The 122,002-nt window shown below is 37.9% G+C and overlaps 1 protein-coding gene and 1 long non-coding RNA gene across 2 annotated transcripts; one reads left to right on the plus strand and one right to left on the minus strand.

Annotated features, from left to right (window-relative positions):
* Nucleotides 1-4,934: 4,934 nt before the first annotated feature.
* LOC6558678 lies at nucleotides 4,935-77,729 on the minus strand. The gene is made up of 14 exons (XM_001985585.2): nucleotides 77,644-77,729; nucleotides 54,729-54,945; nucleotides 54,502-54,638; nucleotides 49,486-49,611; nucleotides 41,532-41,636; nucleotides 40,310-40,401; nucleotides 38,127-38,363; nucleotides 36,631-36,789; nucleotides 30,891-31,069; nucleotides 19,494-19,681; nucleotides 14,290-14,952; nucleotides 10,258-11,189; nucleotides 7,217-7,578; nucleotides 4,935-6,092 (listed from the first exon to the last, which is right to left on the minus strand). The coding sequence occupies exons 2-14, from the start codon at nucleotides 54,943-54,945 to the stop codon at nucleotides 5,791-5,793; spliced, it is 3,699 nt and encodes a 1,232-aa protein (XP_001985621.2). The 5' UTR covers nucleotides 77,644-77,729; the 3' UTR covers nucleotides 4,935-5,790.
* Nucleotides 77,730-112,848: 35,119 nt separating this feature from the next.
* LOC116806467 lies at nucleotides 112,849-113,257 on the plus strand. Its single transcript, XR_004365642.1, has 2 exons — nucleotides 112,849-113,078; nucleotides 113,134-113,257. It is a non-coding gene; the product is annotated as an uncharacterized LOC116806467 (long non-coding RNA).
* The last annotated feature ends 8,745 nt before the right edge of the window (nucleotides 113,258-122,002 follow it).

The following is a 122,002-nucleotide window of genomic DNA, read 5'->3' on the forward strand; positions in this document are numbered from 1 at the left end:
AAATTTGTTGGCTCTACATTCAACATTCGTAAAGTATGTTGTGATTTTTTTAAATGATTTATCGTATTACGTATCGATATTCTAAGTATGCCAAAGATTAACGAATATTTTAAAATATTTTTATAATTTAATTCATTTATTATAAATGCATGCTGAAAGCTAAATAAAAATAAAATCCCTTTTAGTTTTTGATCTGTTTCTGTCTTACGTTTAAAATAATTGTTTTATAATTCATTTGGGGAAAACAAATTAAAATAAGCCCATCAGCAGTTTTATTTAAATCAAACTGTAATTTTGCCACTCGCAAGTTAACGAAATGTGAATGTACGAAATGTTTGGCATTTGGCATGGAATCTGTTTGTAAGAATACTTGAGGCTTTTTGGGTATTTTGTAAAAAGGCTAAATATGTAAAGTAAAAAACATTGTCTAAGTCATACCAACATAACATTAGAAAATAGAAAATGCAACGTTTGCCTTAGCCAGACCTCGCTGATTACTTTGATTTTATTTCCATATTCGATTTATTTTCGTAAACTTTTTTGAAGTACTGTTTCGCTTAAGGTGCTCTGCTTTTGGACTGGCGTCTGACGGCTGTTGGCCGAAAGTAATGCGTTTTCACATTTGCCTGAGCTGTGATTTTTTAATTAATTATTGTCATTTTTTTTATTACGTCAAGCTACAAAAAAATGATTGTTTATGTTTTTGCAACAAGCTGAAAATTCATGTAAATTTCTCGATAAAAAATTGAAAAAACGCCAGTCAACAAAAAGTGCTTAAAAATAAATAAGCAGATAAAAGAAGCAATAAATTTGTGGCTTGTGCCTCGGCAAGCGTCAAATTAAGCAGCACACAGAGAGAGAGAGAGAGAGAGAGAGAGAGAAAGTGAGTGGAGGGGGAGGGGAAGAGTATGCGAGAGGGAGATGAGTGCATTACATAAACTAGCGGCCTCAATTGAAGTTGATATGCAATAAAAGTCAATAATGAAATTGTCATACGATTGCACACTTGGCACCCAAGTGGAAAATGAATTTGATTCCTCACATTTTCCCCTTGTTCGCTTGAAAAAACCACAATAACCATGTGGTGTCGATAATTCGTGTTGGTGTCGATGACATTTCTTGAACATCTGGATATTGCGAACACTTGTTCAAAACTGCCACCATTTTGTCACTTTATCAGCAGCAACAAGTTTTAACTCGCTGCTTCGTTGTTTTATAACGCTGCTGTTGTTTTTTATTTATAGTTGTTCCTGTCGTAGCAATTGTGCTGAACTCGCAACTCAATTGTAAACAACTTCAATTGGCCCTAGGCGCAGTACAAATACACATTTGGGCCTGTTTGTCGGTTTGGCCACAGTTGCGTGTCAGGTGCGAGGTGTGCCACTAGACTTTAGCAGGCCAGCACCTGACTGACTTCACATTGCTGCTCCCCCTCCCCAATAAAAAAATCATCAAATAAATGTTTCGCTTGCATATAGTTTATGTAATTTGATATTTTTTTAAAAATCAATTTTAGATAAGTTAAATACATATTTTTGTGTTTGCTTGCTTAATTGTTAGACGAATATAAAGAAAGTAAGTTGAATAAATAAATCAGAAAACTATAAAATTTGTGTGGCTATTGAATTTGGCAATTAAATATTCCTAGGAATTTTATACAATTTATTTTATTTACTTATAATAAGCATACATAAATTAAATTACTTTTTTTTTTTTTTTGTGTCGTTTGGCTTTATTAGACATTAAATACATAATTTAATAAAAAAATCTCTGCATAAGCATGACCGAAGACGATCTTGAATCAAGTTATAAATGAATGAAGATCAACTAATATAGCTAAACTTAATTAATTAAATTAGTTGAAGTTGAGCACCAACGAAATATCGATGCAAATTTTAATAAATCTATAGCATAAAGTTCCTTTTCCGACTATCGCTGTATAATTTGTACCTTTATTTTATTTCACATAAAAAGCCAAAAATAATATAATAAAAATAATCCATAAAAAAGATCAATATAAATAAAATAGATGTTTATGTTATGTCTACTCCTTCAAATAGATTAGGTAAAAGATTTAGAAACTATCCATTAAATTTATTTATTCTGTTTAAATTAGAAAACTAATTCAATTGCAGTCAAAATAATTTAGCTCAACTTGAGCTTAGGCGTTTGTAACCAATCCAAAGAACTGCATCTCTGAAGGTATTTCCATCTTAAAGTTAATCGAATTATTGTTGCTCATTCCTTTTCCGACTCTCGCTGTAATATTTTTATTTTTATTTTATTTGATTACCTGGTCTCGCAGATGGGCTTATCAACAGCATTCGGCCTAGTTTTCAGGTGACCAAACAGAGTGGAATATAGTCAGCTGCTGGCGATAAACAGCACCACAGTTGAGCACACAACCAGGACAATTACAACAAAAACAACTATAACAACAACAGCACCCCTGGCAGTTGTTGGTAGGTGTTTGTATGGTGTGGGATAAGCTGGTCGGTTTACGTGTTTACGTGTTGGGTGCAGTTGCAGTACTTTACAGCTGGGCAGGTGCCTCAATTCTAACACCGGCTGGGCTATTGGCTATTAACGCCTGTCACATTTGGTTGCACCATGAACTTGCATCAATTTGAATAAAACACGAGTGTGGTATTTTTAAAATTCTCGTTTTAATGTTTATTTTTTCTTAATTGTCTTGTTTTAAATACTCGTTTCATCTATTTGATTCAGTGCGTCATTATTTCATTATTTTCATATATAATACTATGTTTATATATATTTTATTTATAAATATTTCCTTTTGTTTATCATACAAGTGAAACTTACGTCATAAGACTCAAAACAACGCACAATTTATGAGCACTCCAAATTTGAAAAATAAAAGAAAATAAAAATAAACAAATACTATTTAAGAGCTTGACAGTTTTTTCTTGTATATTGTATATTTCTTGGGCTTTCCATTCTACAACATGCGTTAACTGTACTCAGTTTGACTATTTACACAGCTGCCGTATTTATTTATTATTCCGGCGCAATTGCTTTCTTCAATTTTGTTTTTTTTTTCTTTCGGGTCTACAAATAAATTACATGCAATGTTTTATGTGGCTTCATAATTCAATTTCATGTACGTTTTTTGTTTACTGAATGGAATCTACTTTAAACACAGTTGGCACATCAATTTTTTTCCATAGTTTGTTTGTCATGTATGAGAAGGAACTGAACCGAACTGATGTGAACGTGACGTGAACGTGACGTGATCGTGACTTTAAGTGTGACTTTGACTTTTAGATTGTGATTGTGACAGTGGCAAAACGTGGTAATCATTTTTAGCTACATATACATATGTATGTATTTATGTATGTATGCAATGCACCGTCATATTTTGCATAAAAGTTTGTATGTATTATTCCAATTGCCGGCTGTCGACAGAAATTAGAGTTTGGCCTATGCACCAATTGTTTTTAATTGATTTCTTTTGTAATATTTGTTCTTTAGATTTCCTTTTCTTTTTATACATATGTAAAATATGTATAATATCCATATATATATTTTTTGTTGTTGTTTTGTTTTGTATTATTTATGTGTGACAAAATAATATTTCGTTCATAAAATTGTACAAAGTGCGCATTCTGGCTATAAATACATGTATTGTTTATATACTATCAAAAATGCAACTAAAACATCGATTTTATATCTATTCGCTTTGCCTTTTTACAGTATTATATTTCATGTGCATTCACTATTGCTCAAAGGTAAAACTTTAATTGATTTCATGGATCTTGCTATGCGAATTAATTTCGAGCTGCGACACAAATTTGACCCTAGAAGAACATACTTATTATATATATATATATATATAGTGCATTTAAAATAAAGTATATTTGTCTTAGGCATACATTTAAATGGGCGTCTCATTTAGCTTAGGGCTTCTATTGGGAACTCTGCCAAAGATTTGATTGTTTATACTTAATTGGTGACATAAATTACTCTATATTCGCATCGTACTATTGTACGACATAATTTATATCTGTATTTTGTTTTTACAATTCTGTATTGTAAATGCTATTCTTTTATAATATCATTAGGAATTTGTTTTCTAATTAAACTGGTTGTTGCTACAAATGGAAAACTAAGTACAGCAATTCACTCAAATGAAATTACTTGAAATCATATATCGAGTATAAAAAACGTAAAAAATTTATTAAAATAATATACTGAAAATATAAATATATTAACAAATTTTAGATTTAAAGACATTTTACGGCAGTTTTCTTTTCTTTCGGTTTTTTTTTTTTTTTTTGACAATCAGTGAACATATTGATTTATTGAACGCTGCTTAATGACACCTTATATATTTTTAATTTAATTAAGTTATAACAAGTAAACCACTAAGTGATGTGTTTTTTTTTTTTTGTTTTTGTTTTTGGTGTTCCTATGTGTGTGTGTGTGTGTGTGTTGTATAAAAAAACCACACGTGCACTATACATACTCATAATATCGTGTGAAGTTCGCCTCAGCTGCTAAATAACTCTTTGAATGCCTTAGTTGCTTAGTTAACACTATAGTTATATATAGTTCAGTATGTGCATGCCATGGATCACAACACTGTCGAGATTTTTTACTTGCCCCATTGAAATGTTGCTAACAGTTATATAATCGTATCTATGCCTAAGCTCTTATCTTATGTCAGAGAGAGTATTTTATCTAGACTCATTTATCATTTCAGTTTTCTTTCATTTATACAATTTAATTGTAAATTATGATCTTTTTGCATTTGGTTTCTAATTTTAACTAATTTTTGTTTCTCTGCGTGCTATGTGTGCTGAATACGCCAAGGGTTTCGCTTTGAAGTACTGTCTATCATTTAAAGGTACCTAACTTACAATAGTTTTCGCCTCCTTCAGTTGCTTAAATGAGGAAGACCAAAGTAGCTAAAATGAAATTAAGAATACATTGAAGAGTTTGGAAATAAACAATCAGCTCAGTGAAGCCAATATTAGCTTGCCAAATAAAATACACATTATAAAAATAATTGACAGGCAAATCGTCGAGTTTAATAAAACATCAAAACACAGTTTTTGATCAAATATTCGAGTATACTGAAATCTTATAAACAAATTCTGATTCAAATCTCAGTGAATTAGTGAAACGAAGAAAATATTTAATTTAATTATTCTGAGTTCTGGCTATAAATCTGGCTATCAACCGCCTTATAATAAATCAAATTTTTCAATTAATATCTTAAGCCTGGAAGTTTGATTGCGATTTATTTGTGTACCTTTACAAAGAACATTCTAGGCAGTGATGATCGGCTGAAGGAAATATGTGTTAGTTAAAAACCCATCGCAGCTATTCCTATTCAATAAATCTTGCTCTTAAGTCTACGCACACACACATTCTCGTTATACTTTTACTCTTGAAGCGCTTAGAAAAGTTACGAACTTACAACTTAGTTTTAGTTCTCGTTTTCCCTGTTTGGCTCAATCCTGAATCCTGAATTCGCACTCACATACTTACTACGCACACTCACTACACTCCTCAGCAGCTTTAAAACCTCCATGCCAGATCTTGAACTGGTCCAACAATCTTCAGTTGCTCTATCTGCAGTTTCTGCTCTCGCTCCAGATCGTCTTCCTGTTCCTGCTCCTGTTCCTGCTCCTGCTCCTGTTCCTGCTCCGGTCAGGCAATGCTCAGGCCCTGCTCCATTTGCTCGTAGAAGCCACAGCCGGCGGCAACATATCACACGGTGGTTTCCCGGTCCACATGTATGTACTCGACCGGCTGTAGTGGATGTCAGGACGCCGGGTCGATGTAGAGCGCCTCCTTCTTGAAGTCCTTCTTCAGTGTGCCAATATTACAGGCAGCTGGCACCGTGCCATTGCCATTTGCACTATTCATGAAGCCACCACTTTTCTGGACCACCGATTTTTTCCGTTTGCGCATCAGGCCAAACATGCAGAATATCAGGCAGGCGGTCAAAGCGGCTGCAATGCAACCCAATGCCGCAAAGACGCCGCCGGGCAGCTCAAGCAGCTTGCGAGCGGTTCCGCACTCCTCCTCGGACTCATCGAAACCGCTGGGACAGTTGTGATGACCTGAAAATGCAGATAGCGCATAGCATTGATTGAAAAGAAATCTGCGGTCAGGTTACAGGTTCGCCTCGACGATGGCCAAGTTGAAAGACCCGCCAGCGAGTGTCATTTGAGTACTCCCTGGTTGCTGTTGAGCTGTTCGGCTTGCTGAGCTGCCTGGTTAGCTTGGTTAGCTTGTTTAATGCGCTCTCTTTTTGGTTAAGCAGCTCAGTTGCAGTCGCGCCTGGCTGCCCATAAATAATTGAAGCTAAAAGGCGAGTCCAGCCAGACATCCAGTCCAGTCCCTTCTCTCAAGTGCAGCACACTAAACCACTTGGCGGCAGCTGTTGCGAACGGACGGACGGACGAACGGACGGACGGACGGACGAACGGACGGACGGACGGAGGGACCAACGGACGGATGGATAAAACTTTTGTGGTAGATATACATATAGTTTTTGGGCGACTTTGGTGGACAAAACCCGCAGTAACTTGCAGCAGCTTTGTGCAGTTGTCAGAAGAAACTTTGCCTGATTACAAAAACGTGGCCAGCAGCTTGCAATGAAATTAACAGTGAAGCAACCACAAGTGAAATTTCTGTTGCCTACAAGCAGGCAACGGACGGACAGTTGGACAGACGAGGCAACAACAACAACACCAACTAGAAGTAAATCACGTATACGTAATGCGAGCGAGGGTTGGCCAAGTAGTTGGCAAAGAGCTCTACTTAAAATAATACGAAAGCTTAACATTTTCGTATTTCGTGCACTCAGAAAATAATCGCCATGAAATTTGTAAAATCGCTCTAAAAATTAAAGAGTTTTTCTTGTTTGTAGAAATAATTTCTAAAAATATGAAAAAAAAAATTGTTCATATTTTTGATTCGGTTTAAATTTAAGAAATAATTGATGAAATTTGCTTTGCATATAAAATGAAAAAAGACCCCATTGAAGATTTTCAAAAATTCAAGATGATTTTGTTCGGATTTAAAATTTATATGCTGTTTATGTACTCCTTTTCGCATTCCTGCAGATGACATTATAATTGTGTCACGTGCTGTTCACCTCTTTGATTCTGGATGAGATGGATAAGTCCGCTACTTGTGAGGCTACCCGTGCTTGGAATGTCTACTTGAGTTCTCAACTTACCATCACACCATAGACTGGCTGCTATGCATGCATCAATTTCAGGGCATTTGTACTCGCAATCCGACTCCTTGGGATAAAATCCAAATTCGTTCAGCGTTTCGTTGGCTGCTGCGCTGGGCGCAATGCCTCCAGTGCCAGCGACGCCAGCACTGCCAGTGCCCACAACTCCACCACCACCACTAGTACCAGCACCAGCACCAGCAGCACCACTGGATGGTGTGCCCATGCCCGTGGTTACGCTTGCATTCACATGCAGGTCCAATTGCTGCAGGAGTGCGTTCTTGGTACGATGTATCTCCAGCCACGTGAAGGCTATGTCACCGGGCTCCTTGAGTATGGGCTCCAGCACCAAGTTGATGGGCCTGCAAGCAAAGCGGAGTGAGACGTGTAAGCAAAACGGAAAGCAAAGTTAAGTTGTAAACATTTTCGGGTGTGCCCGCCTCTGATTCAAGTCAAGCAGCTGGTTGCCATGCTCCACATAACTTTGTGGCAAGTTTCGGGTAAGAAAGGAAGGAGAGTAAGGCAAGGATAACTCGACTCGAATATCTCTTTTGCTTTCAATTGCTCAAGTGCAACTAATTACGCGCAACTTTCAAGTAGCCATAGATAGAATACTCGTTTATTATTCACTTCGCTTCGAATGCATTTCAAATAAGCGGCAGCAAAACGAAGAAGATGGCGTAGATGATGATTTTGCCATTAACATTATAGCATTTAAGTAGTCTTAATGACTTCGAGTGCAAAATAAAGCGTTGCCAAAGCTGAAATAATATTAAAATTGAGTGCTCTAAGTGGCAAATAAGTTGGAGTTGTATCGCATCTGATATATGTACCCATAGCACTTAAGCATAGACCCCAACCAAATACTCACAATGACTTCTTAATATATTTATATTTTTCATACTCCGAGTACCCATTTACAATAGGTTAAATAAATATCATTAAGTTGTGTAAATGTAATCGGCAAAAGGAAGCATTCAGGAATGAAAAGTCTTTCTCAAAATCAACAAAATAAATGTGTGTCAAACGTAAAATAAACACATTAATTAATTTCGCAAGAATAATAATTTCTAATCCAATATTTCTGCTCAATATTAAAAGCCATTTCATGTTTCCCATCTTTTATTATTGGTAGCCAGACAAGAACGTAGCAACGATTAAAATTGAATTATCTGAGAATTCTGCAACATCAACAATTTGTAGCTTTTTGACATTTTCGATAATATACTGTGGCACTTAAATTTAATGGCTTCAACGACATGAACATGTGAGATTGCTCTTTCGGACATAAGTTGCACCCACAATACTTGTACAATTTAAATGGCTTCAATTTAATATATCTCCATGTCGGTTTTGGATGTGTTTTCTTTTTATATCCTTGTAGAGGGTATTATAATCCTGTTATGAGATGTGGCGTGTATTGAAAGAGACTTCTGCAAGCCAATAAAATATATATATTCCTAATCAGTATCACGCTGAACTCTCACATTTTATATGCTAATGGATTTTGGTAAATATTCATCTTCGGAGCACTGTTAAATAGCTGCCTTCGAATCAATCGGCTCAAAGTTGTGGGATCGAAATAGACGTAGACATAAATGTCACTCTTTGTGATACAGTATTACTACACAAAAGTGGAGCCTTCAAAAAAGTTCAAAGGCGCTCGTGAAATAGCAAATATCGAAGTAATATTTGTGCAAAACCTATGAAAATATAATGATATACTGAAGAGTGGACTAAAATTTAAATATCATAAGATTGAGTCCGATTTTCTCGGATATGCAATCTTCGGCTGGCCCAAGATAAACATTCTTACTTGTTCTTAGCTCTCAAATTAATTGCAATTTAACAACTTGACGTACTTTTAACGGTCATGCCAGCTCTCAATTTGTATGACTCTCTCACATTCGAGGTATTAAAGGTTCTTATGAGATCTATTTAAAAAAAAGCAAGCTGCTCAAAAATGCAATAACAGGAAATGGCAACACAACACAGGAAATTGAGCGCACGGATGGCAACAAAAAAAAACAACCATTGAAGAAAGCAAACATGGCCGTCAGACGTACACGCCCCTATGTAACAAACATACACAAAAAGATACTATGTTGAAAGCATGCAAAAATTGCTAGGAGGTGGACAGAGAAAGATTTAGAGAGAGAGGGACTAGCTCCATGTGAGGACTTCTGCTTGTTCCAGCAATTTATGTTCAAGGTGCGTGCCACGAGTATGAACTCCGTTTCGGTCAGTTCTGTGCTGCTGCTCTGACGGAACGTGTTGGCATTAAATTTTATGTGCAAGTGCAGCGCAAATTTGTCGTCAAATAAAAAGCACAAGCAAAAAGGAAAAAGCATATAAAACACACACATGGCTATGAGGAAGCATATTTTTATGGCACCCCAAAGGGTAATTGACAGTGTCCAGGATGTCGGGCCAGACAGTGTCAACTAATGAGCGTGTCGAGCCTTTTAGATAATTAATCGAGTGCCTTTCAGTTCACTCGGCTACAGCCAGAATGATATCCACTGAAAATTGCACCAAGACCTGAGTACTAAAAACATAACTTTTATAATCCAAGCACCAAGTTCCAATTAAATTACAATGAACTGCTTAACATTATTTTGACAAATTGTATTGTGAAATCGTTAAGTGATCTAAACACAAAAGAGCTTGAGCTCCGCAGAAAAATCGTGCATAAAAATTGGATTTAAATCTTAAAGCCCACCAAACTTTGATACTATATGATAATAATGTTAGTTGTTAATTTAAAAATGTATCAACTGAAATCTAATATTAAATGAAGTTCCAAAAAGTTTTTCGCGGGGACTTTGTACTTAATTGCAGTCTTTTTTTTTTACCTATTTATGATTTGTCGTTATTAAAGAATTTTACGCAAAAAAGTGCTTCAAAACTGGAAAAATCAAATTAGCTGGATTTCAATTTGGGTTGCACTTGACTTTGGAGCAGAGATTTTCTCTGAGTGTGGATATGATAAATGAGACTTTCAGCTGATGTCATTGGTATTTTTAGTCCATTTTACATACTTGTTCATAAATAACGGCTGTCCATTCGTCCAGTCCTCGGAGAATATGTGCAGTGATGTTGGCCTGGGACCGCTCTGGGCGGGGCAAACCACACGCATGGGCTTCAATGGCCTGCCCGAGTAGACCATTAGGCGGTTTTTGGTGTGGCACCGCATGGCGTCCTCGGAGGTGGGATCGACCGGCAGATAGGCACCCCAGGTTTGCACAAACAGCGAACGCTCCGGAGATTGCGCTTCAATGTACCAGGCGAGGCCCTCGCAGCTGGCGTCCTGTGGCTTGAGCGGGTATTTCAGTTCATCCTCGCCGCCGGCGCCCTTCAGCTTCAGCTGCTTCCGGCAGTCCGCCTGCCGCTTGAACTCATACGAGGCCGAGAAGAACACGTCGGCAAAGTCTTCCGAAATGTTGAGTCTGGTCACCGTAAAGCTCAGCTCCATGATTCGGGAATGCGATACAAATGTCAGCGGCGCATTGCTGTACAAGGCGCTGGAGTTGTCACAGAAGCAGCCCAGCTGTATTTTGACATCTCGGAAGGGCACATCGTAGAGGCGCAGCTCGGTGATGCGACCTTCGGGATCCAGTTGATTGCAGCGTGGTCGGCCCATGTGCAGATCCGAGTCCGTGGTGCAGGCGGTTCCTTCGCCAAACGACACATTGTGCAACACCAGCTTTACACGCTCCGAGGTGCCCGCTTCGAAGCGATAGAGGCAGGTGATGTTCTTGGCTCCGCCTCGGCCGTAGAGGAACACATTCCTCGGCACCTGAATGTTGCCCTTGCGTTTGCGAAAGACCCGTGAACAGAGCGGAGGCACTGGATCCTCGCCTCGCCTACCTGTCCAAGTTTCGCCGCCCTGTTCCGTGTCAACAAACTCATAGTTCAGTGCAAATTGGGCCGGAAATAGGGCGGTGCCTGTGTGCGTGTGGAATTCCAGTTTCTGCAAATACGAAAAGTAAAAATTACTCAAATTAGTGTGCGAAATGTACACTGAGAGGAAAAGTATGTAACTTTTTGATTTTGGATTTCAATTTCAATTCGAAAACATTGTCAATCCGTTAACGTGTTCTTTTTCTATATTACTTTAATGTATAATATCATTTAATCATAAAAGCAGGATATATATGAAAGTTGACATGTTTGCCACTGTCAGCATCTTCGAGAAATTCTGGTGAAATTGAAATCTACTATTATTAATTTCTATAAATCATTTTAAATGGATTTTGGTATTTTTAAGGTTCTTTATAAGAGTCGAGGCAGAATGTCTGTAATTAAAGTTACAGAGTTAATATCAACAATCAAGTGCACAATCGTTTATTTCTGATGGAATTATCTGTCCCTATAAGCAATATATATTATATATAAATAACGTCTCTATGTGAGGTTTCTAGTGGGGTTAGTTAGGACTTAGAACAGTGGTGGGTGAGGAATGACCCTCTCGTCCAAAAATATTGTCTGTAATTTTTGACAGTAGTGATTTATGAATTTTGTCTATTCTCCCTCAATCTTTATCGCCATCTCTCTTTCTTCCTTCTTAACGATTTACTCTCCTCTACTAACATTCAACAGTTTGTGTTCCGATTGGGTTTTCCCATCCATGCAATAGTTTTAATATCCGCAGATTCATTATTTCCTTTATTTTATTATTTTTATTTTAAAATTGTAATTTAATTATTCACTTTTAGTTTTATGTTATTTAATTTGTATCTTTAATTTTACATTATAATTATTAAAACCTTTTGTTTGAAAATGTGGAATCTACACTTAATAAATAAATTAAAAAAATCCCCAACTTGGCTCTTCGTCTGGCACAGACGCCAACGAGTATTTATTCAAAATTTCAAGGAGCCGATATAAGTTGTGTTCATACAGCAAGTGAGTGGGGATTGGCATATTGCATAAGAGCTCCTCCATAAAAAGTTGAAATTTTTACAGCAGATTCCTTTTGGGACATAAGCGAGTATTATATCCGATCCTATTTGATTGGATTTGGTGGACACTCATTCTTATACATTTAAAATTCGATAAGAATAATATTCATCAGTACTTTTATAGACTTTCTTTCGATGAGGCTTGCCCTTGTCGAGAGTGTTAAAGTTTTGTCGATAAATGTGTCCAGAAACAATTTATACATATTATCGATCAGAAAAGTAGTCTGTGAAAAAATGTGTTATAAAATTCAAAAACTCTGCATGACCCGAAAATATCTGATCTACATAGTTGGAAACATAAAATGTAATTGTTCGAAGGCGACGGTTTCTTCCAAATATTTTTATGTGTTCTATCTGTGACTCAAAATCTTGATTTCTTAATTCTAACCAGCTTTTTCTTGTTAGTGTAGGGGACGCAGCTTCAATTTGGCGTCAAAATATTTGCAGTTCATATTTGCGCCATTTAAAAAGGCTAAGCAAGCTTATATTGCGGTCCCCTCTATTTACTAGGCCCGCTGTCAGTACCCAGTACCCAGTACCCAGTATCCAGTACCCACTATTCAGCGCTCACTCCGCTCTCCCTTTCTGCCTCCTAGAAGAGTCGGCTTTGTGTGTACTTTGGTGAATTTGAAATTGCCGAGAGGCAAAGAAGTTGCCGCGGGTGACTCTGCAGCTTCACTGGATTCGTTGGCTTCGTTTGCCGCATGCCGCTTGCCGCTTGCCGCTTGCCGTTTGGCGTTTGTCGTTATTTGTGCACGTCTGGCGATGCACTCGAGTGTTTAATTTGATTAATTTTGTCAAGCTTAAAGCAAATACAAGTTTGCACAGTGCCAAATTTGTTGGCTCGGTTTGCTGCCAGGTAATTGTTAAGGCAGCCAAATTGAGGACAACTTGCAGCACTGGGAGCTGGTGCAGGAGACTGTTTGCACAAAAATAAACGAATCGGTGATTTTGTTATGTTTTCAACAAATTGTACTTTTTTCCACCTCGTAAACAATTAAATTTTCAAGTTAACGCCTGAAAGCAGGCAGCATTATATCGTCATGTTGTATTCGTGTACCAGAAATTATTGCATAGTTTTGGCAAACAATTCAATTTCTAAAGACTGTCTTGCACTCGCTGGCAATGTTGCCATATGTTTACTTATTTAATGCCAAGCGACGTGTGGTGTATGTAATTTCTAGTGGCAACGATGTAGCCGGTCAACAAACTGGCAAGACGTGTTTGTACACACGGGCATGAGTTTTCATTCAGTCTAAATTCGTTATACTATTATCTTCGCTTGAAATGAGACTTCAACTCACAGCTGCGACTGTATTTTGTTATGAATGTGAAAGTCAAGAAACATAAACAAATGAGAAATACAAGTAATTTGGTGGGAAAATGCATGGATTACAATGGATTTTATGCAACTTTGCATTCGCAATTGGATTAGCTTTAATTAGATCAAATATATATATATATATATATACTCGTATGTATAGCAAATGGTTTAGGTACTTGACGACTTCTTATTGGTGATCTTAACCCAACGCTTCACAAACTCGACTCCATCATTTCGCTTTTCTTCTAGGACTCTTCTTCTACGACTAATGCTAATGCAGCTGTTAGATCTGTTCACCAGCGTTGCCACCCGACAGCACACAGTAACTACTCGTTACATATTTATAAATATAAATATAATAAATAAAAATCTGTATTCTCCGGCAAGGCCTTTGTCACGTCGTGCTTACACGTGTCCGGCAGCCCTAATGTCGAATATTCTACTAATATATTGTCAGCACGTGTGAGCCCACCTTCAGACTGACAATTAACGAGAACAGACGGGTTGTTGCCAGATGTTGCTCTTTAGGTTTCTTATCATTGTGTTTGAGATACATATATATTATTACTCAGGTAATACCTATAGTGGGTGACTCCTAAAATGGCTAAGCAAATAGCTATAATCAAAAAAGTGTGATTTGGACAACTATTCCATTTAGTTTTTTATTATTCAAAAAAGAAATTTGTTCTTTTAAGCGTCTTGTTTCTTTGTTAGTGACTAAGCTAACCTTTAAAATTTATTGGTCCTTGGTCAGCTGAATAAGTAAATAAATTCGGGTAACTTACCAAATCCCTGCCGGTGCTCACATAACTCTCTAGTGGGCTACAGGGTCGCTGCTTGTTGCCACCCATAAGGGCGCTGCTGCCGCTGACTCCACTGCCGATAGCCGTGTGATCGCACAACTTGGGCGTCTCGTAGTCGTAGATCTCCAGCATTAGACGCCGCTTGCCCTTGGTGCTCATCAGGGAAACGGCGCTTTGGCTGTTCTTGTCGGAGCTCAAGACGGCAGCAGCTGAGGCTCCTCCTCCTCCTTCGCGTCCAGACTTGCTGCCGGAAATATAGTTGAGGCTATCCTTAATGCCGCCCAGCTGTTTGCCAGCAGCTCCGCCGGCAGCAGCTGCAGCCGCACTGCCCTGATAGCCGCTGTACTTGTTCTCCTGATTGAAGATGCTCGACTGGGTGGGTCCGTAGATGTAGGTGTCGACCGGATTCCAGGCATTGTCAATGTTGACGCGCAAGTTTCGATTCAGTTTCGGATTGCTGGCACTGTAGTAGTAGCTGCCATAATTGCTTTGGTTCAGCAGCGTGGGTTTACCCCCATCAGCCGACGAGGCAACCGGTGGAGGAGGCGGCGGCTGTCCCGTAGTCACGCTAGTCGACTTGATGGGCAGATAGGTGCCGTAGCTGTCCCACATGCGCAGACGTGTAATCCAAGGCGGCAGATCGCTCTGCAATGCAAACAGAATGTATGTAGTTAAGGCATACACAGGTTATTGTTTAATTCCGTAGTAGTTGACATTATTTTCGTTTGTTGCAGATAAACAACACCCAACATTAACCAACCAAGCCCTGCCCATTAAAAGTAACGCAGTCTCTTCTAACTTTTTTCCTTCTTTGTCTTAATATATGTTTTCATGGTCTGCCTTGTCACTCTCCCCATGTATATATATATATCTCTCTCTCTCTCTCTCTCTACATCTCTCCCTCTCGTTATTTGTTGTTTGCCTGTCTTGTTGTGCCAACATTCCCCACTCCTCTGTCTCCTGCCCCTTGGCAACATCTGTGTCATATGTCACATATTCAAACAGCGGCAATGAGAGTCACTTGCAAGTGTGAGATATTTGTCTTTTCACGTTTTGTCACTGCTGCCGTTATGTTTTCGTGTTGTTTTTGTCTGTTTCCTCTCTCTTTCTATAGTTCTCTCCCTATCTTTCTCACTAGCGGCTTCATCATCCTTAACATGCTGTTTGCAGACATTAAATATTTTTACTAGACCCTGTTTGAAATGTTTTTCATCTCGTGTCTAGTCAGTGATTATTGTTGACTGTGTTAATAATGAAAAGACATTTCTAAACAGCTGTGGCTTCTGTAAGGCAGGAGAAAGCCACGCAGAAGTCGTTTTAGATAAAACTCCTTGGACTGTTTGGCTTCATGATTGTCATCTTCTTTTCTCCGCCTGCAACACCATCATTACAAGCTCATTACTGTTAGTAGATCTTTATACATTGCAAGAATGGTATTGGGATGCCACACTAGCTGATTTGCTATTCGATAACTTCTCGATATACCTCCAAAAGCAAATCCCTTGGAGCATCAGCAATAATATAAAATATATTCATTCAAGAACTTTAGCAAATTGAAGGTTATTCAATCCTTATTCCTTCTTCCCTCCGTCTGCTCCTGTCTACATCACCCAGTTGGCTCCAAGGCATATGGCGTTACATTGCCAACTTTTACAGTGCGAAGCGTCCTGCTTAATGAAGACAGTTTTAATGTCTTTGTTGGTACAACGCACACTAAGCCGGCTGCTAATAGAATCACCTTTGCTGCCTATCATCAACTCCTATGGAAAGTCAGCAATTAGGCGCACTCATCAAATAGGCTTTCCTGTCTTAGATTCACAGATAGAGATCGCCTCGAAGGAACTACAGGCGCTTAGAAGCCAACCAGCAACCAACCAGTTCCAGAATATATATAAGCCAGATTATTGTGTTTTCTTATTCATTTTATTTCAGCGTGTAATTTGGTTGCATAATGTCTTTTCTTGCGCTGCTGTGTTTCTTTATTCCTTTTGTACATAATTCCTGAAATCACAGCACTCGCTGACCCTCTAAGAACAATTTTAAAATTCCTCACATACTAGCAGTCTCAACCACATGTCAGCTTCAAGCAAACTTGTTAAGCTGTTAAGTGACTTTAAATTGGAGTTTTTGTAAGCCTGTCTTATTGTCGACCCCCCGTCTCGTTGGGGTGGATCTGGCATTGCCTTCACGCAGTTCATCAAGTGAGTTTTCCCGCGAATTGTCCTCACTGTTTGCGGTTCTCATAAATGTCATGGTGTTCTTTCCAAAGCTCTATTTTTACCAAATATATGAGAGTATATTGTGTTTATTCAATGTCCGTCTGAATGTCTGCCTGACAGATTGATTTGCCAAGGATGCTGGGTATTCTGGCTTGAGCTGTAAATCGATAAGAGCTATTCTTTTACCGCCGTCAAAAATCGATACAGCATTTCTGCTAAGACTAAAGTACTCAAAATTTGGCAGATAAATAAATAATAAACTTATTTAAAGGTTAACACAAATGTTTTCACTTTCATTACACAGCTAGGGTATTATGCAGTCGACTTAGTCCGAGCTTAAATTTCTTGTTCTGAAATCTCTTATTGATGTGTCTCATGCTGTTTTTATATTGCTGTTTCTTTCTCTTTTCCATGTTTTTTGTTGGGAGTTTTAACTTTGCTGCTTAATTTAAAAAGTTTTCTAGCATTTTTTTGTGCAAATTTTCTACAATTTTGCTCCTGTTGCCGTACATCAAATGAAAGCACCCACGTACAAACCGTGGCCCCTTCTCCCTGTGCTGCTTACCAAGTGTTGATTGTCGTTGTTTTCGCTTTGTTGTTGCTATTGTTGCTGTTGTTGCTGTTGTTATATGTACCTGATGTTTGTTTTTGTCGCTTTGCTGCTGTTACAAAATTCATGAACTGTTTTTGCTTCTGCTGATGCCCCTGTTTTATTTTACACATATTTTTGTTCTGTCACTTTTTATTGTGGCACTGGTCACGTGGTGGGAGAAGTTGGGTGCGGGCGGCTAAGCGAGCGACACCGAAGCGGAAGGGGAAGGGGCAGTATCTGTGCAGTTGTTGCAACACTGCTGCCAGCTTTTCATTTTTTACAATTTAAAGTGAAGGTGAGGTAACTGCAATTGACACGGACACTGCATCCAGCAGCGACTGACAGACAGACAGACAGACAGACAGACAGACAGACAGACAGACAAACAGATGGAAGCGCTTATTGTCGCCAACTCTGGGAGAGGAAGTAGGCGACTTCCTGAGCTTCTCTTGCCGTACAAGTAAGTCCGGCTGATGAGCTCTTATTCCGTTCAGGTGGCAGTGCTCTTCATTGCGATTTTCCAAATTAATTGGCACTAAATACGTGTGCTGATAATATTTCAAGTGGCCGTAAAGTCTGTGTCTTAAATAAATTAGTGCCACATCCATTTGTGTCTAGACAGAAAAAGACCTTGGAAAAGTTGGGCGACTTGCGGCAATTTATAAGTCAAGACATCCAGCAAAAGTAAGCTTAACAGATGTGAGCACATATGACAAGGGGAAAGGAGGTGCTAACGATAAAAGCAGCAACTCAATTTCAAACACGAACTTTGCTTGATCACTTAAATGTCTTGTGGCTTGTCACGCTTGAAAGTCGACAGGTTTAGCACTGCTCAGAAAATTTGTCAAGTAATGGTACGCTGCTGTTGAAAGCAAACACTGGTAAAAATGTAAAAGTTGATATTTTTAGATGAAACAGTTGTCCCAAATGGACTGACTGACTGACTGACTGATTGGTGACTGGTGACTAAAGTGCATCCTAATGAATCTATCCTCTACGTGGAAAACATGTGATATAGATTGTATGGCTAAAATGAAGTATATTATTATGGACAGACTGGACAAAATGTAATTTAATAATTAATTCAAATTAGCAGACTCTAATATTTCTGAAGTTAGTAATCAATTTGTTGCAAAGCTGCGAACTTTAAAAGGACAACTGAAAGTGAAAGTAAGAATATCAGAAGCAATCATCTGAATCGATAACTTCTTCGCAGTGTATAATCCTTTCTAGTTGAGTCATGATTCATATTCATATTCAACAATTCAAGCTGTCGGAAAACAGAGCACCATTAAAAACTGAGTGTTATTTGGTCTAGAAAGTATTTTTACTACTTATTGCGCATAACTACTCCAGCCGTGTGCTTTGTTTCCCCAGTCCCCAGTCGGCTGTCCCTCCCCCGCGCACCGCACTCTGCTCCAGCCAGTCGTATAATGCATGCATGCTAACCGTTTTCACTTGCAGTCAGAGCCACCTTGACACAATTTACAGGCCGTTAGACAGCGAACAGTGCATATTAAAAATGCTCACGACGGCAGAATGACAGATGGTGTTGGCTTTGTTAATGTTGCTGTCCCTACGCGCCTTAGTTGTTTTAGCTTAGTTCATATTGTTGCTGCTTGCGTCGCATTTTGACGCAGTTTCATTTCGCCTTTGGGTAAACTTAAGACTTTCAGCATAAAGCGAATGTCGAAATCCTTTGGCCACATTCCTCATCCTCGCAGCTCAGAGCCTTTACTTAATTATAAACTGCTTGTGTACTCTTGCGGAGAGTATTAAAATTGTGCCGTAAAGTGTCTAATTGAAGGAGACATCTCCGACAACTTTAATAAGAGTCTTGGCCGTCGGCTCTTTTCTTCGGTTTGAACTTACCTAAAAACTTGTAATCTATTTGTATGTACGAGTCAGATTGTTCCATTATTTATAACTAATTAAATTTACATCCGTGCATCTTCTGCAAGGGTATGACGTCTTCGGCGTTGTTTCTTGGTGTGTGTCTGCATTTGCCATTGTCAGTTCAGTCACAAACACGGCAATATTTTAATTGGGTGCGAAGACAAAGTGTCGCTCGACTGGCACTAATAGCATATATAGAAATCAAGACAATAGTCAAGTGAATTTGCCGCTGGGGTAGAGCGCGATGTGTTTAAACGTACAATGCAAACAACTCGGATACTTCAGCTCCTGCAGCTCTTATAAAGCCCCCCTCCCACACACACTACCTAGACTTATATTTTATGCAGTTTTGCAAACTGTGACTGGCCTAGTACCAGAATGAGAGCCACAACCAGAACCAGAACCAGAGCCAGAACCAGAGCCAGAACCAGCAGCAACCCCAATCTCGATTTGGGGCTGCCTCAAACGTTTCCACTCACCCGTCCAAGCGTATTGTTATCGTGTATCGCCTGCTGCAGTATCTGCAGATTGTAGCTGGTGAACGATAACCAAATCAGGTCACCAGGATATCCGTGAAAGTGGTACGTGCACGTTGTGTTCGGCGGAAGCGTGTGACGCGGGCTCACAATGCGTCCCATGCGGCCGCGACGTGAGAATAGCACGTCATCTGCAAAGGAGAGACAGAAAGATAGACAGATGTAGAGAGTGGGAGCGTGATAAACAGAGATTATGATATGCACATGTGTGTATATGTGCTCTGCATAAGTGTGTATACCATATAAGTGTACATGCACATGTGCATATCCATATACCTATATATATATATATATATATATATGTGTGTGTGTGTGTGTGTGTTGTGCGGTTTATACTGTCAACTCACGGCCGTTGCTCGTCGTTTTTTTTAATATGCTCCAAGTACGTTGTATGACAAGCGGCTTACATGTGATTTAGGTTAATTTACACTGTGCTCTCAGATGATTTTTGTATTAAGTTTTCCCCTCATATGCTCGTTATAAAAAATACACTTTGCAAGTATCCATATGTTGTGCACATAATGGTTATAAAAAGGCAATACACGTGATAGGATTGATTTCTTATCAAGATAATATCATCAGCAAAATACTTGAGTGAATTCACATTCGAAGGATGATTAGAATTTCAATTTTAAATTGTATCACGGTCTGCACTGAACATATATATATATATATACATATATATATATTATATTTATATATATGTATATATATTAAAATATATTAAAATGCATATACAATTTATGTTTTTTGACCAAAAAGAAAACATGTATGTATAAAAAAATGTATTCTTGAATATTAAAACATTCTTATGGCTAACAGAAGCTTGCAGTGACATTTTCTGCTCACACTATTGAGTTTTTAAGGTGCCATTACAATAGTGTCAATAGTGCTGCATGCAACATGCAAGACTTTCATGAATGTGTCTACTTTACTACAAAGAAGCAACGTTGGACAAGTTACGGCTGTCATCTGCTCAATATTGCAGTTGCAACACTTGACTGTACTTAAAGGTGACCGAGAGGCAACACGAAAATACGCAAGCAAGTAAACAACAGCCGGAGGACAACTTTGGCAACTTTTGCTTCAAGTGACAAATTAAAAACGGCAAAGAGGGAAAATCGAAACAAGCCAAAAAGCTGAAGCAGACCGCGATTCAATTGCTAAAAGTCGCACGATTTATTGCAAGGCGGTACACAGACAAGAGAGAAACAAAGACAGAGAGAGAGAGAGAGAGAGAGAGAGAGAGAGAGAGAGAGACTTCGAGTGGATGTGTCAAAGTGGGTGGTTGAGTGCTGCTCTCTATAAAGGAAGCAAATGTCAACAGTATCGATGATAACACCTGTGCCGAGACCGTCACTCTAACTCTGACGACAGCTTTTCAACTTCAAGTTGATGTAGCGCCAAAGAGTTTTGATGTGCCGCATCGAGTGGCAGCACTGAGACGGCAAACGTTGCAGCTGCCACACGGGCAAAAGTTGCCAGCTGGACTGAGACTGAGTAAAGTGAACGAAATGTTAGAATTGAGTTCATCGTAGACTCCAGACTTGTGTGCCTCGACGTTGCGAGTGTTTCCGCCTCATGCCACAGAGCTAATACATTTTTATGAGCTTTTTATTGCCCCATTCCGCTGGTTGCGCACCATTCCTGCTCATAAAGCCATTGCGAAAGGCCTCTTAAGACTACTTTAAGCCCTGTGTCCTACAATTTAAAAGCCAAATTGTGGCACATTGTCAGCAACTATAAGAAATGGACTTTTATGCATTAAGAGAATTTTTATATATACAAATCAATTAAAATGAATAAAAAATTAGATAACGTTTATAATTTCAATATTTTCAAATAATAGTAATTATTTCATTGTTCAATATCGACTGATATCAGTTGACAGAGTACAAATATAAAATAAAATACAAATAGATTAAAATTAAAATTTAAAATTAGATTAATAAAAATTAAAATTGAATTTAAAGCTTCTGACGGTATTTGACTGAAAAAATGTCTCTAAATTTTGTTTAATGGTTAAAACCCAAAACAACCCAATCAGACTAAGGCAAAAAAGAGTATGCATTAGTTGAGATGTCGAATTTACTTATTACACTCTCCACAAAAAATTATCTAACATAAAACATAACTTTGAATGATGAATAAATAAAATCAAAATCTCTGCTCCGCGCAATAGTTGGAAATGATAAATTTGAACAGTTTAGGATGCGACTTTAATCTGTCGATATTTCTGTGCCATGCATATTTTTCGGCTTGCATTGCCGAGGATTATGGTAATTTTTATTTTTAAATACGCTTGACAGATAAAATATGCGCTGTGCCTATTAAGAGATGGGCCCGATATGCATTTTAAGTATGGATCCATTCATTCACTCGGGCTGCCGTTTTGCGATGACTAATTGTTTGAATACATTAAAACTAATGTAAACAACAACAAAAGTTTGACTTCATATAGACATCAATATATGTAATATATACATAGCATTAGATAAGTCGACATGTGTGGATTGTTGCCAGAGGACAATTGTGTTTAATTTGCACAGTGGTCAAAAGCAAATCGAAAAATAACAAAAACATAACAAGCAATCAAGGAGCATGGCCCAAACCAAACGGAACGTCAGTCAATCAAGCCATGGGGGAGACTCAACCTCGAATTGGCACACCATCTAAGGGTCCGTATAACCCCACAAATACACGCCCCACCACTCGGGCTACCACACAATCAATAAAACTAACGCCCCATAATTTAATGCCCAAATGCGTTGCGTACACAATTGCGACTACATTTTGTGGTCGAGGCCGCAAAACCCAAATGCACTCTAATAATAAATCGCAAAAATAACAGTTTTATTGCCACGCATGCGGTTCGCCAGCGAGAACTACCTCGATGCTAGAGCCGTAACATGGCGCAACCCAACTATTCTCCGGCTCGCCATCAAGTGCGTGGCTCGATAGTTGAATCGCACATTAAAGCATGCTGATAAACATATTATTATTATTGCTACTGTTACTATTACGGCACAGGTGCTACACCGACTCCGACTCCGACTCCGGCTCCGGCTCTAGACTAATGTTCTAACTGCTCCTGCTTCGGCGCCGCCCCCGATTCTGATTGTGGAATTGTTGAATTATTTCCGAGCCCTCCATTGTTGTGTTGGTCGGCAAAGGCGTAGCCGCAATTTCGTATGACATCTAAATTTATTACAGCCCCTGCAGCTGCGATCGAAACTTTACCAACACCCAAACCCACGCATGTGTGGGTAGGTGTAGATGTAGGTGTAGCTGTCGGTGTAGTTGTCCCTGTGTGTGCGTAATGTAAATTCAGTTGTGCCCTAGCGTTAACTAATTCACAATGATTACATTTCGCATGTGCCACGCAAGATGGAAGTAGGGAACACTGCGAATGCTTTTGGATCACAACACTTTTCAATGGATGTGTTCAGTTGACGTTGACAGTTTCCGAAATCGATATACTTGATGATGTCAACATATCTCACACAATTTGAAAGCTAGTCACCAAATTCAATTTTACTCTTCAAAAGGCGTAAAACAACTTTCGGACCACGCCCACTCCCAAAGTGTATATCTGCCACAATTTAGTAACATAAGATACCAAATGGATCAATAATATGCCTTATAAGAAATGAATAAAAACAAATATATAAGTTTTCGGGCTTATACACAAACGGAGTCAATTGTATATAGATGATGTTTATAAACATATATGTTATATATACACATAGATATATATGTATATATATTTTGTGGGTGCCTGTGAGTAATTATGTATTTTATTATTGTTGGGCAACCAAACTTCAATTAATATCCTGCTGCATTTGGTTACGGCGATAACCAATCCGGTTGATTTATTTCTGAGTCGGGCAATAATTGGGCCAGAAATAGTCTTCAGCTTTAGTTAGCAGCAGCTCCCTAATTGCAAACGTTTTGTTTTCGCAGCAACTAGATTGCCAATGTCTGCCTTTTTATTAGCTGTATCTTGACTATATTCGATTATGTGCAGAAAGTTGTCGTTGTGGTAGCTGCTGTGACTTTCTTGGATCTGGGCACATAATTGAATCGCTGACTGGCTAATAATGCGTGGTTAGATTGGCTTTTAGAAAGCACATTTAACAAACTAGCTTCGAACATTAATGCAGCAAATAATTTGAATATTTACCCAAAAAAATATACTTTTGTATATCTGCAAATAATATTGCACAAAGTTAATAACCATCAATGGACACAAAAACAAAACGTATCCAAGAGACAAATTTATGTTTAAATATTTATGCTACACAAATGCGCACACGTTCATGCACACACAAATAAAATGATGTCGTTGTGTGCAAATATGCTAATTTGCTGTTTGCACATCACATCCCAAACATTGACATTGTCTATGCCATTCACCCACCAGCCAACCAACCCATCACCCATCAGCCAACGTCCACGTCCACGCCCACGCCCACGCCCATCGATTGGTCCTGGTTATTTTCTATTGCCGCTCCGCCGGATACTCGTTCTATGCATTTCGCCGCTGATTGCAAACAAAATTGCAACTCAATAAACAAACTAAACAACAAATACATGCACATATTCACTGTCTGGCCCATTCAGCCCGACCACCGCACACGGCCCCCTTGTGCCCCACCATTGTCTGTCAAATCAGCCAGCCAATGACCTCATTTGAATGCATCCGCTGCCATTGTGGTTCGATTTTATGACAAAATTCTAATGAAGAGACTTCTCCCCAGTTCATCCGGATTCTGATTGTTCGTGGTATATTTAAGGGAACTACATTTTTATATTACGAATGTGAGTGTAATTTAAGATAATTAAGTTAATTACCTTCCATTTTTAAGTTTGAATATATAAATGCATACTTTCCATTTATTAATTTAAATATGAATTTAAATTAATTTTATATGTATATATTTAATTTACAAGATTATTGATTTTTTTTAAAGTTGTTAATTTTAAATGTATAATTCCTTTGTTGAGTTTTTATTTTATGAACTTTTAATAGTTCTTCCTTCTTCACTATCGCTATTTTGAGACAATAGATTTACATAGATATATATATACAAATATATATATTAGTATATACATAAGTATGCTATATTGGGTGCCATAAATTAATATAAATGACAATGTACACATAAATGTTAATTTATGCAGTCTTTGACTACTGCTTAAGGTCCATCAATAAAATGTATGCAAGGATGTACAAATCATTGATATTCTTGATTTTAGCACTAATTTATTTGATTTATGCATTTTTAATTTCTTTAATTCCAGACTTGAATATTCTTGCATTTTAATTCTATTTCAATTAAACCGCATTAAGGTGAAATCCTCATCCTGGCATGCTTCCCAAGAAGTTGCATTTACAGCTTCAGTATTTTATGTCGAATGTGCATAAGAGTAAGCCACATTTGGATGTTAGTTTCGTTCGCACAAATTCAGCAATGAATGTGTTCCCTCATATATATATATATATATATATATATATATATCTTGCCTGTTGATTTTATGAAATTATAAAGTAAAAAGTTGAGCAACCAAGTTCCCACGCAGCCTTTGTGTGTAAGATGAAAAAATCAAAAGATTTGTTTAAAGTTTACCACTGAGTTTTGGCTCTGCTGTAACAACAGCTGATCAAAGTAGAAGTCTGAACTGAACCAAGACGAGCCGAGTAAGGAGACGGTAAGAATCTTAGAAAACTTTCAAGGTTTGCAGCATTGTACTTTGCCAGTTGCCCAGTTGCACAATGTTCAGTTTCTTCGCTCCACTTGCTTGACAATAATCCGTAAATCAATAAAAATGCCAAAGCAACTTCCTCCAATGTGGAAATGTATCTATTGTACTTAGTCCGTTGCCTTCCCTTCTAAACACACACGAACTGGTGCATGCCTGTAGATATGAGTATACAATTTCGCATGCTGGCATCTTTTTTGGGTTTATTTGTAATAAAATCTAGTGTATTTGCCTCACATTTGAGCATATTTTTAGGGCTCTGGAACCGTGTAGTGCATATACATATATATATATTCACACAAATCACAGGGTAAACGCTTCTTGGCTTCAACGGAAATGTTCCTCATCTTGTACTACAATAAATTTATAGCATCTGTGATCCCCCTCCTTTGGCCCCTTTATGTTTGTGCGCGCTTCTGTGTCCGTATCCGTGTCAGTTTCTGTGTCTGTGTCTGTATCTGTGTCTGAGTTTGGCTTGGCATAAATAATTTGCAGCAAATCTCACAGCGATTTCATATAATAATTTATTATACTCGCTTCGCATAAAATAATTCCAAATCGTTGGGGCGGAGTTCGCTTGGGAGGGGTAGCTTTGGTTTGGCGGCTTAGCCATTGTGTTTATGTCTTGTGTGGCAGCGATTCGAGTGTCAGCAAGTTGATTAGCGTTAATTAGATGGACCAGTTTCGCTTGGCTTGGTTGGGGGTGTGGCTATTAAAACGGAATTTGAGAGTGTGTATTGACAGCAAAATTGATTGAGGGCGTTGCCTGTCGGCTTAAGTGTGAAGTAAATCTGCTCACAACTCACAAGCGGCAACTAATTGAATAGGACATATTTTGGAGCACTAGGGAAGAACTGACAATTCATACTAAGCATGTAATGGACATGGAGAACAACATGCTTAGAATTCTCAGCGGTCTCTTCACAGGACATTATAGATTAAGAGGTTACACAACTAAACAGTAACAAGCTCTGCCGATTTTGTGATAGCCAGTAGAACTCTATAAAGCACATGAATGCAGTTGTTTCCTAGGGAAGGACATAGAAACCCTCAACCCGACAACGATTTTTGGAAAGATGATCAAATAAAATTCGAAATAAGATTTAGCGCTGCTTCCAATCAATCGCCTTTATGTATGTATTTCGAAATTACAATTCACTTAATAAGTGGCTAATGACCTAATTAAAACAATTTGAATGCCATGTGGATGGGTGAATTTGTGTGTGCAGCAGGTGCAATATTGCGCATATTTTTGTAGCAAAGTGTAACAAACAACAAAGTGTAACAGGCAACACAAAAAGTGGCAGCACTCTGGCCAACATTTCGCGGCGAGTTCAATTAGGAAAATGTGGTGCTCGCGCATGAAACATTTATAATCACCGAAGGGCGCAACGATGCTGGCGCGACTAACACAAACAAGAAGCAGAGCAGCATAATTGTTTCGTTATCGAGACAGAGCCATACAAAATACGCACACCCTTCGAAAGCACTCACAAACACACACACACACAATCACATATATATATATATATATATATCTGGGTATACACAATCACAAATACCAATTCGTTTGTTACATATAAATTATTGAGGGCTGTAACATGATTTTAATTAAAGTTTTAACGAAAACCAAATATTTATCGTTTCATTTTGCTTTCCATTGTGCGCAACGCGGTTTTGTTTGTTCAAAATTGCCCCCACAACAGCAACAGCAACAGTAATACCAGCAAAAACAGCAACAACAACAAACAACATCATTAAGGAGCCAACAAATTCAATATGCATTGCATATAAATATGTAAAATGCTGAAAGGGACCAAAACAATTTATTATGAACAGCAAAGGTCATTTGAAAGTTATAATAATGTGCTCAATGTGTGTGTATGTGTGTGTGAGTATGTGACATGCAAATAATGTGTGATAAAACCCGAATTTATAAGCATGGAGTGTATGCACATCATGGCGTATGATTAACCAAACTGCAGTTTCATTTCGTTGGGTTAGTTTGCAACTGCATTGGGCTCGGTTTCGTTGATTACGCAGCCAAATCTGTTGCATATTTAATTCGGTTTGATTCGCCATAACTTTTTCAATTAAGTTTAATTAAATGTAGAACTCCAGCAGCACTGAACCGAACCTAAACTCATGAAAGCAGGCAAACTAAAGTCTCCCCTCCGTGTGCGTGTTTGTTTCAGCTCCGAAGCCTTTTAATTAAATTTTGCATGCATGTCCTACGACGTTACAGGCAGACCGGCTTAAAGTACGCCTAGTTTGATTGAATTGTCCGTTGCGAGACGATAATTTTAAATTGCCATTGAAACTCATTCTGCGTATAAATTTAAAAAGTGTTTCGAGTTAATTTGAATACTCATTATTCGTAATAGTGTAACAAATGTTGAAAGCTCATTAAAGAAAAATGTCCCTTCTATTGAATGAATATTATGTATTGTTCGCTTTTGTATTATTCATCAAGTCGAATGTCTATTTAACAAATTAAATTAAATGTGTATACCCAATTTTTTATGTGCATCTCAATTTTTAACCGGATCTCATTAAACGTAGCTATATTGAAGTTAAGCAAAATTATATCAATATAATTTAACTACTGTAATTTATTTTGTTCATAATTTACTAAAATTAAATGTTGATAGCAACTTAGAAATGAAATCCTTTAAAATTGGAATGAGTTTCTTGTTGTTCTTTTCCGAAAAGTGGTTCCATTTTGCAAAAACAAATAACTATAATCCGATCAGCTGTTTTGTTTAAATCAATTTATATGCTTGCCACTCACACATTAACCAGAACGAACAGCCATAATGGTGTAGCGAAATGTTAAAAGTGAGTAATTTACACAATGTTGGGCATAGTGAAATTCATCTATAAGATGACTTCAGCTTCTCCGATCCATTATTTTATTTATGGAGATTTTAGTAGTTGTCCTATCATTTTGCATCAGAACATTTTCCGCAATTTCATCAAAATTTTTATTTATTTTTATTATCTGATACAAAACACATTTACACATTAAATCTGTCGCATTGATTAAAAAAGCTTAATTATCGTATATTTTGTATTGGAATTTTCTTTCTTACATTTACTAACTTTGACAACAGTTGCTGTGATTAATGTTGATATTTGACGGTTTAATGCTTTGAAAGATTTATGCTCCGCCTCTTAATGAGGCCATAGGCGCAGAGTGATTAAAACTATGATAGATATGGCATTTCACGCCCCGCTTAATGATTATCCTCTAGATAGATACATCTGCTCAATTTCCCAGCGCATTAAGCCGAAAGCCAATGCGAAAATGAAGATGTAGCCGAGACCGAAGCTGAGGCATTTCAAAAGTTAAACGGTCAAAAATTAAGCAGAAACAACAACACGGCCAAAGCTGAAGGAAGAACAACAAACAAATAAGCTGGCAAGTTAATGAGCATAGAAACAACTCGAGCTTCTCATAAAGCAAAAGGCAAGCAAACTTGCTGGCAAAAACGGGACATGTCAAGTTGGATGGGTTGAGAAGCGAGGCTTGGGTTTCTCATTTATTTTAGCTACGGCTGCCAAATTTGCCTCCTCGAACTAAAAACTAATTTCAAATAAAGAGGAATTTGCAAATAGAGCAAGATTGGGCAGTGCTCAAAGAACAAAAACGTAAAAAATACTCAACCAAGTGTTGGCCAGAAAAATAAAACCCACTCAAAAATTATTAAGTGCACATTAATGAACATTAGCGGCTGCCACACTCCACCAGCCACTGGGGCAGGTCTCGAAGAACGTTGCACGCTCCTCGGCTGCACAACTTGCCAGGCTGCGGTTGGAGCAGCTTGGTTTGTTTAGCGAGCCGAAAATTCATTTAATCATTTTTCAATTAAATGCAGCTCGCAACCGGCCAACAGCAAAACAAGAAAAAATATTGAGCATTAAGAATACAGCTTATGGACGGAGACTTGTAATTTACTGCAATTAAGTGAGTATATTAAAAGCGTATCTTGAACACATCACACTTTCCAGAAACATATTTTTAAATTCTGGAAATGGTCAGATTTGGTGGGCTTCACAGTAAAAAATAGTTGCAAACTTAAAGCCCAACATTGCATAATTTTTCATTCTTTATTGTTCGTTACTCGAATATGTGTCTCAGTTGTCGTTAACTTGTGAGTGCGAAAATTACCGCTTAATTTAAATAAAAGAGCTGATCGGCTTATCCCACTCTGATTGGTAAAAAGGTATAATGATTTAGTGCAAATGTTTGTAACCAGCTGAAAAAAGCATCTCCGACCTCATAAGGTGTATATATTCTTGATCATGATCAACAGCCGACCTGATATAGCTATATATGCGCTGTCATAGTTTTGTTTTGGCGGTACCTGCACTTGCACACCTGCTTACATTTTGGTGTGCATAACTTTTTAAAGCGAACTTCGCCAATAAAACTTTAATATGTTTAACAACTAGGTTCATGGTATGTCGTAATCGAGCCCCTCTACTGCAACATTCTTTATTTGTTCAGAAAACTCTGAACCTATTTTTAAAAAGGGCTTCAGCTCAATTTTATTGATTGCTTTGGGACTTTGTTCATATCGAAATCAAATTATTATTATTAAAATTTATAAGTTTATTTTAAAAGAAGCGCTAACTTTGCTTGACATATCAACTGATTCTGAAATTTATACTGCCATACTTTTAATAAAATCAATACGAAATTCAATTAATCATAATAAAAACAGTAAAATTAAATAATCGGGGCGAGTTTCTATAATTCGCAACACGCTTTACTAATGCTATGGGAAAATGTACAGCCAACAACTTCAACTGCTGTAAAAATGCGATAATATAATAAATGTTGATAGTCAATTCCGACAAATAATTCTCGTTCCGAAAAAAGATAAACATTGTTCGAAATCTCAGAAAGAAACGGATATTCTGTCATAGCTTATCCTAATAGATAATGATAACCAATTTCGAGACACATGCTTGCTTGCAGTAGCTGAATGTTAGTCGATTGCTTCGATATGAAACTGAAAATTAAACTTTTTCTTCTGACTCCTACGCTACTAGATAATCTAAATTTGATGTCGTCTGGCCTCCAATCAAATCAAAAAGCCATTAAGTCAGCTTAAATTCGCCCCGAGCTAATGAAGATGGAGATCTTCTCGTGTGCATTGTGCTACCCAGATTAAGTAAACTTTTATGTATATGCAAATCTTGAATGTTGCAAGACAGCGTGTGCTAATTAGCTAGTTGTGTGAAGAGTGGAGGCGTGGAGGTGGGGGCGGAGTTGAGTGTTCTGGGAGTTGCGTTCTCTCAAGCAGCATTACTGAGTAAGCAATATAAATAACAATAAATTATAAATAAAGCAATGCAGCAGAATCGTTGCTGCATTTCATAAGAGGCAGCAGTGACCAAAAGCAGCCAGTAAAAGTAAAAGATAAAAATGTTGACAAGGAGAAGAGCAGTGAAGAGTGAAGCTGACCTAATTTCACTTTTGCTTACTTATGCCACGCCCAACAATATTCGAATTTCTTAAAGCACAGTTTGGAAAAGGTCATTCTGACTTGTAGTTTACGTTTTGCTTACCTGGATTCGATGCATTTATATGAAATTCACAAAGATTTTTCATGCCCTGCGCAAAATCATATGAATCCGAGTCGGTGAAGAGTATGTCCACATCCAGCTCGAAGCCCCGATTGGGTATTCCCTGCTGCAATGGCGCTGAGAAGGGGCTGGAGTGAAATGCAACCAACATTTCTGGACCACTGCAGAAGACAAGTTGTTAAATAAAGTTAGTAAATACTAAACACATTTTCACAGCATTCCAATTAAATTCTTAAGATATAAACTGATTCCTATTACAGAATGAATAAATGTGTACTAAAACCGGTTAGTCAGCAAATAAAATAGTGACGTATATCAAAACATTTTTACTTAAACAGAAAACTCTAGTTTAATTATTTGAACGACTTGAATAAACAGATATTCTAATGCAGCATATGTTCAAAATAAATATACTGCTTTCTGCTGTCCCGAAAAGATCCAGTAGCTTAGGTCTTTTGTTGGTATGTAAAAAATCATAATTATGTCTCGGGCAGATGGAGTTTTTTTTTGTTGTTGCTTGTATATAAGAGGCTTAACTATTTTATTTTTGTGAATACAAATATTATTTGAGACTAAAATAGCACAAGTCAGGCACATTGCCCATCGACCCGATCATCATTTACCCAGCTTGGCCACTCAAATTAGAGGCGTGAGAAAACTAGTTTCTCATAAATTGAATTTGCACAACTCGACAATCAAGTCAAGTCGTAAAGTTGTATATTTATATATGAAACCCGACAAGCAAACAAACAGACAAACAGACAAACTGACAAACATACAAACGACGAGCGTGCCAGAAATGGCGGCAGCGCCTAAAAGATGACGCAGTACTTTGTTGTGTTTTGTGCTGTTTTGGTTCACAGTTTTGCCAGCAAATTTTGTTCAACGACCACCCTTGCCGCCCTGCCGGCTATTTAAAGTGTCCGTCAGTCGTTTTGTCGTCTGCTTGTTTGCATTTTTGCTGCCAAATTAACTTTTTTCGCCATTGTGTGCGGCCACTGCTGCAAAGTTTTAGGCAAATTTTTGGCATAACAAGCGAAAAGCAAGTAGCGAAACTGCGAATGCGGGCCAACATTTTGGGGCCGTTTGTCTTTTGATTTTTGTCTAAAAATTATGAAATGACAGCCGTGGGTGTTGCACCATTTACTGTAGACGACGCGACGCCAGCACAAGAGGCACACCAGCCAGGGGTCAGGCAGCCAGGGGCAGGACACAGATGCCAGGAGCCCTGAGTCCGAGCCGAATTGCTGGCCAGGGATGGCAATGACATCAAGTGCCCATAAACTTGCCCATTTTTGGGCGCCTGCTTGAGTAAACGTTTGTCTCACTTGTCCCAAAGTAACATTAAAAGGCTTAAGTGTTAAGTTTGAATTGTGAAACGCAGTGAAAAACCGCAATAATTGCATTTGCCTTAAAAGTTAAGCAAGCAATAAAATACTTGAAAAATGCACAACTAAAAATAATAACATAAAGCAGAGAAAAATTATATTTTCCAAAGCAAATCATAAAGTTTACTAGTTTGCAATATTGCAACATTGTATTCAATCGACTGCACATAATACTCGCAGAAGCTTTCCTGAAAATGTTCATTAAATTCCTAAAGCCGGCCAATTTAAAATTCGAATTGAATTTTTATGTGGGAGCCTACGCGCGTATGAGTAATATAAAGAATATAAAAAAAAAATGAGGCCGACATCAGCTCGAGCGGCTTGAGCAAGTTTAGCCCACACCTGGTCCTTGTCAGGGCTCTCACGCACAAGATGGCCGGATGTTAAAAACCATCAAATATGGGCAACACAAATGGCTTTTTAATACGTGTAAGTGTGGCTAAAAGACAGGCGCTCTTATTATTCAAACACCTACACAAGTCACACACACACACACACACGCACACACATATATATATACAAAGTCAGAGCCCATCTCAAGGACTTGTGTGGCAGCTGCTGCTGCAATGCTTTTTGTCACTGCCAAGTGCAATAAACTGCAAATGAAAAGTAAATTAATTTTTAATAAAGCTCACAAATGTTAGCTCTCCCCCCCTCTCTCCCTTTCTCTCTGTCTCTCTCTCTCTCTCTCTCTGTCCCTGTCCACCCCTGTCCCAATGGAATATCTTGGGGTCCTGTGACGCACAACGTATGCGTATCACTTGGGTACTTAATGGCCTGCGGCACTTGCGGGTGTCGTAAAATCAACACAAAACCAGCACACGTTTCCAGAGTGCTGTCCCTTTGCCGGTGGTTATCAAAGCGTCACATGAAATTCTCCGTTCCCTCCGCTGCTTTCGCTCCCTCTCTCACCTCATCCCGCAGCTTGTTCTGGTCACGAATTTGCACATGCCCTCGATACCAAAATGTCTGACCGCAAATGGCAGTGTCGTCTTGTGGTGTGGTAGGCACAGGAGAGTATCGGGAGATGTGTGGGTTTGTGCGGGTGGTGGGGCAAGTGGGGCAAGTGGGCCAACGGAATTACCAGCAGTTTTGATACTCGCTTTGAGAAGCAAACAGAGCTGAGCGAGGCCGCTAATTGAACTAGTCCCACTGATGGACAGGCCTTATGTCGACAGTTGATTAACTTTGAATTCAGCTAATGACTGGTTCAAGAGAGCATTTAATTTGTGCCACATAAAGCGAATGAGAGGCTTCACCAAAAATCTGAACCACAAAGTTTCAGAAAATTACAAATCCAATAACAATGTAAAGCAGATAATTTATTTCCCATTATAGAGAAAATTGTAAAATAGGTATAAAGATTTGATCAAAGGAATTACTTACTCAAAGTAATCTTCAAACCACAGAAGTTCCTCTTAAAAATTTATTAAAATGCATTACAAACAGAATATGTGAAGGATGAAGTGAACTTTGACATACAGGAAAACTCAGCGCATAGTTAGCATGTGTGAGCATGGCAACTAGTTGAAAGCCAGCGCTCAGACTCAATGCTTATGAGAGGACTTATGGTAACATATTTATCTACATATTCACACACATGTTCAGATGCATACACACACACATACACACACACACACACACACACACATGCAGCCAAACTTTATCACCAGGTACTCAAGCTTTGCTTGCAGCTGGAAACCACGAGATGCAAAATAATTAAATGCAAGAAAGATTAGTGTTATTGGATTGCCGAAGACGTAATGCTCTTGCACGTATTGAAATATATATATATAAATCTTTTTTCCCATTAAAATCTTGCTAGGCAACAGTGAGCTGAGCTAAGCCGATGCGATTTAATTGTACTTAGCCTTATCCCTTGGAGTATTTTTATAAAATATTTAAATAATAGAGGCTACATTGTACAAATGATATAGTCTGTGTTATATTCACCTTTAATCGAGTTTATGGCAGAAATTCGTGATTATCTAGTTTTTTATCTATAAGCATGCAGCATTTTTCTCTTGACACTCCAAGGATACTTACTTGCAAGGAAATTTACTTATATATATAGATATGTATTAGCCAACAACTGAGTAAAAATTAAAGTGCCATTTAAAAAGCCAACGCTTTCCCAGATTTTTGGAAGTGCACACAAAAAATTACAATCACGTACGCTTGGAAAAGCAGCAGCTGCTAGCCGAGAGGTGCGGTGGAGGGTGGCATAAGACTGGGGAGACCCCCAAAGAAAAAGAGTTCAATAAAAAAAGCACGTCAAGGATACGTTGCTTGTAGCTTGTTGCAATTTTAAGTTGCACAGGGAAATTAATAATTTTCATGTGGCAATATCACCCCAACTCCCTCTCATGCCGCTCCACCCGCCTTTGGCACAGAATTTCAGCGACGTTTACTGAGGAAGGGAGCAAAAAAGGTGCCAGGCAAATTGTATGACTGTCATGTCTGAGGTGTCTGTAAGCCAACACTCGCAGCCAGCCAGCTGATGCAGCTGTGCTTTCATATGTGTGTGTGTGTTGGTGTGTGTGTGTGTGTGTGTGTGTTGGTGTGTGTGTGTGTGTGTGTGTGTGAGTATATATGCATTTATAATTCGTCTCCTCATATCGCGTAAGACGTTGGCTCCAGCATCGCACAGTGGGTTGGAAGGAGCTCAACTTTTGAAGCGCACTTAATGCCGTTTTTCTTCAAAAAGTGCGGGGCGTTGTGCACACTGGCTGTTTTGAATGGGCTTGGTGGGGTGGGGTGGGCGTGGCATGAGAGCCCATTTCTTACCATGACGAGGCCAGGCCGTGTCGTCATCTTTCGTGTGCATTTTCCGGTATATGCATTCTTAATGCGCTGCTCTGTGGTGTGCATGTTTGCTTATAAGATTTCAGTGCTCGCAATTTTGCCAGCGTCCTCAAGAAAATGTCAATAAATGCCCGAGTGCAACTCATTAAGAGATTAAGCAACAAGGTAAAACGATCCTCATCATCATCTTCATCATGCGTAATCATCTTACTGCCTGAGCAACTTTTAATTTGTGCCCTGGTTTAAACTTTCAAACATTTTTGCAGCTTCAAGACCTCAAAAAGAAGAGAAAAAAAAAACAGAAAAAGGGAAAAGATACGAAAAAGACCCCAACAACAATCAAAGTTGATGTGCATGTCTCAAGAGTCAGCGAAAAGCGCAAACTTTGCCCAGCCAAACAACAACAACAACAACAACAAAAGCTAAATGTGAAGTGCTAGATAAATGGACCAGAGCAGTGCACGGAGGGGGAGCCAACGTCCACTTAACTACCATGTGGAGGTGTGGCCTGTACTCGCAGTAGTTTGCACTTGAGCCATTTTTGGTCCGATTTTCCTGAGGCGTTGCTTCCTTAAAAATTTATACTGCAAGTCTAAAGTGAGTGTCAGTAAAACTAACCAGCAAAACTAAGCAATAGCATATAAAGAATCTGATTGAATAAAAAAAAACAGTTCACAAAATGCTGAGCTGCAATAAATATATGAATAATATCTGGTGGATTGACAAAAACACTCAAAAATATATTCCAATTATTCAGTCTATATGTAAACTAGTTTGAGCAAAACGAACGAAATTTAACTCATGTTTCTGTTTATTTTATTATTTGATTCAGATGTTTCCTGTTAAGATACCAGCCGCCAAAAATTATCGTTGAAAATGAAACATGACTTTTAGAAAATATTTATAGTGGCATTTTCGCAGAGAGCATGGCACCTAATGAGCAAAGATATTTCCATTGCATAAATCACCAGCATGAAAATGGTTTCAATAGGCGGCCATTTTGTATAGTCAAACAAAAAGTTGCAAACGTTACACACATAAATCTATTTATATGTTGTTGTGTTGGTAAGTGTGTGTGTCTGTGTGAGTCTCTTTTAAGTCTGTCTGTTGGTCGCTTTGTCTGTGTGCAGAGCAACCCAATTTCCGGTTTTTCTTAAGCATTGCACACAATTGCGAAGCCACATAAGCACTATTCGTGTGTGTGAGTGTATCTATGTGTAACTGAATTGGAACACATGCGCCCCAGGCCAACTGCAGTGCAGTGCACTACACACACACTCGCACACACACACACACACACATGGTGCATAGTGCATAGTGCAACAAACACAAACACAACACACGCTCATTAAAACGACGTTCTGTCTGTCAGTTTGTATGTCTGACTGGGAATGAAAATGTATTATGAGTCGTGCTCTGCTTATGTTTAACTTTTTCATAAAGGAGAAATGGCGTTAAATGAATGCCTGACAAGAGCTTGCAGTCGCAACACAAAGTATGCTATGGTTGCATTCATTCATTCCACTCACCGTGACACGACACGCGGCAACCAATCGCCGCCACAGTATTTGGCCAGAACGGGATCGTTGGTCGAGCTGCCATCGTAGAAGATCAAATGATCGCGTTCACCTGTACAGTCCGACCAGGCCCGAATAGAGCGCGAGGTTTTATTGAAGCTGGCAATCGAGCTGCAAAAGTAAAGAAATATTTTAGTTTATAGAAGAAAAAATATGCAAATACGTTATTGGTTGCAAGAGAAAATGGCAATGAACATGTAACATTAGCATTTCAATTTTGAATATCCTAAAAGGCAGCTGTCAGCTGCTGCCAATGAATTGGCCGTTGCAGCAACTCCCAATACTAATAACCCGCGAAAAGAAATTTGAGTGTCATTACCCGACAACGGAATACTCTTTTAAAAAGAAATTATAAAGTTAGCAAAGGTTCCCAGCCTGATGTAAATGAACTTGTAAGTATAGACAGAATTAACGAAATAGAGAGAGGGAGAGAGAGAGAGAGAGAGATAGAGAGAGAGAGAGACAGGGGTACACCGAAATACAAGTATATTCAAATTAATTAAATAACTGGAATAACTGGATGTAAAATTCTCTTTTTGGATACCTAAATGACTTATATGCAGACCCACATGCAATTCTCTCTCTCCTCATGTATACTTATTAGTTAAATATATTTATTTAAATTTGTATAAAAATAAACAACTATGCGCATTTTATCAAATCCCTTAACATGTATATTATGTATTTGTTAATTTGCTATTAATTAAGAGATTAAATAGTTGTGTAACTGCATTAGGGGAGATGCTGGCTAACTGGAGGAGTGTTCAGAGTAAGGAATTTGAGTCATTTTTAGGTGGCTTGGGTACTCTGTGAGGGGAATGTGACAGTTTAATTGTTTTTATAAAGGTATTTGCTTGGAATTTACTCACTTTAGAAAAGAATGAAATGCCTAAGAGAAGATTTAATGTAAGTCAAATTAAGTGAAAGGTGTTTGATAAGGATCCTTGTAAAAAGGACTCGTCTCTCTTAGATACTTTGACATGAAAGTATATTTATGTTGCTAGCATGTACTTCACATGTCGGTTTATTAATCGTAGATTGTTGAGCTGAGAGAGTGTATAATAATCGGGAATTTAAAGCATGTTTGCATATAAATTGGGTTTGAGATATAGGCAGTTAGTCTGGGCCTACCTGTCTGTTTCAATCTAATTTAGAATGCATGAATTGCTTGCAACCATTTAATTGGAATATACAAAATACATGTGAGTCCGAGTCTGTCTGGTCGATTCGGGCACAAAGGTGTGAAATGCAGGTGGACAATGGAATAGCAAGGCGCATTGCAATTTGCCAAATTGAAATTTGTCATACAAATGCGACACGGTCTTCTGCATCCACAAAAAACTAATGCTTATTTAATGTGCTCCATGCACGTTGCATAGAATTTGCCATTTCAATGGAAAGAACTTCCCCAAGTCCTCCTCACTCCCCCCAGGCAGTCTTTTACTTACCGCTTTACTAGCGCCTTGTGCTGGTTCTCCTGGCTAACGGCAATCATGGCGTGCTTGCTGGTTGGCACTTCTTTCTGTCGTATGGTCCAATAGCAGGTAACATTCCTTGGATACATACCAGGATAATTTGGGCTTTGCAGGCGACACTTGTTACGATAGCATTCATCGAATTGCCTTGTACAATAGGTGCCGGGTGTGACACGTCCCAGTTCCAATGGCTTTTCGGGCAGTCCATACCTGAAATGTAATGTAAGGACAAATTCCATCAGTAAAATGTGTGTAGTTGTGGGTGTTTGTAGTTGTTTAGGTGTTGCTGTTTTGTTGAGTGTGTTTGTTTAGCATTTAATTCAGTTTAGCTGGCTCCACTCAGCAGTATATTTGTTTGGTATTTGGGGCTTGCAAAGAGCAGCTGCAATTTGCATATAATGCAGTTGGGCATTTTGGGTTAAAATCCTCATCTGGTGCAATGTTTGGCTATTGTTTGGTTTGCTAATGGTCCGTATGACGGACTCACGCCACACACACTCCTACTCCTAGCTCCCGATGCATTTTTGTCTGCAACTATAAATTTCCGTGTAAATTGCCTGAAATTTGTTGAGGCGTAAAAATAGTTTTCAATTTCTATCACTGTTGCCATATCCGGCACAAACAGACAACTGCAACAAACAAAAGGACGCGACACAGACTCAAAATTTGACACACGTCGGAGCACAAATGGATTGCAGCTGGAACCTTGTGCGGCATGCCACGTGTCGAGCCAAAGAGCTGCTGCTCATGTTTTATGCAGCTTCCCAAACAAAACTCCATGCCACAAAGATTTTGCTCGCCAGCATTGCCTCAACTGCCACAGAGAGTGTCATTCACCACAGCCGTGAGATGCCATTAACGTGCCGAGCTGTCCGCACTTTCAAAGGTCGCCTCCGTTTCCATATGAGGGTTGAATGATAAATTATAGCCTTGGGCCACGTATTACGACACTAACAGCATACATTGGCATAATTCCCATAATAAAAACAAGAGAGATCGTTGCGAAGGGCGTAACCGACCGCGGAATACTCTGATACCAATAAGTCACACAATCTTATAACAGGTGCCACTGAAAAGGGTGAGTGAAGCCAAGAAATACCGATATTTGAAGGAGGTTCCTGTAGCTTTTAAATTACGCGAGGTGTAGGCTTTTATCGGTTTTGTGGGTGGGAGTGGTCGTGTTACTCCAGTAGCAATACACCTTTCAAGTTGTGTGAGATACATGATCTTATCGCCTGTAGAGTACGTGTGACCCTTCAATTTTTTATCAATCTCTAAGGGGAGTTACCAGTTACATACTTCCAGAATTTGGTGACCCTTGCTCACAAATTGAAGAAGATTGCAGATTTCTAGGACGAAGTTCCTGAGGGCGGCGGGTGTGGGCGTGGGCTTAGGCTATATGCTGATCTTTGAAGGAAGTTACCAGCGGGTAACTTCCAAGTTTGGTGACTCCACCTTCAAAATATTAGCTTTGGCTATTATGGGCGCATTTGTGGGAGTCACCACAAAAATTGTTAGTGGTTCTTAAAGACGGCTATCAAAAATATACCTACGGAATTTGACAGCTCCAACTCAAAAACTGCACGAGAAATAGGTGGCGGAGGTGGGCGTGGCAAATGCCGATCTTTGAAGGACATCGCCAACAACTTACCAAACAAATTTGAAGACTGTAGCCATAAAATTGTGGGAGATAAGTGGCGTTATCGATTTGCTATTAATGATTTTATCGTTTTCCTAGCCACTAGGAACGTAGACGTAGGACACAGACCACATATTCCAAGTTTCAAGGCTCTGGGGTGTCGAAAAAGTTGCGTTCATACGAACGGATGTATAACATGACGCACATTGCACAAAAACAATATACTATGATATCTTCGGTATCAGAGTATACAAAATTGAGGAGACTAAATTAAGCTGACATACAATTGCTATCCAATTATAATAATAATGTAACTATTTTAATTGTCGCATTTGTCGCTTGTAATTTTGTTTGTACTCCACGCCTCTTCAGTTCAACTCTGCTAACTTTTACATAAATATTGTAATAGTATTCAATTTGTCCTTTTCAATCTATATAACTTTTCAATATGTTTTGCGCTTGTCTTTTAACACAAGTAACAATTTGATAACGCTTTCCGATTTTGGAGTTAACTTACCTTACAACTGCGTCGGACTGGCTAATAAATTTGTATCGTATGCTGAACTCAAAGGGTTTCTCGTCTCGTAGATTACGTGGCGGATGAAATACCTGCAAAATTGGCAAGAAGAGCATCGTGACAAAAGATTTAACAAAAATGACTTTTACATCGCGAGGCTTCCTTCAGCTGAAAATTGAGTGTTGAAATAAATGTGTATATAAATGTATATATATAAATCCTTGCCAGGAAAATTGTCCCGTCAGTCAAAAGTCTGCTGTTCAATTGTGTGCGGCAGTACAAAGGACATCGATGCACGGTCGGACGTGCTAGGAACCCCATTGAAGTGTTATTTGTCAAAAATTGCGAGTCAGCTGCCAAGAAAGGGTCCAATTACAGTTTGGTTTAAGTTTAAGAAGCTGGCGAACACTTTCAATTGGGGCACATAAGGGCTTAAGCGGCGACTTATTTCGTCTTGAACTGAAAAATTGGCGTTTGCACACGCAATTTTCTTTTAATTATGCAATCTGCAATCTGTGCCTTCCAACCATGTCAACTCATCATCACTCGAGCAATTTGTTGTACTTGCAACAGCAGTAACTGCAGCCGCAGTCGAGTGCGAGAGCTGCGCCGGACCTGGGATGTGAATCAGGCATGCATTTTTATTAATTTTCATAATTTATGCGCTGGTGAATTCTGTAACCTGTCCAGAGTCGTTGTCCAGTTGTTTTTATGGCAGCTCGTTTGTTTAAATATTAATCAAAAAGTGGCAATGGCTGCTCAAGTAAACATTACGCATACGACACGTATCCGCAAAAGTTGTTCAATTTTAAATTAAAAAGTGAACAGATTGTTCACTGCCGTTATCAAATACACTTTCATTAATACCATTTTAAGATATACATTTAATATTGGGAGAAACTCGAGTTCTATTTAATTTTCATTTTATATAGAACTTTTGATTATTATTTTTTAACTTTTACTAATGAAGAGAGCACTTCTTTTAGTCCGGAAGTTTGAAACCAACATTAAGTAAATCTTCACCGTTTGTCGAGAGAAATAATATACTGTAGACTTGTGTTACCCCTATTAAAATAAAAGCTTAATATATGTATGTTATTCTGTATCACATTTCTCACACACGACGTATGAGCTCAAAAAGAAACGGAAGATCATTCCAAATGCATGTTGGCCATGAGCAATCATATACTCGGAGTCTGTCCTGGGACTGTCCTTCACTCACCTTCACGGATGCTGTCACCGTGGATGTTTCGCTGAAGTATAATTGCGGTCCGGTGGCCTTGCCGCACCAAGAGCCGCCCGTGAAAGGTCTACCCAGTTCGCTGAGCTGCCAAGTAAATAAATGATATTTAATTAATTAAAAATCAAGTTTGCTTCGCACACATTGATGTTAAAGCAATTCGCCAACGGCCAATGCCTTTATTATTTTGTCACATTTAAAAGCTCGTGCATGCAATTATAGCTTAAGTTCAACTCCATTTTTTAAATCGTTGATTCTGTTAAGCCAAATATTTAAAAAAGTTTGTCATGCAATTAAAAAATTAATAAACGCACTAAAGCTGGAAACGGCTGGAGGAAGGAGCAATCCATCGCAAACCCAAACCCAAGCCCATACACATCCAATTTCCACCACCACCTGACATGGTCTGGCATCTGGCATGGGTAATGGATTATGACTGTTGTACACATTTTATTGATTGGCGCCGTTCGCCAGCTCGTCTGCTCAATATTTGATTGTATTCCTTTCGCAACGCCAACTGCAGCTGCAGCAAAGAGTGAAGCGTACATTTATGCGCCAAGTGGCAAGAGCCAAGCGCCCATTTCAAATTATGCTAAAAAAAACTCTTGGCAATTGTCGAATGTGCACCACCTGAAAAATATTCAACTCAACTGCACTATGCCTAAAATAAAATGTGCAAAAGCCGACTCATACCGAGAAATATTGAAAGGCATAGGCTTGCAACCTAAGCACAGCCAATGAATTGTATCTTGTACCTTAAAAAATGAATATAATAAAAAATAAAATAAATAAAGCAAACAAACACTCACAACCAGAACAATGGTATGGAAGTATCAACTTATAATCTTTGTGTTTTTTTAAATTCGAATAAGAAAAGTAGCAAATACACATTGGACTTTGTGAATATGCGTAATTTAAGGTCAGAGCTCTATAAATACTTGTTGTCATTATTTTCGACCAACGACGCATAGTTTCAGAATAAAAAGGAAATATATTTCTGATCAAATTTGATGACTATAATAATTATAATCTTCATAGATATGGGGTTATGTATCGACTTACATCGATTTAGTGCAGAAAACGGGGGTCAGATATCGGTTTTTATCGATAGCGGAGTATCGTGAAGAACAATCGACACATTGAAAATTGTTCTGAAAAACGAGAACTTATGTTTGAATTTTTAAGCTTTTATAATCTTTGAGATCGACAGTTTGATATGGCTATATCGACGTGACTGCGGTCGGAGACGTTTGCATCAATACGTTAAAAATGTCACAATAATATTATAATACCCTCTGCAAGGGGATAAATTAAAATACTTCTACATTCGCGACAAGCTGCAATTCTAAATAACTTTTGCTTGGAGAATCAAAATACATTATTAAATTTAATTAAAAAAATTAATTTAACTGTAGTTCTAATTGAGATTAATCTATTTCCTGCTTATGGTCTAAAGAGAACTTTTTTTTAAACCGCAAACAATTTGAGTTTGTAAGGAATTCAGAACAGCATTCAATGTGGTTTCATAATTTTTGAACGGAATCGGAATCGGAATCGTCTGTTTAATTAATATGCTTATGCACTTATACGCCCCTTTGAGAGCGAGCTGAGTGAACAGAGTATACAAAAGAGAAATTACAAGAGCTGACAATTGGCATTCATTGAGCCGAGTATAGGCAGCTAATGTCGATAATAGCAACCGAGAACGGGCAACCACATCGTCAATGGAACAGGCTCGGTGACTTGGGGTATGATGACTTTTTTGCTTTTCCTGCACTGCATAGGTCAGTGTGCCCGTTACTCCGATACTCCGATACTCCGTTACTCCGTTGCGGCAACATCAGCAAGCATGCAGCATGCAGGCGGCAGCAGGCAGCTCATTTACATTGGCAGTGCATATGAATGGGTCTGGGGTTCCAATTGATTAAGTTTTTAGTTAATGGGTTATATGACCAGTCAGGTCCATGTTCATGTGTCCAGTCTATGCCCAGTCCTGCAACTGGCCAGTTGGCCATGTCCTGCGGCTGCTGCTGCTGCTGCTGCGGCTCGGCCCCAATCCAAACAACAATTTTTGCTGTAATTGCAAGTCGCCATCTATGTCGTTCATTTCAGAGCTCTGGCCAATATTTGTTACTGGTTAGAGTAGCAAATTCTCTGCTGTCATATGAAATGGCCTCAACCAACCGCTGAAGCTGAAGCGGGAGGAAGAGCCGGCATCAGGCACAAGGCCTGACAGCCCAGCATAATGGTAATTTTCTGATTTCGATTTTGTGTAAATTCATTGCAAACTGTGCGGACTCTCTATCTCTATCTCTGTCTCTGTTTCTTTTTTTTCTTCTTTCTTTTTTTGTTTCCTGCCCCTAAGCACTGCCTGTACTATACAACCTTCTCGTCGTCGTCATCGTCATCATCATTATTAACAACTTTGTTGTCGTTGAGTCCATTGTGTGCAGTGGAGCGTTATTAGCTTCGACTTCATAACGAATTATTGGAAATTTGTTTTTGTCCCCCAGTTGCAGTTACTTGGTTTGCCCAGCATTTCATTTATTTCTTTTGGTTTTTAGTCGTGTGGTGTTTTGTTTGATTAAGTGTTGGTTTTAAATTGATTGAATTATTATGTGGTCTGTTAAAGTTGGCACTGATGTATAATCTGTCACATAACTATTAGCTCTAAAAACAAGTAAGTACACTCTTTTCCCTTTCCCTTTTCCCTGCTATAATACATATTTATTCAATAAAATGGTTAATTGCTGGGAATAGATATTTAAAATTTACTATGCTAACTTTTAATCCCAGTCAAAAGAAACCCGAATGTACTATTTATGTCTGTTAATCGAGGCATGGGTTAAATTAACATTAAATATATTTCGGGATTATTCTCGATTGATAAAAGTATATTGCGTGTTTGTTAAAATTATATTATTTTACCCAGTTAAAAAACCAATTAAGCTAAATCTGTAGCGCAAAGCTGTTAGTTTTGAAAATGTTGCGTACAATCAACCTTTAGCTGATTAAACTTGGCTCAATTCGGTTGATGCCACGGAGCTATACCTGCCATTGTTCGCCGGCAACAACAACAGCAACAGCGCCAGCAGAGCCGCATCATTGAAACAATAGGCGATAAAAGTTTTATCAGCACAGTTGTTGGGTGTCGACGTCGTCGCTTCATAATCTGCCAACAATAAACAAAAGCCCCAAACAGAGAAGCCTTCAATGACTGCATCCTTCGTCCTGTTACCTCGTCCCTCTTTCCTGTCCCCAGTTATCTGTTCCCTTTTCTCTGTTTATCTCCATGGCCGTTAAATGCAGGCATGTATTCCAGGTTTAATTGTGAAACAATTTAAGCGCATAATGATACATTCGTTCCACAGTCCACAGCTCACACACACACACAGAGACACACACACAGACACACACACACACACTCTGTCAACTTTACAACTGTCTGAACTTCGGTTTGATTTACTGTAATTTAAAACATTTGCCACAGTTTTTTTTTTACGTCAGTGCTATTAAAAAATCATTAAATATAAATTTTGGTCCGAGTCGAAGCTTTAATTTGCAATTCAATGCGTTCTTGAATAAATAAATAATATTATAATATATGAAAGGGGCACTTTTGAATGTGGACTAGAATATACCCTGCAAATTGGATGCATAATTTTGTCTATGAAAAAACTGATGTTATTAAATACACAAAATGTAAAGAGAATTTAAATTTTATCGAGTCATCATTAATTATTTTTTTTTATTATTTTATTTTGATGTAATCAAAAATATAAAATACGTGTTTTAAATATAATTTTAGCTGTTTCCTTGTCGTTTTTATACAGAGGCATTGAATGAACACTTATTGGTGAATATCATGCAAAGTTTACAGGGTATAACAAATTGGAAACTTGTAAATCACTCGAGCATTTTTTTTTTTTTGATGACTCGTAAATTTACGACACAAACAAATGTCGCTGGACAGTGTAGTGAAGAGGCGGAAGTAGAACGCATGTCCAAGAAGTTTGCCAAGTTGAATTATGAGCTTGTCCATGGCACACACGTTCACATACACACACACACACTCACAACTACTTGCATAGACGTTTATGTACAAGTATAGATATTTATAGACGGGAGAGCTTAAACTGCCATTGACAAACTCGAATGTCCTCTCGCTGTTGCTGTTGCTGTTGCTGTTGTTGTCGTATCTGTTGTCGTTGCGGAGCAGAAGTAGGCAGGAGGAGCAGAGCATCGAGACTAAGCGGATGTTATGATTGTCAAATATTGAGTCATTTACTCAAGTTGCCCTGTCCTGGCCGAAGGACAACGTGGCAGGCAAGCAGAATAGCAGGACGGAAGGATAGAAGTCGTCGCCATCTTGTTGGTGTTGTTGTTGTTGATTTAGGTTAATACGCTTATGCATAAATTTTGTTATTTATGATTAACAATATTAGCAAATAAACAATGCAGCAGCAGTAGCGCCAGCAGCAGCAGCTTGGTCCCTAACTTTAGCCCCACCAGTTGGTCAAGTTTAAAGCTGGCACTATTGCAAAAAGTGTTGATGAATTATTCAATATAATCCAGAGCAGAAGGTCGCACAAAGGACACTGCCTCTTGCAATATGCATGAGACAAACTGTCTAACAAAATTGAATAACTGATTAAACTGTTACTTGGCAACTGCTCAAGCACAATCCCGGCAACTTTATATGGCACTTTGCTACTCATATATATATTACAAAAATCACATAGGTAGATTGCTATAAATACGAGGCGGTTAAGAATTTATGTGGCTAGGCCATGACACGAATAATTTATAAAGGAAACCAAACGGAAAAAAAGTTGCAAAATAACCGCGGAAAAAACTGAAACCGCGTCAGCAGTTAAAAATGTTTGCCTTAAATAAATAAAAACAGGCGAGCCGGCGACGATAAAGCCCGGAACGAAACCAGGAGAATGACAACACAAACCTGCGGTTAGTTACGAGTTTATAAAACTGCAACAGGCCCGACGCATATGAGAAAAAATGGCAAATATTTAACTGCATTTAAAAGCCCGGACTCACATGCAAGAATGCCCAGTTTCCATCAGTTGGACAGAGCCAGCGCTAAACCCCGACCAGATCTATTTCGGCCGCCGTTTCCCCTACGAACATATGTCAAGTGCCAAATGAAACCTCAACAGACGGACGGACGGACATCCCCAACAGCGCCTGGGATGCCAGATCTGGATGAGCCGGACGGGACCACAAAATGTCAGCGTACGCCCCACGCCTGTTCAAAATTTATTGTCAGAAAGGCAAACGAAGGGCGTGGCAGGCAGCAGGCAGCAGGGCAAACAAAAAAATTGCTGCAACACTCGCCATCGCTAAACTAATAAAGGACTGTGCGCTTCAGGATTGGGGAAGAGCGGGGAGCATAAGCTGGCAGACTTCACTTTTAGCTGGACATTGAAATGAAACCGATGGGAATCATACAAACAAATTTTTATGTCAGCCTTTTAGGGCTAAAATGAAAAACGTATTCAAGAGGAACAATGGAGAATAATAGAAATATAAAAGGAAAATAAAACATAAGAGGAAATAAATTGAATAAGTCGAGGATGAGGGACGAGTCTAATTATTATGATTGATTGATTGAAATGATGCGGTCGAAAGACTACGATCACGTTTGATCAGTGGATTTTTGTAGAAGTCCTATTCTTTGATTGCAGCATACTCAACCCAAACAACTATTAATTCGAACCTTCCGAGTTTTGGTAAGTACAGCTGTTAGACTGTGGGAGATATATAGCCTGTATGAGTGGACGTGGCCCAACAATTTTGTTTGCTTTTAGAAGGGAGTTTTTAGCAAATTGAGTGAGATATATGATTTTATCGACTTACACCGTTATATCAGGTATATCGGTGTTTGTTTATAGACATTTAAGGAGAGTTACTGATAAAATTTGGTGACTCAAGCCTAAAAATCGTGGAAGATAAAAGCATTTTAATGTTTTAAGCGCTGAATGCCAGGTGGCGGCGGGATTGCCATGCCCTGGAATATGTCAAAAATTATGTTAGCCATTAGCATTTCCATTTTTAATGACGTGGGTCCGGGGGCTGCGATGAGGGGCGGGGGCGATGCTGATCTTTGAAGGTCATCAACAATCTACGATTCGTGTTTGGTGATTTTCAAATTGTGGCAGATTTGAGATTTTATCGATGATGATCGAAGATGATGAGAGTTACCTTCCAATTTGGGTGACTATAGATTAACAAATGTGGAAGATGTAGTCATTTACCAATTTGTAGGGTCGGGTGCTGACAGCCGCTGTCGATATTTCAAGGAGATCGTCAAAAATATACCAACCAAATTTATTGACTGTAGGCCTTATGATTTGAGATTTAATTTGATCGATTTCATAATCTCCCAGTCAATGTAGCACTCCAATTTTACAACAAGGTTCCAAGTTGCCAGTCTCTAGCTGTAAGCCAGAATAACGGACATTGCATAACACTAATTTACTCTTGTTGCTTCGATCTCAGAGTATAAAAATATATCGTAATATTGTAATCGAAGATTGAAAGAAAATTTGAGATTTTGAATGGAAAACGTAAGCTTCAAATCGTTAGCAGCTTTTAAATTGCTCATTCCGCAAGAAAGTAATCACACCTAGGGTAATACTTCAAAGCAGAAATCCTTTGTGTGATTTCTCGCCCCCAAACTGGTAAAATCACTTTGCCCTGCAATTCAACACTTTGCCCTTTTCAAATTGCTCCATTGCTCCATTGCTCCATTACACAAGCAGTTCACAGTCCGAACAACTTAAACTTTGAAATTAATTCGAAGGGTAGCTATGTGGCGGGGTGGCAAGGTGGCAAGGTGGCTAAAAGCGCATGCAAAGTGCACGCTACAAGCTACGTAACGGTAAATATGTATAGTGTATTGAATCAGAGTGCTGCAAACCCCAAACCCAAACTATATCAATTCAATGGCAATGCTCCGTAAATAGCAGCAAAACTCCATTTAATGTAATGCAGCAGCATCAGATTATCAAAGTACACACACACACACGCACACACACACACACTATACATATATATATATATATGTATGTACATAAGCAGTTACGAGTTTATGGCACATATACAAATGTACAAATGTACATTTGAACATATTGCACAAGTCAATTACAGGGATTTGGTACATTTTATTTGGACAGGGCTTTAGTTTTACGGTATGCCTCCCCTCCACTCCTCCCCTGAAGCCCAGTAACATCACCCGTTTGTCAAATGGGACGGCGCAGAGACCAAAATGTCTGGACAAAGTAGCAATGTCAACAGCGTGGAGCCGCAAAAATTGTGATAAAAATATATATATGTTAAATAGTTTGCTATTTCTTTTCCTTGGGTTTTTTTTTCTTTTCATTTGCTCGCCAACCAACAGTGAACAGCACTCAAACTTCAATCTGCGGACACAGGGTACTAGTGGCATGAACACAGAAATGGATAAAGCAAACACACACACAGTGAGGGAGAGGGGGAGAGGGGGAGAGAGGGAGAGGGAGAGAGAGAGGCGCACAATTCAATTCAATTTGCTGGGCTAATGTGGCATTTGTCAACAGAACCAACAGAAAATTACAGAATTACTCGGACATTGATTGAATCGAACGGGTCGATGAAGCGACTGAGGAACGGAGGAATGGTCAAATCCGGAGCACGAACGAGCAACAGACCCAAGAAAATCATATTCTCCCTTTTGCATCTCTTTCTCTCTCTCTGTGTGTGTGGCTGGCATAAAATTATAGTTGAACGCAAGTTCAATAGCAACAACAACAACGACAACAACAGCAAATGGAGTGCAAGTTACAATTTCGCAGTGGGCGGGGGGGGAGGATGGGGGAGAAGATTTGTTGGCCTTACGTAATATTAAATTGGAGTTTTAATAAATTAAATTTGCACTTACCTGCATAAAGCCCTCGGGACAGCCAGGTAGCTCGCCGGTCGGACTCAGATTCGTCTCATAACCATCCACATCCGTATCAACCATGCCCTCGTCAAAGCGGCCCACCGTAAACCCGTCAAATATGATCTGCACAAGAAGAGAGAAATATGTGCACATCTGAGTTTTAGTGTATTTTATGTTTACGGTGGATGAGTCAATACATCGACTCAGAAATTCCCTGTGGACAAAACGCACTTCAAGGCGAAATATAGTAAATAATTATACAAATATTATATAAATATTAAAATATACAAAAATGTATTCAATCGCAACGTGGTTTGGTTTAAGATTTATGATAAGTTTACAATCAGCCCCCCTTAAAAAATTGCTGCATATTCCCTTGTCTCTAAGTATGATGTTTAAGAGAATGAATAACGAGGAGTGCAAACTTACAAAGCAAGTACAAAAATACTAGCAAGTTGTGAGGAAATACGTATGTCGTCAAGAAATTATATTCATATACTTTAAACAGAAAATACATATTTTTAAAAATCCTTTTTTATAAGTTTAAAATGAATTTTAATATATTTCAGGATATTGCGTATTTTCCCTTTACAATTCCACTGCTGGGTATTCCAAATTTGATGTGAGTTTAGTTTCACGCAGTTAAAGTTATGCAAATGAAATTCAATTGCAAAAAAGGAACTTTAACCACGCCCACGCCACACACAATTCACTGGTCTCTGTTTGCATATTAGATTGGCCGTAAAAAAGACAACACACAGCAGGCGCCGGAGAGAGCACGTTGAGAGTCATGCAAGGTCAGGACAGGGACTTGGGAAACATCATCGAAAAAAATATAAATTCAAAGATGAGGGCTAAGGCAAAGTCAAGTGTGTGTGTATGTGTGTGTGTGTGTGTGTAATATGGTGCTACGCAGATACACATATATATTTTAATAAAATATGCAAATAAACTTGAGTGTGTTTGAAATTTTCCAAATTGCAAACAAAACTTCTAAAAAGGGTTGAACTTTCTGAGGCTTTATACATTTTGTAACACCTACCCAATAACCAGCCAGAAACAGGAAATGTAACGAAACTCCATTTTAATTTTGAATGTTAAACAGTCGAGTAAACTTGATGGTCACCTGGATGCTTCACTAGAAACCTAGTGGACAAGTTCTCAAGTTTGTCAGCCAAGTGCAGAGGCAAATTATGTCTCCACACCCTTGCAGAGGCTATTCCAATGTTGTAGTGAAGTACATGAACATATCAAATAATTATTCTTGATCGGCAACAGACATCGCATCTTTCATAAACTTGGAACATATTCGATTTTTGCTGTATGTATTACATATTATGGTATCGGGCGGATCATGAGACAATAGCATATGTCAGAAATATAAACTATGGTATTAAAATGCTTATTACATTTACTCATTATTTTTATCATACATGTTAATACTGTTAGATCAGTCTGCAAGGGCATGTTATCTTCGGCGATTCGGTTCGTTTTTGTTTTCTTGTTTTTCTTTTTTTAATGAAGTTTTGCTTGTTAAATGAAAGTTGGGGCAAAGTTGTTGCCACATGTATCGATTAAGAGTGGGCAATGCTTTCAGTTCAGTACATTGTACAAATCGAGTTTTACAAGATGTCAGAAGTTATAAAACACTCACTAGCAAAGCGAGCTGTTGTCGTTATTAATATTATTTGTAATGTCAATGTCGATATAGCTCCTTATGCTTGGGATTTATCAGTAAAAGGTATAGGCAGTCTAAACGTCGCTTTAATATATTCGATTAATAATTAATAATATAAGATTTGCAAAAACATTTTTCCGTCATTCTGTGTGGAATCAATAATTCCATCCAAATACTCAATTAGTTACCGCATAAAAAAGGAATATACCGTTTCAAAAACATGTAAAAGGATCACAAAAAACATGATATAAAAAATCTCGATTCCAATGCATAAACAAATATAAAGAACACATTTAAAATACGCCCAAAAGAGACAAACAAGCAAAATAAAATTCACATGCAAAATATAAAAAAGAAAAATTATACAGCTATGTGAATTTTATATAAAAATATCCGTTGATTTATGTGGGTGGCAAAATGCGCTTGGCTTTTATTGCTACAATTTAATATTGTTGCATGCTAAAAATGTGAAATACTGAGAAATAAGAGAGTTTTCCTGGCACCATTCACCGCTTCTCTTATTCATACTCTGATACTGCGGATATCATAGTATATTGGTTTTGTGCGATGTCCGTCATGCTGTCTTTCCTTTCGTCCATCTGTATGATCGCAACTTTTTTCCACACCCTTGGAATATCTACTGGTCTGTGCCACGTCAGACAAAGTGTACCACCAGGGGGCTAGGAAATCGATAAGATCGATAATTGCAAATCGATAAGGCCACGTATCTCGCACAATTTTATGGCTATAGTCAGCAAATTTGGTTGGTAAGTTGTTGACGATGTCCTTCAAAGATCGGCATATGTCACTTCCACCTTGATTAAACCAAATATCTCACCCAATTTGAAAGCTGGAGTCTTCAATTATGAAAAATCTAGAAATAACATTTTGGACCAAGCCCACTCCTGACCCCAAAATTCACAAAAGCCCATATCTACCGCAATTTGAAATTCGAACTTTGAGGATAGATTACTAGGAATCTCCTTCGAAGATTGGTATGTCACCCTGTTCTGCGGCACCTGTCATCAGATGGTATTACTTGTGGTATCAGAGTATTTCGCAGCCTGTTGCACACGACTGCAACGTCCTCACTTGTTTTTCGTCTATGTGTGTTTATAGTATATATAAGCTTTAAAACAACCACTCCCTCTTATCAGCCTTACACCGCCGGCGTAAAAAATGCGCGCAGCTCGTGGCGTAAATTTCAGAGTGCAACTTCAGGGGATATTTGATTAAAGCATAAAAAATTGAAAAAGGCATCATTCCAGAAGATTGGGGGGCAAGTTATTTCCATTAAAAATTAGCCCCGGGTAAACTTGCAGTGCCCTGGACTTGGGATTTGAGGTGTGCGGTGTGCGAAGTGTGGTATGGGGTGCGTAGGGTAATTTAAACTTTTTCTCTCGCTGGAAAGCACACGCCGACAATCATCAATCAATATGTACAGCAGGTCTGCTGACAGACAAGACGATTGCGGCGCCCAGGACGATGTCCCCTGAACTGGCGCGTAACATTATTATTTCAAGCCATTTCCCACGTAGACACATGGTGTGGCAAGGCAAAAGGGGAATAGATGGGAAAGGAAGAGGGAGAGGGAGGGGAGAGGTAGGTGGCTGGATAAGGCGAAAGCCAGGGACATGATTTATACGCATTGCGAACAAAATCACCCACTTTTATCAACATGGTCTACAAATGCGGAAACACAAAATAAAAGTTATAACTTATGCATGACAGATTTGGTGCAAGGTGCAAAGCTGCCAGCGAAGCAACCAGCAAATTTAGCATATATCATTTTATATATAGAGAAAGAGAGAGAGACACTGGTAATGCTCAGTAGAGGATTACGCAGGGGATTGACAACTCTAGCTAGGAAAACGACTCGTTGTCATCTCTCTGCCCTGTTTCTGTTTCCAGCATGCCAATCCCCCGTCGATTGGGGGCAGGGAAATCCCATTCCAAACCCAAACTCTGCTCTGTTAACTGCTCATTGCGCTGTTACGCAAATTGCATGGAAATCAATTATTTTGGAAATTGAAATTGACGTTTTTGTGACAGTTCGCCAAAAATGTGCTGAAGCGTGTCTAATTTTATTGTCAACGCTTTTGCCATTGCCGACGCTCGTCTGTGCCCCAAAGGCACTTTAAAGACTTTACTTTAAGTAGATATTGCCCGGATGAGGCAAGCAACTAACTAGAGGCTTTCGGACTAAGCTCAGACTCAATGTACAGTTATACCCCTAATTGAGCACGCACATAAGCTCCGAGCACTGAAAGTGCCAGGCATTCATCACGGGGCAAAAGAAATGAGAACACACTCACCCGGAGTGGGACCTGAAATAATCGAAGCTCGAATGCTCTGAGATCTGACTAGCCGCATAAGAAATTTTCAAAAGTTGATCGAAAAAGAAGTAAAAAGTTGATATCGTGCTTATGAATGAATTATGGGTGCACCGATTCTCCCAACTTACTCCCCAGAAAACAAATTTGGACCTTTTAGTTATGGTTTAGTCGATATACTTTAGGAATTGTTATAATTCACTTTGATACTGTACCTATTCAGAAACTAATTGATTCAAATAAACTCCAGAGAATTTGAATTCTCTGCACATGTTAAATGAACTCTTTTTTTATTTTATAATATGGAATATTAAAGGCTGAAAGATTTTTATTTTTTTTTTACAAAATAGGAAATTTTAAATAGAGTTGTATGCACTGATACCGATTGGATTGCTTGGGGAACTGCACTATATTTCTATACATCAATAAACATTTGTACTTGTACCTACTTAAACATATCTAAGAATATTAATTGTATAATTTCTCCAAATGTATAAGGACTGTTGTCACAGTAAGCAGACCTTCTGGAAGTTAGTGTATTTAACCCCAGGCACAACGTCATCTGGCATATTCTTGTATGCTTTGCGTTCTGCACTGTACCCAAATATTTCATGGTGCGTTAGTGCGTGCCAGTGTGTGTGTGTGTGTGTGTGTGTGTGTGTGTGTGTTCTTGTTGTTGTGTCTGTGTGTGGTTGTTGGAAGGGAAGGGGAGGGGGAGGGGTGCCAGGTTCAGCTTGTGTGTTTGCATCCACACATTAACAGAATACACATCTATATGGCAGGGTGTGTGTGTGTATGTGTGTGTGAGTGTGTGTGTGTATGCATTGCAGTTTTATGTCGCCGGCACTGCTTGCTAATATTTGCTTCCGGCTTGCCGAAGCCACAACGACAACAGCCGGGCAAACACTCCAGAGCTGGTAGCTCTTTATCCCCTCCCCCCACCAACACTCACACACACCCCTTTTGAAAGGAGGTCCTCTGGTTGAAAGGCTGTGGACTCACCTGGACAATGTCGCCTTGGTCATGGCCGGACGCGGTGAATGTCAAGTGGCAGAGGAAGGGCAATTTATTCCACTGTGGCGTTGGCACTTTTATAGCATAGGTGCGTCCAATGTCACCGTAATATGTCCGATTGCATACTGTCAGCAAAGATAAATTTATACATATATAGACGGACACATTATGGGTTAAGGTAGGCATAAAGTTATGGCTGCTTTAGCTGCACTCACCGGAGCAGTGCTTGGGCTCATCACTGCCATCGGCACAGTCGCTGCGTCCATCGCAGTATTTGTCCAGTGGCACGCAGATGTTGCCACTGTTGCCACTGCCCTTGCACGAAAACTCTGATACGCGGCAGGCGAGGCACATGCTCAGTGCGGCCACCAGGAGCAGCGATAACAGCAGCCATGGCTGACTTAGAGTATTTCTCCGATCTGTAGTCAGCATCTGCAAGGAGTGAAAATAATAAATGGTTAGCTAGGATATTGAAACATCTAGTTGAACTTAAGTAACTGCAAAGATTGTTAGATTGTTTAATATCAGATATGGATTTATTATTTAATGATAAATACATTTAAAAAATTGTTGGCCCTGAACAATAATTGTTAAATAAAATTTATTTGCATAAACATAGTTTAGTTTTCAGAACATTGGCTTAGGTTCTGTATACAAATCAATGACAAAGTGGACAAGCTAAGACCATTCGTGGGAATTCAATTCAAAGGAAATGATACATGCCTTATTAAATGAATACAATAATAAACTTATTGTCAAGACATTGAGCCGGCTTTGAACAAAATCCTCAATATTTACAGCTCAGCAGCAACAACAACTGTTAAGATTATAAGGCGTTAAGTACTTTCCGCAATGTCCATTTAACAGAAATAAGAAAAATTTCAGCTCTGCTCAAAAACAACTTTTGGGATTATTTTTTACTGAATCTTGACTAATATCTGTCGATACTGAAAAATACAAAAAGTAGTGAGTAATTTCAATTAACTAAAAAATAATTTTTAATTTTTAAACTCAAATTGAAAATATTAATAAGAACTATATCAAAAATATAATATGAAATTGAAACATTTCTCGAATGTCTATTTTTATAATTACAATTCACCATTGAATCTAATGTGCCTGCTACTCAAAAATGAAAGCGTTCGACATGAAAGAGAGCAGATCTGCGAAAAATCCTCATACTCAAGACACTCAAAAATATCCATCCCAGGCTTTTCACGGCTTTCAGCTTTCAGTTGTTGTTTTTGTTTTTGTTTTTGTTGAATGTTGTGTGGCTGAGACCGTGCAGACATTTGGACGTAACTGCTTCAGGTTTTATGATGCCGTCAACCTTTTTCCATGTGCCAAACATACATATATTTTATGGGGCATACGTGGGCTTGGTCATATTGAAAACTCAGCATTGTTATGACTTTGAAACCCCCCAGTAGCAGGGAGGAGGGGTTGAACAGGAAAGGAATACAACAGCATGAACCGTTGCAGGTCCAGGTAAATGGCAGGTGTAAAAATTGTTATCGGTAGCCGGTTACCGTGGATGAGGCAAAAGTTCTTAAAGCGTACTTGATTGCTCAAATCCTTTGTGTATCCTTTTAAGCCTTTTGTTTTCCATTATGCGCCGGAAGTGTTGTAAACACTTAAAGAAAAAACAAAAAATTCACAAAAAAAAGAGGTAGGAGATTAAATCAACTACGGCCTGGAAACAATAACAACTTTTGCAGACTAGCAGAGAAGTTGAACCCCAACCCCAGTCTATTCTCTGACTGGCCGCTGAGGACAACATGCGGAGACAGTCGGCACTGCGGGAAGCCGTCGCCCTCCGACTTGGCTATATGCAAATTTGAGACGACAGTTTTAATAAAAATAAAGGAGGCACGGAAATAAAGCATAATAATGTGTGATGACAATCACAACTCAGCAAAAGGGGTGAGCAGAGGGTGAGGTACGTGTCGAATGGGAAAGCACTCATAACGCTTAGTTGTTCCTATGTCGGCATTCCCTTGGCCTCTCAATATGCTACTCGCATGAGTTATGTTATATTTGTGTATGTGCGTTTGAGAATGTTTTGCATAAGTGTATGTGCTGAGTTGGGACGTGGAGGAGCACTTTAAGTTACTTAGCCAATGCCCGGAGTGCCACCCAGGGAATGCAACTCTGCGAGGGATTTGACGTTGACAGGAACCTGAAAGTGGCCAACACGGTATGTCAAAGGCAGGGAGTTCAGATGATTAGTTTGTGCCACAAGAGAATTTACAAGAAAAATTTATTTAACAATAAAAACATAAAGACCTTGCCCGAGCACCACGAGCTAAGGGAATTTGACGAGCACAAGTATGAAAGACAAAGAGAATCAACTGGAATAAGCTCAAGTCTTCAACGCTTTTCACTTGAGCAAAAAGGGGAACACGTTGCCTGCTTTTTTACTACACAGAGAATATGTAGAGACTGAAGAAGCACTCATCTCCAACAACATAAGGTACATATATTCATAATTCAAATCTCAATACTACAAATAAAATATCAAGTACAAAATTTATAAAAATATTTACAAGTCTTAACGTCAAAGAAGTGTGGGTAATTAATTGGGGGTAATTAATTATTCTAAAATATAGCTTTTCAAACTTTGTAGAGTACATTGCAGGATACATCTTCGTTCAATTAAGTTATCAGCCGATATATCCATGTCCTTCGACGCGAACAGTAAAATTTGTAACTTATTTCATAAAAAGTATAATAAAATCAAATAAGAATATTGCAGTCGACAGAGCCCGACTACGACTTCCCCTCAACCCAGCTGTTAAATATACCCTAGTTTTATTGACAAATTTCCCTTTCAAAGTTTGGCACACTCAAATGTAAGCAGGTGCGCAAGTGCTTTCCATTCTTATGACTGGCACAGCCAATAAAGAGTAAAAAAAACTAAGGCAGCACACAAATTTCTTCATAAGCCCGAACTAAAATCACTATCCTGCGACAATCGCTTACATATATACATATGTATATATATATTTGTCGAGTTTGTTAGTAATATGCATATGCATATTACATATTACTTAGAATCCTTTGCCCTAAATTAATTGTGGCTATTATTACTATCGGAAGTCGAACTGTATCGAACCTAATTTTGATCAGCGCGGGGTATAAGAGATTTTATATTTTCTAGCTCAATTTCTGAGATCCTCATATTTATACAGACGGACGGATGGACAACGGACGGACAGACAATGGCTCGACTGTTAATCCTGATCAAGAATATGTATACCAAATGGGGTCGGAGATGCGTTCTTCTCTCAGTTACATAAAATATATATATATTCCTGATCAGGGTCAACAGCCGAGACGATACAGCCATGTCCGTCTTTGTGCATATGGAATATACATATGTAGGTTCTCATATACTCGGCGCACATCAAGTTTGCTTAATTTTATCGATAACTGCCTCCGTTTCTCGAATATCGATACAAGCAATAAGTGCTCAAATTTTAAAGGCAGAATTAGTGCATAATATGCACATGCATATTATTGATCAACTGCTTAAGTATCATCCAGATCGGATAGCAAACACCCAAGTTATAATATATATCCTCATACTAATCTCATTTCTATCAGCAGCCTCAAGCATTTTCTGTATGCATAAATATGCGTGCGCATGTGTGAGAAAGAGATAACATGGTATTCAAAGCGAGCTTCAATACGTTTTTGTGTGTATTCTGCAGAGCCCCGTTACACCGTTTCGATTGTATGTACGTGTATATGTATGTAAGTATGGATATTCTGCAGAGTGCAACATTTTTGAAGGAGATTAAAAAAAAAAACTAGAATATGTTTAACAACAGGGTTCAGGGTAAATCGTAGTCGACCTCACTCGACTACGGACCAGCTCACAAATAATTGGTCGAGCTCACCCGACTACATATGTAATTCTTACTTGCTTATTTAAATAAAGCGGTAATGTTGCCACTCACACGTTAACGACAACGGAGACGAATAATGGAATCGGGCTATGACTTGATTAAACTAAAATTAAGCTTAGACGTAATCTGAATTTCTGTCTACAAATGTAGGCTTGTCCAAAATAAAAGTGCAACCTGTCACAATTCTAAGCAGTTAGATTACTTTTTTAAATGCAAAATGTAAAATTGTATATTATTCAGAATAAAAAAGCAATAAGAAATTGTGGCGGAATAAAACTAAAGTAATCTCCGGTAATACCACCTGCACAATGGCTTAAATGATGAATGTAATTGGCAGAATCACGATTAATTTGTGGGCTTTTGATATCAGTATATCTGTCAACCATCCGCAAATTGAATGCGTTGGCTATTTCCAGGCTTCGCTTAACTGCTCCAGCTTATGTCGCACAGCCCCTATTCCAATAATGGGCTAGGGGAAGGGGCTGAGAGAAGTAAGCACTGTTGTTAGTCAGTCGTGCCTCCATGGGTAATCCAATCAATGCACTCTCGTGCTTCGACACAATCAAATTCTAGTTACCCAAAACTGGAGTCTTTGCGACACACGCTTGGCACAATTAGAGAGCACGTCGACAAAAAGGGAATGCTAAAAAATACTTGGCTAAAGGAAACTGTGTGGACACACACAAACACACACACACACACACACTTGCGTGGAGCTGAGACCAGAACCGGGACAATGACAATGACGAGCTGCAGAGTAAACAGGCAAACTGGCAAACTAGTTGACTGGCATGCAGGCAACCAGGCAGGCAGGCTGGCAACATTTGCCACAATTGACAAAGAATTTATGCGATGCTTATAAAAGGCTTATGGGGTAAGTCCTTTCACCCAGACAGGCACACACACACATGCATAGACACATGCACGGGAAATGCGAGTAAAAAGCGACATGGGATGAGAGAGAATTTCACTTTTTTCATTCAGGAGAAAGGACGATGTTGGGGCAGCCAAAGTGACAACAGTAAATAAAGTAAAAAAGAGATGAGAAAATCTGAAAACTTGCGCAATTGCTCGCAGCGAAAATGTTGGAAAATTATGTTGTAAATGCGCACATTTGTATTTTGTATATATTTGGCATTACTGCTGCCAGGACCGAACTGAAAAAATAAACATATATTTGTTTGCTCGACTGTCTAATGTCACGGGATCTATTTACTCATTCTACTCGATAGTCTTAAATACTTAGGTAATTAAAATATTTATGCTATTAAGTTTAATAACAAAATCCTGGTAACCATGCAGGAGGAAAGTCTGAGTAAAAGTTGGCTTTTCTCTATACCCAATGTTAAAACCGTATAGGGTATACATAAGAAATATAATTAAATTAGCGTCGGGGGCCACGAAAATTGTTGCATTAAAAAAAAACCCAAAAAACGGCATCAAAGCAGGCAACAACCATAATAAACACAAGTCAAGGAGAGATAGGAGCAGGCGAGGCAACTTCAATGACCAGGAGGCGTCAAGAAATTAGCATAACAAAGCCATTAGAGGGAGGCGGAGGAGGAGGATCCAACCCCGAGCACCAAAGGCAAACAACTACAAAAAAGAAACAAAAACAAAAAAATGAAAAAAGAGAGAAAAAAACAAAAACAAAAACGAAGCAACAGAAAAACGTTTGTGATTTCAAAGGCCAACGCAGTGGCGACTCTTGCTGTGGCAGTGGACGTGGCACTGACAGTGGACCAAGGACGCAGCAGCAGCAACACAAGCAGACTACAAATGTCACCAACAGCAACGGCAACAGCGGCAATAACAGCGGTAACAGCAGTTTCATTTGTGGCTGAGTAGGTGGCCAACAGCCCCAACTACAACCACAACTACAACTACAACTACACCCCTACTCCAACTCCAGCCACTGGCCATGGCCCTGCCATTATAGCCGACATCGTTGCTCGTTTACATTGCTTCAATTTTGCTCATTTTTTGTGGCCCACTACGTGCTCGGCTACTATTTGAGTAATGGCCAAGATTACGCTGCAATGTGCAGCCAGGAGATACATATACAGATAGAGTAGCAGGAACGTGGGGCGTGGGGCATAAGGGCGTTTCTTTCGACAATTTAAAGTTGGTGTCACGCATCACGCTTTGCTCTAATGAGTGTCGTCGATGTCTCCATCCTCATCCTCAACCTCAACCTCATCCTCGACCTCGTCCTCGTCGTTGTCATCGTGTCGTGGCAATTGCTGATTTGGCGCCAGCGAATGCCGCAGCTCAATCACGCTTGCATTCTCGGCTGCATTGCGGACAAATGGCAGCTGTTGTAACGGCAACTGGAGTCAACTCCGTGATGCATTGCGGCGGCCATGTGGCGTATGAGCAATATTTAATTGTATGTGACGCAACGAGCATTGGATGTTAAATGAATTAGTTAAACTGTCATGTCTTATGTGTGCGTGTGTGCTAACGAGGTAATTAGTCAGCAATAAGAGATAACAATGAAATATATTCAATTTATTCCTGTCAATGCTTTAAGCTTTTTTTTACATTCTAAATAGAAACAAAAAAAATTGTAAAATGATAAAAATTATTCGATACAAAATTGGAAATCAGCCGACTTATGTTAAGTTACTAAGCCCATTAATATGAGTCAGAATTCAAGCATGAACAAAATGTTGAAACTGTTAATAATTGTGCTAAACATGTCATCAAACAAAGAACAAATGCAAAAAGCGTTTCGGTTTTGTGGAAACATTGTGGGAACAGCTACGCATTAAAAATTGTTTTCAATTTGTTGAAGCTGAATTAAAAAGAAATAGTGAGTAAGAAGTTTTAACTAACTTTTGAGATGATGATGGAAAAAACTTTTCATTGGCTTAGAGATGAGTAGATGGTATTTGCAGAATTTAATAAAATTCAGTCTCCTTTTACCGACTCACATTCCCAAATCTGGCGTATTTATTGTTGCTTTTAGAGCTCACTGCCGCTAAGCAGAACAAAATAAGCCGAAAAACTGACACACATATTTCTTTGAAATAACTAGCAGGTCTTTATGGAACATAAACTGAGCATTTTAATGTGATATAGTATTTTGTTGTCGCTGCCATCAACGAGATGACTTATTCACAATGGGATTGTTGCCCGTGCCATTGCCTTGAAACGCAGCAACATTATTGGACTTATTTCCACATACAGTGACTTTAACTGCATTCCAGGACAACCCGAGCTGACTCAACTGGTGACACTATTCTTTCCCCCTCTCCACCCTTCCCCAAGAAAGTCATGGCCATTAAAGTTACAATCATAAAGCTGCTGAGTCAGTGGACAGTGGATTCCAGAATACCACATTAAGAATGTAACTTTTCTTTTAAAGCAGTTCTTCGCTCTTGATTGGATGTGTGTGTGTATGAGGGGGAAGTTTTGAGTTGCATGCAACAATAATGCCCGATCCCAGTAGTCTTGAGTGTGCCTCGGCAAACAATTTGCATAAAATGCCAAATGCTGTTGCGAGATCGTAAAGCAAACGATTGTTGCCAAACGCCACTGGCAACAATGTATGTCCAGCACTTTATGGCAGGGCACGCAAACGCAAATTCGTTCAGCAATTTTAGCCGCGCTGCAAGCCAAACGAATTGCATATGAGCATTTTTCAATTTAAATTTTTTCAGCGCTACGGGCGTTGGTATGCGCAGAGTGTAAATTGGAATTTCTCGCAAAGTGCAGAAAAAAATTCAAATGTAAAATGATTCATAATAGCATAAGGTATTGCAGCGCAACAAACTCGTTGCCAAAGAAACAAATAAAAAATCTCGGCAGGGGACCTGGTCCTCATCTTCCGTATATTTTAAAGACTGCAATGGCCATACCATAAACTGAGCACAAGCAAGTTAATATTTGTAGAATGTTCCTTAAACAATTTAGAAGTGCATATATGTATATAAATAGATTGTGTTTCAGCTACTATGAAGTTTTAATCTGATCCCAACAAAATGAGCATTTTATACTCTGATACGCAAGGTAAAAATGTAGAGACTGGAAACTGTGGGCAAAATTTGATTTGGCCACGCCCAATCCGCCTCCAAAAATAGCAAATGCCCGTACATATATCCCGCAACTTCAGAGCTATGAATAGTTGAGGTACACAAAGTGCACTCTCTTGTTTTATTTCATAAATTTGCTATTTCATTATTTTTCCTTGTGGGGAAACTTCTAGTTATTAATTTTGCGCAATAACAAAACATCACTAACAACAACAAATCAATAGAACAATAAACATGAGTGCTTGTATTTATCAGCAAGCTCAAAACCCTTTATTAAACTAATATGATTGATAAAAATTGACATACATGCATACAAACTCCTTGCTATTGGATATTGGAATACATCGAATATAAAAGCTCAAAATACATTCAAATTAAAGAAAATTCAAGTGAATCGTAGCAGTCGGGAGTAACCGACTGCGAAATACTCTGATACCTTAAGTTATGCCATCTGGTAATAGGTGTCGCAGAACAGGGTGGGCTTAACCAAGGTATATCGATCTTTGAAGGAGATTCCTTGTAATCTATCTACCAAGTTTGTCTTTAAAATTTCCGTAGATATAGGCTTTTGTGATTCTACCGATGTTTAAAGTACATCGCCAACAACTTATCAACCAAATTTGGTGCCTGTAGCATTAAAATTGTGTGAGATATGTGGCTTTATCGATTTGCGATTACTGATTTTTATCGATTTCCTAGCCTCCGAGTGGACGTAGCACTCCAATTTGAACACTTTGTCTGACGCGAGCACAGACCAGTATATTTTCCAAGTTTCACTTCGTGATCTCGTTGGGTGTCGAAAAAAGTGGCGTTCATACAGAAGCACAGACAACATGGTACCCCAGGTATCAGAGGACTAAATATTATTCAACACTCTTGGAAACCCAAGTTAAATAATCGCAGCTTAGCATTGATCAAAAAATAAAATAAAAAAACTACCACAAAATGCTTTAGAGATGCTTTCTCCCCTTCGAAGCGAAAGCAGTTAAAGACACATTTGCTAGAAAACTGTTATTTATTTAATGCTTCTTATGCACAGATGTATATTGCAGAAGTTTCAAATACTCAAACTGTTCATTTAAGAAGAGAGCAGTGAACTAAACTTTTAGCGAAAGTATTTCTAGTTGTGGTTTAATGAGCTGATATGCAACACATCGCACATACGTTCTGGTGACAGGCATTGAAAGCAGTGGAAGCCATGAACAAAACACTTGAGCACAACTGACATGCGGCTGTCAAACTCTTCCCATTGGGGAGGAGTCGTACTTTGTGCCTTTGGACCAGTCAGTACCTTTTGTCGGTGATTTTAGCACAAAAACCACAAAAACAGAAACAGACAGACAAACAGGCCGGACGAAAATCTTATGAATCTTTGAACATACTTTAGCACTTTGACACTTTGCCGACGGCAAATGGCAACGTCAACGGCAACGGCAATGGCAAATGGCAACGACAACGTTTTTTGGGGCGCAATTTTGACTTGGTGCCATTAAATACGGAGGCAAATGGGTGGAATCTACGTGTCTTGTAGCTGGCTGCCTTAACGCGCGTCTTAGATTAATAGCAGGCGGCTGCGTAGACGATGCCATTGCGTCTGGACTACGTGCTTGCTACGTGCCTCTTGATGTATACCATGTTTTTCTGTACATATATCTTGTTTATAACTCAACGCCGAGATTAACTGACAATTGTTTTTAGATAAGCAAATGCAATTCGTATTGTAAAAGCTTTTATCTCGAACAGTGAAGCTGCCACAAATACTGATGTATTGTGTGAGAGAAACCAACACAATCGATTTTATATTAACTATATATATAAAGCAAAAATATAATATTTATACATGTACATTTTTAAATGTATGTGTGTGTATCAAAATTGAAATGAAACGTCTAAAAATACGCATAAGTCTCGGATTTGTTTTGGACTTTTATTTTAGCTGTGGCATTGCAACTAAACAGAAAATATAAAATTTATAGAAATTCAAATGCAATGCAAGCAACCTTCACGTAAAGCTGGCTTAAAGCGTTCAAACAGGAAGACCAAGGGGCGGAGGCAGGGGTAGATGAAGAAGAGCCAAAGTAGGAAGTGGAAGGGTCAGGATACAAAACTATCAATGACAGTCGCTGCCGCTGCCGCAGCTTTGGCGTTGCTACAAAATGCCAAATTTGCATATAAAGTAAAATTGAAAATGCCAGCGGGAATTGAGAAGAGCCCTGAAAAATCCAAAACTCTAAAACAAGCCCAAAAGCAGTCAAAACCAGAGACTGCAGTAGCAACAACAAATGCAATGGCACCTAAAACTACTTCATCTGGGCACACAGGCAATGTTAACTATTCAAACGCGATTTAAGCCGCGCTAAAAGGCGTTCCCAAAATATTTACATTGATTTGCTGCTACTCCTGCTGCTTTCACAGTCGCAATTCAAGTATAAACTGCAGCCACTTTATATTTGATGGGCATTGAGCGAAAATGCGCGTCACGTTCAGGTCCACAGACTCAAAAACCAACAGGCCGCAAATCAAAACGGACCCCGCAGCACACCTCAACAGGAAAAAATAAATAAATAAAACCCCCTAACAGCCAAAAAGTGTACTGACTTGCAGTGAAAAAAAGTAAAGGAAATATTTGATCTGTTTTCTATTAAATGTTGTGGGTAAATACCAAAAGTAATAAAATAGTTGTAGTTAAAAAGTTGTTTATTTATTATTATTATTGTAACTATTGTTGCTTATTTTTTGAAAACTTCTATTTATTATTTAAATATGTCTTTTTTGCCCCACATCTGACTGAACGGATGATGTGTATCTCTCCCAAAAGACATATACCGATTGCATTCGAATGTTCATAAAAAAATAGAAAAAACTTGACCTAGAGCCACAAAAAACATATATATAAAATAAATGAGTTATATATAAAAAAAAGAAGTGAAATAAGCGCAATTTTTTTTCTATATTTCGGAATATTTATTAATTATAGTTATTTCAAATCAATTGATAGTCTTTAAAGATACGCAACAATTAAAATATCAATAATTATGGGATAAGTGAAGTTCTCATCTTAATTATTTATCTATTTAAGTCGGATACCATGGCGCCATGTCATGGTTTATTGGATTTTTCTTTCAGTGCAGTCACTTTCCAAATCGCAAAGCTCCACTAACAATTCTCTTCCTCTCCTTTTTATACCCTGGATCCATTAAAAGTGGGTAAAATTGGTATCCCGAGGTTTTGCATGTGTGTGTGTATGTATAAGCGTGACAGGGTATATCTAAGTTGGGCAATTTCGAGTAGAGCACTCTTATTTACTTTTTTTGGGTGCTGGGTAAACGCTGCAAGGGAGACCCAAACTAACTGATACAAATTTGCTACACGTACAGAACTCAATGGCTTTCTGTATCTGTGTGTACGTGTGTATGTTTGCCTGTGTGTGTGTGTGTGTGTGTGTATTGATGTGTACGTGTGTTCGTTAGCCTAAAATCCGCGCTGGTTATAAGCCAGCCATTGTTGTTGTTGTTGTTGCGAGACAAGCTAAAAACTAATTCGAAATTCATGGGCTCGATTTGCATTTTTGATTACTTGAATACACTACATGCGAAGAGGAAGAGAGCGAGATGGCAAGACTGCAGATAGAGCCAGAGCTAGTTTTAGCTGTAGCATTGTCTTGGCCTGGATAGCACTCACACACACTCACAAACACACACTCTCACACACACACTCACACACACACACACTCCACTGGGCCAAAAGCCTACGTATGTAACTAACGAAACCCGGCTGAGGTGTGATATTTATATTTATGAACGCAAATTGTACGGCTAACGCTTGGGGAATTTTTCGTTAGTTTTAAGTAATTGGGCTCCATTTTTATGCACATGTTGAGACAGAAACTAGAGGAGGGGAAGGGCACGCATGTGGCTGAGTGTGTGTTTGATATCGTCCCAAGGGGCGCATAGCGAAACACATAAATATTAAAATAAAAATAATATTATAATGTATGCGTTATGGTTTAATTGGTTCTCTCACTCAATATCTCTCCGTCTCTCTCGCTCTTTATCTCTCTCTCTCTCTCTCTCTAACACGGCTTCTCCCATGCTGCATATGTGCATAAAATGAGCGAGATGCAGACGCAGAAATTAGGGGATCAATAATAAAATGTAAAAGTTTCAATGTAAATTGCATGCAAAAGCGTGTCAACTTTATGCCTGAAAGACAAAATACAATTTGTAACTATAGCAAAGAAAAGACGTTAAGGGAATTAATTAAAACTTTCAACAATATAATTGTGACTGTCTTTAACACATAAAACCAGATAAAGCTGATTGCTATGAAACTGACAAAATCTGAAATTTAAAGAAATTCGGAAACATTTTCTAAACCGTTTAAGCCTAGGCATAAATAGGGAAAGCCAAGTACTATATGTAACTATAAAAATGAAACGACTTTATGGAATTCCTTTAGTAATCTTAACAGTATTGTTAAAGCAACTGATATTCAGATTTGTATCTAGCATAAAATATAGAACCCGATAACGCTGTTCGCTTTGAAACTCACAAAAACTGAATTATGTACAAACTCAGGTATATTTGTACTTCCGAGTGAGCATAGTATATGAATATTCATGTCATAACCTCTTACTTGTCTATTTACTCACACTTATTATTAGAAATTGCGATAACACCTTAACTCCAAGAAAATGTGTTAATTTGCTTGCGTATGCGGCACTCTCTCCTTGGTGAGTCCACAGTTGACAAATACCTGTATTAATTTCAGGCGCCAAAACTTTCAAATATGCCAAAGTAGCCGCCATCAATTGCCAGTGGGACGATGATAATTGTCGACCTGTTTGCGTGTCACCTGTATATTAGGCGCAGCTATTGCCACCAGCAATTTCTTAGTCAATGGCTTAATTAGTCAAAAATTTCAACAATATATATTTGCCACCTGCCTGTCGTTTTCTGCCTCTGGCAGGCAAGCAACTGTCAAAATGTCATTCAAAGTCTGCAAGACCTAATTCTGTATAAGCTTCTGCCAGAGGGTGAGTGGGTGCTACATAAATTACATTAGACATTAGCTTTTTGTGTGTTGATTTCTGATTATTGTGTGTCGTTTTTCGTCCAGGCAGGACTCACGTGCCTGCCAAATATCCTGGCATGTTGCCTAATCAATGACCCTTATCACCGTCTCTCGCATTCGCCCCTCACCTGTCGTCTGTCACAGCTCGTGGCTTTAATTAAAGTTCAAACTGTCAGTGCGCACGTAAATTGAATTTTAATGTGTGCTGCATATACGTAATAATCAATATAAGTCTACGTCTGCGGATACATATACGTAATGTGATACAATACGTAGCAACCGAGCAACTGGCCAATTACTTGGGCACTGCTATCGACACATAATATAATCAATCGGCAACCAACAAACAGAAAACTTAGCCCATATTTCGAGTACCCTCGAATTGAGAGTCTGCAGCGAGCTAGCTCAAACGCTCCGTCTCTGTGGCCCAATTCTACGCGCATAATCAACGAATGTATATATGTATGTACATTTTGAAAATGGCTCAAGTATCGCCTGAATCTTAAGCCGCAAACCAAAAGGAAACTTTTAAAGCATCGTGCAATAATTGCAAGAACATTGTTTTGCGTAAAAAAAATGTTGTTTGCGCTAGATCTTTATTTAAGTAGCTCAAAAGTGAGAGTCAGAACTTAACAAATAAATATCCAAATTGTCAAGTTTTGAGTCTAAATGATGTCAAACTAAACTGCGTTCTACCCTCAGACAAAAAAATAAAAATTGTCACAAACTGAAGCAGATATTTGTTACAGGCAGAAGAAGTCTCAACGACTTCGGTTTATCTGGCAATTTCTCTCCGAAATGTAGGTCTTTTTTACGATAACTCTCCCAATTTCTCGTTTTATAATTTACATATCTATTTAGCTGGTTCCAGGTCAAGATTTTGCGCCTCATGTTTTAAACGTTTTAAAAGCTAACGGCAAAATATCTAGCATATTCTCATACACCATACACTGACCAAAAATGTTCAACTTTTTGAATACATCCTCCCATTCCTCCTAATTGGAAAGCCCATATCTTTTAATTAATGTCGAGTAATTTAAATATTCGTACTTTTTATAATAAATATAATAAATAAACACTGAAATTCTTTAAGGATCAATTTTTTTAAGTGTTGTTTTCAGGGGATTCAGACAGCCTTCAGACACATTCTTTTTGTATTTCCAAGTCGGGCACTCCCGATTATATTTTGTACAGCAGTTTGAACCGCATTGAAGGCAACAACTCTGATCCCTCAACAAAATTTGCATTCTTGATCAGCATCGCTAGCCGAGTCGAAATTGCCAAGTGCGTCGATCTGTCTGTTTTAATGCAAACTAATCCCTCTTTTTTGAGTTATGATAATTATACTTGGCATATCTCCGTGTCTTTTTTTCCTGCAGGATGCACAGATAAGGGTGTCTGCCCGATCGAATCAGTAGATCTAATGGCAGCTATAGCAGCGATTTGTCGGAAAGTAAATACATATATGAAAAGATGTTTTGATTGTCAAGATATCTAAGCCAAACTCCTTAGCTATGCATGCTAATACACAAGAAAATCATCATTAACAGACTACTATATCGGTGGGTTTTTTTTTTTAATTTATAGTGCAAGTTAGACTTCAAAAATTTGACTCCATTCTGTAAAGCCGTTCTTACTTGTTGTACATTTTATTTTTTTACTACTAATTACAAATGGTCCCCCATCGTGCAGTTTTTAAGTTATTTATAGGGTCATACATTTTTTGATGTTTCATATATTATATTATTACATGTTTGGCATTCTACGCAATGCCAACTTGAATTGGTTTCCATATTTTCTGATGGGCTCTGCTGAAACGTGTTTATTGTACAATTTTTCATATTTATTGGTACTGTATGACTCCACACTTTTTACTGCCGCTCTACTGCCACTATTCCGTCCTTCCGTCCTTCAGGCTGTCCAACTGTGTGACTGCCAGTGGATATCACAGCACTCTCTTTATGGGCACAATTTTTCAATGCGCTGGCATTTTGTTTATTCATAAAACGCGCTATTCTTGCATTTTATGTGTCATATGTTTTCTGAGTTTTATCTTTTTCCTGCACGTTTGTCGCCCTTGGAAAAAAACTAGACAAGCAATTTATTTAGTTTTTATGCAAATCAAATTACAGACAAACAAATGTTTTTATTGCTGTCTTCTCTTATTGTTGCTGTTGGGCTTTTAAGCGTTTTTCATTTAAATTCCATTTGGCACACGAATTTGTTAACTAAAAGTACGTTTCGCTTGATATGGCAGCAGTTTGTTAGAGGTTTTTAATTAATTGATTGCATTTCTGTGACAGACCACAAAAACTCGGATATATATAACAAGATAGGTCTGCTGAATTTAGTGAAATGACACACGAAATTGGAAGAGTGAAAATTTGATTTGATTTAAATTTAAATTGCTTTATTCATATTAAAATAGGTATGCATCCAAAGACTCAGCCAGTCTGATGAAAATTCACGCTTTTTAATTAAGGATATGCATTTATATTGTTTTAAATAACTAAGCTCTTAAGCCTGAGGATATTTAATACCTCAGTATTATTCCTTGTCCATTTATTATTGTTGTCTACATCGCAAGATATCAATAAATTCAATATTTTTTTTTACCAAACTTCCGAGATGTTGCAATTTTATGATTTTTCATTTTCCAAACATGAAACGACAAACTTCAAATTAGCTTCAAACTCAAGACAACAAGCAAAAACTACAGCAATTTGTCAACACACACACACACCCAATCTGAAAAAATATATGTGAATAGCAATTTCTATAAGTGAAAAATTGGAGTTACATTTCAACTTTGGTCACACAACTTGTGTCCGTGTGTGTGTGTGAAAGAAAGTTTCCAGAAATGAAGTAAATTTGTGAGGAAGGGAAGTGTGCATCAGTCGAAGCCGTTGACCAGGATATGTATAATATTTTTGTGGTCATAGCAAAAATTCTATGAATATGCAAAGTGAAACTAAATGGCGTGTAACAAAAGCACACACTCAAAAAGAAAAAAAAATCGACCGAAAAATACACATTGAGATGTGGAAACAGAAAACTGTTTTCTTGAGCGTGATAAAAAGAAACGAATGCATATTAAAGACTGGCGCCAAGTTGATCAAATTGATGCTTGGCTTTTGTGCCAGCAGCCAAGCTGTTGCGGCACGACTCTACGAATATAACTTATAAAGTTTCCCATCAAAGAAAAAACAAAGTGCATAAAATAGAATTGCAAGTGAGTCATAGTCAGAGTCAGACTCAGAGTCAGAGTCAAAAACTGCTTTTGTGCCCAGAAATTGGACTGCAAAGGGGGTAAGCTGAAAGCGGCCAAGAAACATAAGCAGAGCGCAACGGACACGTAACATGGATGGTTGCCACAATTGTTTCGCTTGTTGTATGACAACCATAACAAGAGTTGCTCTCCTGTGGGCCTGTCATGACACAGTTCAATTTCGGTTCGAAATGGGATCGGTCATAAATTGGTAGCAATATCGAACTGCTCTTCGGCGCTGGTGCGAAACGTCCCAGATTAACTTCCATATCTAAGCAGGATTTTTCGCTTTTTGGCATAATCGAAATTTTGATGTTATAGATATATTTGGCAAAGTGAATGATGGCTAAGCAACGTTGAGTTCTGTGCCAGATTAATTGTATTTCAGGCGAAAGGGCTGTTTCCACACGCTGGAATTGCTGTCAAATATTTTATTATTCTAACGCGCAACAAAAATGTTCATATATAATTTCTACTGGCAACGTTGCAGCCACAGACGACTCTGGCAAAAAGATTTTACACACAATTTAATGGGCGTTGACACTATCTGGTAACTTCAAATTCGGTAAAACATTTACGCATAAAATGAGTCGAGAATAAATTATAAGCAAATTATACTTGCGGCTGCATTTTTATTGCTTGAAAAAGCCAAGAAAAAAAAGCAAATTAAAAGGAAAAGTTAATGGGTGCGATAATGAACATTCTGCAACTTTGCTATGTGAATTAAGGGCTGAGGAGCTTTGTAGGCTCTAAACTGCGCAGGATTTATCACTTTGATACCTAAGGTATTCTACCTGTTCTTGCACTTAATCTTCTTGCAGTTCCATAAAAGCGGTTTAAGTTCCACAAAACAAATGAGCGGCTCAATTTTTCTATATTTTCTTCCTGGTATTCTTGGTAGCCAAGTTCATCGCTCCTTACAATTTAATTAGTCAGTAAGGGAAGCATTTATATATGCAAATACTTGTTCTATAGACTAATTATATTATTTAAATTTGAATACATACAAATAATTACAAATATTCACATTTGCCCACTCAGAAAACAACGCCTGGTGTCAATTTTTTTAAAAAATATTTTCTTTAATTGAGAAGTGTATTTCTAAAATGTAGAATTTCAATATCTAGTTCTTAGAAAATAATAAGACCCAAAGGTCCTGTTTTCGAATCCTCAGAAGATCGTAAGCATCTTTAAATTAAGTTTTATGAATTTCATAAACTATGTAAAATGTCTTTGTATATGTGAAATAGTAAGTAAATAAAAAAAATAAATAAAATATATATACAGATAATATTTAGCTATAATTATATATTAATATATTTGTTAAATTTGTATTTTGTGTTTCATAGAAGATGCGATTAAAAAAAGCAAAGCAATAAATAAATAACAAACTTAATTTAAAAGTATTTAATTGACTGCAGGCAGCAAGTTCACTAGTCTCCTCTTCAATGAAAATTTGATGTCTTTGATTTTTACAATACTAAATAATAATTGAGAAATTTAAAGCCAACGCTGGTTACAAATTGTACATTTAAAATAGTTCACTTAATCACATATTTAATCACACAAAGACTGGGCATGGTTGCCAAGTCATTTTATTGTCCTTTTGCAGCTACATTGGACTGTCTGCTGTACGACGAGGGAAATATTTCGAGTCCATCTAAAAGTCGGACTCGAGCTCCGAATTGAAGTAACCTTTGACAGTTGGGAATGCATGCAAATTTCATTCATATACTTCCGACAATGGAAAGAGACTTTTGACAGAGTTTGAGTAGAAAGCTTGAAATGAAATATGCACCTAATTAGTGGGCGACCCTGTTCCATTTCTCACTTGTAACGCTGCAGCAGAAGAAGAATTTAATTATTTATGAACATATGCAATGGCCAAATAGCCAAATGGCCAACGAACGAGTCGAGCCAGCATTTTTCATTAGTGCGCTCGTCGAGTGGCCAAAAGCCCCGATGTTTTACAATATAATTGCAAACGAGCAGCCCCAACAAAATTCTCTGGCCTGACCGCCACTGCGGCCTTGAGCTCGTACGTAATTTGTTTTAGCCGAGTTTGTGCTCTTTCCCAACCCCGCCCCCTGTTAAACAGTTTTCAACATGCAAGGCAAAGAGCAACGTATACGTATATACTCGTATGTATATCGCTCGATCCACTATGTATTAAACTCATGCACGCAAGAGCCAAAAAGAGCAGGAAAGCATACAAAAAACAAAACAACTCAGAAATATATGAAACCATTTAAAACAACGAAAGCCAATAAAACGTTGCTCACAAAACTTGGTCGAAACTGAATAGGCTGACTGACAGAGTCAGTCCTTATGAGCGACAAGGCAGAGTGAAAGTATTCGAATTGAAGGCCAGAATATGTCGGTAATAAATATACTTACACACAATGTATGTGGACGGCAGTAAATGTTGATTGCTGCCCCCACGCCAAAAGGCCGTTTAACATGAGGCAACAACAAAAATGAGCCTCTGTTTAAGAATACGATATCATTCTAAAGAGATAAAGGAACATAAACCACAAGGAATGGTATTTTATGCATTTAATACTGTGAATATATATGAATGTGTTGTATACTCGTGTTAAGGTATTTCTAATATGAATATGACCACTTTTGCAAAACAAAATTACATTTGTGAGAATCTGTGAGGATGCATTTAAAACATTATAAAAGAGTTTCTTAAACTGTATTTAGAGCCACAAGAAGATACATCAAGTAAATAATAAACTAATACAGCAACATTATCTTTTTCTTTCATAAAAGCCCACTTATATCGTTGTCCAAAAGCAATTTCTTAACATACTACTTAAGCCCAAAGAACAACAATTTGGAACAGCATAAAAGAAACACATGTATATATAAGAGTTAGCCCATCTACAACGAGTTGGCTGCAAATAACTGGGCTATATATAAAAATACACGAGAATGCTGTCATAATGACCCAGATACGGAACACTTTTCAAATGACAAATGCAACCCAGTCAGCGCTACAATTTCCATTACAATGTGTAGTATTTGTGTTGTGCACACTTCCGAACAACTAAAAGCCAATCAAAAACCCGAGTTTTACCCAAAACAAAAATTAAAAAACAACATAAAAGCGTTGAGGGCAAAAAAGTTATATGTACATGTACACATATATATATATGTATTTATAAATATATATAAATACATATATACATATATATATACACATAAACTGACTGCACATTTTGGGACTTCGGGTTTGAGCTAAGCTGATTGTTTTACCTATTTCTATTGTTGCTGTTGTTGTTCCTGTTGTTGTTGCTTGCTACACATTCTTAGCCTTCAAGTCTGGCCGTTGCTCTGCTCTCATTGATTTTTTAGTTTATTTATATACCCTGTGCCCATTACTTTTATACAATAGGGCGTAGCACATGTAATATATAATAATAATGATTTTCCAGCAGCTCACTAAATAATTAAACGAATTTTACTGATATCGATTTATTCTTATTTTAAAATATTCACTTTTATGGATTTACGATAAAATCTTATAGCCTGATTCCACTATCAACATTTCTTACAATCTCGAGTGGCTACAGTATGTATATCTTTTGTCTATAAGGGACAACATTCTTTACATTCAACATTCGTTGAAAGTTAAAATATAATAATAATTTAATTAATGTGATTTATTTTTTATAATTTAATGCTGACGGCAAAAGAGAAATTAATTCATTTTATATTTTGAAATGTGTTTCTTATTTATTATTTATTTAGACTAATCACCTTTTTATTGAGATCAAGCGGTAACATTGGCACTAACTAACTAACGCGTAGGTAGCGACAACTGAGACAAAAAATTTAGTTGCAGAAGATTACGAATTGTTGGAAATTTTAGAGTTCGGCTATTCATTTTTTCTGTATGTAATTTTTGTTATACGTACTAGCTACAGGGTATCTCTTAGTAATGTCTGGAGCAATCTTGTCTTTTTTTAGATTTCGCAGTAGACAACTGTTTTGGTAGAAGGATTTTAATATTTAAAGCAACCCCAGTAACACAAACACAATTCGGAATTGACCCAAATGTTTAAATCTCAATAAAAGGGAATTTGCTTTGAACCGTCAATCAGTCCGCATGTTAGTCAGTCAGTCATTCCGTTAGTCGAGCTGGTTGATTCTATTTGGAATTGTCTGCTTTGTTGCTTTTAGTCGCCAACAATTTGCTGTACCAAGTCTGCACGTCAGCCTCACAAGCATTCCGACTGACCCAGCGACTCAATGTCAGACTGGCTGACTGACTGAATGACTGGCTGACTATTCGAACGGCTTGTTTGCCATTGCCTTTCTCATAGCCCTGGCCAGCTCCCTGTTGGCATATTTCAATGTGAAATTGTGTTAAAAATCGCATTCCTTGCCCGGTTTTTGTGCAACGGAAATTGAAAATAGCGCCATGTTCGTGTGCCACTCTCCATTTTAGCAGCGTTCCGTTGTTGTTGCTCACAAAATGCTCATGTGGCATGAAAATTTAATTGGACTAAAATGCTGCCGCACAACTCTCGAAAACTAGTTTATGTTTGAGAAAAAAAAAAAATAAAAGAAACTGGAACATAAATCAACGAGTGTATATTCTACGACTGAAATGTGCATATGGCATTAGCTTCAAATATAGTATTCGTATATATGTAAGTCGAATATGTATAAATACTTTAAGTACACATCTGCTAAGTGAACAGTGAGAAATATGAGTTTAAAAACACAGTCAAGTCGACAACTAGCATTGCAAAGTGCTCATTCAATATAATGAACGTTTTTTATTAATGTAACACGGGCAGTTAGTCAATTTTGACACTTTACTACTACTTGATATTAATGAAAGCAAATTTTGGTGGCTTTTTAATTATGCCTCTTTAAGAAAACAAATGAAATACTTTGTATTGCAATTGTTAGCACAAGTTTTATGAAGCTGCAGAGGCCACTTTTATCTTAATTAATATTTGATTCATACATATATATTTTGGCCTGTGTGCATATTTGATGGCAGATAAGTAATCTTGTCGTATGCCCTAAAAGATATCAAACAAGTTTCGCCCACGTTGCGTATGAGTTATGCATTATGTTCTTTTCTCTCTCGCTCAAACCTGCTCGATTCTGCTGGGCTTTGTGCTTGTTTGTGCAACGCATTACGACAAATATTTGCGCATTGGACATCAACATATTCTTGTCGTTGTTGTTGCTTTGGCTGTGTTTTTGGGTTTTTCGTTGTTAGCCCGAAAACGAGGTCAGTCCAAAATCTAAGCCCTTAGCTATCCAAACAGCTGATGTCAGCACAACATAAAAGAGGTGTGCGTGTCTCTGAGTGTGTGCTTTGGAACGTAACGTGTTTTTTGTTCTCACTTTGATAAATCAGTTGGTTGGCGCTGCAGGGCAAGCAGACCTATAAGTGCTCAAATGGGGGACACTGGCGTGGCAAACACTTTTGTCTATGATTTATCTGCAATGCAACCCGGAGGCGCACTGAAAGTTGCTTACACAGAGTTCACTCGGGGCATAAATGAAGTGTTTATTTAGATAGACCAGGAGTAAGCAGCAGCAAGAATTTAAGACATTCTTACATTTTATGCATACTAAACTGGTAAGCCAAACAAATTTGTTGTTGCCTGCCTCGGCTGCAAGATATGTGTGAAGGATTCCCAGCATCAGAGGAGGCAGTCTCTGCCGCTTACGCTTTGAGTTATGTTTGTTGCCATGTGTGAATGAATCATAAAGTTATTTGCATTCCACAGCACAGACCGAGTTCCCCGAGGGCCAAGGCTAAAAGTAACTCATTGTGAATAATTTATTGTGCCGCTCTTATTTTTCATGTTTGTCATTTGCTATTTGTGACAGAAATCTAAATTATATTGAATGCTTGGATCACTTTCTAATATTTTAGCAATGCACAGCTCAGGTGTTATTTCAAAAACATAAACATAATTGAATTAAGTAATTAGTTTTATTGATACTAATAATCGGAATTTATATATTGATTTAATATTAAGTTTTTAACATCACTAAATTTGACACAAGCTCATTATTTATTTTATTATTTTTCTAGCAAACTGAGTTATTAACAAATTAACATAATCCTATTAAAAAAAATCAATTTATACAAGCCATAAAAAATGGAAAATTTCAATTTCAAGAACTGTAAAATTTTTCCATAAATCATAATGGCATATTATAAATGAATTATTATAGAGTAGTTGAAAATAGTAATCAAAAATTATACTAGCTCACATTTAAATACAACTTGTATGTAGAAATACCGACAATTATCTTTTAACATTATGCACTATATATGGAAAACCATTGAAAAATATATTAACTTGAATTGGAACGCAGAATTTCTTTTAAGCAATCTTCTTACACTCGCTCCGAGAACAGCGGGTATGAAAAGAAAAACAAATCTGTAAGCGATTTTGCAGTTTTTTATGGCAGCTTAGTCAACGTAAAGAACAAACCGAAAAAAAACACAACAAAAAAATAAAACCCTGAGTTTTCAATACAAGAGAGACACAGAAAATATTGCAGAAGATTCTCAGATTCCCAGTTCGTTGTCCTACAAACAGGACCAGTCACATGACCTGTGCAACCACGCTCAATAAGGTCCTGGCTGTTGTTGTTGTTGGGATTGTAGCCGGCTTAGGGCTGTCTGCCATTTACTTAACTTGGAGTAAACTGAAAGATATATGTACTTATAGACAGTCTGCTGCCATTTCGGCGTCCTCTCACGTAAAATACACAAATAATTCGATTTTTCGCCACTAGCCTGAGTTGGCATTTCTTTTGCATTTCGTTTCATTTCGCTTGGTTTGCTTACTTTAATTTGGCTTTGGCAGCTGATGAGTTGAGCCTGCTGATGACGATGACAATTTGGTTTGCTGCTCGTTTTAAATATTTGCCAATCGTTGTTTGTTGTTGTCGCTTTTGATGTTGTTTTTTTTTTTTTAGGTGTCTGTTTGTGACATTTTGTCAGTGTGACCGCACAAAAAATGCGACCTTGAATGGGCGCGCACACTTTTGACAAATATCCACAAAATGTGGCTGGCACAATTTTTGTGGGCAACAGTTTTTATGGCGCCGCTGTTGATGCCCGAATTCGGTTTGGTAACATTTTAAAGCAGCTGCTCACAAATTTCGTATCCTTGAGAGCAGCGTAGATAACGTGCAATCAATAAAAACACGCACACACACAAACTCGCTGACACACACACACGCACACACACACACACACACTGACACGAATGGTCACAAGCTACGTATACGTGACGCACACATCTGTATATCGAACAAATATTTGACTCGCTTCTTGTGCAGCTGATTTTGGCATATAACTTTGGCGTTTACGCACACACACACACAGAGAGAGATACACAGAGACACGAGCTGGACAGTGGAACCCAAATTTATGAATTGGGCTTTACTTTTTATCACCGTTATGCGAGAACGCTTTTTTTGTTGCGCGTTTGCTTTTGCACGTTACGCGTCCTTGTTCCAACTACTGACGTTCAACGCAACGCAACGGCCACAACTCGATTCGCTGACGGGTCCTGGACGCCCCCGAAAGCTGCAGTAGCAGCAGCAGCAGCAGCAGAAGCAGCAAAGCCAGCACTCGCAAAGCTTTTACACTCGCACTTGTACTCTCTCTCGCTCTCGCTCTCGCTGTCGGTCTCTCCGTCTGCTTGAATTCCATTCAGCGCAAGTTGAAAAGCTTTGCGCTCTCACTGTTCTTGCTGTTGTTGGCCCAGGCTCTCACAGCACGTGCTTTTCGGTCTGTTTGACTTCATCTCTCTCTGCTGCTGCTGCTGCTGATGTTGCTCTCTTCTTTGCTTGTGTGCCCTTCTCGTTTTTGTTTTGTTTGCCAGATTCGTTGGCAAGGTTAACAACAAACGCAGCTGCATGGCGCCAATAGTCCAAAACATCTGATTCCTGTCAAAATTACGAGGCATGCGCAATTCGTTTTTGACAGCTCAATGTGTGTTTGCTGGTCAATGGTCAAATTTAATGGGATCTTAGCTATGTTTAACTTATGCTTCCTTCTGTTTATTTACTCCTTCCGCCAATATCTTTAAACATACGTTCGTTTAATTCGGTCAGCTCAGTTAGAAAGGCGTTATCGATTTATCGATCCGTAGTTACATACAGCTCGAAATGCAACAATGTATCTACTGTACTGTTCTATAGCATATCCTCAATGCTATGTTTAATTGACGTATTACACTAGAATTTGTAAATTGGAACACTCGTAAAAGAAATCAATGGTTGCTCACTATATTATGCAGAACGTAATTTTCTAATACTGATGGTTTTGGCTTAGTAAAACTAAGTTTTGCATTTAAAATTTCAGGATCAATTTTTCTAAGATTTGAAAAATAAATTATTTGCTTTACATGGTGTTTCTTAAGTGTGTAAATTGAAGAATTTTTATAATTTTATGATGACACTTTTAAGATTACTTAATATTAGTACTTATAGACTTCACATATATACAAAGATTTTACATTGCTTATAAAATTTATATAAATTAATTTGAAGGCACCCGCGATCTGTTCCCAATAATCTAGCCGGTCTCCAAGGCACTTGACAGCTTAACTTTCATTTAAAACTCGAGCCAGTAAATTTCATTACTTTTTTCTGCATTTTAGAAAATATTTTTTTAATTGGGGTTTTCATTTGTAATTAAATTTTGTTTCCTTAATTATACAAAATTAAAAAAGAGTGTACATGCAATTCATCCTCAAATTTATTTAAATTATTTATGTATGGAGAAAAAATACAGAAAATATATATTTATACCTTGAAGTGTTTGAGTAGACAAATTAAGTATTACCAGCAAGCAGAAAATATACAGAGACTTTTTATGTGCGCGTGGGTCCTATTCTGACAAGAAGGCAACGCGTCGAAGAATCTTCAGCCCTCGCGTGTCATTCACCGAACGCAGGTCATTATTTCACTAGACTTCGCTGTGACAACTTCGCGGGTAAATTATTAACCCAGACTTATATGAGCATGCGTGATTGGGTTCGAACAGGTACGCACCTTTTCTAATAGACCCGAATGGGTTATGAAAGTGTGCAAAAAAGTGTGCGAAGATAGTATCAACACTCTATCCTTGTATTTTTCTATGGAAGATGACACTCGATTTTAAATTTTGTAGTTTTTGGGCCTGATGTGTAACCTTATTGTCTGCTTAGTGGTATTACGCAGAGCGAAGCATCTCCGGTATCGAGTCTATATAGCCATGAGTATCTGCGTATATGAATAAGCCGATCTAAGAGACTTTTTCTGCCGGAGATTTTTAATTTAGAATATGAATTGTCGTATGCCACGCACAGATCAAGTTTAATTAAATTGCTTGCTTCATTTCCCCAACATCGGTAAGAAAAAATGTGGGAGAAAATCCACTATTTAAAGATATAAATATAAATTATATGCATTGGATGCACATTTGATATTCTACACACGCCTAGGCACACTCAGACACGACTTTCAGCATAAGCAATAGCAAATACAAAAGCAATTTTTGTCTTTTCTATTTCTCATCTTTTTTATTTTCCCATTCAGAAGTGCAATGCAACAAATCTTTCGTATGCTTTGTCACTTCACATTGGTGACGCTGATCTTCGATCCACATTTTCTTGATGTTGTCATCTAGCTTGCCATTTTGTGCAAAATAGTTTGCAAGTGTGGATTGAAGAATTTTTTCTCTCAGCATTTTTAGATATAGAACAAAGCTTATTTATATTGGTGGTTTGTTCCTCCATAGGAATCTTTGGGCGATCCTGTTGAATATCTTCTGATAATATTGAGCAACTGTAGAAATTGTATAATTACTAAACAGTTTCTGTGATTTATTTCAGTTAGTTACTGCTTTTTTTGTTTAAATTAAAAGTGAAAGCTTACACTTCTAAAAAATTGTGAAAAAAATACTTTACAATTTTTGTATTCATTGCTTACCTCGAAAACAATTTTAAAAGATGTTCGGGAACTAATCTTTAATTGCAGTTTAAGAAATTTATTTTTCCCATAGCTATTATAATTAAAATATTAAAATGATATAGAACATTTTATAATCATTGCTTACGTCAAGTATTTTTTCGAAATTATAAAATATATTCTGAAGCAACGTTTTTTTGCTTTTGCAGCCTAAGAACTTTATTTTGCATATTGCTATTCAAATGTTAAAATGCATTCATTTAAGCTCTTGGATAAGTCAGCTCAGTGCAATGTTTATTTTAGTGACTGGGTAACCGCAATTGCTACACCTGCAACAGCAAATATAGGCAGAGAGGTGCCAGCTGCTAGCACACCCAGAAATTACACACCGTCCCGTCTAAGCTAATATAAAAAGCGTACAAGCGCCAATGACGCGTGGGCCACCCCAACGAAAACCAGGGAAAAAAACTAATAAAAGCACTATATGGCAAACTAGAAACCAGGAGCTGGCAAAACACAGGTATAGGTAGCCAAAATTGTAGCCAGAGCCGCAGCTGCAGCTGTGGCTGAGTCTCCCTCTGCCCAGTTAGCAAGTGCTAAGCCTCGTTACCAATAAATTTTGTGCATATTTCAGAAAAGTTACGACAAAGTTGTCAGAATCGTCGTTTTGGGCACCGCGTGAAAATCCGAGAGGTGACACTTGCCCAAATTATCTTGCACGATAAGCCAGCGCACTAAACGTGTTATCAAAGCAAACGATGCCGGGAAACAAACACACACACTCTCACACACACGCACACACACACGCACAGACACACCCACATACACACACAGCGAGTCCACCCAGGATGAGGCGCATTGTAGTCAAACGCAGGCAGCTGCAGCCCTTGAGCCACAATCAGAGGAACCAGCAGGCGAGTAGAGGACTGACATGCAGTTGACTCCAGTCGAGTCGCAGTCAGGACACAAGCACCAGGATACCACCACAACAACGAGGCGTGCAACGGACGCTCGAGAGTGTGACCAAAGCTACAACTGAATGCAAGTGTAACTCAGAGTTTGAGTGCGAGTTTTTGTCCGTCGTCGACAGCTGCCGCATAATGCAGAGCATACACTCGGCTCAGGCCAGAGCCAGCTAGAAAGTGTTCAACTCGAAAAGGAGTTATCACCCTGACAGGACGAGGCCAGAATGCAAACGAGAAATTATGACAAACCTCTGACGAAGGAAATCAGGAATATATGCAAAGATACCGAAAAATCTCTGCACTCGATTATTAAAAATTATTCTTACATGTGGTAACAATATTACTCTACTCTTATACAGACCTAACGAGTAAATGAGGCAAAAATTGCATTCATTTTTTATTAATAATAATGCAAAGACTGTCATTACCTATTATTTATCATACTGCCATAACCCATGTGGAGTCCGCCAAGGCACAAGCAAACCAGCTCAGGTGGTAAAGATCTCGATGGGGGATGCAGATTGTTTTGTAGGTTTAATAGCTTAACCAAAAAATAAAATATTAAAGTTGAGTATATTTAGTAATTTTATTTGTTACGTGTATTTGATATCATTGCGCTATCAGCCCTGCAAGAGTACTACTATTCAAAGGATAAAATTCAATATAAATGTTAATTACTTCTTTGTCAGTATCACACTGTACATGTGGATCTGCATCAATAGGCAAATCGATAAATGCGCAAAATTCCATAAATTTTTTCTGGAAAACGAAAAAAAAAATTCAATTTGATCTCCAAACTAGAATTTAGACATCAGCTTAATCTCGGTCTACAGAGGCTGATATTAAGCTTATAAAGTTTGATAGGCTTGAGTATTGACAGAATATAACATGGCCATAGAATGGGACGTAGTCAGAACATTTAAAATAAATCACGTTCCTAACTGTATTTCGATTGCAATAAAAGCACATCATCATTCGATAAGTCGATGGTTCGCTTCCCGCTGAAGTTACAGTCAAAGATATTGTTTTTCTCCACTTTTCTGAAAAGTTACTTAGGGCGAATGAATTTATTTTATTGCACCGAAAGATAGTTGCACAAAAGTTTGACTTAAAGAAAATAGAGTTTGGTTTTACCTGATAGTTAAATATTTTGCATTTCAGCTATTCACTGCTCGAAACTTTTCAACAACCTCTTTGTACCCCTTGAAACTATTCACAAGGAACAGCTGCCCCTCCTTAAAAGCCAGAAGAGCTTTGTAATTTTCATCTAGCTAAAAATTAAAACGCTTTGGCCAATAAAAAAAACAAAACCAAGAACAAGCGCCTCGGTAACCGCAGGCCATGCGACAGCAGACAGTTAGTTGGTGGCAGTCGTGGGTTGGTCAAGGGTGTGAGGGAAGGTGAAATGGGGGACGGAGGACGGGGGCTAAAGCCGTATCCTCCATGGGAGCAGACATTACAAAATGCCCTCATCGGAAGGGAATGACGACCCCCCAAACGGCTGTCAGTTTTGAGGCCGCGTTAGTTGCCTGCAACTGAAATCTAAAATGAATGCGGCAGCAGCAGTTGAAAAAAAAAAGTTGAAGTAGCCACAGTTGTTGGCCGGAAATGATGCTGCCTGCAGAGTTGGAGCCAAAAAACCACTCCTGAGAACAGTTTTTGTTTTCTCTTATGGGGTTTCTCGAAGGGGGGACGAGGTGAGTACTTCATAATGTCCGTCGATTAGCGCAAAAAATTTCAAGTTGAGTCGGCTTTGCGGCAGCTTTCTCCCACCTCGCAATGACTTTAAAATGTGGCCACAAGTCATTTAAAGGCGACACATTCCTCCCCACCCTACTTATTAACACCACCCTCCGCCCGCCAACTTCTCGCTGGCATGTGTGTGGACCAGTTATGACAAAGTCAGCGCCAACTAATTACACATGAGGATGGGCCAACCAAGCCAGGCACCCCGAGCCAATTTCATGTTGTTTTAGTCCTGAAACAGTCGCTAGCGTTGCTTTGATGGCCACATAAAAAACAACCGCAAGCAGCGTCCCCCACAACAACAGCAACAACAGCAACATCATCAAGAACAACAACATGCCACATAGGCAACTTAACCCGTTAACGCGTTAAAGAGCAAACGAGTGGTTAAAAGCTATGGCAGCATGCAGAACAAGCAGTGTGGGTCCAGTATGGCAACCGGTTCACTGGCTGTGCCTCCTTTGGTTCGTGGGTGGAGGAAGGGGAGATTGACAAAGGTGTGGAATGGGAAAAACGAGGGCCAAGTCAAAGACTTTTCGAGAGGACTGCAGCACACTGCAGAGGTTAAACACTAACCTGATGGCGGCAAACACCGGAGCAAAACAAAAACAAAAAATGTACATATTGTTGAAGCGAATTGTTAATACCCTAACTTGAACTTAGGAAATGGAAAATATGGAAAAAGAGCGATTAATATGAAAACACAAGTTAATATTTACCAAGCCTTTTACATTAGAAAGACAGCGCTAGGAAACTAATGAATTTTAGAATATAATTAGTAGAATTTAATCTTTAGTTTGAATATAGTAATAATTTATGTAAGCAATATCAGTCAGCATTAGAAAATCAGGAGCTTTTTTTTTTGGTATAAATATATGTTAAAGAGAAAATATAACTTTCTATTTGACTATACTACAAATCCGCAGCTGACTGAATAGACGCAAAACCCGACTCGATTCGAAATATTTTAGAGTTAAATAAATAATAATAATATACCCTTGAGCTTGAGCGAGCAAAAAACCCACTTAAACTATAAGAAGAGTTCTCTATACTATAAGCTATTATTTTTAATGTAATATTAGAATATTATTTTTTTTACATTCACTTATATTTATAAATTTATGAAATTATTTATCGCGACAATAAATATTGCAATAAATTCAATGTTGGTCATGTGTTATTATCATCTCAAGCTATACAAATAAATATATTAAGCAATCAAGATGAAATAGGAGTGCAACTCTTCTGTGAGTTAGTTCTATAGAAATGCTTCAGTTTATGTAAATATGTTGTGGACCAACTCGTTGTCGCTGCCTTTTGTGTGTTGGTTGTGTTGCTTGTGTTGGTGACTGTGACCTGTGTTGGGCATATTTGGAGCCCACGAAAATCAAGACATTTTTGATGTTGAACTTTGTCCAGGTTGAAGTTTCAGTTTGTTCAGCTGGGTTCAACTCGCTTAAAATGTTGCGGGCAACTATTGAGTGCAATATTTTGCACTTTAAGGAACCACAATGTGACATGCACGTGCAGTAACACGCTGCAGCAAGCATGAAATATGAAAATATTATGACTTCTGGTGCATTAAAAATGTTTTTCGTCAGTGTTCTTTGCATTTTTTATATTTTTGTATTTGGTTTTATTTTCTTTTGCTCACTGCGACACTAAAAATTATGTTGCCTGACTCTTGATGTTGTTGATGACTGCCTGCTATGGCGTCCCCTCCTCTCCCAGCCGGTTATTTTCTTGCCTTGCCCCTTACCGGTTACTAGCTGCAAGTTGATGTTGCCGCGCTGACAGCCATATAACACGTCGCCTACAAAATAAGAACAACTGCAACTGCAATAGCAACAACGTAATCACTTTGACATTGATGAATAACATCAACACTTTTTGCGAAGGCACAGCCTGTCAAAAGGATTGTGGCAAATGGGTTCTTCATTTTTCTTTTTTGGGCTTTTCATTCGCACAGTTCCCAATTTATATTTCGCCAAAAATATTGAATTTTGTTTTTGATTTAAAAGCATGTCGAAATACTTCATAAAGCCACTGAAATCGACTGCTAAATTCAATATTTTTATACTAAATATTATGCATATGCGACCGAAAAACAAAACAAACAACTTTATTTCATAAAATATTTTTTTTTATTCTATGTTTCACAGTTTTAGGGAAAATATAACCTCTCTATTATTTTCTAAAGTAATTTGCGTTCAGTGCGTTGTTCCTGTTACATCAAAGCTTAGGAATACAAATAATGCACTAAAATACTTCTTGCTGATAAAAGAGAAGCTTGGAAGCTTGTCTGCCAGCTGTTAAATACGCTCATCAAGCATACGCCTAGTCTGCCACAACACAGCCATTCTGCCCCAAGAGTGACAACAATTCGACCTCCTTTCTGCTAACCCAAATGACTTTAACCCCAAAGACTCTCGCACAAAGCCTTTCGACAGCGCATAAAACCAAACCAAAACTACACTCAACTCAACCTCAAAACTAGCTAACCAACAAGCCTTATTAAAATGCGGGCTACACACCCTAAACTGAACTGAACCTAACCTGCCTCAAATACTCAACCGCCAGCCCCTTCCCCTCATACCTTCATGCCTCTTATCCCCGGGTACGTAAGGAAGCGTATAATTTAATTAAATTATCTAGGGCAGCTGCAGCGACAACAGAAGCAACAGCAGCAGCTTCTACATCTACATCAGCATCAACGAAAAATGTGCATCAAAGTGCACTTAAATCATCAGCGAGGCACGGCGACACACAGCCAGATAGAGAAGCTCTCCCAATGTAGCGCAACCCCATCCCAATTCCCTCTCCCCCTCCCCTCATCCTTTCGAAATGGCGTTGGCTAAGTGCCGTTGCATTATAAGCGAGAGAAGCGGAGGGACGAGAAGTGAAGTCAGCCAACCAGCCAGGCAACCAACCAACTTTGTACTTTGACTTATATTAGTGACCGGAAATGCAGCTTTCAAACGAGGAGGGGGCACAAAATCAGAGCTGCCTCAATGACTTGCCAAAGTGGCATAGAGCCGAAGGTGGCTTGGCCAAGCAGAGATCTTTGCACCAAGGGGGTTGGATTGTGCAGGTTGTGGAGTTAAATGCGCTTATTTTGAACATTTTTATTTATTGCATTCAGAGCACCATTTCAACTGAAGCAGATTTATGAGAACTAATGACAGCAACTTCGAACTCTGTCATCAGCAAAAAACTTTCAGATATTTAAATTATAAAAGCAAAAAAGCAACAGGACTCCACTCTGCTCATTTCTTTGACAGTCATCTTTATTGGGATCAAGTCTCTTGGTAAAGTGTAGTTGCAATTGCCTAGAAACAATGGAGTCACCCATTGGTCAACAGTTTTGACTTTGCTGATACTATTTCGGCAGACAAACAAAATCAAATAAGGTAATGATAATAATGAAAAAGAAAAAAAACAAACAATAATATTAGTTATGTATACAAGAATAATGTGGGGCAAGTTTCCACACATTTTTTTTCTTTTTTGCATTAGGCATTCGACTAGCAAGTTTATTCCGACTCACTATTATTATTTAGCATATTATTATATAATTGAACTACAACTCTATTAACATTAATTAATTCAAAAAATTTAAGGACTCATTAATGTTTATCACAGAACTAGCTTTTCTAATGAACAGAATGGGTAAAATGGGTATAAGGAAGTTGTGCAGTATGTAACAAGCAGTTTTGCCAATTTCTTTAACAATTTTAAAAGTAGAGTCACCAAATCTCGAAGGTAAGTCACCATTAACAGCATTCAGGTATCGAAAATTTAACGCCACGCCCACGCCCGGCCGTAAGTCGATACATCTGAAGTGCAAATCGATAAAAATGCATATCTCCCACAATTTAAAACTGCTGCTGAGATCGACAATTTCCGGACCAAGCCCACCTCCTCCCTATCCTCCATAATTTTTTCACGTCAACTCACGCCCCAAGAAACGCAAAATTTCCCGCAAATATTGAGCGAAAATAACAATATTTGGTATATAAATTACCAGTAGCCTCTAAAAATTGAAAATAATGTTTCTTGGACACGCACACACCTCCATCAAATCTGCATAGTCTAATTCCCACGTAACTTTTGAACTAGAATAACCAAATTTGGAAGGAATATTTCTAAGAACCTCCGTCTAAGACTAGTACAAAAAAATCATGAACATTTAATTTGAGAAAGTAAGAAAGCTTTAGTCGAGTGAGCTCGACTACAATATACCCTAAGCCCAGCTAATAGCTATATTATAGTTTTATTGGCAAATTTCACTTTAATACGTTTTGCACCCAAATGTGAGCAGGTCTGCAAGTGCGCACACTTCTTATAGCTGAAGAGCAAAAAAAAAAACAAATGCAGCGCATGTTTTTATTCACAAGCACGAACTGATCCTAACTGGCTGGCTACAAACGAATGCATATATATACATAAATACATGCATACATACATTCATACATACATGCATACATTTGTAAATACAATCGTAGGTAACGGGGCTCTGCAGAATACACAAAAAGACTTATTGACGCTCACGTCGATTATCATGTCATCTCTTTCTCACACATGCGTTCGCTTATTGATGCAAACAGAAAATGCTTGCGGCTGCTGATAGAAATGAGACTATTTCGATATTAGAGAAAGTTATCGATAAAGTAAAGCAAACTTGATCTGCGCCGGGTATACAAGAACCTATATTCAAAATTGTAAGTATCTAGCTCTTTTAGTGTTCATACAGACAGCCGGACATGTCTATATTGACTCAGCTTTATATCCATTACCCATTTTTAATGAGTTCAGTGTATACAAATAGACTTGATGTCCCGCAATTTTAGAGGAAGAGATACTAAATTCAAAGAGCACATTAAAGAATATTGAGTGGTGGCAGAGTATTCACTTGTTCTGACTTGATTTCTATTTCTATTTGCCACACCCTATAGCTCTTCTATATAAATTATACGTAAATAAGAGGTAAATTTCAACCACAAACCTCCAATTTGACACACCCGCAATTAACTCGATAACGCCTCATGCCCCAAAAATATAATGTTAGAATTCATGAAAACTTAATTAAAGACTTATTCGGCGCATTTGCAAAGCGTCAACATTTGCATACCGCATTTAATGTGCTCTGTGCATAGATAGGACAAAACAACAAAACAACAACGCATTTCGTTGTGCGCGAAATACTAAAATGAAATGAGCTAAATTTGCATAAACAATAAAGCGATAAGCGATAACTTTGCAAATGTGTCACATTGAACAACTAATTTGGTTGGACAGTTAAAAATTCATAAGTCGCTTAGCGACTAGGCAGCTAAAAATATTTCAAAAATGAAATGTGCAGCGAAAGCAGAACAAACTAAAATAAAATTAAAAAATAACAAATTGCATGCATTATTCAATATTTATTGTCATAAACGATTAAATTTATTGGTCCATAAAAACATGCGGCTAATCGCAAAAATTATTGAAAATTTAGGAATAACACAAAAGAGCCTGAAGCCTCAACATATTTAAGAACAAGTGGGAATGTTGCAGTCTGATTTAACAGAAGACTTGGTTAGAACTGTCAAAAGAGGCCGTCGGCAAAAAATATTGGGAACTAAGGTATTGATAAATGTTTAATCGATCTGACCAGACTAGGCACTTAAAGAAATTTTTTATTTTTACAAATATTGGCCAAAGGCTAACAATAATCTAATCTTTCGAAGTTTAGTGACTTCATCTTTAAGATTGTGGGAATTATGTAGCATCCGAGCTGAAGAGACCCTATATTCTGCGTTTGAGTACATTTGTAATAATTGTATATATACAAACAATTAAACACAAGAATGGCTATGAAAAAAATTATACAACTAAGGCTAATGAGTGTCTAGATAATTAAATCTTGCACTGAAAAAAAAGAGCAAAGAAAATTTTGCTAAAATTCAAACCGCCATTTAAAATAAGTAATTCAAAATAATATTCAAATTTGCTATCTCAACTGCAATAATCGCCGTAATATCGTTTGACTAGTCAAATTAAATGTTATTAATCTTAACTATAAAAAATGTTTGCACATTCGGCATCTTATAATAATTAGCTATAGACAATAATATTGTAGTAGTAATGTAGAGAACAGCCTACTAGTGACGTAGTAATAAGACTGTAACAGTTTGAAGAGGAAGAAATGAATCGCTGTGAATAAAGTAAAGTCGGCAGATGCAGCCCTCTATTTTCGAAATATACTTTCTGAATAATAGGATGAGTTAGCTTTGGCTTCAAAGTATGTCGTTTTTCTAAAATTCAGGTCAACTTTTTATTTTTTATTTATTTTTAAAGATTTATCTGAAATGTGTAGAATCTTCAATTTTGCGCACAATTTTGAAAAACTCAGCTCTGTTAACCTGTCAGAGATGCGCGAATCGCGACAATCAGTCTCTGAGCTCTTGTTGCACGTGCCTGCGAGAGGCTGCGTAGGTTCAGCTCTGTTAGTGGCAGCAATGTGATTAGTACAGCATCTACACGGGGCCACAGAGACTGGAAAGCCCATATAAGTAAGTTGTTAATTAATTTTGAAATGTTTTTGGCACAAATATATGCACAAATTTTGGGAATGCGACAAGGACGAGAGCGAAATTCAAGTTGTATTTGGTGGCAGTTTGTTGTCGTCGGTTGCTTGTTAAATTTAATAAACTCATACGACTTAATTAAAATGAAATTAATTAACTTTTTGACGGCTATGATGCAATTTTAGGAACTCACTTAAAGCTGCCTTCCACTGAGGCAACATATGAGTAAGTCCAAGTGAACGAGCAGCGAGATGTGTACAGAAGCTCATGGTGCATGTGCCGCATATGCCGCATTGTCTCTATGAACGCAAGATTTGCATTAATTTCAAGCTAAAACTTTAATTTTCTACTCTTGTCTGTTCTCTCTTTTTGTGTCTCTGGCGCTTTGTGTAATTTATATGCGCGAAAAATGTTTGTAAAGTTGCTAAAGTTGCTGCTTCTGGTGCCGCATCTTTTGTTTTCCGGCTGCTTCTAATTAAAAACAAAAGTTTTTTAATCTGCTTTATGGCATAAGCAAATAATTATTCACAATTAACTTGAACAAAAAAGCACGCCAAAATGTCATAACTTCTTCTCTTCGTTTTTGAGTTTATTGCTGCGGGGTACAAATGCCTTGATTTAGAATGATTTCAAGAAATTGAATACCATAAATGTTTAATTAAATCGAAAATTGTGTACCGTATAGTATTGTAGAAGCTAATGCTCTGAGAGACAATTTCTAATTTCGTCCAACTAACATGTTATTGGTGAATTTGATTTAAAATTGTTTTGAGGAACACGTGAAAATTTACCAAATAGCTTAGCAGACGCCTACGTGTTGGGAATAGATTTGAAGACCGGCCAATTGGCAAAGTTCTATTTACTATTTATTTACACAGCCGAAAGTTATGCGGCCGCAGGCTGCAGTTGGCCTGCTTAGATATGTAAACAATCCATTAACCAGAAACTTAATCAATTCAAACTAGTTTGGAATTGCAAATGCATTGCCAACACAGCAAAAGCCAAATGTAAACGCCTAGGCTCCAAAGCAGACACTTGGGTAAACCATTCTCATCATTTTCAAAGTGCCTGGAGAAGTTTATCAGGCCACATCCCCAATTGTGTATTTACCAGAGGTGCGTAGATCCACTCCCCTTTTCCCTCCACTCCGCTTCCATTGCTGGCGTATCTTTTGACCAAAATTTCAACAATATCTACACCATGGCAAAGTTACCCGACTGAGACCTGTCCTATCTCTGATGCCGTCTCCAGTTTGCCTTCGCTTGTCAATAGGTAACCGATAAGTTTTCTGATTTAGAGCTGCAGTTTAAATTGGGTTTTAATTGTATCTCAGCTCTGGGCTCTTGGCCTCTGCAAATTTACCAAATGCCAACTAATGATAAAGTATTAAGAAAAACTAACATTTAAGATGAGCTTGCTTGATACTTAAGTTTACTCAGCAACTATCTGACGGTGAGTAACACAGTAACACAAAGTAGCTAAGGCTGTCTGGCTGGGATAAGTGAACAAAAGACAAATGGTTATTAAATGTTAGATATTAAAACACAAAATTGGTATTCCAAATTGGCCAACAAGATCAAAGTATTTAAAATAAACAGTGAAATTCATTGTGCAGCTTATTAATTTTAAAGGCACTCACTAAATAAAGAAACTATTTGCAAGTAACAAATCAGTTTCTGGCAGCATTAAACATTATTTGAAAGACATTTTTCCAGTTTAAAATACACACTCACATTTCTTTTAAAAGAAATATCTATATATAAATAATTTTATTGATGTTTACATCTATCAGGAACATAATGTGATCAAGTTCAAAGCATATTGGAATGATATAAAACCCGTAACGTAAATTAATGTTATCAAAATGAATGATTTATATGGGTTCGTTGTGGAAAGAGAAGTGTGTATGTGGGCGTTGGTGTGGGTGTGGGTGTTGTTCAGTGCGGGTGGTTTGAGTGGTGTGGGAAGTATTGTTGGCAAAACGACAACAGCAGCAGTTGTCGCTTCACACATTAAAATATTACAACATGAACTGGAAACATGAGCGCAAAGCTGAGACTTGGACACATACATAAGCACACATACACCTCCACCCACACACCCACACACACACACCCGCACACACACACACACACTCACAAGAAGAGCCAAATTATGATGTGTCAGCATAACAACAACATCCAGAACAACTTTAACAACATGTATGTGTGTAACTTTGACGCTCATATTTTGGTAGCTATAAATAAACTAAATGGCCAAAGTCGAGTCGAGTCGAGTCGAGTCGAGTCGAGCACACACACAGAAAGCCACCGAGTTACAAAAGCTTCGACATTGGCTTAACAGCAGATTAAACATAAACGCATGGTGGGCGTCAAACCACGCCCACACATTGTTATGTAAGCAGACCCGTTAGCGATTATTAAGTATGCACATTAAGTTTGCTGTTACTCTCTGCCTGCTTGGGCAAGTGCATCACTTGAAAAGCAAGCTGACGTATCCAACTGACGATTTTATGTAAGACGCTCATTAAAAAAATAATAATTAAAAATTGACACATTATTATTTTTGGATAAATAGGTTATTTTTGGATAAATAATCATCAAAGATTGAAGTAAGAATAAGAGTATATTACACATTTATTCAGTGAAAAAAATCAATATGCATATCGGATTAAGTTTACTAATAACCTGCCGAACTTTCAAAGTATATAGAGTAGGCTTACAATCTATTAAATCTGTACTATTTTTGGAAATGTCCTTATATCTGGCAGCACTGACGTTTGAGCTATTTTCAACCGATATAAATTGTGTCTGATTTGCAGCAATTGAAAGACAAGCGTATCCACTGCGTACCTGAAATCGTTGGCAAATCGCTCATTAAAATTATAATAACTGATAAAAGACATATGACTCGGCATAAAGGTTATTTCATCATCAAAGAAATATAATTTAGGGTGTCAGAATATAGCCATGATCAAGTTTACTTATAAATTGAGAAACTTCAAGGATAAATAAATAACTTATTATTATCGAATTAAAGCTAGATTAAGTTAGGCTAGATTAGATGGTTATTGGTCACCACATTGGGTGGAAACAACGAGATCAGAATTTAATAAATTTCGGTTGGTCCTAGATTTGCTAACTAAGATACATAGGCTGGCTTTCCACGCTGCTTAATATCTTACTGGCATGTTGGTCGGCTGCGCCAGAGCAGATGAAGTGTTCTGAAGATTGTTCTTGTTCCTCCTCTTTATAGTTTCTGCAGTAGTCCTTGCCGGGACCTTGTTTCTATTGACGTAAGTTCCGACGAACCAGAAGGCAATTAAGTATAATGCTTCGAAAAAATGGCCTTCCTGAACATTTATAAGATACAAAACTTTGTTTTTTCAACCTTTTATACACTCTTTATGTACATACATATGTTGGCATACAGACAAACATTATTTATTCGTATTCATATAGTCATAATATTTTCGATGACCATAATTCGCAAAATTTTAAAATGATGTGAATTACATTAAAATGGCTTTGGGCTTTAAATTTAAATACAAATTAGTTGATATTTAAGCCCAGAACATCAAAAAGAAAATCATTTCAAGCAGAACATTTTTTAGCCTAAATGTTAATTGGGCTCGAGACACTGCTCGACGGCACATAAATCATAAAAATGTGGAGTCAATGCAACGGACAAGCAAGCCAACTAAAAAACAAAAATGATAAAAATAATATTGTACAAAGAAAGCATTGAGCAGACCAAGCGACAAAGTTCATGGTGAATGAAAAAAAATAATAATTTTTTGTCTTTGTGTCACTAACGAAACGTAACGACGAAAATGCAGAGACTTGATAAGTGAGAACATTATATATATGTACAATAAAGTACGTAATTGGGGTATGCTCAAAGATGGAAATTCGCTAGCTACAAAATTTTACAAGTATCAAAGCTTGTCCGCGAACCAAACATAAATAAAGTATATAAATATAAGTTAAACCTAATCCGAAATAATTTCGAAAATTAAAAAAAAAATAATTCAAAGTTATTGCTTCAGATACAAAATGACACAATTCCAGATGATAATAGATATACGGAAATATTTTAGGTATTTGGTTACTCCAGATTTTCACTCACATTTTCAATAGCAAGGCATCAAAAGCATCATCTTTTTGCAGGAGAGAAGGAATAAGAGCTTACAATCTGTAAATATTATAGTACATATTTTGAAAAATTTACAGTATTTGAAGAAAGAAAACATTCATTGTCAATAAATTAAAACATTTTAGTGGAACCACTTGAAACAATATACCCGATATGAAAAATAAGGGGAAAACTGAAAATACGGTAAAATTCCGCTTTGTAGAGATTATCACCTGCTATATTTTAAGAAATCACCTCAGTTTGAGCTTCCAACTTAATCCGTGGTGCTAGCAACAAGATCCTTTTTATATATATTAAATATTATCATATACACAGTTGAAAAACATTAACTTACATTTATCACAAAAACTGTGTCTTTTTAAAATTGTAAGTTTAGGAACCTATTAATACGTTAGAAGTGGAAATAGACTCATAAGTAGAGTGGAAAAAACTCATTATTTTATTCCTATTTGAAATTAGTTTAAAAAAATTAACTAATATATAATATTAGTTAGATAAATATATATATTTTTATATTTTTTTGTTTATATATTAACCAATAGATTAAAAATAATCATTTGAATAAATTTCCAAACTAATAGTGTGTTCTCTCATTCGTATGGAAATAATGTCATTGTGTTGCACTGAGAGACTATCTATATTTGTGAATGAAAGGTGGAAGAACAAGCACTTGAGTTATTCAAACCCGATAAGCAAATGTGACTGATTTGCATGCCAACTTCGAAGGACACTAATCATACCCATGTCATTTTTGTCTCTTTCTTCGGGACAGCAGTCCTACATTTTGCTGACCAAGAATATGTGCGTGTATATTCCTTTTTGGCCCTGAGAAGTATGTTACTTGCACTTGGACATCTTCATTATGCCACGTTTTCCTTTTTGAATAGCTGTAGGGTATTCAAATTGGACAACTTTCATTGCAAAGAAGTCTGTAAAATGTAAAATGAAATGTAAGTACAGCGTAACTTAAGCAGTTTTACATCTTCAAGCAGCATGAAATTGATTGATGGCATTCTACGTGAAATATGAAAAATGATTCTCGCGTTTCGCCAGCGGTGGATTATGAGTTGTGGCACCACTTGAAACTAGGAAACTATTCTGGCTGGCCGACAGACGCAAGAGTACTTTTAACCTTGTTCTCTCAGGGACTTGGCATTGATTAAAGCCGCGCTGTCACCAAAGTCAAAGTTAAGTAGGCATTAGCAGTAGGCAGCCAAGTGAAACTGCTTGAAGAGGGACAAAACAGTGCTCTGGACGCACATTTCCGACGGCCTAGACAACGAAAAATGACAGCTGATTGGCTTCCAGCTTAATTGCAAGGGGGTTGGGGGGAGGTGTATGGACTTGAATGAATATATCCACATCTCATGGTACTTAGAGCTTAAAGGGCACATTTAAGTTCAAGGCCAGCGCGCTTTTGCCTCGGGGCTGCTCTCCTGTTAGGTAGCATAATTAATTTTCGTTTAATTGCCAGGCGCTAGTTGAACTAACAAGCGTGCAAAACACACGACTTCCCAGACCACACTGTTCGCTCACCATGGCTCACCATGGCCGACAGCATTTCAATTAATTAATGTGCCAACATTTGTGGGCGTGCTCAGGCATCAAGGGAGCGGTGGGTGAGCGGAGTCTGGGAGGGGTGTGTGCCACAACTGTGTGACAGCAGCAAACACACAAGTTAGCCTACATATAAAGCGAGAAATCAAACATGGCAGCTCTCTGTGCCGTCCCAGCACCAAACGGATTTATCTGTGCGTGTGTGAGCAGAGAGAGAGACAACCATAGACAGACCGAATGAGACACACTGAATTAATGTGGGAGTGGCAGATCTGAGACTGGGATGCTGCAGCTTGTGTGTGAAAGCGTTAACGACTTCCGATAGTTGCAAAAGTTCTCGCGCCCCAAGCCACCAACCATCCCAACCATCCACCATCCACCACCCACCATCCAAACCCTAACCATAGATTTCAAAAAGCGCCGCAGGATAAGTCTGATAAACTAAAAAACAAACAAACACACAAATCGCAAGCGAGGGGCGCAGCAAAACTAACCCACAAATTTTACAAGAAATTCTAATGACAATAATAGTAAATAACTTGTGTAAGTTTTTGAAGAAGTTGGCAGTTGAAAATAAATATTATATTTATATGAGTATAATTTACACTTAATATGATTTTGTTAATTCGATTATAAGCGAATATTAGACGGTTCAAATTCAATCTTGAGATGAATCTAAATGCACTCATCATGCATAGATGAGTAATAATGTTTAACCAACCCAATTGATAAATAAAACATACAAACAGATTATAAACACACATGTTGGCTGGCAAACTCTGTGCTCATTATATAATTGTAGCTGTTTGAAGTTTTCTGGTGTTGCAGCTTTTGTGAGTGTTGGAACTGGTGGATGCTTCTCGTATTTCCCTCTCTGGCCGCTGCCATGGCCACGGGTTATGTGTCGTAATTTGTAATCACAAAACGGTGGCAGGGAAAAGTGGTTATCGCTTTTTATGTTTGCTGTTAAATTGCCACAGCAGCGCACCAATGCCAAAGCCCTTTCCAAACGAAGCGGCTACAAAAGATTCCAAAGGGTTTTAAGCGTCTATCATATTAAACATTTTTCTTGTGGCTTTTCTTTATGTATGCGCGTGTTGCTAACAGAGAGAGAAAGAGTGTGTGTGTGTGTGTGTGTGTGTGTGTGTGTGTGGCTCGTGTGTTTCGTCTAGACACAGTTCTTTGCACAGGTAGCCAAACAAAAGTTGACTGAACTGCAGAGCTAAGCATAAAATACTCTTAAGTAGAAAAATACCAGACACTTGCTGCCCTTTGCTGCTGCTGCTGCTGTCGCTGTTGTTGTTGTTGTTGTTGCTGCTGCTTTTGTTGCTGTTGCTACTACTAAAGTATTCAACAAAATATTATATTAGCAAACAAAAGCAGTTTCAGCAAATACACATCATTGGAGTACACTCGCACACACACTAAAAGCAAACACAAATATACCACAAGCGCAATGCGTCGTATACTTACTAAGTGTGGCAACAATATTATATTGAAATTACAAAATGCATGTCAGCAAGTGGCTGCAATGCGGAGAGGCATGCCCCCTCCTAAGGAGTCTGGTCGACGGACCATTACTACCTCTTAAATAAACTAAATTACTCATTGGCAAGGTTGTTTAGCTGATTAGGATCGACTGCAAGAGGGAAGTTTTCGCAATTTAGGGTTAATTCTCTAACAGCAGCCCAGCAAAATAAGTCGTTGAAGTCGAACAAATTAGTTGGAAATCATAATAAAACCAACATCTTTTCAAAATATCACTATAAATCCAGTTGTAAAAATATTAAACCTATGACGCAAAATGTTTATAATACATAATACAATTTTACGTCAGCTCTGTGCTTAAGTATTTAATAATTCTAGTAAATTATACTGAGAATATTTAAATATATATTTGTACCTTGATTTTTATTTGCTAACTTCTTTTTATTATAGCAGTATTATAGTATATAAGTTTTGTGCAATGTCCGCCACGCTGTCTGTCCGTCTGTCAGTCTGTATCAACGCAATTTTTTTCGACACCTTTAGTGATACAGACTTGAAACTTGAAAAATATACTGGTCTGTGCATCGTCCAACAAAGCGTAAAAATTGGAGTGCTACGTCCACTCGGGACTATCGGAAATCGATAAAGCCACATATACCCCACAATTTTAAGGCTAAAGTCACCAAATTTGGTTGGTAGGTTTTAGCCGATGTCCTTCAAGATTGGCATATGACATGCACACCCCCGCCGCCTTCAGACCCTAGCCAATAAAAATGGTAAAAGGCTATCTCTTCCGCAGTTTTTGAGTAAGAGGCGCCAATGTCTGTAGGTATATTACTGGTCGCCGTATATAAGAACCGATAAAACAATTTTATTTCATAACAAATTTTTGTGTACGCCTTGTAAGGTATATCTTGGCCACACACACCCTGTAATTTGCTCAGTTTTATCAGCTGGTATTACTTATGGTATCAAAGTATTTCGCAGTCGGTCACATAGCATATGTTTTTATGCTGGCTCCCGATCAAACTGATTATTTTGTATTCATTTTATTAATTGTTTTTAAATATTCAATAATATATTAATTGCTGTGTAATATGTGTACAAAACTGAAGACGACACCCGACAGGATTGATAATATATTTGATTATAAAAAAATTTAATTTAACAAGTAAGAATGCTGTAGTCGAGTGAGCTCGCTGCGATATACCCTGTTAAATATATTCTAGTTTTATTAGCAAATATCCCATTAACAAGTTTTGGACCCAAATGTGAGCACACACAAATGTATTGACGTTAGCGCCGATGATCATGCCATCTCTTTCTCACACATGTGCTCGCAAGCAGAAAATATGCATACGGAAAATGCTTGCGGCTACTGGTAGAAATGAGATCAATATGAGAATATACTTTTGACTATTTCTTGGTTGTTTCTTATCCGATCTTGATCAAATTTGGACAGGTGATCAATAATATGCATATGCATAGAAGTCTCTGCCTATAAAATGATTACATTTATTGCTATCTAAAATCGAAATGTTTCGATATTAGAGAAACGAAGGCAATTATTGGAAAAATACAGCAAACTTTATCTGCGCCGGATAAATGAGAAACTATATTCAAAATTTGAAGCTCTAGCTCTTATAGTACAGATGGACAGACGGACTGACGGACTGACGGGCATTGAATTGTCGACCCAGCTTTATATCCTGATCAAGAATATATATACTTTATGGAGTCGGAGATGTTGCCTTCTGCCGGTTAAATAGATTTGCACAAAACCATTATCCATTTTTAATGGGTTCAGGGTATCAAAACAACACTTGTCATTGAGCCAGCAAAAACATAATTGTATATATTTTTATTATTAAATATCATTCAGATATTTATAGCATTATAGCATTGTCTTCTGCTGCTTTGGTCCTATATAGATACAACAAATATCGCATTAATTTAAACATAATCAATATAAGAAGCTGTAAATAGCGTTCAATCAGCAACACGAACAACTGCAATAGAAACAGCAAAAGTCTCACATTACGGCAATGGCATCAATGCGAGCTTAAAACGTCATCATCAGCAACATCATCATCATGGTCGCCATCGAATGATGACATATTCCCCACAGCTAACGTCTCTGGAACATCGTTGAAGAGCCGAGCAGCTCATTAATGTTTTTGTCTGGCATTTAGTCTGCGTTTTTCTCGCTCGCTGTCCTATTTCTTGGCGCACCTTTCTGCGCTTTGGTTACGTCAACTACTTTAATTATTTGCTGTGCTTTCAGTTCAGCCATTGAATGGAATTTAACGCTCATTGTTTGGTCAGCCATCCGCGTGGCCGTGCCTTTTGTTCGTCGCTAATTAAAAGAATTTTTCAGCAGGTGTTTGTGGTTGTTTCCAACCATTTTAGATATCCAGCGCAGCTCCATTGTGTGCTCCGCCCCCAAACGTGAAACTGTTTCACGTAATTCTGGTTCAGCGCTCAATTTTTGACCGTCTGCTAATTGAATATGCATTTTAATGGCATAATTCTTGGCTACTTTTTAAAATTGAGTCATATTGAATATCCCAAAATGAACCCAAATGAACTTTGGGGCGATGCAAAGTATAGGCTCATAAATGGTTTTATTCGCTTTCTTTGTTGTTGCTGTTCTGCGCGTTGGCCCAGAAAATGCTTGTTTTTGTTGTGGGCATTTGCATAAAGTGCTTTTCAAAGCAATGTGGAAAGAACATAACAAGTAAGGAGAAGATATGAAATTCGGCGGTTTTTAAATGCTTCTCCGCCTCCCGCATAAGTGCTATCTTTGACAGTTAACGAAGTATAAATATTTTTATAAGAGCTTCTGATATCCCCAGCACTCGGCTGCATCTCATGTCAACTGCCCCATGTTGATAAATTTGTAATTGTGTCTTCCGTGCGAATACACAAGTGCTCACAATGAGGATATGATGAGCGACTAGGAAAGTCGGAGTGATTTGTCAACCAGAATAACAATGGCAAATAAAAGGAAGTAAGAGTGGTGTAGTCGAGTGAGCTCGACTACGATTCACCCTGAACCCAGCTGTTAAATATATTCTAAAATTATTGGCAAATTTCCAATTTAATAAGTTTTGCGCCCAAATGTGAGCAAACCCGAACTGATCCTAGCTGACTGGCAACAAACACATGCACTAGAACCTATATTCAAAATTTGAAGTCTCTAGCTCTTATAGTCGTATAGACGGACAGACGGACATGGCCATATCGACTCGGCTGTTGACTCTGATCAAGAATATATATGTATATACATTATCGGTCGGAGATGCATCCTTCTGCCTATTACATACATTTGCACAAAACCATTATACCCTTTTTACCCATTTTAAATACTGTATGACATAAGTTCTTAAGTACTGAAAAGTTGATATTTTAGAGATATGGACTGAAAATTTGTCAAAAGACGTAATTTGTATACATTTCTCTTCAATTAAAGTTTAGTTATGACTCATTGAAACAATTTGCTTTTATTTTTACACAATAACTACTTCCCATTAATTTCTCTTACGAAAATCGAAAGACTCACTGCTCCCAATTAAAATATTCAGATGCGTATCTTTTGCTCAGTAGCATTGTGTTTGTGTTGTCAATTAAAATGTGTACGATTTGAAAGTTACAGAGTTTGATTCAACTTTCAGATGTTTTCTAGATACTATGTCAAATGAAATGAATTTCGTGCTCCTTTTATTCATCAGTACATCAGTACAGAACACAAAGCTGACTAAAGTTACTAAAAAAGTAACATGCCAAAAAGACTTACAGTTAATCTACTAAAAAAAACCATCACACAGCCCCCTACAAAACGGATTTGCCCATTTCCCATATGAGGCCTTATTCTTTTAATTTTCCGCACTAAATCACATCCCCACATTTCCAACCGGGGTAATCAAATTAAGCACAACTTTCATAACAAAGTCGCCCCCAATGTGAAGCACATACTATTTTTTGAATAGTGACGAAAATAGTCAACCCTCGACCCCCAACAACCCAAAACACACAATCGCATCCAGTCATCTAGACAGGTGTTTGGGGCAGCGGATCAACGCACGCTCAAGTGGAACTTGAAACTATGACTCGAATAAAGAGACATACATTATATGTGTCTGTGTGTGTGTGTGTGTGTGTTGTGTGTGCTGACACAATAAATTATTTTTAAATGCTAGCTTTGGCTTAAGTCCTCTAAGTGCGGCAAGAGTTCCACACGCTGGCAGAGTCATGAGCCAAATGTGGCACAGCTGAAATAATGTGAAACAGAGCAGCACAAAAACAATGAAATACCAAAGCGAAAAAAATGTGGAGAGAATGTGCAGAGTTGTGTACAGTAAAAGTTCAAACTTCCAATCAGCCAGAGAGAATTAACCAGACCGAGAATACTAGAATGAGAGAGAGAGCGGGTTAAACTGCGCAAGAGTGAGAGAAAAGCTCGACTGGCTGAGAGAGAGAGAGAGAGAGAGTCCAAATATGAGCACGTGTTGTGTGTAAAAATGTTGTGTTACGAATAGAAGAAGAAGCTGCATATAAATCGCAACGGCACAAAACACAGCTTAGAGGGAATGGAATGCGGATAAGAACTATGCTGTAAAATGTGATATGGAATAGCAACATATGACAGCTGTCATGTTAGAGTCCGTAGCAGCTAGCACAGCCAGCACAATGAAAGTTGGGTTAGGTTGCGGAATTGTAAGATTACGGAAAGAAAAGAACGGAACTGGCCGGATGATGTGGCGGAAGAAGTGATGTGGGATTAACAGATACAAAGCACCATAAAGTTGTCAATGAATAACCGAATGAAGACAGATAGATAAGCCAACTGAGAAGTGTTTTATGCTATGGCTTTATAAACTCTTACTGTGGACGAGTCGATGCAACAGTGATGAGACACAGATATAAGATAAAATGAAGCTGCAATTATTGAACGGCAACTAATATGACAAGCTGAAAAGAACAAAATTCTGAAAATCTATGAAAAGGAAAGAAGAAATATTATACAATGGAAAACGTTTAATAATAACAAGTAAGAATGTCGACCGACTACGAAATACTCTTTACCATCCTATAACACATTTTCATGGGTACTTTATTTTATTTTTATTTTACAAACTCACAAAATTTGTATATTTCGGTAACATTTGCAATATTTACAAAACGAAGCATCTCCAATCCCATAAATTACATATTTTCCTGATCAAGAGTCGTATCGCTATAGCTAATATCAGAAATTATAAGGACCTGCGGCTTCAAATGTGGAAAAAGAATAACTCTTAATATCGATGGAAGTCGATTATCGATAGCAAAATATAGCATTGTAATTTTATAAAATTTCGACATCGATAATTTGTAAAAATTGCATTAAAATCGGAAAAGAAACATGCATTTTATTTACTAAATGACAGCAGCAATCGAGAACGTATACTCTATAAAAATATTTGGCATATCTTAGATATGCTCGATATGATATCTAAAGACTTGGATACAGGTTATCATCTAGTCGATCTCACTCGCCTAGAGTATTCTTGATTGTCTGACACTCGCTTCATGCTGTTTCCTTCAGGCAATGACGGTGACTCCAAAATACCTAGGCAAGTAACCCAACTGAATAAAGTCTTGAGCTGTGTACGCTATACGAGAACATCCAAGGCAAATAACGAGAAAAGATCGGAGTTAGCAGAAAATAAAATAAAGATAAAGCCTTTATGTTTTGTAGTCTGTGAGATCGTCGAGTCTATACAGACAGAAGTATCGATAGAATGACAAAAATACGGACGAGATTGGCGACACTTAACATGTTCGCAGATCCTTCCTTCTGTCCCTTACATACTTTTGCATATCTTATTAGAATGGTAAATGGAGCTTTGGGAATTTAAAATGGTCTGAATGTATACAAAATTAAATGTATAATTTGTAACTATTTACTGTAAAAGGAGCTTATGAAAATTAACTTGCCACAAGCGTATTGCAAACCGAAGAAAAGCAATTTACACTTTAATTCAATTTAACATTGGATCGGATAGGATCACAAATTATTTGTACACACTGCCACCACCTCGACTCGTCGAGAGCCAAGTTGCCAAGTTCAATATAACCCATAGTTTACTGGGTACGAGGACAACAGCTGCTCCGAGGCAGGTGGCGCAGAGAAAGGCCAGTATTTTTTCTTGTTTTTTTTTGCATTGAAACCCAAATCGAAGGGGTTAAATGATGCGTAAAATGCCAGCAGCTGGATGGGATAGAGCAGATACAGTAGGGGTAGTGTAGCTAGATATATAAATGTATATGTATGTATGTAGGGAGTCCAGATACAGAGGTACAGAGATAGCGATATTCAATGCGTTGGCTCCTGCGGCTTGCTAAGCTGGGAGCACACAATAAACTCTGGAGAACACAATAAACCTGAGTCGCCGCCTCGTCTGCTTCTGACATTGTCACTGGCTGGCGCAGAGCACAGCGGGAAGTGATGATCCAGGGAGGAGGTAAGGGTAGGATGACAGGCAGCAAATTGCCACACAGCTGCAGCATCCACAAAATGCATTTCAACCGCAGCCGCAAACGATAGCGAGAACCATAACAACAGCAGAGCAAATTAATATTTTATTACTTAATTAAAACACCAAATAAAAGGGTCGTATAAATATATAAAAATAGTGTATAAATGAAAAGCAGAGCGTTGAGGTCACCGCCAACTTTAAGTTGCCGCCGAGGTCAGTTTTATAATTCATACGCAGCGTGGCAGGCAACGGAAAAACGCTTCTAACGCGAATTGCACACAGTCAATTTAATTTTAATTTTCACTGCTCATGCATAAAAAATATAAGAATAAAATGCAGCGCTGCGTCAGCGACCAATTGATGGGCAAGGACGACGACGACAAAGCTGATATCTACGTACACGTTCACCATGCCTCCATTATCCGAATGCACAATATTTACAAAAATTGCTACTTCCCACCATCCCTCTCCCTCCACTGACCCTTACCGACCCTACTCTCTCACAATGCCAGTCCATTAAGCAGTGAACACCGCTGCGGTCGCCGCGATTGTTTGTGCAAATGTGCAGCGGAATCGAGATACGAGTATTTTATTGACAAGGGCAAGGTGCAAGAGGCAGTGGGGCAATGGGGCAAAGAGGCAACGACAGACGTGGGTTGTATTGTAGAGCATAGATTAAGCCCCTACATATGATGTATGTGGAGTCGAGGGGGAGACGGAGAGGAATTTATATCACTTTAGGTAATTGAGTTCAAAGCAAGACGTTGTAGAGAAAAAATTAACTAATATCACCTTGCACTCCATACTCATTTAGTCCTCATTCCATAAGCACTGGCACTAAGCATATTATACTTCCCTAGACTTTTAGCGCAATAGTTTTAAGACACACAAGATTGAAAGTACTATTTACAGAAATAAGTATTATATTAAGATTTTTTAAGATTAGCTTTCTGAAATGAAAATGTAAATTTTATCCATCTGTCGGAATAGCGGGGAGACAAAACTATCAAATGCTGAGTAAAGTTAAAGAAGCCTTGCGCATATATCAGTTTTGCATGAAGCTATTATCTCTCTCGGAAGACTAAACACCCTTTCAGACCGAAGTCCATCTACCCATCTGTATTACGTTAAAAAATAAGCGACCTAATTTTGGGATCATAACATCAGTCGCAATAACGAGTTTTGTCCGAGTGTCCTGGTAAACAATTTTCTTTTTATAAATTAATTAACAGTGCCTGTGAAAGCTATATTATATAGTGATTCGATACGTGTAACTGTGATCTATGTATTACAGAACAAATCAGTATATATTACATGTTTCATAAGTATAGCATTACACCTAAGATCTACTTCGCATAGAAACAAACAAGCAGACAAATGCTCAGTAAACAAAAATAATACATTAGTTGGGTGAGCTGGACAGCGTGTGCATTTTCATACATATATATATATATATCTGTATATATGTGTATATATACATATGTGTACACATTATCGTGCTGTGTTTTTCTTACGTGCACATATTTATTAATTACAATTATTTACTTGGGTAAATTATACATAAATTGTATGGCTATAGTATCAGATATAAATGGGAAGTTGTTGTCAATTTTGATTGGGGTTACGTATGAGACTTTATTGACAGAATAGTGGAAGTTTATGACCGACTCTTTTCTTAATGGAACAATTAAAATGTGCAACGAGTGGATTTGAATAGAGTAGATTATGTGTAAGGGACATAACCTGAATCCCTTTGTTGGAATTAAGTGGAAGATTGGTTAGCATACTGAAAAAGTAATAAGCAAATAATTGATGACCCCAATTAAGATTGACAACTACTTCCTGTTGCAGAAGCAGAGCTGTTTTTTCTTCTTTTTATTAATTTATATGGTTCGAATTTCATGTGGTCTTCTCCTGCTGGATTTATTACCATTTCAAATTTATCTCTGCCTAATTTTCAGCGCTTTTGTGCACATGCCATAGAAAATATTAACAGTTAATCAGAGCAATGCAATCACATATGAGATGGTTCAACAATTAACAAACTTTATGACCCTGATTGACTGACTCAGCATTTTAATTGTAGCCTAGACTCTGGATAAAATTGTTGCCCGGCACCGGAATCTAGCTCCACCTCAGTGAGTCCACCGCTCACATCAAATAGTTGGCTTGCCTGTTATGCCTGGCATTTGAAGCTCCAAAATGCAAACAATGAAGACAACGCATCCACATCGACATCCACAGCGCAGATGCAATGAAAACATGGAAATTGCAATGCTATTGTTATTTCGCTGAGTTTTTGCTATTTTGCTGGTGTTTGTTGTGACTTGTTCCGCAGTATAAACTAAGCAAGGCAGCATTTTACTGTAGTCACATGCCAGATTCAAACTAAAATCGAATGCAAAAGATTCCGAGGCCGGCAGACTGTAAAATACAAATCAAATTGACAGTAAATTTAACTAATGCAAATTTATTGCTGTTCAAAAGTATCTTAAAGAAGTTAATGGGATCGATTATCGATTAAAGTCCTACGCATGGATTACATATTACTAAAAATATGCAAAACAGTTTTCGTACAAGATTTTGTAAAAACTCAATATTTTATAATTTAATTTTTTTCTGATTTTGTGATTGCAATCACAATGCTGAAATTATAGCTACATCGTATTACATCCCACGAAACGTAATACTCACAGAAGTCAACTTTTAAAATCATTACATAATTGAGAGAGTTATCCGACGTCAGTGCGTATTGCCCAGGTGAAAGAAATCTGCCTTTTCAGATATTAAATTGTCACAGCCTGTTGACATTTTTCAGTTGACAAAACTTTACTAGGAGGACAAGTTTGAGATGATAGTAAATTTACTAGTTGGGAGTGTGTTCGATTTACTTTGTAACAATTCAAATGCATTAAGAAAAGTAATTCCTTGAATTGCCAGCATATTGGATCGATGAAGTCAATCCTTACGTTATTCCAGTGCTCAAAAGTGTAAACTAGAAATTGTAAATGACAAGAATTTGGCTGGACAATCCAGAGTTTACAAGGGCAGCCACGGAACTCGTGTTGCACAATAAATGCAAGGAAATTAAAGAGCATTCGTGGGAGCATTTCACTTAGATAATTTATTGTCCACACTTTAAATATTAGGTTACCACAAACCTTAACCTTGGACTATCCCTTTTTTGACTTGAGTTTGTGTACAATATATGTTCCCTGCATATAATAGGTGTACAAACAATTTCTGTCACAGGTTCCATCCGATTGGCTGCTGACTTCATGCCAATATGCTTCATGCACCAACACATGGCACGAATCACTTGCTTCATATCGTATCCAACTTGGGAGAATCACTTTACAACATTAAGGCAAGCTGGCTTCAAGCATTCAAGGGAATACCTCTACTGGAATGCCACAACACGCAAACTTTACATTTATAATCTACTAAGCATACTGTGTGAGTCGCCCGAAGGCGGTGTTGGCCTACTCCAATCCTCAGCAGACAATCCCAATGGCAGTGATCCTACCAAATATACCTATATAGTAAGAATCGTTCAGTCCCATTAAAAATTCCAATTAAAAATGGATAAAAAAAGTACCATCAAAATGTGAAAATATAATTTTTTTTTTATAAGATGTGATGTTGAAAAAATATATATTATCAGAAAATATTCCTTATTCATATATTTCGGCAGTCTGAATTAGTGCTCTCTGTTTTCGCTTAGTTTAAATAAATGCCATACACAGGCAACACTCGATTTGCGGAATGGCGAAATATTATTGCTCAATTGAGAAGAAGATCCTCTCAATCCTAACCTTTGCTACCATATATAGCAAAAGAAAAGTGCTTTTAATCGGGTTGCATCAATAAGTGCGGATTAAATATGAAGAATATCGATGACGTTGCCAAATCGATATGGGAAGTTGTGAAAGAGTCAACTGATGCTCGAAATGGGAATGAAAAGTGCCATTAGGATGACTAAATATTGATTTTATATTTCTTTTAAGCGGATTCATTCTTAATGTTATTTTATAATGCATTAACTGCGTTACTGCATAAATTAAAAGTCCACAGCCTAAGAACAATATTTGCAATGTTTTGAATTCAATATGACCAGCTCTAATCATAATGTACAAAATCGACTCTGTACTGTAATTTAATCTATCCATATATATTCAAAACAAACAACCAGTGCCAATAAATCGTTACAAGAAATCGTTTTATGCAACAAACACATCATGTATATAGCCCCATTAGTGTGTGCGGACCCAACCCAAAAATATTTCAATATTTGCCAACCAGCATTTTTTGGTAATGTTTCAATTAACTCGAGCAAAAATATTTATGAGCGACGCACATAAAATTGTTGGCAGGCATAAAAAGCGTTGGGCAAACACCTCACATACACATACCGATATACATACACATGTGTATGGACATACACATACACACACACATACACATACACATGCGTATGGACATACATATTCACATACACACACACAGACACAGAGACATATGAACACTCTTTCCCGTCTGCTCATACTCTTTGGCAGGTTTCCCTCTTGTCCTCCCGACGACAACATAATTTGAGTCTATTTGGCGCGTAGCATACTTTTCAGCGTCTGCCTGACTGACGCACAGCAGCAACAAGAACAACAGTCACAACAACAACAAAAACAAAAACAACACATACACACATAAAAGCAATCAAGTGTCGCTGAAAACAAAACAAAACATTGCCAAAGAGCAAACCGTTAAGTGTGGTGGGTTGTTTGAGGTGGGTCTGGCGGGGAAGGGGGCTGAGTTGTTTTTGGGGGGTAAAGTTAGCTTATGCGTAACAGGCAACAAAAACGACAACAAACTGTAAATTTAGTTACCGCCGCAAATGATTTTAATATCGATTTCACCCAAATTTCGACAGTATTTAATTTAATAAAATCTAGGTGCATCGCTAATAGATTAGAAAATGTGCATAAACAAATACAATTAAAATAAGGAAATAAAATAAAATCAACATGCTTCTTGCTTTAAGTTTGTTTTGATATTGTTTCAAGTTAGTTTCCTCAGAATGGCTTTTAAAAACTGTAATCGTTAGTTGCTTAAATATCTGTCCAAAAGTTGCTCATATTTTCCGAAACTCTTTCAAGGGTTAATTTAAAATTTAAGTGCTACACTTGCAATTTACAATATATATTTTTTAATGTATACTAACGTGAAATATTTAAGAATCTGTATTGTGGAACAGTTACGAGCCAAAAAAACATCCGATGCGGCTTCTGCTACTATTCTGTCCGTCGGACATCATCAACATCGACGGCAGCGACCAAAAATCAATGGACTGGAAAATATTTATGGTGCCCACATGCTATGCGCAAGAGGCAGAGAGGAGTTAGGGGCACAGGCAGCTGGGGATCCTGGGATCTGACTACCAGCTGGGTGTGAAGTTTGGCAAAATGGCAAAAGTTGACAGTTGTGTATGCAAAATGACAGGGGGATAGCTGGTGAGGGCAAATATGGTTGGGGTGGCAATTAACAAGCATAAAAATAAGTTGCAACTGCCGTCGATGAATAAATTTTGTTGCAATATATTTTTTAAGGCTACCGCCCCATTGAAAACCACACCGCAAAAGCATTTGCCGCTTCAGTGGCCACTCAAAGGCATTTCAAATATAAATCGCAGCCAAAGAGCTGCCATTTTGTGTTTGGGTATTTGGTTTCAGTTTTCAGTTTGTTTCCCTCTATTCCTCTCGCTCTCGCTCTCACTCTATCTCTCTTCTCTTTCGCTCTCCGTCTCCGTCTCCGCATTTGCTTCTTTTGTTGCCACACGACGAATGTGTTGCCTTTTGTTCGAATTTATTGTCTATGCTAAGCATCCGAAAGGGGGCGTGGCAGTTTCAACACACAAATTGTGTGCTCCGTGCTAAGTTTATCGATCTGGAAGCCATTTGTGTGTTTGTCTTCTCTGCGTTTGTCTGCTGTCCCATGTCTGCCCCATGTTGACTTGCCAATGATTTTCCTTTGCATTCCCGATCTACATTCATATATTTCCGATAGTTCGCTGGATGTCTTGCTGGATTTGCAACAATCATTATTTTATAAAAATTACACACCTTTTCAATTTGATTCTAAACATATTCTGTACTTGCCTGCCTCCATTAATAACATTTATCTTCAAATTCGCAATTCATCAAAAACACGAAAAACCTGATTAAAATGTACAATTCATTAAAAGCCCCAACAATTAGGGCAATTGGATATTATCACCTGCGGCAAGTCGGTCAAAATTAAATGTTATGCATTCAATTTAGCCTGCGCAATTAATCTGTAAACACTTAAACCACTGAGTCTACTTCGCACAAGAAAAAATAACTGGAAGTCTATTAAGAATATAATTAACGCCATGGCGGAAAAGTGCTTAGATATTTACTGGGTGCATCGCAAACTATGAATCTCAAATTTGGACTGAGCTTCCCTTTGGCTTTGATGGAAAATAGTGGGTCAAGGTTATTCTATGTGAAAGTAGTTTTTCAGCTCATTTCAAAAAATAAAAGGATCGGCAAATTGGCGGAAAACTTTTATATGCTATTTTTTTAGTTCTTCTTCCGTCAGCTTCAAACTAATTTTCAGATCAACGTCAAAGTTCGTTAAATAAAACTTATATTTTTTGTTGGAAAATTTTTCACCATGAGTAAAAAAATGTTTGCTAAAGTTATCTGAACGAAAATTCAATTTAAATGCAATTGGATTCAAAGGCATTTTTTTTAAATTATACATGTATAAGAATGGCCGGAAAACCGTAGTATGAAAATGTTGTTGGTTCTTGTCAGATCAGCTTTAAGCGTATTTTTAAAGCTCTACATAAAAAAGTAAAGAGTGAGTAATTTTCAAATGCTGTAAACTCAGAAAACTGGCGGAAAAGTTTGGCAAAAAGTAACTTTTTAATTTTCAGTTTTAGCAGATTTGAATGTTAAAAATGGAAATTTCAGAAGAACGCTTCACTTTATTGTGAAAAATCTTACTTGCTGCTTGGAAATTTGTATATAGGAAAATAAAAGAAAATGCTTGTACTTTTTTAAATATCAAGCGATTGTCTGCAATCTTACTTTCAAAGCTCTATTCATAAAGAAGTTCAAGATTTTCTATTATAACAAAATTGGTCAACATGTTAGGAAGGTAACCGGAAAATTGAATTGCTCAAAAAGTCTTGTAATTCATGGATTGAAACTAATAAAATATCAATAGATATTGGGCATGTCTGTGTGCTTAGATCAAACATTCATTTAGTAGACTGCAGACCTTAAGAAATTTTAACAGCTTGCGTGCCTCTTGACACCTTCTTTGAGAAGGAAAATCAATAAAAGAAAATCTAAGCCAAGCAACAGACACAGCACAATTATTTTGTATACCAAATTTGTTCAATCGCCTGTCAGACGCCGGCGATGAAATCCAATCTGACGAGACGCTGTTAATGTGCTGTCATTGAATTTTTAATTTAATTTAGCTGTAAGCAACGTCTGGAACAACAACGCACAACAAAACGAAAATCAATTTCTTTTATTAAACATAAGGCGTTGATTTTGGCATGCAAATTGTCTTATCAAAAACAAATTTCGTTTGAATAGTGTTTGATGTCATCGGAGTAGGAACAAAAACGTGCCATCTTAGCCCAGATTGACGCCATGTGATAGCTAGCCAATAATGAGGCCACGACTCGAGTTGTGCTGAGTTCAGTTGAGTAGAGAATACAATCCAAGACAACCATGACAACCGCAGGAAACACATCATGGGAAAACCAACAGTCTTCTGATTTAAGAGCTGTCGCAACCGCAGCGACAAAAATTATGCTATTAAAATGTATTTTTTCAATGAGCCACACACACTTTTCTCTGTCGCGCTCCTTTTCACCGCATTTTGTGATTTCTGTGCTGCTGTCTGTAAAAATGTTTTCGGCATTATTAAAAGGCACACGCTGCGTATACGCGATGTAATTTCGTCTCGGATGTGCGCTCCTAATTATACGGCCAGACATATTTGCGCTTGCCTCCGCAAGACAACAACAATCAACAATGGCAAATGGCAGCGAAACGTTGCTGGCTCTGTGCTAACAAACAAATTTTAATTAAAAGCCACAGAACAGCACTGTAAAAAGTGGCAAAAGTAAAGTTCAGCCACAAAATGTTGCAAAATTATGCGGGCGCACCGAAAAGTTTAATGGAATTTTGATTTGCCACGAAATTGGAACAATCACATGGCGTCAAAATTTGCCAACATTGACAATAATTAATTTCATTGGCAAATTGATAAAGCAGCGCAGCAAAGCAACAAACTAAGTTATAAGTTGCAAAGGTGATGTAAGTAAATACCGCTAGACAATATCTGCAAATAGTTACAGACTTTATGTATCTATAAAATTTAATTGAAACCAAATTAGATATGCAAGCTGTTGCAGAAGTGTTGCACCATTTTTCGACTAAGATACGCTGTCTACTCAACTCTGAATTGTCTGCACACTATCGCACTTACTTAAGCTGCGCTCCCACACAAATTTTATATTTGTTCCTTGGAGTCTGAGAAAATTCAATTAAACAGACTCGACAGTGTTCGGGTGATTCCATGGTTGCTACAAAGTGCCGTGGAACGTGGATGTGCATTTAGAAATGCCAGAGCTGTATAACATTTTTTTTTTTAATGACAACCGCAGACATTGAGATGTATTTTGCTTTAAGCAATTCGCAATATTTCTTATATTCTTTTATCTTGAATTTAACACTACTGCGTAAAACATATGCACATACATTGAAAATAAAGCATACAAAGTTTTCTATGAGTAACACATTTTATAGTCGTGGAGTTTATTTTCTCAGCTCTATTCTTAAGTCCAAAGCTATGTATTTAATTCTTCTCAATTCACTGCTAATAAAACTAAATGTTTGTTTTGTATGTTTGTCAGTTAGTTTTTTTAGTCACATGTTTGCCTTATTTTATAATCATACGTTTAAAAATTGTATCACATTTTTATAATATATGCTTGTACGTTTATGTATTGGTCATTTATGAAAAAGCTGTGCATTTTGGTACAATTCAAATGTCCTTAAATCTCGCGCATTCCGCAAGTAAAGTTATTACCCAAAACAACTAAAGTTAAATGTTGGGCGTGAAAAGCCAAAACCTGTGTCATGGGATGGTAATTGGGGACCACAATGTGTAAATATGCTGAGCTCTCTGTCGCTGTGTGTGTGTGCCTGCGTATGTGAGTGTCCTTTGGAAGGGAACGTGCACTTTAGCATATGTGCCAGAGAGAGATTTTGAAGAAATGTGCATGCAAACGAGTATTTTGGGAGACATGTGTTAACATATGTGCATTTTACAGCTGCAATCCAAAACTTCATTAGGCCAAGCGACTGTCGGGCAGTGACTGGATGAGCAGGCAGTCAAAAAGTTTACCGTCTAATAAATTGATATATAAATAACTCCATGCTTGTGCATGACCACAATTTTCATTTGTGTTAATAACGCCAACGGTCAGCTTTGATTGTACATTTTGGGCGAGCAAGTTTTTGGGGGAGAACATGCCACAAAACTTTGACTGCTGTGCAGAAAAAGCATGGAGAATTGAAATTTGAGAAGAGGAAGCTCTATTACGCAGCGTCTTGGCGACGGTGATGCCACTCGAAAACCACTTGGGCAATTAGAGCTGAAAGTTTGCGCCTGGGCCCAGAAGCTATGACAACTTTTGTCAGGCCCCGGGGGTGTTGAACTTTTTCCAAGCTCCCAATTGCGGTAATTGCATGCGTATTGTTGAACATAAAACGGAACGGAAACGGACTCGGACTCGAACTCGAACTCGAGCTCGAGAAGAAGAATCCGGGCTAGCTTTAAGGTGTGTGCCCCAAAAGCAATTACCGAACCGCCGGCATTGCAGTGCCAGTGACTAACTGCAGATGCAGCTCAAATGCACTGGACCGAGGGCATCAATCAAAGCGATTTGTCTGATGATAAGCAACTAGGCGGGGACGGGGGAACGGTGCAGGGGGCGGAAAGATCGAGTGCCAAAAATGTGAAACCTAATGCATTGCAATCAGTCTGGATTTGATGACGCCTGAGTGCGTATTCATGGCCGGTCGATGCACCGGTTACACTCAGAATAAATTTTACACTTTGCAGTTAGTAGATATATTATTATTATATTATTATATTTAATCTTTACCTTCTTAATAACTTTTATAAATGAGCTTGCCAATCGTGTAAAATCGATTTATTAAAAATTACTCCTTCAGAAATTCAAATTTGATCACTTCGGAAACAATATTTTTTACAGTTCAGTCAAATGGTTCACATAACCGATAGCTTTTACTGCTGAACCAATGTGCCGTATGATTACTTTGATTTCCAATAAGTTTCACAAGCATCACATTAACATATCGCATGAAAGGGAGGCGCAACGAATATCGAGCTAACATTTAATATCCTTATAGAAACCAGCAAGCGAAGCAACAATAACATTGTATGCATGCATGTAAATAAAATACTTCTTTGTGTTGCATGAAATAAAAGCAAAGCGAATGCAAATGCGAATGCGAAAGGAAAGGCCGAAAAGGGCACATAAAAGCCTGAAAGTCGACGAGTGGCTGAGACTTACCCATGGGCTGGAAAACGCTGGAAAATGTACCTGTGCCTAGACATTAAGCAATAAAAATGCAGACGCGTCCCACAACAGGAGTAACTACCAGGTACAAGTATATATATGTATATATATATATATGTGTGTAGGTTTTGCTGGGGAATATGAGGTGAGAAAGCTGGGGTGTAGACAACAACAAACCACCATATTATGACAACACTGAAACGTAGAATAGCAACGTATAAAATATTTGCACAAGTGGTAAAGTGGTAAAGAGTGATAAAGAGGTGTGCTTTAAAAGTTTACAATCAGTAAGAAATTAGACCGATAAGCGCAGTATGCTGAAAATAATAACTAGTAATTTAGGATGACTAATGCAAAATGTAAGACTGTTGAGTTGAAGCCAACTTACTGCGTAACTGACTACACTAATCATAGTACTTCTTATTTATTTTATTTTATTCCTCATATTTTATTGCCTTAACTTTAATTAAAAGCGTGCTCCAATTTACGCAAAACTTTTCCGTTAACTTATTTTAAAAGATGTACACACATTTCTTTATAAGTATACGAGTCTTTTTTAAGAAATAGTTTAAGACTGAGAGTCTTATTATCTTATGATTAGATCAGTTTGCTGCATTACTGGGAAAAACTGTTATCAATTTAGAATATATCAAACTACTCAATCACCCTTAGTTCATAGTTGAACTTAATGTTAGCGGTAATGCAGCTAAGCAAATCATGGTTGTCGAAGGAAAATGAAGCTCTTATTTTTAATAGCTAGTTTAACATTTTACATCGAGTACAAAAACAATAGCTACATGCATACAATGAGAGAAGGGAGATGAAAAGATAAGCAAGGATTTCGAAAGTTATGTTTTTCTATTGAGAGGAGTGAGGGAATCTAAAGCTGGCTTCACAAAACAAAATAACAAAAAAAAGTTGCTCCCATTCGATTGTTCGACTAGGACCAAGCAGAATAGGCCACGCCAAGAGCAATGTATTGTCCCGGCCAACGTCCATTTGGCCAACCCTTTCATGAGAGCTCAATTCAACTCAATTTCCGTTACACGCCAATGCGCGTGTAAGCAGCATGTAAATATGAAAGCGGTAGATAGATGCCAAAGTTATAAGATACATTTGGAGGTGGTGTTGGGGTCAGGGTTGAGATTGGGGCTCCGGCTCGGGCTTGGGCTTGGGCTTTGACTTGGATTCCGATTCGAGATATTTCCCGTACTTGTGGGCAGCATAAATCAAAATAAATTTTGAGTGCTGTTTAGTCAAGTGGCTACAAGGCTAGCGGAAATAGTGCCCGAAGTGACCGATAAGTGGGTCAGCAGTGAGCACAAAGTGGAATGCGAAACTATTATCCTGACTTTTCGAATTCGGTGAGAAGAGCAGCACGAGAGATGGCAGCATAGAAGTGCCTTCTGATTGGGTTTTTTAAGACAATTAAAAGCTATCAAAACTCAACAGCTTACCAACAAATGAAAGTCATAAAAGGGGCGATGATTGCGAAATAGTGATGAAAGCGATAGAACATAATCGTCACGGACATAAAGGGTCGTAATAGGAATCCTAATTGGGTAACATACTTTTGTGTACTTACACACTAAGAATACAGTCAATGATATAAGTTCAGTCAATGCTTTTTTTTAAGCAGCTTATGCAACATGCTTTTAAATAAACTAATTAATTAAAAATAGTTTTTTCAAGTGCATTCCACTTTATCCTTGTACTTAGTGCAAGCAGTATAAAACCAATACATATGAATAAAGCATATATGGATATGTTTGTAATATTAATTCCTAAGCATTTGATTTCACCCAAACGTATTTTTCAGTCACGTAAACATCTCCAGATTTGAGCTTTATTAAAATCGCTTTGTTTACGCGAAAAACAATTTGCATTTTATTGGGCTCACTAAAGACAGAGTAATACGGGGTAGGAAAGTAAGAAGTCAAAGGCAAAAGTAAAAGTAAAATCAATGAAAGACAGAAACATGGACATCAAGACAGAAAGAAAGACAGGCAAACAGATTCAGCCTCAGTTCCAGATCAGATTCAGGAAAAGGGGCCAACAGATTTGCATTACAAAGTTACGAGCCGCCCAATAAAAAATCACTTTGGCAGGCTTTCAGGTGCAGCGTTGCGGTTAAATCAAAATGTTTGAGATTAAAAGCGCTCACTCACTTGAAAGGAAACTCGCTGATATTTGTTGTTATGTCTGCTATAAATATCTATGGTTAATAGTGTATTAAAGTTAGATTGCAGTTACTCGCAAAAAAATCGAAAGTTTGCCAGCCACTCTGATTGCCTGTGCAGCTCGTACGACTATGGACTAAGGACTAAGGACAGAGACTAGAGAACAGAGAACAGAGAACCGAGAGTGAGGTAAAGAGAAATAGAGTTTGCGAGAGTGGAATGTACGGAACCGAAACCCATTTGAATTTCATTTTCGTATGCAAATTTTCAATAGGTTTTTATGCTGTTCGTTTGGTTTGAAAACGGAAACTAAGCCACAGAAATATGCAAGTGAATGGCTTCTGCCGCTCAGCCTTAGCCTCGGCTTTGGCCATTTGTGCACACGCTTTGCCTTGACTTTCATGGCATGGTTTTTAGACAACCCAAGCTAGCCCAGCACAGCCCTTTGTTGCGCTCCTCAGTCGGTTACGAAACAATTGAAACAAGTTTGCAATCAGTGCATAAAGTTTTTGTCCAACACAAAACACTGCAGCAACTGCAACACAGCAAACATTCAAATACTGCAAACCAGACACTGCTAAAGATACAAAGCGCCGAGCAAATTGTGCGGCCGCTCCTCCCCCCTGGGTGGCCTCTGCGGCTATTGCTGTTGCTGATGCTGTTGGTCAGCGCGTTTGACTGCAAACAAGGTAAAGCGCGCGCCTAAAAGTATGCAGCAAATGCGCCTTTGAAAGAAATGCTCTGCGAATCTGATACCCTTTCAAGGTGGCTTCTTTTTTGTACGAACTCTGCTTTGTATATATGTTAATTTCTAATGCTAATTTCAATTATTTAATTTACTGGCGACTTGATAGAGACTGCTGACCCGTCAGAGTCTTGAACAATAATATTTATGTTACTTATAATGTAAGAGATTCAACTGATTTGTATTTCATCTTGAAACTATTGCTAGATATCTCTGTAGTTTCTTAATATGATAAATTTATATATATTTAATGTTATGCTGGTAGATAGCTCATTTTAATTAAAGAATTATTTTACTGACAACTCACATGTACTTGTACATTAGCATATATCTAAAGGGATACCGATTTTTCTTATATTCGCTGGAAACAATTGCTAATTTTTAAAGATGATATACATTTTAATCCGCAGCTTGCTGCTCTACACAATTTATCTACCACAATGGGATGGATTTTCCAAAGGGTGGGCGGACTTGATCCACTATCTATAAATCAAAAAGCGCACAAAAGCTTTTTTGCAATGTGGTCTGATCCAATAAACAAGTGAGCTGGGAAAAAGTTTAAGCAACAATCAGTGACTACAAACTGGGAACAAACTGAGGCGTCCCATAAGCCTTCAAATTGAAACTTAAGTTTGTTATTTAAGTTCATTGAATGCCATACAATAGAGTCCATAAATGTACGCTTGATTGATTGAAATCAATAAATGCTTTGCACACAAACTCCAACATATATTTGCGAACAAATTTAATGTTTTTTAATTACGCCTCATTAGAGATGCAAGCAGCAGAACGACTGAGAGAGGAGGAAGGACTTGGGCTTCTGTTTACGCTCTCATAAATATTTAGGACAACGAGAGTAGCATTAAATGAAACTGAAAATGACGACATTGAGAATTGAATTGAGGCATGTGATTGATTGTCTGGCAGCTGCCACTGCAGCAGATTCTGATGATGGAATCCTTCACGTTCCCGATGCTGTCGTCGTCGACACCATAAATGTCGACTTGTGTCACAGTCACACCTACATACATACATACATACACACACACCCACACACATACACACAGACAGCGGAACAGACAACAGAAGGTGTGGGTGGATTTTGGCAAAAACATGACGTATGAAAGTCGTAACAAAACACTTTGATTGATGATTGACTGAAATAGGCAACAGTATTGGAAACTGTAGTAGTTGAATGTGTGTAGTTGAATGTGTGTCTTTGAATGTGTATAGTTAAATGTGTGTGTGTGCGCGTGTCTTTGTGTGGTGTACTCGACCACAAATCGTTGTCAGAACAGCAGCTGGAGCCAAAATGAAGTTCAGCCCATACAGGTATACAAACCAGACCAGACTCACACTCACACTCACTCCCACACTCACGCGCACACTCACACTCACACGACAAGAACAAAAACAACGCCAGTAAGTTCATGATTCTATAATGTCTCTGACATGTGGTCGCCTCAGTTTTGCCGCTGCCTCACCTCTCCCCGCATCGACGTTTCTGTGTGTGCGGTCATTCAGTTACAGGTTTGAGAGTTAATCCGTCGTCATTGTTGTTATTGTTGCTGCTGGTTTGTCTTTGAATTGTTTCAGCGGTCGTTGTTCTGTGGCTGGACTTGATTTTTGGAATCAGATGACGGGCGCTGCGGCCTGCAGATTGAGTGCTGAGCAAGTTAAAATCGCATGAGCGATGAATATTCATCGTATACTGGGCAGCATAAGTTGATTTATGGGAGCTTATGAGATTATGAATACTCCTTAAAAGCATGTCCCTCTAAAGGCCCATCATGTTCGCTGGCAGATGTAATATTTCGCCTGACTTGCGATAAACAATCAAAATAATTCGTAAGCACTATGGAATGGTAATAAATAGTGGATCTAAACAGCGGAGCTATACAGAATTTTGAATATTATCCCGTATACAACGATAATATCAATTTTATTTTATTTGATCGATAACTCCCTTCGCTTTGTGAATATCTATGCAAATCGAATTCCGATAGCAAATAACAGCCACAGTTTGACACTGTATAAAAGTATATGATAAATGATAGAGCACTTTCCAACTTTAAATGTGCAATGTTTTTTAGTATATTATCAATAAAATATAACTTAAATTTAACATACGACTTTTCAAATTATAAATAAATTAAATAGTTTTGTTTTCTATTTTATAGGGAAATTTAAATTAAGTTGTACAAGAAGGATTATTAATAATACTTCAAACTTGTTTTTTAATTCATACTATTTTTTTTTTTTTTATGGAGTAAGAATTAATATTTAAGCTGACCAACGACAGTAATTTGAACAGCAACCGTTATCTACGAAGAAGCATCGGGCCAATGACAAAAGTAGCCAAGCAAGCTGGTTATGAGTGATGCTGTACAAAGATAACCAAGCACTCTACTAGACAAGGGGCGGCATATCACTTTATCAAATTATTTCCATCTTAAGTGGACCTCAATTCTTGTTGCTGAGAGTTTCAGGTTTAATTTTGTACACATGCACCTTCGTCAACGAAATCATTCTCAATAATACCTACATTTTTTGATTTAGTCTACATCAACTTAAGCAATTTAATTAAGAACTTTATATGTAGCATTTTGGTCTTAGCCATTTAAGATTTGAATTTTGTTTTCACAGCGAAGGCGTCAGTAGAAGTTTTATCCAGCGAGCTAAGCATAAGCAGAGGTTGTCCGAAATCTACCTTGGGTGATGTGTATTATACCTAGAGCGAGACAAAGAAATTTTTCGATCCTTAAAGGATGTGGATTTCTATCGATTTGCAGTAAGCATAGCATACCAGATCCAAAACTTTGTCCAATGCATAAATGGGCGAGTATTTATTCTAAGTATCAAGTCTCAAGCTTCAGGTTGTGTTCATACGGACCAATACAATACAGATCCTATATTAAAGAGTATATTGGTAATACGGTATGAAATGAACGTCAATTAGTTAAAATTGACCCATTTCTTAAAATAGTATTGCGCATAATTGGTATTGATATTTTGAAGTGCTAAAATACAGATAATATCTTTAAAGTACACAATTAATTTAATTAAATGCCAATTAAGAACAACAATATATCAAACAATTGCTTGAATATATAAGTAAATAAATACTTATAAGTAAATACATCTGCCCACACATACATATTTCCATTGGAGTATGTCAGTTCGTCTGTGGCTTATGTGTACATTCAAAATAAATTTATAATTTGCCTGATTTGAGTTTGGCTCACAGTCTGGTTGGTCAGATTTTAAATGCATGTAAATAAAATTAATAAAATATCGCATTTATATGACCACGCTCAGGAAAATCTCAAGCTGGCAACTGCCTTGATGGAAATATTATTAGTTGATTTATTTTTCATGAATTCTTCAATTACTCACTCTTCGTTATTTGCCATCGGTTTTACTTTGCACCCTTTTATTAATACTCAGATAAAACTCAAACAATTTAACAAGTCTAATAGCTTGACTTTCCCTGAAGTCTTAAACTATTTTAGCTGAAAGCTTAAAACAATATGTAACAATTGGCGATTTAATTTGAAGATATTTATTAATATTAATTAATAGTCGTATTTACATATCCACACCACGTTAGTGCAGTTTGAGCTGCAGTCAGCGTTAGAAGTGCTCCCTGTCTACAGCGCTTTGATTGTGCAGCACTCTCTTTCTCTACAAAGGAGCTAATCAGTTGTTTCGCATAACTCAAGCTGATCGATCGATTTTATTATTTGCTCTGATTGTCGAGAAGGCTTAGCGGTAGCTTCAAACCTTCAATTCGCTCATCGATCGCTAGTTACTCTTATTGAGAGATTGTTTTGCAATTGGCTTCAAACCTTCTTATAAAAAAATATTTGTTGTAAAAAAAAGACTAAGCGTTTTCGTTTTATAACGAAATTGTTATTAATTCAAATAAAGCTATTAAAAAGCTGAGAATGCAAACATTACATACTGATTTAAATGTTTTCCCCAAATGAAACAATGATTAGAAACTTAAACTTATAAGCCAGTTAATTTTATTTCAAGTCCTGTCAAATTTAAAAATATTATACTGAGGAATACAGCACTACAGATTGGTAATATTCAGTTGGTGTCATTGCAGCTTGCCTTGCTGTCTCTTCGAGTCTTATGCAAGTAATTAACTGCCCATGCTCTGGTTAATTACGATATTATCCTTGTGACAAACAATGAGATGACAATTACATTAGCATTATGGAACAGCCACCCAGGAATTTTCAACTTACAACTCCCTCTGCGCCCCTCATCCTGTTAATATGTTTTCTGCTTGCCTGCTTGTTGTTCACCTATTTGGATGCCTGTAATTGACACTTTGGCCAGAGCGCCACACAAAGGCAAAAGACAATTGTCCTTATTACGCGCCCAACTCAAAGGCGATTCGGGCCGTCCGTCCGTCTGTCCATCTTTCCGTCATGTCCCTAACGTAACGCTGCTGGGCATGTGCAGATTAACTCCAATTTCTCCATATTATGCAACTCGCAAGCATTAAGTTGCCCGCACATAACTCAAACGCAGCAGGGGAGATGGGTGAGAGTCGAAATTACCCGTCCCTTTCACCAAATTCACAATAATGAAAAGAATTCGGGCAAATTTAATGAGATTGTCGGCAACCTTTTTTAAATATTCGGAATTATTAAGA

The sequence above is a fragment of the Drosophila grimshawi genome, unplaced genomic scaffold (genome assembly GCF_018153295.1).
Source record: "Drosophila grimshawi isolate 15287-2541.00 unplaced genomic scaffold, ASM1815329v1 contig_187, whole genome shotgun sequence".
Classification (NCBI taxonomy): Eukaryota; Metazoa; Arthropoda; class Insecta; order Diptera; family Drosophilidae; genus Drosophila; species Drosophila grimshawi.

Excerpts from the sequence above, each read along its gene's own strand:
- LOC6558678 (XM_001985585.2), bottom strand. The coding sequence starts at position 54,945 with ATGCTGACTACAGATCGGAGAAATACTCTAAGTCAGCCATGGCTGCTG. Across the intron at positions 54,639-54,728 it reads TGAGCCCAAGCACTGCTCCG|TATGCAATCGGACATATTAC; the intron begins GTGAGTGCAGCT and ends CTTTGCTGACAG. Across the intron at positions 7,579-10,257 it reads CAGCCGTTATTTATGAACAA|GCCCATCAACTTGGTGCTGG; the intron begins GTATGTAAAATG and ends CTTTGCTTGCAG.